The sequence below is a fragment of the Saccopteryx bilineata genome, chromosome 6 (assembly GCF_036850765.1).
Source record: "Saccopteryx bilineata isolate mSacBil1 chromosome 6, mSacBil1_pri_phased_curated, whole genome shotgun sequence".
NCBI classification, from domain to species: Eukaryota; Metazoa; Chordata; class Mammalia; order Chiroptera; family Emballonuridae; genus Saccopteryx; species Saccopteryx bilineata.
The window spans coordinates 102,069,628-102,191,667 of record NC_089495.1 but is presented as its reverse complement, the minus strand read 5'-3'; the positions used below and the strand labels follow the sequence as shown (position 1 = coordinate 102,191,667).

The 122,040-nt window shown below is 39.8% G+C and overlaps 1 protein-coding gene and 2 pseudogenes across 1 annotated transcript; all 3 read left to right on the top strand.

Moving 5' to 3' along the window:
* The first annotated feature begins 8,220 nt into the window (after positions 1-8,220).
* Positions 8,221-118,180, top strand: EPSTI1 (epithelial stromal interaction 1). The gene is made up of 10 exons (XM_066234924.1): positions 8,221-8,733; positions 38,379-38,437; positions 40,983-41,066; positions 44,316-44,389; positions 45,057-45,140; positions 54,746-54,819; positions 73,054-73,147; positions 105,220-105,293; positions 110,546-110,645; positions 118,034-118,180. The coding sequence occupies exons 1-10, from the start codon at positions 8,576-8,578 to the stop codon at positions 118,040-118,042; spliced, it is 810 nt and encodes a 269-aa protein (XP_066091021.1). The 5' UTR covers positions 8,221-8,575; the 3' UTR covers positions 118,043-118,180.
* Positions 32,288-36,205, top strand: LOC136308323 (COX assembly mitochondrial protein homolog pseudogene; annotated as a pseudogene).
* Positions 74,823-75,011, top strand: LOC136309680 (small nucleolar RNA U3; annotated as a pseudogene).
* Positions 118,181-122,040: the final 3,860 nt, after the last annotated feature.

Genomic DNA, 122,040 nt, shown 5'->3' with positions numbered 1-122,040 from the left:
TTCACTTCCTGATAATATTTTCTCTAATCTTTCATGGGCAGCCTCCTCAATGGCTAACAGGTTTCTACTAATAAATAGTCTTTTTAATATTCTTAAACTTGGGCTAACATTCTCTTCAAAGTCCTTTCCATCTTCTGCTTTGTGATTAGTTCTAAAACCAAGCCCATATTTCTGTTTTTGTTAGACTACAACCCACTAGGTACTAAAATCTCTATTAGTTATCTATGGCTACATTGAAGTTTACCCCAAATTTGGGGTAGGATGTAAGAAACACTGGAGACCATCTTGAAATTTGACTACCACAGTACTTGACAATGTCTAACACACTGCATATTTTATTTATTTACTTTGTTAGTTGCCATCTAGAATTAAAATGTCATGTGTCAGAGCTTTTGATGTGTTTATTCACTACTATAGCCCCAGTGCCTGGAACAGTACCTGGTATACAATAAGTGTTCAATGAATATGTTTTGAATGACTGAATTAAGATTATATTTCTTAGCCTTTCTTGTAACTAGATTTGGCCACATAAATTTTGACCAGTGAAATGTGATAAAAAGTGATGAGTGCAATCTCTAGGTTGTATAATTAAAGGCAATAAACTTGTCGTCCAATGTCCTTTTCTCCTTCCTCATTGGCTAGATTATTTATTTATTAGGTTCTGATAAGGGAAACACCCTAGAGAAGTCTGGGTAACATATAGAAGTCTGGACCTTTGACCCCACAGAGTCATTATACTAGCCATGGCCTGCATATGCCAGGACTGGTACTTAAGAGGAAATCTCTAAGCTGTTTAGGCCATAATCACTATGAGTCTCTACTATTACAGATGAACCTACAGTTTAGCTAAGATAATTTACATGAGTGAGGGAGGCTATCTAGAAGTACAATAATGGCTGAAAATAGCCTGACAACTAGTACTTAGAAAATAAGAAATACAGATTTCCTTGTATATATCAATAATATCACCTAATAGGATATACTCCAATATATGCACTTATTGTTGACAGACATATGAATAGTTTCTAGTTTTATACTCCTAAGAATTAATGCTCATATAAACATTATTGCACATGACTTGGTGGACATATTTATAGTAGACTGGCTGGATATGATAAGGTTCAGCTTTAGAAGATTATACTGAACAGTTTTCAAAAGAAAGTTGTATTATTTTACAAGCTCACTAGCAGAACACAATGATTTTTGTTGTTTCACATCCTTGTCACAGTGGGTTTTTTTTTTTCATTTTATGCATTCTGTTAAGTGTATAGATGTATCTCAGTGTAATTTTAATTTGCATTTCCCTCATGACAAATGAAGTGGGGCTCCTTTTTGTATATTTACTAGCCACTTGAATATCTTTGTGTGTATAAATTACTTGCTCAAGTATTTTGCCTAGTTCAATTTATTTTTTGATTTCAAATAATAATGATTACTATATTGATTGAGTATATCATGTTAATATATGGTACTAAGCACTTTGCACTTAATGTATACAACAATGCTATTCAGTAGATCCTGTGTATGACTCTTATTCCCATTATGTAGTTGGAGAGTGAGTCCTTGAAATGTTTAGTAAATCCCCCAAAGCTTCTCATTTGTAAGTGGTAGAGTCAAGATCTAAACATAGGTCTGCATGACAGCCTGAAGTTTGAATGGCAAGAACATAGGAATCACTCTCTTTTCTCAGACTGCATATAACTTCATTATCATAACCATTTTCAAGGATTATATCACTGGTACCTCAAGAAAAGTAGGTGTATAGTTGGTAGGTTGGTGAGGACTACTCAGAAGAGTCTTGAACTCTATCTAACTTGTGTGGTGTGTTTGGGGAATTCTAACCCTAAGCACACTCCAGGAAGCACTCAAAGGGCATGGGAATTTCTAATATGACTCCTTCCCCAAGGAAAGTCAAATAGAACCCCAGGTTTTAGCCCTAGAAATGAAACTCTTGTCAGCTTCCAGAAGATATTAGGGATGAAACAGAGTGACAAAATGTCTATGGAGTGCTGAGTGCCTTCTCAGGTACGCCAAAAGGGCTCCAGCTTCACTTGAGACTGGGCTCCTGTGCATGTATTTACACATTGGTAAGTAATACTAGATGTACTACATCTTCTTTTCTATTCTGAAAGGGATTTCAAGATAAAACACACTACGGATATAACTATAATCATATGTGTGTGTATGTGTGTGGGTGTATGTGTGTGTGTGTGTGTGTGTGTGAGAGAGAGAGAGAGAGAGAGAGAGAGAGAGAAACAGGCAAGGAGAGAGGGGGGAGAAGAGAGAGGGATGAGAAGCATCACTTCATAGTTGCATTATTTTAGTTGTTCATTGATTGCTTCTCAAACGTGCCTTGACACGTGGGCTTAAGCTGAGCCAGTGATCCCTTGCTCAAGCCATCAACCTTGGGATCATGTTGATGATCCCACACTCACAATGGCAATCTTGTGCTGAGGATGGTGGCCTCTGTTTTGAACCTGGGACCTCAGCATCCCAGGTCAATGTTCTATCCACTGAACGCTCATGGGTCAGGCCCTGTAATGTTTTAATAATTGAGAGCCAAAAGCTGGAACTGAAGTTAACTCTTGGATTATAAATTTAAGTATTCTAGAAAACACATGTAAAGCTCTTCTGTGTATATGGCATCAAGGTGAAATTTATAAACCACTTTCACATATGTTATCTCATTCAATGGTCCTCACAAATCCCTCAAGGTATATTGGACAGGTGGTGTTATAATGATTAATATTTCCATCTTACAAATGAAGCAACCAAAGCGCAGAGAGTTTTCTTTTTTCTTTTTAAAGATTTTATTTATTCATTATAGAGAGGGAAGAGAGAGAGAGAAGGGGGGAGGAACAGGAAGCATCATCTCCCATGTGTGCCTTGATCAGGCAAGCCCAGGGTTTTGAACAGGCAACCTCAGCGTTTCCAGATTGACGCTTTATCCACTGCGCCACCACAGGTCAGGAATCACGCAGAGAGTTTTAATGGTTACCTGAGGTCACAAAACCCATAAATGGATCTTCCGGGTCTCGAGGTCAGGTCTTCTACTTTTCCCTTGCACCATATAGTCTCCTACATGTCTGGTGATATTTAGAAAAGACTTGAATGCTCACAAAAGAGTTGGCTTAGAGTTAAAACATCAGGACAATTAGGAGTTCCCTAAGAGGGGCATTTTGGGAAAAGGCACAGTGGTTGGGGAAAAAATGGGCCGCATTGTGGAAAGTTTCTGTTTGATTCAATTTACACAGCTAAAGAAAACATTCAGGGGAATCTGCCAGTGTCTTCGGAAGTTTTTTCAAATTTAAGGGAAATTTCTGTCCTCCTTGCAGCAGCAGAGGTCTTGTCCTAATTGTTAGCACTCAGAGACAGAAGCAACAACCTATGCCTCAGATGTGAATTTATAAACAAAGAAATTCAGTCACCTTCCAGAGGATAGGAAATATCATTGAAAGCACATTATTACATTCTTCATGTCCCCGAGTGACAGTACACATTGTAATGAGAAACATAGGGAGAAGAAATGTACATCTTTTTTTTAAGTAGAATTTGTCATGTTACACTCTATCACTCACTATTTTAACACTTTTAAATAAATTTTAAGCCAAAGTTTGTGTGTTTGCTATTCCCGAATATTTGACAAGTCTTGTAAAGCACTGTCTTTCTATAGATCATCAGATCATGCAGTTATAGAGGTAAATGTCGGCGAGTTTGCGTTTTTATTAATGTTGATTCTGGTAAGTTTAGAAACTTTGACATACTGTTTTGGAACATAACACACAGCTGCCCATTGGGAAACATAACAAATGAAAAGCATTCCAAACCCTGAATTTTGTCAAAAAATATATTTGTCAAAATCACTTCCAAAACATGTAAAGAGTTAGACTTGGACTTGGAAAACCTAAATTCAAGTTCTGGTTCTGCCACTAATTTGTTACACAATGCTGGCAAGTGGCTTGACTTCTCTAAGTTTGTCTTTCCATGTCTAAAACGAGGTGATTACACGAACTTAAACATGGATATAGAATAACAAGGTTCTGTCTATTCTCACGTTGGCTCCAGGGTCTGAGTGAATGAGTGGTATATCCTTATCATTCACAAATACTTCTTGCATGAACATAAGGGAACTTATTGTAGCATTCCATGATTTTACAATATAAGTTTGAAGAATTTCTAAAAAATGTGAAGAATTTGGTGAAGGAAGAGAAAACCTGAGTGAAAAGGAAAGAGTTAACTCTTGGATTATAAATTTAGTTGTCAAGAACCTGTGCATGTATTAGATAGAGTTCAAGTATCTGACATTTAGATGTCAAGATATAAATATGCACATATACATACACACTAAAATGAGAGGATGCCAAGTATTAGGGGAGTTTTATATTACTCCTTTGCTAGAAAAGAAAATAAGAGCTTTAAAATGCCTGCTGTTCTTAATCTATTGGGTTAGTCCAACTTTTCATGGCAAAATCATCATTGACATGCTTTATGACAAGAAAAAGCCAAGTCTGTCTATCTCCGTCTACATATATTTATTATTACTAATGAAGGAGTGAACTAAGGCAACTAGTTTTCAACTTAGATATATATTTCCATTTATATCCTTGGAAGATAAGACACACTTGGATACATTAACCTTAGGCCAAACTGGTAAAGGCTCTTTTCTTATTTAGTTTCATTTTAGCTCACTGGTCTAGCTAAAATTGTTCCTTGTAGTCCTGAATTGCCATTTCCCATCAATGTCTCATTTTACAGCACTTTTCTTCACACATGTTTTTGAACTCCTTCCTTTTCACTCAGGTTTTCTCTTCCTTTACCAAAATGGGTTTGGCTCAGATTAAACTCCTTTAACTAAAGGAATGAATAAGTTATTATTTCCTGGAGGCAGTTATATTTTAAAAGAAAACCATTTTCTAAACAAATCTCTAATTGGCCAAATTTCAGGCAATCTAACAATTTCACTAGGTGTTCCCCATATCCCATATAACACATAGGTAACAGTCTCGTACAGTGGTTCTTCAAACTTTTAAAGCCGTGGAACTCTTGCTTCAAACAAAATCAGGCAGCAGTCTAGTATACAGAGAGGATGCAGATTAAAGTACTCTGGTAGAAGCAGGGATGGGAATCCAGAAACTTCTCCACTCACCCTGCTTCTTTCCACCAGCCATTGCTGTCTATGCATGTTCCCTAGAACAACCTGGTACAAGACCAGCCCATGTTCTCCACCAATGCCCACATCAAGTGAGAGAATGGTCTATGCATGTTCCCTAGAACAACCTGGTACAAGACCAGCCCATGTTCTCCACCAATGCCCACATCAAGTGAGAGATTGGTCTATGCATGTTCCCTAGAACAACCTGGTACAAGACCAGCCCATGTTCTCCACCAATGCCCACATCAAGTGAGAGAATGGGGACATACAGGCAGACACCTCACTCTCCAGCAGCCTATAAATGTCTGTTGCAACAATAAATCACATTTGCATATCTTAACATTTTGAGAATGAAGTGACATGAAAAGTGAACCGAAATAAGCAATTTAGATTTTTCCCATTAATCTCTATTTCTATCTCATGTCTGAAACTTTGGTGTGTTACATCGTTGTGTTGTAGAATAAATATAGTCAACTAAGTGTATTCCTGAAGTCAATAGTACTATTACTGGCTCTTTAATAGAACTGGTTTCCCCCTAATTTGGGTTTTCCCTTACTCATACTTTGAATTTGATCCAACCACCACACAACTGCTTTCTCCTCTGAAAGAAAACTTCCAGTGGTATTTTCCTAGCAGTAAAGATTCTGAAAAAGATTGCCTCCAGAAAGACCACCCAGATCTATTTTCTTACATTTCTCAGCCTGTAGGTATCTTTCACCCCACAGTTTCCAAATCACTCCTTCACCTTCCCCTGTAACCCATCCCTCCTCTTGGGTAATAGTTAATGGTTCTGCCACTTATCCATTCACAAAGGTAAAAACCTTAAAGTCACCATAGAAACAGCACCATTACATTACTGGGGCTTTAATTTGGGCATATTATATATCCATCAGAATTTTTCAACCTCAGTATTACTGATGTTTGGGGCAGGATGATTCTCCGTTGTGGGGGCTGGCCTGTGCAATGGAGAGTGTTTTGCAGCATCTCTGGCCTCTGCCTTCTAGAAGATGCCAGTGGCCTGATCCCTATCCCCTTCTAGACTTTACCAGGAAAAATGTTTCCAGGTGTTTCCAAATATCTGCTGGAGACAAAACCAACTCTATCTGAGAACCACTGACATGGATTATGTCTTTATTCATCACAGTACCTAACAAAGTAAGTATTGTAACCTCATTCCACATTGTAGAGATGTGGAAACTGGACCCCTGAGGAATTAAGAGACTTGGCCTTGGTCAGGTGTCTAGGATGTGGTAAAGCTGGGTTAAAGTACTGTACAAATGGTCTTCCTTGTTTCTGGGCCTCTGGTGCTCAGTTCTCCTTTGCATCTAGTTGTTTGTTTATTTATTTATTATCTAACTTTTTTTTACTAGGAATGTCTTGATTTTGCCCCTGCTTTTTATTTCCCTTAGCTCAGACCTGTATTTCCTACCTAGTTTATATAATAACTGGGTTCTTAATTTACCTCCCAGATTTCAGTTTTATTTTCAACCTTCCTTAGACATTGCTCGCAGACCTAGCTTTCTGAAATAAATACTATCCCATAACCGCCCTGTTGAGAAACCTTCTGTGTCTTCCACATTGCCTATAGCAGTGGTCTGAAAAGGTGGTCCTGGCATCTCTGGGAATCTTGTTAGAAATACAAATTCTTGCCTGACCAGGCAGTACTGCAGTGCATAGAGCATCGGACTGGGACACAGAGGATCCAGGTTTGAAACCCCGAGGTCACCGACTTGAGCGTGGGCTCATCTTGCTTGAGAATAGAGTCGCTGACTTGAGCAAGGGGTCACTTGCTCTGCTGTAGCCCCTCCCCCTTCAAAGTATATATGAAAAAGTGATCAATGAACAACTAAGGAGACTAAGGAGGTGCAACAAAGAATTGATGCTTCTTATCTCTCTCCCTTCCTGTCTGTCTGTCCCTATTTGTTCCTCTATCTGTCTTTGTCACACACAAAAAAAGAGATACACATCCTTGGGGCCTTATTCCAAACCTATTGAATCAAAAACTCAAGGGTTGGGGCCCAGAAGTCTGTTATGACCCACCTTCCGGGTGGTTTTGATGCTTGTTAAAGTTTAAGAACCTCTGGCCTCCCTGATAGAGCTCGAATGCCTTGGGCTGCCATGGAAACTCCGACTCCCTTTTCTCCCACGTTCCTTGCCACTCCCTTTCCCCTACCGCCCTACCCTAGGCCCTGTGCATTTGCCCTGCCTGTGCTTGAATTTCCTTCTCTCATCAGCTATCAGACATGCATCTCTGTTCTGAGCTCCCTAATAAGGACAATCCAGCCCCCGAAAGGCTCACTGGCCTGGCACTGGGGTGCTCCAGCCCCACCACCCCACTTGGAGTTGGGTGTACATCTGGCTATTTTAAGCCACAAGACTCTGTCATTGCGTCTCCTTCCTAGTGTCTTGGTGGCTCATTCTCAAATGTCCCTTTTCCCTGAATCTCTCAAAGGTCTATCCCCAGTTTCCCTGAGCAACCATTAGATTTACCAGTCATCTCGTTATTTCACTTATCCCACAGCAGCATTAGCACCTGTTTACCTGTTGCCTAGAATACGGAGTATGTGAGAGAAGTGCCTTCTCTCCTCTTTGTATAGCCACCACTGTGACCCTAGTGATCAACCCAGCACACATCAGAATCACCTGGGAGTTTTTAATACCCCTCCATTTACAGATTCAGCATCTTGCAAACACATATTTTTAAAAAATCCCCACACCATAGTTAAATCATTGTACAATATCTTGCACAGAGCAGGTATTTAATCAATATTTCTTGAATGTCTGATCAATTACTATGCCAGGCTGCCTACAATTCTGCTGGCTTCTCCGGTTTTGTGTTTTCTCTGTTTTGATTTCAGTTTCCATTTCCTTTCACTTGAAAGTACTTGCACAACAACCAAAGAGCAGTCACCGCTGATGAAGGCAAGGTTTTGATGAGATGATTTTAAGTATTGACCTTATCTCTGGCATCCGAAGGTTAATATATAGTCTCAAATACCGAGCAGTGACCTCGTGTAGGGTTACCTGTGAAACAGTTCCTGAAGCATTTCAGGATTCCAGTCACCTGTAGCTACTCACTCACAAGATGTTTGTGGCTGATCATGTTGCCTTTATTATCCTCTAAGTTTGTTTGTGAGACGTGAAAGAGCCTCACCTGTACCTGACAGTCATCTCAACTCAGCACCTGGGGCGGGGCCTGCCCGGAGCGGCGGGACATGTGGCCTGCGACCAAGTCGAGGGTGTCCGAGGGGACGGAAGGAAGTCCCCGGGCGGGCGCGATCTGCAGCCCGTAGCAAGAAATCGAAACTCAGCTGTTAAAACCCCTGCCCTGGTCTTCGGACTCGCACTCTTGAGACTCGCTAAGCGTCCCAGCCCGCATCCCTCCCGCAGCGGCGGCGGCCGGGTCCCCGCGGGCTCTGAGCCATGTACACCCGCAGCAACGTGTTGGGCCCGAGGCTCGGCTCCCTCTCCGCCCCCCACCCGGCCCGGGACCCTTCTGTGCGGCGCAGGGAGCCGCATCTGCAGCAAATCCCTAGACCGAGTTTGGAGCCGACTCCCCAGGGCCCTTCGGGGCAGAGACTGTAAGTATTTCACAGCCGGTCTTGGCGGGGGGGGGGGGGGGGGCAGGACCCTGCACCCCAGACATACTCACCGATACCTTCTTGATCATTGGAGTGTGAAGCCGCAGGGGCCCAACACCAGGGTTTTTGAGAGAATGAAGGCTCACTTGCCTGATTAAAAGCACACATAAATTGAATGTGTGGGTCTGCGGTTTTTTACATACTTACCTGAGCCCCCATTCCTTTCATGTTCGCTGGTCTCCTGATTCTGGTGATTGGCTAAGGACTGAATGAGAGGGGGTGGAGAAACTGCCTTTGCCTCTTACTAATCTCCCGGGTATCTTCAGAACTTCATACTCTTAGAGTATGGAAAGAATTTTCCTTCCTGTATTAAAAATGGGTGCCCTATATGGTATGGTCCCTCCACATCAGCAGCAAAGTAAGGGTGAAGAGGGCATGTGACCCCGGGTAGATCCAAATCCTGCCTCCCAACAGAACTCCCAGGTAAAACTAGCCCCTTGGGATCAGACAGACTGATGAGTGAAGTAGTCACTGAAGTTTCCTGTCCCTGATGTTAAGTGATCTTCATTGGAATAGACAGGTACTATTTACTTTTTTTTAAATAAAAAATAACAACTTTCTGTTTACTGATTTGAGAGGAAGGGAGAGAGAGAGAGAGAGAGATTTGTTGTTGTTCCACTTATTTATGCATTTATTAGTTGGTTCTTATATGTGCACTGACCAGGATTGAACCTGAGACTTTAGTGTATTCAGATGGCGCTCTAACCACCTTAGCAACCCAGCCAGGAGACATACTATTTACTCTTGATCTTTGGTTCAGGGACTACAGTTGGTATCTGGGAAACATTTATTATGCAAAGTGTCAGTGATTCCCTTTTTCTGCCCAATGGAATCAGCTTGTCTATATAACTCAACAGTATGGTTTGTAAAGACATTATTGCTTTTTACCTGACCAGGTGGTGGTGCAGTGGACAGAGTGTTAAACTGGGATGTTGAGGACCCAGGTTTGAAACTTTGAGGTTGTCAGCTTAAGCACAGGGTAGCTGGCTTAAGTATGGGATCATAGACATGACCCCCATGGTCGCTGGCTTGAGCAAGGGGTCATTGGCTTACTCTCCCTCCCCCAAGGCATATATGAGAAGCAATCAATAAACAACTTAAAGTGTCACAACTACAAATTGATGCTTCTCATCTCTCTCCCTTCCTGTCTGTCTATCTCTCCCTCCCTCCTTCTCTCTCTCACGCTTAAAAAAACAAAAACAAAAACCCCCAAAAGACCTTACTGCTTTTGAGGTGCTGCCCCTATGAATTGAAACGTCCAAATGGTTCCATTTTCAGTTTCCTCTTTTTATCAACTTCTAGTCACATGAAAGAAAAATGCTGGTTGCTAAGGAACAATACATAACCTTATGACCAATAAATAGATTTTTTTTCATCCCTTAACTTTAGTGAGAATTCATAAGTACCAGGCTTTGAATGTTATTCAGTTTAGGGTTAACCTTAGTTGAGGTGGATAATCTAGGTGATTTCAATGTTAGATTGCTGCATTTCTCTCCCCTTTAGAATAAGAGGTATCTTGCCACAATAGAAACTCATTAATTTCAAGTAACCTATACCTCTAAACATTGCATCATTTAATGTATCAGAGGTCATGGACATTTAGTTTCAGGTTGATGATAAACACCCTCTACATGTTTTGCTTTCTATTAAAAAGCATCTACTTAGATATCATTTGTTTGCAAAGTCATATCATTTCATAAACATTAGCAGTTGCATCTGTTTTCTTATTTCTTTTTTTTAAAATTAATTTTAATAGGGTGACATCAATAAATCAGGGTACATATGTTCAAAGAAAACATGTCCAGGTTATCTTGCCAATCAATTATGTTGCATACCCATCACCCAAAGTCAGATTGTCTTCTGTCACCTTCTATCTCGTTTTCTTTGTGCCCCTCCCCCTCCCCTTTTTCCTCTCCCTCCCCCCCCCCAACCACCACACTCTTATCAATGTCTCTTAGTCTCGTTTTTATGTCCCACCTACGTATGGAATAACGCAGTTCTTGTTTTTTTTCTGATTTGCTTATTTCACTTTGTATAATGTTATCAAGATCCCACCATTTTGTTGTAAATGATTTGATGTCATCATTTCTTATGGCTGAGTAGTATTCCATAGTGTATATGTTTCACATCCTCTTTATCCAGTCTTCTATTGAAGGGCTTTTTGGTTGTTTCCATGTCTTGGCCACTGTGAACAAATGCTGCAATGAACATGGGGCTGCATGTGTCTTTACGTATCAATCTTTCTGAGTTTTGGGGGTATATACCCAGTAGAGGGATTGCTGGGTCATAAGGTAGTTCTATTTTCAGTTTTTTGAGGAACCACCATACTTTCTTCCATAATGGTTGTACTACTTTACATTCCCACCAACAGTGAATGAGGGTTCCTTTTTCTCCACAGCCTCTCCAACATTTGCTATTACCTGTCTTGTTGATAATAGCTCATCTAACAGGTGTGAGGTGGTATCTCATTGCAGTTTTGATTTGCATTTCTCTAATAACTAATGAAGCTGAGCATCTTTTCATATATCTGTTGGCCATTTGTATTTCTTCCTGGGAGAAGTGTCTGTTCATGTCCTCTTCCCATTTTTTTTATTGGATTGTTGTTTGTTTGTTGTTGAGTTTTATGAGTTCTTTGTATATTTTGGATATTAGCCCCTTATCTGAGCTGTTGTTTGAAAATATCATTTCCCATTTAGTTGGCTGTCTGTTTATTTTGTTGTCAGTTTCTCTTGCTGAGCAGAAACTTCTTAGTCTGATGTAGTCCCATTCATTAATTTTTGCCTTCACTTCCCTTGCCTTTGGAGTCAAATTCATAAAATGCTCTTTAAAACCAAGGTCCATGAGTTTAGAACCTATGGCTTCTTCTATTACTTTATTGTTTCAGGTCTTATATTTAGGTCTTTGATCCATTGTGAATTAATTTTAGTACAAGGGGACAAACTGTAGTCGAGTTTCATTCTTTTGCATGTAGCTTTCCAGTTTTCTCAGCACCATTTGTTGAAGAGGCTTTCTTTTCTCCATTGTGTATTGTTGGCCCCTTTATCAAAAATTATTTGACCATATATATGTGGTTTTATTTCTGGACTTTCTATTCTGTTCCATTGGTCTGAATGTCTATTTTTCTGCCAATACCATGCTGTTTTGATTGTCGTGGCCTTATAATATAGTTTGAAGTCAGGTATTGTAATGCCCCCAGCTTCATTCTTTTTCTTTAGGATTGCTTTGGCTATTCGGGGTTTTTTATAGTTCCATATAAATATGATGATTTTTTGTTCCATTTCTTTAAAAAATGTCATTGGAATTTTGATGGGAATTGCATTAAATTTGTATATTGCTTTGGGTAATATGGCCATCTTTTTTTTTTTTTTTTTCACTTTTTTTTTTTTTTTTCATCTTTTCTGAAGCTGGAAACAGGGAGAGACAGTCAGACAGACTCCCGCATGCGCCCGACCGGGATCCACCCGGCACGCCCACCATGGGGCGATGCTCCGCCCACCAGGGGGCGATGCTCTGCCCATCCTAGGCGTCGCCATGTTGCGACCCTCCTGGGTGTCGCCATATTGCGACCAGAGCCACTCTAGCGCCTGGGGCAGAGGCCACAGAGCCATCCCCAGCGCCCGGGCCATCTTTTGCTCCAATGGAGCCTTGGCTGCGGGAGGGGAAGAGAGAGACAGAGAGGAAGGCGCGGCGGAGGGGTGGAGAAGCAAATGGGCGCTTCTCCTATGTGCCCTGGCCGGGAATCGAACCCGGGTCCTCCACACGCTAGGCCGACACTCTACCGCTGAGCCAACCGGCCAGGGAATGGCCATCTTGATTATATTTATTCTTCCTATCCAAGAGCAAGGAATATTCTTCTATCTCATTGTACCTTTTTCGATTTCCCTTAACAATGGTTTATAGTTTTCATTATATAAGTCCTTTACATTCTTTGTTATGTTTATTCCTAGGTATTTTATTTTCTTTGTTGCAATCGTGAAGGGGATTATTTTTTTTTAGTTCGTTCTCAAATGTTTCATTGTTGGCATATAGAAAGACTATGGACTTTTGTATGTTAATTTTGTATCCTGTGACCTTACTGTATTGGCTTATTGTTTCTAGTAGTCTTTTTGTAGATTCTTTGGGGTTTTCGATGTATAGGATCATATCATCTGCAAAAAGTGATACCTTTACTTCTTCTTTTCCAATATGGATGCCTTTTATTTCTTTGTCTTGTCTGATTGCTCTGGCTAGAACCTCTAGCACCACATTAAATAAGAGTGGAGAGAGTGGACAACCCTGTCTTGTTCCTGATTTAAGGGGGAAAGCCTTCATTTTTGTGCCATTTAATATGATGTTAGCTGATGGTTTATCATATATGGCCTTTATCATGTTGAGATATTTTCCTTCTATGCCCGTTTTGTTGAGAGTCTTAAACATAAAATTGTGTTGTATTTTATTGAATGCCTTTTCTGCATCTATTGATAAGATCATGTGGTTTTTGTTCTTTGTTTTGTTGATATAGTGTATTACGTTAACCGTTTTACGTATGTTGAACCATCCTTGAGATTCTGGGATGAATCCCACTTGATCATGATGTATTATTTTTTTAATATATTGTTGTATTCGATTTGCCAGTATTTTGTTTAGTATTTTAGCATCTGTATTCATTAGAGATATTGTAGTTTTCTTTTTTTGTGCTGTCCTTGCCCGGTTTTGGTATGAGGGTTATGTTGGCCTCATAAAATGTGTTTGGAAGTATTGCTTCTTCTTCAATTTTTTGGATGACTTTGAGTAGAATAGGAACCAAGTCTTCTTTGAATGTTTGATAGAATTCACTAGTATAATTGTCTGGGCCTGGACTTTTATTTTTGGGGAGGTTTTTAATGGTTTTTTCTATTTCTTCTCTACTAATAGGTCTGTTTAGGCTTTCTGCTTCTTCTTGACTCAGTCTAGGAAGGTTGTATTGTTCTAGGAATTTATCCATTTCTTCTAGGTTGTTGAATTTAGTGGCATATAGTTTTTCATAGTATTCTACAATAATTCTTTGTATATTCATGATATCCATGTGATTTCTCCTCTTTCATTTTGGATTTTGTTTATATGAGTCCTTTCTCTTTTTTCCTTAGTAAGTCTTGCCAAGAGTTTGTCAATTTTGTTGATATTCTCAAAGAACCAGCTCCTTGTTCTATTAATTTTTTCTATAGTTTTTCTTTTCTCTATTTCATTTATTTCTGCTCTGATTTTTATTATCTCCTTTCTTCGGCTGGTTTTGGATTGTCTTTGTTCTTCTTTTTTCAGTTCCTTAAGGTGTGAAGTTAAGTGGTTCACTTGGGCTCTCTCTTGTTTGCTCATATAGGCCTGAAGTGATATGAACTTCTCTCTTATCACTGATTTTGCTGCATCCCATAGATTCTGATATGTCGTATTGTCATTTTCATTTGTCTGTATATATTTTTTGATCTCTGCACTTATTTCTTCTTTGACCCATTCATTTTTTAAAAGTATGTTGTTTAGTTTCTACATTTTTTTGAGGGTTTTTTCCTCTTTTTTGCAGTTGATTTCTAGTTTCAAGGTTTTGTGATCAGAAAATATGCTTGGTAAAACTTTGATTTTTTGAATTTGCTGATGTTGTTTTTGTGGGCCAACATATGGTCAATTCTTGAGAATGATCCATGTACACAGGAGAAAAATGTATACTCTGTCACTTTGGGATGAAATGTCCTGTAGATGTCTATCATATCCAGGTGCTCTAGTGTTTTGTTTAAAGCCAATATATCTTTATTGATTCTCTGTTTGGATGACCGATCTAGAGCCATCAGCGGTGAATTGAGGTCTCCAAGTATGATTGTATTTTTGTCAGTTTTTGTTTTAAGGTCAATAAGTAGCTGTCATATATTTTGGTGCTCCTTGGTTTGGTGCATATATATTAAGAATTGTTATGTCTTCTTGATTCAGTGTCCCCTAATCATTATGAAATGACCATTTTTATCTTTGAGTACTTTTGCTGTCTTGTAGTCAGCATTATCACTGTTTGTTTGTTTTTTTAAATATATTCATTTTAGTGAGGAGAGGGAGAGAGAGAGAGAGAGAGAGAGAAGGGGGGAGGAGCTGGAAGCATCAAGTCCCATATGTGCCTTGACCAGGCAAGCCCAGGGTTTCGAACCGGCGACCTCAGCATTTCCAGGTCGATGCTTTATCCACTGTGCCACCACAGGTCAGGCTTAGTCAGCACTATCAGATATGAGTATTGCTACATCTGATTTTTTTTTATGTTATTTGCTTGGAGTATTGTTTTTCAGCCTTTCACTTTGAGTTTGTTTTTATCCTTGTTTCTTAGATGAGTTTCTTGTAGGCAGCATACAGTTGGGTTTTCTTTTTTTATCCATTCTGCTACTCTGTGCCTTTTCATTGGTGAGTTTAATCCATTTACATTTAGTGTAATTATTGACACTTGTGAGTTCCCTATTGCCATTTTATACATTGCTTTCTGTTAGTTTTGTGTCTTGTTTGATTCTTCTCTTTCATTTTTCTATCTTTTGTTTTTGTTTGGTTGTATTCCATATATCTTTCCTCTGTTGCTATCTTTTTTAAATCTTGTGCTTCTGTGGTGGTTTTTTCAAGGGTGGTTACCATTAAGTAGTGAAAAGGGTTCCTACCCTGTTCATTGTAGTGCACTATCTTGTGAGTACTTTTGCACTCCATCATCCTTTGCTACTGTTAATCTCCATCCTCTCCCTTTTTTTGTTGTTGTTGTCAAAGTTTAAATTCGGTTTTATTGTGTCCCTGTGAAGCTTTTACTTGTGGTTTTGTTTTGTTTTGTTCTTTTTATCTGGTTGGAAAACCCCCTTTAGTAATTCCTGGAGTGAGGGTTTTCTGATGATAAATTCTGTCATCTTTTCTGTATCTGTGAATGTTTTTATTTCTCCTTCATATTTAAAGGATAGCTTTGATGGGTATAGTATTTGTGGCTGAAAGTTTCTCTCTTTCAGGACTTTGAATATTGAGGTCCACTCTCTTATAGCTTGTAGAGTTTCTGTTGCGAAATCTGATGATAATCTAATGGACCTTCCTTTATATGTTGTATTCTTCTTTTCCCTGGCTGCCTTGAGAATTTTTTCTTTGTCATTGGTTTGTGTCAATTTCATTATGATGTGCCTTGGAGTTGGTTTGTTGGGGTTAAGAAAACTCAGAGTTCTGTTTGTTTCGTGAAGTTGAGGCTTTAGTTCTTTCCACAGGCTTGGGAAGTTCTCATCTATTATTTGTTTGAATATGTTCTCCATTCCATTTTCTCTCTCTTCTCCCTTTGATATACCTATTATTCTTATGTTATTCTTTTTGATGGAGTCAGACAATTCCTGTAGGGCTTTCTCATTTTTTAAAATTTTTGAGTCTCTTTCTTCTTCTCTCTGTTGTGCCTCAAGTTGCTTGTCTTCTATTTCACTAATCCTACCCTCTATCTGGCCTGTTCTATTAGCTAAGCTTGTTACTTCGTTTTTCGGCTCGTGAATTGAGTTTTTCATCTGTTTGATTTGTTTTTACAGTTTCATTCTCCTTGTTAATATAGTTTTTGTGTTCATTGAGTCATTTTCTGAGCTCTCTAAATTGCCTTTCTGTGTTTTCTTGTATATCTCTGAGTATTTTTAAGATTTCTATTTTAAATCCTCTGTCATTTAGCTCCAAGGTTTTCAATATATTAACTTTTTTCTCCATAGATTTTTCCTCATCTATCTGTGCTACCTCTCTGTCTTTTGTATCCATGATATTTGATTTCCTTTTTCTTAATGGCATCTGAGGGTGGTTTCGTTGATAGTATTAATGAGAATTAATAAAGAATAAAAAGGTAAAAAAATAAAAATAAATAATAAAAAAGAATAAAAAAATTATTATTCCCCCTCCCTTTTTCCCCGTCTTCTCTCCTCTCCCCTCCTTCTTGAGAAAATCTTGTGGTGAACTGTGAATTATATTGTGCTAAATAGAACAAAAACTACTTATAATGGAGGGCCTGAGTTGGGGAGAAGTGATAAAGGGGCAAAAAAGGAGGTATGGACCCACAAAATGCAAAAAAGGAAAAAATTTGGGTCAAGAATAAAATGATTCGCTTTTAGGTGATGGTTGACTAAGAGATATAATGAGAGGAATAAGAGAGAAACAGGAAAAAGGGGAAAAAATTAAAAAATTTCTATTGTATTTAGTGGAGCAAGAACTACATAAAATGGAGAGCCAGGGTTGGGAGCACTGCTAGTGAGTTAAAAAAGCAAAGTAAAAAACCCCAAAGCGCCACAAAGAAAATTTGAGTCCCAGATAAAAAAATTTATTTGTGATTGAGGATTGAATGAGAGGAGAAGTAAAGGAGAAAAGAAGAAACTAATATAGAGGGAGAGGAAAAAAAAAAAGGAAAGGAAAGCACAAAAAGAAGAAAAAAGAATAAAAAAAGGAGAGAGAGAGAAAGAGTTAAGGGTTTTGGAGTGCAACCTCTCTATGAGGGTTCTAATAGAGAGAAAGGAAGAAGAAAGAAAAGATAATGAGAGATGTAACACTTATGGTTAGTGTAGTTCAAGGAGAGGAGAGAGTAAGACCAGCAGAGAATTGAACGACCAAATTGGAAGAGGAAGAAAATAATCAAGACAAGAAAATAGGAGAAACAAATGAACAAATATAATAAAATGGGATAGGTTATAAAGTCTGTGGATTATTCTTGATTTTGAGAGGTTATCTTCTTGCTTTTTCTTTTCTCTCCCTCTTCCTGGTTGGTGACTCTGTACCCTGGGTTCTGCCCCTGTGGCATGCTTAGGTAGAGGTTTGCAGTTGATAAATCTCTATAGCGATGTCATATATTGGGCTTCAGTATCGTTGGCAGTCGAGGCTCATTAACATTTGCAGGCTCCGCAAATTAGAGAGTCCGTGTTCCTGGAGCCTCTCTCCTAGTCTTTCCTTCCTGAATTAGTAGCCTATGGATCCAGCTATGGGGTTGCTGCTGCCTCTGCCTGGAGAGTAAGAGGCTCAAAGAGCTGGCAAATCCCCACTCTATTCCCACTCAGCACAGGGCTCTGGGTAAGGCTCAATCAGTCAGAGCCCCTAGCATAATCAGGTAGGGCTTCGGCCCACACAAAGACCTCTGACTCTGCCTCTCTGTCCGGGAACACGTGCGCCCACTACCGGGGGAATCTCTTGCCCACTATCTGCGCTTGCCGACCAGGATATCTGGCCAGCTGCCTCTCACTATTCGTGCGGCGCCTTTCCCGCATGGAAAAGTTTGAGCGAAGGGAATTTCGCTCCCACTCCCTCCCCACATGCTGCTTTTTGGGACGCAGGGGTGACCCCAAGATTCCGGTTTTGGCCCATACAAAGGCCTCTGACTCTGCCCCTCTGTCCGGTAACACGGGCGCCCACTCCCGGGACTCTAGGAGGAATCTCTCACCCACTATCTGTGCCCGCCGACTAGGCAATCGGGCGGATGGCTGTCCCAAGTGCCTTTCTTTGTCTGGATTTGGCGCGAGCGTTAGCTTGTGTTGACTGGGTTGCCACAAGCACAGTTTTTTTCTTGGCTTGGATGTCCGTGCCACAGCCTGGTTCAAACATTTGTGCCGCAGCCTGGTTTTATTCACACCCTATGCCCGCCTTAGTTCCTATACTCAGTTCCCAGTGAAAGCAGCCCTTATTTAGGTTAGTGAGGAAGGCAGAGTGTTTCTTCCTCCTTATTTCCTTTGGGGTTGATTATATATTTAGTCAATTTTTCACTCAATCATACCTTTCTGTTTAGTGTGGAACTTCTGGAGGCTCCAAAGGATAGATTTTTCTGTCTCTGGTTGAAGATCTTGTTGAATTTTTGGGGAGATTTATCGGTATCGTTCCTTATGGTGCCATTTCTCTGACGTCACTCTGTTTTCTTATTTGATTGTAACTTGCCCCAGAATCTCTTTTTTAATTTTTGTTTATTTATTTATTTATTAATTTTAGAAAGGGGGGGAGAAAAGAGAGAGACAGAGAGAGAGAAGGAGAGGAGGAGCAGGAAGCATCAACTCCACATGTGCCTTGACCAGGCAAGCCCAGGGTTTCAAACCGGCAACCTCAGCATTTCCAGGTCGATGCTTTATCCACTGCGCCACCACAAGTCAGGCTTTCCCTAGAATCTTGCTGGACCAACTCACTCAGCAAGGGGCAATTTTTTACTGCGTACTGTTTTGTGATTTCTAGGCTTTGCCAATAGACTATTAGAGAGTACATGGGAGAGTTCAGTATCTTTCACAGAACCCTCTTATTTATTTACTTTCATGTGAACTGATTGCAATAATAGAACATTATAAGATATATTCTTTTTAAGGTGTTTATTATCGAGATCCTATTGGACCACTCTAAATATTTCTTATATCTGCATTAGTCACTTATATCTACAGTTTTTCTCACTTGTTTCTTTCAATGGAAGTCAGAAACAAGGAAAATGGTTGAATGGAAAAATAATAGCTCAGTAAAATCATCATCATCCACAACAACAAAAGCCATTTTGGTTTTTTTTAGGCGAGAGGGAGGGAGATAGTGAGACAGACTCCTGCATGTGCCGCAACCGGGATCCACTTGGTAATCCTCATCTTGAGCTAGTGCTCAGACCAACTGAGCTATCCTCAGCTCCCAGGGCTAACGTTCACTCGAACCAATCAAGCCACTAGTTGTGGGAGGGGAAGAAGGAGAGAAAGGGGAGTGGGAGTGGGAGAGAAGCAGATGGCCACTTCTGCTGTGTGCTCTGATCCGGAATTGAACTGAGACATCTGCATGCCTGGCTGACACTATTCACTGAGCCACTGGCTAAAGACACTGTTAAGCTTTGAATTATTATTATTATTATTATTATTATTATTATTATTTTGGAGAGAAATTGGAAGCATTTGCTAATGGAAAATTAAGAAAAAATAAAGATAAAATCAAGTGTTTAATACTCAGGCTTAATTTGTTCACTCTCAATATGAGCTTAATTATGTGATAAAGGGCTGGAATTTGACCTGGTTTTGTGTGCACCCCCTCCATGTATTCATTAGGAAGGCCTCAGGGTGGACACAGGAGCATTGGCTTTGATTCCAGGACGACGTGAATTCACGTTCTGGTTATGCCATTACTTGAACTTAAACATGGTGCTCAGCCTTTATGCCTCAGTTTGTCACTACTTATGATGAGTTAGTACCAATCTCTCAGGGTTTCCTTTTCAGTATGTGTGTGCACATTTGTGTGTATGTAGAGATATTTTGATGGATATTTACAATGTTTTACTGGATCTTTGTACATTTATGCATAAAGCAAATAAATATCTAGTAAAATATTGAGTACTGATGGCCTTAAATTCATTGAATGTATGTTTATTGAGTAAATACTATGCCATCATCCTGAAGTGGAGTGTTTGTGCCTTGTAAAAACATACTGATTTAAAACACTACCTTACATATAAATAAAGAGACTTTTAAGACAGTCTCTTAAAATGATTCCTGAGGACCTTGTTGACTCCAAGGCAAGGCCGAGTTCTTGACTATATTTGGATTTAAATAATTATAAGTAATTACTACTTTATATTGAGTTTCCCAATTATTTTATTTATTTATTTATTTATTTTTTCATTTTTCTGAAGCTGGAAACAGGGAGAGACAGTCAGACAGACTCCCGCATGCGCCCGACCGGGATCCACCCGGCACGCCCACCAGGGGGCGATGCTCTGCCCATCCTGGGCGTCGCCATGTTGCGACCAGAGCCACTCTAGCGCCTGAGGCAGAGGCCACAGAGCCATCCCCAGCGCCCGGGCCATCTTTGCTCCAATGGAGCCTCGGCTGCGGGAGGGGAAGAGAGAGACAGAGAGGAAAGCGCGGCGGAGGGGTGGAGAAGCAAATGGGCGCTTCTCCTGTGTGCCCTGGCCGGGAATCGAACCCGGGTCCTCCGCACACTAGGCCGACGCTCTACCGCTGAGCCAACCGGCCAGGGCTCCCAATTATTTTTAGTTGGTGATTTTATTTTGTCCCTAAATATCATAAGCTATCTATACAGACTTAAGGAGAAAAAAGCTCCCATAAACTGCTAATCCAAAATAATCTTTTACCCTTCCTTTCAATATTTGCTCTTTTTACTCACTTATTTACAGCTAGACAACTATAAGGCTAAGCCCTGAGTTTTTCTGGATGGGGTTTTTACCTCCATTAACCCAATTCTTGGCAACAGGCTCTTGCCTATGATAGTTATACAGGCAGGGTTCACTTCACTCAGATACTTGTCTATAACCATACCAGAAGTGGTCCCTTTGATGCTGTTTGAAGAAAATAAAATGACATTCTAAAAATGAACCCAACTGTGGAATTTCACTAAACAGTAAACTTCAACATAATCTATATACAACTTCAGTTTACCTTAACATGTGTGTGGTCTACTGTATACTGAGAACTGTAGAGACTTAAAGATGAGCAGTTATAATAGCAAACTCGTGCAGTGCTTAGTATGTAAAAGAGCATGACATATATTAACTCTTTCTGCCCTTATGACAACCTATAATAAGAGGGGATCTCTAACTCTGGATATTTAATTAAAACTATAGGGGCAAATTGTAAGGTTTAGGTTCAGAGTCACTTTTAAAACCAGAACCCCTTTTTAAAATTAAAATTCCCCTCACCTAATTTCTTACCCAGGCTCAAAGCAGCACATTCTCCAGCCCCACTGTGAGGTTGTAGTTAATTGCTTTACTATTCTCTCCCTTAATGACTTCCTGGCCTTCACTTTGAAATATAACAAAAAGTTTATCTTTGCAAGTCAGGAAAAGCTTACATTGGGAAGGGACCTGACAATCAGAGGAGTTTAAGTTACAATAAAAGGCAGGCTACACTCCTGTCCATGCCTCTTAGTCTCGCTTTTATGTCCCACTAATGTATGGAATCCTGCAGTTCCTGTTTTTTTCTCATTCGCTTATTTCACCCCGCACAATGCTACCAAGACTCCACCATTCCTCTATAAGTGATCCGATGTCACCATTTCTCCTAGCTGAATAATATACCATGGTGTATATGTGCCCCATCTTCTTCATCCAGTCCTCTATTTTTTTACAGTGATTAAAAGCCTTTAAGCAAACTAAGAGGCATGGACAGGAGTGTGGTGGCTATGGGGGTGGGGGGAGGGAAGAAGGGAAAGGGGGAGGGGGAGGGGTACAGAGAGAACTGGATGGAGGGTGGCGGAGGATGATCTCTATTTGGGTGATGGGTATGCAACAGAACTAAATGACAAGATAACCTGGAAATGTTTTCTTTGAATGTATGTACCCTGATTTATTGATGTCACCCCATTTAAATAAAAATTTATTTATAAAAAAAAATGAAAAAGTCCAGAAAAAAGTGAAGGAAAAAAGTATTCATAATTTTATTGTGTCCATAATGATAACTAACTACTACTAATATTTTGACAAATTTCTTTATTTTTTTGTTATACATTAATAAAACATTAAATTTTATAAAGAAAAAAAAAAAAGGGCAGGCTACAGGCCCAGGGGCACTATCTTTTGATAGCCATGTTCTGGGAGATCAGCCCCCGCCCCATTCCAAGGCGTACAAACCAGGGGGAGGAGGGGTGACTGGCTTGCTTGAAGCCTCTGCCTGCCTGGCTGGCCTGGGAACTTTTGAACTGGCACAGGCCTCCTTTAGACAGTCGAGCAAGGAGATAAACAATTTGGAGAAACTGTGGCACTTTTCCAATCCACATGTGAAAAATATATTACTTTGTACCTATAGAGGCAGTGACCTCAGCTGCTTTTTCCAAGACCCCCGACTAAACTATAAATACCCAACTCCAACCCTCCCCAGGGCTGACCTCATTTGGGTCCATCTCAGCACATTTGCTCTCAAGCGTTTTAAATAAACAATCCTTTTGGAATACACCAGCCTTGTGTTTTCAGTTTGGCTCTCCCTGGTGCCCACCCATAGACCCGGGAAGGGGCTTAGCCTGTCAGCTATCTCATGTGGGATAAGGCAGTCTGCTGGAAATCTCTCCAGGTCAGACCAAGTTGAGGGTTTATATCGACGTGCCAGTTGCCAAGAGAAGCTGAAAGGAGGCTTTCCCCTTCCCCAGCGAACTGGCTACCTGCAGCTTTCACCTAACACAAGTAACTATTCAACAAAAGACAAGCCCTTCGGAAGCTTACAGTCTAATCGATGGGCCAGTCAGCTATCAGGTAACTATACAAATAACTCTTTATCTGCATGATAAAGGAAACCCAGGGCCTAAGCTAGTCTTGGGAGCAGGAAAGACACCCCTAAGTAGTGATGTTTCAGCTGTAAGTCTACAGGATAATTAGGAGTTTCTGGCTTTTTCTTACAAATATGTCATCCCAATGCCAATTAACTACAATTCAGTTCTAACTACTCAGAGTTAGCACAGATACTGCAAACTAAGGTTTATTCCCCTAAGTCTGCCTCCCCTTCAGGAGCAAGCCACGAGTGGAGTCCCCAAGCTATCTACATTTCTGCCTAGCTGACTACAAATTTGGGGTTCCATGACTTCTCTTCACCTCCACGTTCAATAATTCACTGGAATGAATTAGACAGCTCATGGGAACAACTATACTATGATTACATTTTTATTATGAAGTATATAACTCAGAACAGCCAAATGGAAGATTCATAGTGCAAAACATAGGGGGTGTGGCATAGCTTCCATACTCTCTCTGAATGGGTCGCCCTGCCAGTGTCGTGGTGTGTTCACTAATTTGTGAGCACCCCAAATATCATTGTCCAAGAATTTTTATTTAGGCTTCACTGCACAGGCATAATTGATTCCATCACTGGCCAGTGATGACTGAACTCAATGCCCAGAGGTGGGGGGTGGTGTGGATCTGAAAGTTCCAGCCCTCTAATCACATGGTTGCTCATCCTGAAGCTATCTAGAAGCCCCTGCCAGTAGTCATCTATTTCATTAACATATAATCTAGGCTTTTATTACGTGGAATTCCAATTATTTTAGGAGCTCTGTTCCAGGAACCAGGGACAAAGACTAAATATTTATATTTTTTGTTATACCATAGAAATTTAAGTAGCTTCTGTGGCAACCAGGGAAGCTTGCTATTCAGGTCTCGTTCAAAAGATCTTCCTGTGAGGGGCACAGTAGAGCGATAACCTCAGCTACCCCCCTTATGAATCAATTACACCCTTGGCTCTGAGAGCACACTTATTCTGCACTCTTCCCAGCCAGTGTCTGAGCATTCCAGGGTACAAATGCCAGCCCATGGCTGCCCATGTGGAACTCCACTATTGGTCGACTTTTGCCAGAAGACTTCCATATTGACCTAGCCAAGATTTCCGCAGAACTATATAGCAGCAGCTTGAGGCTCTTCCTTGTCAATCTTCCTTCCCTTTCTCCTTTCAGAACTATTAGACCATCCCATGTTCTCAAGGCTTACCCTGTGTACTCCTGCTTGTTCTCCTCTTATCCTTCATAGGTGTTCCCCCAGTAAATCTCTGCCATCTCTCATCCCATCTTGAGGCATCTTGATGTCCACTTCTTGGAGAATCCAAACTGACACAGCCTTTAAGATGCTTCATCCCCCTGATCACAACAACCTAGGCACTGTGTCTGTTGGAGTGCTTTCTATGTGTACTCGGGAAGCCCACTCCTTTCTCCTATTTCCTCCCTTGGGGCTCAGGTGTCATTCCTCAGCTTTCCTACTCGAACTTTAATACTTTCCACAGCTTGTTCTGCTACTGGAAAGAAAATAATGCTTAGTAGCTAATATTTTTCCTTCCCTTCATTCTCAAACTCTCAAAGGAGAGTAAAGGGAGAGTCAACTAAGGCCATTGATTAATGGTCAATCTCTGGTTTTTCTCTCTCTTCCCCTTAAAGCACTGTGGTACATTACTATAAAATATTTTTTAAATTGGGATAGAAGGTGGGATATATAATAACATAATCATTAAGTTGTAGTATTAATCCAGTTTTTATAAACATTATTATTTAAGAATTGATGTGTATATGCTGAAGCCTGAAGTATAATTTCTTATGTCTAAGACAGACGATCAAATACAAGTCAGTCCTGAGTCGCCCTGTTTGAATCCAAACCAGACACATAAAATAGTCTTAAACAGAGTGCAAGTTTCTACAAACTTATGAGAGCTGACAACAAACTGCTTTTACTCCTTCTTCCTCACTGCAATGCTCCAGATTTCTCTTTTGTCTCTCCCTAAGACTGTGAGAAAATAAGCTTTGCCTATAGATGCTAGATGGCCTCCCTGGAAATGGAGAACTGAATAATGCCAAAGTTCCTGATAGTGCTTTGAAGTAATACATAGAAAAATCTGTGATTGCTTCTGATAAGTACTCTTCTTGATGGCTCAATATGGATGACTAGTCTTTAGGGGGCAACTTAACCCAATTTCCAGGCAAGACTCATAAGCACTCAGGAAGTTTGTAACACAACAAGTAGTATTTAACAGATACTGTTTAATGAATTTCTAACTTTATGTTAATAATATGGCTCAGTGAGCTGGGTAGGTACCTCAATGATGAACAGATTCTACTACCAAACTAATTAGTAGAACTCTGCCTATTTGACTTATTTTTGAAATGAGAAATGTGAGGAAGCATTGCAATACTGAGTTAACATAAAGTAAATCACTTGCAACCTGAAATAGTTAAACTGAGAGACCAAAAGTAAAACAACAATCAGTAACTTGAACTTTTATGTCTAGTACTCTTAACCATGTACTAGAGCTTGTGCTAAGCGCATTATATACTTTGTTAAATTTTTCTCTTCACAGTTAAGACACCGTTACTTTATAGATGAAGAAACTGAGTCATGAGAGATGAAACGATTTCCCAAAGTCTCAGGCCCAGCACTCAGACCTGAGTTTATCCCCTACAGTCAGGATCCTGAACATGATGTAGAGCTGGAAAGAGGAGTGAAGTGCAAATAGCTAATTTCCAATCAGTTGTCATATCTTCACATCAAGAAAATGGAACTTCTACAAGCTAGTAGTACTAAAAACACAATAATGAGACATTTGTTTATAGTTTTAAAATGGTTTGGATAGAGAAGAAGTTTGTAAGTTTCTGTGGGGATCCTTGCTATATGTGATACACTCTTGACATTTCTTTGATTATTTGTTAAAAATTTCCATTGGTGGGATACCTCCTACAATTTGAAAAGCAGAGTTTCTATGCATGGCAGAAGAGATTATTGGAGTGAATAGAAAGAAAAGACATGTGGGGTTGATTAGATCAAATTTACCTTCCTGTTTATGCAGGAGAACAGAAATTATGGTCCTGCTTAGAGTGAATTTCCAACTCTTCTGCACTAGTTCCACGCCTCAGTATAGTATGAATTTGCAGCCTGCCAAGTCTTAGGGAGTAATCATTTTTGTTCAAATACAATATCATCAGAAACGAGCAGGCATTTCTCAAAAAGCCTTTGACAGCTGAAACAGTGAAACAATAAATCAACAGGGTGGTGAAAGCTCGGAAATACATAATACCTATAATAATCAGTAGATAGACGCACAGCAGAAATGAGAAAAAAGGAAACTTAGTTCAATTACACAGTAAGGTTACTTCAAAGTCAGTACAGTGCTGTAAGGTTATACATATCATTAGGTTAATTGCATCTATTCAGAATGTATTTGAATCTGAGACAAAAGCTGAACAGGAAAGGGAGAAAACTGCATTTGAAGTGTCTATTTTATATCAGAGAATCAACTGATGATGGGTCCTTTGTTCTGTAATGTTTGTAATTCTTACCCTCCCCTCATATATTAACACTTAAAAGGCAATCCACTAAAACCTTACAGAAAAACTGAAGACATTTACCATTATGAAAACTCAAGGGCTAACCTAACTGGTGGTGGCACAGTGGATAGAGTGTCCACCTGGAACACTAAGGTCACTGGTTCTAAACCCAAGGTCTCTGGCTTGAGCTCAGGGTTGCTGACTTGATGTTGAGGGAATCATCCACATGATCCCAAAAGTTGCTAGTTTGAACCCAAAGGTTCCTAGCTTGAGCCAGGCACATATGAGAAGGAATCAATGTGGGTTGATGCTTCTTACCCTCTCTCTCCCTTCAAAAACAAAAACAAAAATAAAAACAAAACAAAACTCAAGGGCTAGTATTACCCAGTGATTGTTTTACTATGGAATGAGTAAGAGCAGAAATCATGTGAGCCCCTAGATCTTTACTTTAAATATTTCTCATTTAAAAATATTAAGAATATTTTTCCTTTATTGTACAAGTGAAGTCATATAACACTCAAACATTGCAAAAATAATATAAAGTCCCCTGCCATTTCAATCCTTAGAAATAAACACTTTAAACAGTTTGCTATAAAGACAGTTTTATTTTTAACGTGCAGGTTATGCTTGTGCTCTTTGACTCTTTATTGCCAAGTAGAAAGTCGTAGGGCCATTATACACTTTAGTTTCTACTGCCAACAGAAGGTGACAGGCAGAAGAAGATATGTTTTCTTTCTAATCTTTATTTTAAAATGTGATAGCTCTCTGTTATACAGGCAGATACTGTTCTTCACATTGGTTTATTACTTATTTGTACGAGGAAACAACTGTATTTCCAACAATGGCTTCTTGGATACCAACTTCTATGTGGTACTATTTCCAATAACGTTTAACCTAAATATTTAATTGTGAGGGAAATAATCGTTTCTCAAATTCAGATTGAGGCATTCTATAAATTCGGTAAGAGAGTTTACCTGGTGTATTAGTCAGCATATAGATAGATAGATAGATAGATAATAGATAGACTTATTGAAAGGTGTTTGCTCATGCGATTGTGGGGGCCATCTGCCACGGAAGACCCAGGAAGGCAGGTAGTGCAGTTTAAAGGCCTGAAAGCCAGAGAACCAATGATCGTGGTCTCAGCCCAACAGTCAGGCAGAGTGGTTTCAACCTTCCTCTGCCCCCCCTTTTTCCTGTTCATGAAGCCCCTCAGTGGATGGGATGATGCCCACCCACATTAAAGATGGGCATCTCCTTTACGCCGCTTATCAATTCAAATGGTAACATCTTCCAGAAATACCTTCAGAGACACATCTGGAAATAATGTTTAACCAGCTATCTAGGCATCCTGTGGTCCAGTTCAGTTGACACATAAAATTAATCATTACACATGAGCTCTTCAAAAATGTCACTCATGAAAGGAAGCAAAAAGTCAAGGAAATGGATTAGATATCAGAGTTTAAAAGAGACACCTCAAACCATAAGAGCGTATAGTCCATGATTGGGTCTGGGATAAGGTGGCGGTGGAGAAGAATATAAAAATTTGAGCAAGTTAGAAATTTTAGTATAGATTGAATATTAGACAATACTGCATTAATATTAAGTTCCTTGGGTGTGATAGTGTTATTGTGTTCAGGTAGGAGAACTGCCTTTGTTCCTAGGAGATGCGTGCTGAAGTGTCAGGACTCTGCAGCTTGCTTTCGTATGGTTCAGAAAAAAATAAGTAAAAAATGAGGAGAGAAGAAAAGCAAGTGTGACGAAACATTAACAGTTGGTAGCTCTAGCTAAATGGTATGTGGGTTTTCATTTTACACGATATTTTAATTTTGTTCATAGGCTTAAAATGTAAGGTAAAAAGTTGGGGAAAAGTAATTTAGATCAAATCCTAAAGTTTGTGGCGCCTCTCCCTTTTTTCTCCATCATTCTTTTGGAATCTGGAGAAGTTAGAAGAAGTCTTGTCATGGAGTTGTATATTTAAGATTTATACAGTTTACCCTGGGCTCAGAACTACAATGCGTGTTTTTTTTGTTTGTTTGTTTTTGGTAGGGGAAAACTATTTAGTAACTTTAATGACATATTATTTATCAATTCTATTTTGTTTCAGTAGTTCTCATTAATCCTGGAACACAGAACAAAGAAAAGGATCAGGAACCAGGATATAGATATGAGAGGGAAGAACCAGAACCAGGGATGTAAAAAGATAATCTGAAAAACTAAATTATATGCATTGTGGAAGAAGATGCAGGCAGGGATTCAGTCACTAAGAGATGTACTAGTGATTCAGGGCGAGGTCCTTTACTGTACATATAAAATAGAAGTCTGTTATGTTCTACATAATAATTATAATTGTATATCGTAAAAGATACACTCCAATATATGTCTTACTAGATGGCTTTACTTATTTTTTTTCTCCTATAAAATAAGTCTGAAAGTAGGTAGTCTGAAAGTAGGAACATTTATTTCCAAGCATTGTTCTAGTTTAAGAATTGAGGCGAGTCAAGCATATGAACAGAAATTAATCACACGGTCAAACTGTCTCTGGAGTTTGGAAATGCAAATGGGATAGCTAAAGAAGAAAATTTAAATATAGTTCACATTCCTTCCTATTCAGGTGCTGACTTTAGAGGACTATTAGAGTTTTCTTGTGGCTGTTGTTCTGTGCAAAGCCTTATGTTTTACACTTGGTATATTCTGCAAGAGTGTTTATAAAAGTGAACAACTGAAATGGTAAAGTGAGTAATTATATTATGATGCACCTATGATATAAACTATTGTGGAGCCATTTAATATTAAACTTGTTACATGTATAATTGAGAAAACCACTTATAAATGAAAGCAGGATATAAATTTGGACTTAAGATATTAATGCAACTGTGCAATAATGTGTACAGAATATTGATTGGGCTGAATTATACCCAAATAAAACTGTAATTGAGATCTCTGAGGGGTGAGTTACCTTTAAATATTTAAAAAATAATTTAATGCATTATTCTAAAATAAGAAATAAATAATGCATATCATTTTTAAATGTTCTATGCAGAGATTTAGATATAATTCCTTATATCTTGCATTTCTAATTGTTTCCTTTAAGTTACAAATAATCTTAAGGAGTTTTGCTTAAGACATGTTTACATAGTTAGATCATAGTCTATTAGTAATTTAGAAAAAGTAATGTATAGTCCAGGTTTTTATGCAAATGCCAATTTACTTATCATTTAACTCTTCTTTAAAGGGATGCTAATTCCAAATATTCTGAAAAGACAACCTTCCTTGGGCTTCTTTAACTCTTCTATGTCTTGCTGGATTTGCCAAAACTGCACAGCTGACCATTCTTTTACTATTTTTTAGCAACAGAGAGAGGGAGGAGGGCGGACAGACAGGGAAAGACAGGAAGGGAGAGAGATGAGAAGCATCAGCACTTTAGTTGTTCATTGATTGCTTTCTCATTTGTGCCTTGACCGGGGAGCTCCAGCTGAACTCGTGACCCCTTGCTTAAGCCAGTGACCTTGGGCTCAAGCTAGCAACCTTGAGTTTCAAGCCAATGACCTTTGGGCTCAAGCCAGGGACCATGAGGTCATATCTATGACCCCACACTCAAGCTGGCAACCCCGTGCTTAAGCTAGTGAGCCCACACTCAAGCTAGTGACCTTGGGGTTTCAAACCTGGGTCCTCAGCATCCCAGATTGATGCACTATTCACTGCTCCAACACCTGGTCAAGAGACCATTCTTTAAGCTGGACAATTTTTCAGGGTTGCTATGTAGCGGGGAACTTTGAAAGATGAGGTACACTCTCCCCCTGGACAAAGACCAGTCATGCTTACTACCTGCTATAAAAATGGCAGATCCCCCAACTCAGTGTTCCTAGCGGCAATGCAACCACAATTTTCAGAGTTGCCCCCATGTGATTTGAGCCTAGAGAGAACAGATATAAGCTTGCTGATGTTTGTGCTGCCTGCTATGACATGAGTAATATACCGTATTTCCCCATGTATAAGATGCACCCTTTTTTGAAAATTTTGGGGTCTAAGATGCACCTGGGTGCCTCTTATACAGTGGTTGTAGACTTTTTTACTTGAATTTCCTGCTTTTTTTGCACAGATGAGGAGTTGTATGAATTTTAAGATGAATAAAATTTGAGTTCAATAACTATGTAATACTTTTTTTTTCTTCAAATTTTGGGCCCCAAAATTAAGGTGCATCTTATACATGGGGATATATGGTAGTTCTTTGTTTCTGGCCCAGGAATCTCATGACTTCTGCCAGCATCCATGAAACAGTAACAGGCAAAGGTTAGTTCTTTAGGGTTAAGATTAGCTTATAAGTAAGTTCAAATCAAACCCCAGACCTACATCTTTTTTTTTTCTTCTGTATTTTTCTTGAAGCCGGAAATGGGGAGAGACAGTCAGACAGACTCCCACATGCATCCGACCGGGATCCACTGGGCACGCCCACCAGGGGGCGATGCTCTGCCCCTCTGGGGCGTCGCTCTGTTGCGACCAGAGCCACTCCAGTGCCTGGGGCAGAGGCCGAGGAGCCATCCCCAGCGCCCGGGCCATCTTTGCTCCAGTGGAGCCTCGGCTGTGGGAGGGGAAGAGAGAGACAGAGAGGAAGGGTAGGGGGAGGGGTGGAGAAGCAGATGGGCGCCTCTCCTGTGTGCCCTGGCCGGAAATCGAACCCAGGACCTCTTCATGCCAGGCCGACACTCTACCACTGAGCCAACTGGCCAGGGCATAGACCTACATCTTTATATTTGGAAAATATGATTTTCTTGTAGTTATTTCTACTGAGGAAGCAAGTTTATGCATTCCTACCAGTCAGTCCCCATCCCTACTTCCATTATTGGTTTTGACATCTTAAAGATGGTGAATCTTTATAATTTGTATTTCATATATATTCTTTGTATCTTTAGAGTGAATCTTTCTAATTTTCTGTTTTAAAAATTTGTTTATTGACTTTTTTAGAGAAAGAAAAAGAGAGAAAGAAAAATTAATTTGTTGTTCCACTTATCCATGCATTCATTGATTAATACTTGTGTCTGCTCTGACCGGAATTCAAACCTGAACCTTCATATATCAGAAAGATGCTCTAACCATCTGAGCTACCAAGCTAGGGCCTTGCTTTCTTTTTTCATAGCTTTTATCATTTATGTGTGTCTGCTTTAAGTGAAGAAATTTGATGTTCAGGTCCACCCTGTAAGGTTGTGCAGGTTGGCAACTGCACAGACTTGCTTGGCTAAGGTGGAAATTTGCAGCTGAAATACTGTTGATCCTTGAACAATATGAGGATAAGGGACCCTAAGCCGCAAGCAGTCAAAAATCCACGTGTAACTTTTGACTTTACAGTCAGCCATGTGCGTTCATGGAATCAACCAATCATGGGTAGAAACAGTATTTTTCTCATGCTCTGCCTCCCTGGAGCATGCGTGTGCCTTTCCCCTCCCCATTCCCCCCCCCCCCCCACAGGCCTGTATCTCCTGAGCTCTAAGGGGACCCATGAGACTTACAATCAGGGAGCAATGGACAGTGGCAGCTTGTCTTGGGCAAATCCCCTGAACCTGTTTCCAAGGTCCCCTTTCCTCTGATGTCCCAGTGAGCCAAAGCAGTCTGCCTCGTCTCTCTCCTGTTGCTTCTTCTATCCTAATTTCTTCTTTTGTTTCACTGTTCCCAACTTTAAATGTACTCTCAAAAAAAAATTTCAAAAGAGTACTTTTGGCCTTCTGTCACTGAGATGGTGCTTGACCTGGTAGGATAAATCCTGAGAAGTGTGTTTGCTGGATCATATGGACAGCATATCAGACATGTTAAAAAAATAATTTGATCCTTAAAATAATGGGAGAAAAGGCCCAAAAGAGCTGTTCTGAAAAATTTTAAGATTTTACCAAACGTTGTGAGGAGTCTGGAATCTTCATGATAGTAAAATGCTGGAAAGAAATGCTCATTGAAGGAATGCCTAGCGGCTTGCTGTAATGATTCTGCCTTTTATAAAGAATGCAAAATGACCTGAAGAAAAGGGAAGAATTCCAAAAAACTGGTATTCCTCCCAAGAAAAGCTTCCTATAGAAGCATCCAACAAGCATATGGGAAAATATTCATATGATACTCAGTAACTCTATTCATGGGAATCACAGTTACCTAAAATAACGGACCCAAGGAAGTGTATTTGCTTTATCCTAAATTATGGAAATGTGAATTTTTGTCTGAAATAAAGATTTTTAAAATTAAAGCAAACAGTATTTTCAACCAGAGGTGAGAATCTGCACGTGAGAATGTAAAAATAGCATTCTTGATTTGGGGTTGGGTGAACCTGTAGAAGCAAAGGGCTGGCTGCTTTTGTTGAAAAGAAAATCCAGTCAATATAAGTGGACCTGTGCGATTCAAACCCATTTTATTCAAGGTCCAACTGTATATAGGAAACCGTATTTTCTAGTGTGGAGTTACTTCCATCTGAAAGAATGAGGTAATTTGCCTAAGTTGACTGTGTCTCGCTAAGCCTGGCCTGCATGGGAATTCTGGCATGGCGGTGTGTGTGCCTCTGTAGTTCTCTCTGGTCTCTGCACCGGCATCCCAGGAACGAACACTCTGATGACCTGATGGTCTCTTGTTTGTGTATCTTTCCTCTCAGGTGTCTGTTTAGCTCTCTGGGCATCTGCTCAACTCCGTAATAGAAATTGAGTTATAGAACCGTCCTGCTGGCCCTGGCCAGTTGGCTCAGTGGTAGAGCATCGGCCTGGCGTGCGGGGGACCCGGGTTCGATTCCCGGCCAGGGCACACAGGAGAAGCGCTCATTTGCTTTTCCACTCCCCCCTCCTTCCTCTCTGTCTCTCTCTTCCCCTCCCGCAGCCAAGGCTCCATTGGAGCAAAGATGGCCTGGGCGCTGGGGATGGCTCCTTGGCCTCTGCCCCAGGCGCTAGAGTGGCTCTGGTCGAGGCAGAGCGACGCCCCGGAGGGGCAGAACATTGCCCCCTGGTGGGCAGAGCTTTGCCCCTGGTGGGCGTGCTGGGTGGATCCCGGTCGGGTGCATGCGGGAGTCTGTCTGACTGTCTCTCCCCATTTCCAGCTTCAGAAAAATACAAAAAAAAAAAAAAAAAAGAAAAAAAAAAAGAACCGTCCTGCTTCTCTTGGGAGTTCAAACAATGTCTTGGGCTCTGCATATTCTGAAACCAAAGAGAATTCATGAGCCCTTCCATGCTGGGCATGGAGTGCTGATAAGGGCTGGTGTAATAGGTGTAGGGGTCAAGGATGAATTACTCAGCCTGGTCTTACCATTTTATGTTTTCCTTGGAAATAGGATATATTTATAATAGAACATTAAAAAAAAATATTTATATATATATATAAAAAGAGGCCTGACCTGTGGTGGCGCAGTGGGATAAAGTGTCGACCTGGAACACTGAGGTTACCGGTTCGAAACCCTGGGCTTGCCTGGTCAAGGCACATATGGGAGTTGATGCTTCCTGCTCCTCCCCCTTCTCTCTGTCTCTCTCTTTCTCTCTCACTCCTCTCTCTCTAAAAATCAATAAATAAAATTAAAAAAAATCTTTATAATAGAACATCTGGAAACCTGAATGCCTCAAAAGCTTTCGATTCATGTTGGCTAAAAACAGTAAGCTTTAGATTCCTGAGTTGAAAAGCATTTAGCAAAAACCAATATGGAAAGTCTTATCTAGAAAATAAACCTCTATACAGTGCCTTTAATTAACCAGAAATTCTTTTTTACAACTTCACAAGGATAAGATTTTCTTAAAGTATGAAAACCTCATATAAATTTTTTATAGGCCAGTCTTCTGTTTAAAATTATGTTTGCAACATACTCTTCTACCCCTTTCTGAATTTTTGCTCTTGACTGTTTTTTTCAGTCAAGTGGTATTGTTCTTAATTAAAAATTTAAATTACATCCGCAGTTTGTACTCACCAGGGGATATATTTATATAATACTTTTAGGCAGCCAAGATATTTTTCATAATGCAACATAACATTTTTTCATCGAGGGCTTATTGATGAGACTTATAAAAATTGCGCAGGAATGTATGCAATAGAAGCCATTGTGTAGCTCAGGAGGGACCTCACAGAGGAAACATTTCTTGAATATATTTATTTATTTTTTTATGGTTCAGGAAAACATTTTTCTTTGGTATTTTTTTATGTGTTCTCTGTTAGTTTTTCTTACTGATATATGCTGTTGGAAAGTGAAAACAATTCTTACGAATTGAGATATTTCATTAAATTTCAATGAGATAATTAAGGCAACTCATTTTCAAAGATATAGATTTATTTCAGTGGCTTGAGTGTTGCTTAATCAGGAAATGACCAGAATACTAAATAAGAAAAGGTAGGTTGAGCTTGTATAGATCAGCGGCTTTGAGAGTCAGACTGTTGAAAGGGATGACAAGGAGGTTAAAACAGCAGAGGCTCTTGCTGTGGGTGGAAACTAATTGGCTGAAAATATGAATAAGTTATATTTGTTATTCATGTCAAGGAAAAGCTGAGAGAGAAGGGACAAATATCTGTACCTACCAAGGCATTGCACTCTGCCATTAATAGAAGAAATGGAAGCAGGTCCGTGGACTTAAGCTCTTCTTTGATAGCAAGTAGGAGGAACAGAAATTCAATTCCTTGGCAGTGCTTTCCTTTGAATATTATGTTTTAGATTTGGTATTCTCAGCCAATAAAGTATTGCTGAGAGAGTTGCTAAAAAATTCTCTAACATGAAACATTTATTACTGGGATCACTTTCCTTGAGCCTGGGAGTCTATTTAAATGCTTTCAATTAAAAACCTCTGATTTCAGACCTAGCCAGTTTCTTTCTCTTTCCACAGCTCTGTACTGTGTCTGGGTACACATTGGCCACAGCTTGACCATAGCCCTTTCGCTAAGACTACAGATTCTAGTATGATGTTTCAGACTTGAACTTAATCAGATTAGATAGTGTGGAAAAAATCATTTACAAACATATTAATTTTACTTTCCAAAGCTTTTGCAGAATTTTTATAAGAGGGACCCATGGGACTTGGAGAATTCTTTATAAAGCTGCTCTTAGCAAAGTCCTAGCAAGCAAACACTTTTTGCCATTTTTAGATCATACCTTTTAAGCCTCAACTTGCTATTCTTCTCTGAAGTTTTCTACCCCTCTGGGGTCTCTGACTCCTCCATCTTGGATTTCTCATTATTTCTTTCATCTCCCCTGACGCCAATGCGGATATCCTTATAGTGTGCTCGGTGGTTTCATGCATTGCTCCCAACTAAAGCACGAGCTCTGTTAAAGTGGTTGGTGTCTGTCTTTTGGTATTGTCTCTAACACAAGTTCATATAGGTGCTCATTTAAAGTAAGTACATTGCTTTATTTGGAAGTCTATCAGGAGGCTGAAATTAAGGATAGTCACATTTTCTGCTTTCTGCATTGATCTGATAAGTTAGCTTGCAGATACTCAGCTGGTCTAAGTCAAAAGTCCTGGGTTTGCATCTCAGCACCATTGCTTAATTAATCTCATGATCTTTGGCATCTGTGTCTTTATAATTGCTTTATTAATCCTTAAATTCCCTTTTAGTCCAGATGTTTGAAGTCAGCTTGATTAATAGCAGTGATTCTCAAAGTGCGTTTCCCAGATCAAGAACACCAGCATTACCTGGAACAGCTAAAAATGCAAGTTGTCAGGCCCCACCCAGACTACTGATGCAGAAACTCTGCACTTTAACAAAACCTGAAGTTTAAGAACGACTGATCTGTAGTCTGGTCAAATCCCTGGGATGGTGAGAAGCTCCTCACCACAATCTCAGTGAACACCGAGAATTGTGCAGTCATTTCATGGTTGGCAGTTAAATCCATTATCTCATGTTTCATCTTTAAGGCCCCGCAGAATGACTCACTGTTGTATCATATTCAAGTTTGCAAGGTGCTATCCACAGAATTGCAGCTCTCAAGCTCCTATAAAGTGCTGGCGATTGAAGAGTGAAAAATTGTTCTAAGGATGAACAAAGAATATGCAATGGACAAGGGATTAATTTCCAGCAACAGCCTCCTAATTTTGTATTCATAGCGTTGTATGTATGCTCGGCTACACATGCAACGTCTGCCTATATACATTAGGTAATTGGGCATCCAGCAGCCCCATTTGTATGCAAGGGTGGTTGCATGCCTCCCATTTACAAGTCTAAAATTAAAGCCCAGTTTGAAGTTGGCTGAAGGCTCGCTGCTGCTAGGAACATAAAGAGATAAGGAAGAAATGGCTTCTGTTAATCAGCACTTTTGGCCTCTCCTGTTCAATCTTTGCTAATTTGTTCTTTGAAATTGTACATTCTTTGTTAGAAAGAAAGACTTCTAAGAGTATCTGGGGTTTTTTTTCTTTAAAAAAAGAACACCTACATAAATAAGCCGACTGTGCTTGTCCATCGCATTTCCCTCCCGCTGTAACCACGTGTGCTGCAGTCTGTTGCTGGGCTTCATTTTTGCTCCATAAACTACTCATGCTCATGTGGGAGCAACATGGCTCAGCTCAAAGAAGAGACACCCAGCACAGACTCGCAGACTGGGTGTTGGCATCATTTCATTTCAGTTCAGCCCACATTCATCAAGTAGCTACTTTGTGCCAGGCCCTGTGCCAGGGGCTGGATGTGTGCAGATAAATCAAGCACAGGTTCTGCCCTCAAAAGCTCATAACATTTTGACAACTTCTTGATATCTCAGAGTTGAATATATTTTGCATAAATGAAATCTTCCCTGTTAACCCCATGAATTGAAGTGACTTCTTGCTTCTTTGAGCTCCTGATTATGCCCAATCCCAGAATCCCGAGCACAATCAGGGATCCGTGCCTGAAAGAGTCAGAAAGCAAAAACTGGACAGTTGGCCACTCAGATGGGTCATCAAGAAGAGCTGGCTGCACTCATTCACTATATATGCATACTTCACATTACATATATACGTAATTCAAAAAAATATATGCACCCCCATGTTCATTGCAATAATAGCCAAGATTTGGAAGCAGCCCATGGGTTTATCAGCAGATGAGTGGATAAAAAAGCTGTGGTACATTCACACGGTGGAATACTACTTGGTCATAAAAAGAAGGAAATCTTACCTTTTGCAACAGCATGGATGGACCTGGAGAGTATTATACTAAGTGAAATAAGCCAGTCAGAGAAAGACAAGTGCCATATGATCTCACTTAAATGTAGAATCTAATGAACAAAATAAACTAACAAACAAAATTGAAACAGACTCAGAGAGAACAAGCTGACAGCTGTCAGAGGCAAAGAGGTTGTGGATCTGGTGAAAAAAGTAAAGGGATTAAGAAAAAAAAATACAGACAACAGCATGATGAGTACCAGAGGGAAACGGGGGTGCGTGGGAAGTAGAAGAGAGTAAAGGCGGGGTAGATGGTGATGGAGGGAGACTTGACTTGGGGTGGTGAGCACACAATGCAATATACAGATGGTGTATTATAGAACTGTACACCTGAAACCTATATAATTTTATTAGTCAATGTCACCTCAATACATTCAATAAAAAACAATGCAAGAAGAGATGGCTGCATTGCAAATGGCCCATAGTCCCAGTTTGTGGGAAGAAAGAATGCATGAATGTTTCTTGTACTCCCAACATGGGTCACATAGAAGAGAGAATGCTGATTTAAAGCCATCTCAAAGGGATTTGCCTTCGAGCATCACCTAGAGGAACAATGGACCCTGCAAAGACTTTACCCAGAGCCAACAGTGAAACAGTCACTTGTCACTGTTCATCAGGTGCTTTCTATTCGATATTTGGTCATATTTTTTTGTTTTACTTTGATAACTAGATTGTAAGCCTCTGGAGAACAGACCTGGGTGGTTTGTAGGCATTAGTAGTTTCTTATGATAATAAACATTTTTTTTTACCTCTTCATTGCAGCACAGGTGGATACACCTTGATAACACCAAATGAAAACCGAAGAAATCAGATACAAAGGAGTATGTATATTTATTTAACATTCAGAAAGCTTTTCATTTTTTTATACAATACAATTGGTTTGCTTTGGTCTGAAGTATTTTTATTTTCTGATTTGAATATACTCACCATATCTCATATTTAACTTTAGCAGTTTTAATTATACCTTTTAAAATAATGCTTCTGAATTTGTTTCTCTTTGTTAACAGCAGAACCCATAGCATGACTGTAAATCCCAGGTTTCTGCTGGGCTTAAATAGTTTCCCATTTATTGCCAACAAATCTATCTCACTCCCATAAAGTTGGGCTAACAGCAGTTATTTTTATAGGACTATGTATACCTTTGAAATGGACAAGGTAAATAGTTGAAATAATTTGTCTCTTTATTGATATGTTTTATCCCTTTTAGTTTTCTTTACCATATGAGAGGAGGGGAGATAGAGAGATAGACTCCCACATGTTCCCTCACCAGGATCCACCCAGCAACCCCCATCTGGGCCTATTCTCTGCCCATTTGGGGCCATGCTCACAACCAAGCTATTTTTAGTGCCTAAGGCAGAGGTTCTACAAAGCCATCCTCAGCACCCAGGGCCAATGCACTCAAACCAGTTGAGCCATGGCTGCAGGAGGAGAAGAAGGGTGGAGGGATAGAGAAGCAGATGGTTGATTCTCCTGTGTGCCTGAACCAGGAGTCCAACCTGGGACATCCACATGCCAGGCTGATGCTTTACCATTGAGCCAGATGGCCAGGGACTGTTTTATTTTTTCTTAATAGAATTATTTTTTAAGCTTCTGTGCTCCCATAATTTTGTAACTATCACATTCTTCTCTCAGCTATTTTTATTTGTGTACAGTAAATAAATACACTTTATATTATTGATAGGTTCTGCAACTTCAAGCAAAACAATGTATAATGTATAATGAAACAAATTTTACCATAGGCTACTTGATATAAACAAGAGCTACGTTTATATGGCATCTTATTAAAGTTATAATGAAATAAAGTTATTGGAGGACCTGCTGTACTTAATTTTTCTTTTCTAGATTATAACCTCTTTGAGGACAGGGACTACACTGTACTCATTTGTGTGCTTATACCTAGTGGGTGTATAATATATTTACTTGAAATCTTACAGTAAAATAAATGCTGTCATTTAAAGTTACAGCATTATACGTTAGTGTTGGAAGGAGAACTAAAATTAATTTAGTTCACAAAAAAGTTATGGAACTTGTTCAAGTCAAGTTGTGGGACTAGCAATGAGGTTCTGTGCTCTCTTTTTTATTAAATCCCAATAAATTTCTTTATTAGAAATTGAATTTTGGCCCTGGCCAGTTGGCTCAGTGGTAGAGTGTTGGCCTGGCATATGAAGGTCCTGGGTTTGATGCCCAGTCAGGGCACACAGGAGAAGCATCCATCTGCCTCTCCAAACCCTCTTTCTCTCTCTCCCCTTCCTACAGCCATGGCTCTATTGGAACAAGTTGGCCTCAGGCACTGAGGATGGCTCCATGGCCTCCACCTTAGGCACTAAGAAGAGCTTAGTTGCTGACCAACAGAGCAACACCCCAGATGGACAATGCATTGGCCCTGACGGGGGTTGCTTCGTGGATTCTGGTCTGGCACATGTGGGAGTCTGTATCTGACTCCCCTCCTCTCACTGAATTAAAAAAAAAGAAATGTAATTTTATAACTAATGATGGACATAAGAACACAACAGGAAAGCAACCGTGTAGGTCTCCACCTGACAGGTACCCCTTGGTGGTAAAACTGTGTCAGTGTCGAATATGACAAACACTGCTTATACAATGACTGGGCACTGCCAGCAGTTGACCAATAGAATCCCAAATGTTTTGATCTCTCACCAACTTTTGATTTAAATATATAAGCCTCAGGGTGGTCTGGATTTTTTATTTTGTTTCAGAAGGTTTTTTTCTCTAGTAATTAAAAAATATTATAAGTGAACATTTGGAACAATCAGGTCTAATTGGGGAGACTAGGGCCTGTGTTAATGCAACTAGTATCTCTGGTGCCCCCTGCTGTCAGCCAGAGGTACATTTGGGGGATGAACACTGCTCTCCCAAGTGCTGTCCCAGAGTGGGCGGTTCACCTGCAGTGCAGAGCCCTCAAGCCCTCTCCTTGCAGTAAAACTTTGAGAATGTTGATAACAAAGAATATGGGGATTAGAATTACCTGAGTGAGTGTGTGTGTGTGTGTGTGTGTGTGTGTGTGTATACACACCTATCTGTGAAAAGTTGTTATTGACATGAATATTCTAGTTTTGCACACATTCTCTAGAATGGGAAGAAAGACAAAACTCTTTATTTCAGTAGGATTTCAGACTGTTTTTCAGATTTGAACCTCCTATGCAGAGAAAGTGCCACAGGGGGTGGGTCCAGGTGACGCGTGGGTGGGGGGTCAGGACAGAATGATGTCTTCCCTCCCAGGTATCTCATCCACCCATGCTTGTAGGTATTTAATTGCCCCTGATGATTGTTTTTAATGTGTTAGAGGGACCAGTTTTATTTTAATATTCTAATAATTGATGACTTGTTATTTCTCACTCGGTTTAGTTGCTGAGAAAGAGCTAGAGAATCTGGAGAAGTGGAAGGAGCAACACAGAGCGAAGCCAGTTAACCTGGTGCCAAGGCGGCTAGGTAAGCGAGCAAGCTGCTGGTCTGTACAGGGAGGTGCAGGACCACGCGTGGGTCTGCAGCACCTTGCCTGGTCTGTCTCTGAATGTATCTTAGAGGTGGTTGGATCACTGTGCTCCTTGGAATGGAATACATCTAAAATGGAAATACTTAAGTAGGCAGAGATAATGTTTCTGATTTTCTGCAAGTAGCACACATATGATGCCACAGTTATGTGGGAATAAAGTGATGACTTAATTGCCAAATAATTTAGAGCATCCTAGATGATCACCTCTGAAGAAATCTTACCTGCAGCACTGCGTACGCCCTGACATATCTATCACTGGTCAGGGTGGGAGTAAAAGCTATCGCAAGCATATTAATCATTGCACTTAAGTGCTAACAGGAAAAGAATATACATGGAGAGTCGATGCAAAACTACAGTGCGAGTGAGCTGGGGACCCAGTGGTGGGTATAAAGAGAAACATCACCTCTGTTTATAGTCCACATATAGAGACCTTTGGGCCTCTGAAGCTCGCTGCCTGGGTGATGGATGCTCCGGCTGCCTTTGCCTGGGTTCGGATCTTTCAGCGGGGAGGCCACATAATGGGACTCATTCTGTTCTTTCTTCCTTTTTCTCTTCTTGCAGCTGCTAAGAACTTAAAGGGCTGGGTGCATCTTTTCCACAGATTTAGTTAATACAAACGTGTCAGGTATCAGGGGCCACTTACTGTCACATAGTTTTAGAGAAATATTTTTTTCTGGAACATAGGTAAAAATAAGCTAATGTGGAGGTCATTTAATGGGTGAAAATATAGCAGTATCACCGTACCCCACCTCGCACACTGTATTTTATGAAAAAGGTTAATCTCAAGTGTCACTTTCACATGGAATAACCCAGATTTAAGAGGTTTGATCAGGAAACAGCTTTATCCTTCCTAACTGGCCCCGCAAACTGGATCTGGGGGACTAGTTTTTCTCGTTATATTTGGATGAAATTAGATTTTTTTGGGTATTCTCAACTAATAAAGTTGTTCAGCCAACCCCAGGCATAAAACAGTGTCATCTCAGTAATTAATCTTCAGTCCCAGCAATAGGTCAAAACTGTTACTAATGGAGATGAACACTTCTGTGTTCCAGCCCAGATCTATTTTATGTAGAAAGCTAGCAAAGGCAATAGGGCATAGCTGAATTTTTCTCTGTCAATAACTCTGTTTCCAGATTCTGACCCCTTGATGGTCAAAGGCAGAGGAGAGACAGGGAAGATAGGGGGCTGCAGTGCACTGCTTCTGGCTTCCCAAGGTAACTAGGTCCGACGCTGCTTCCTGTGCCTCCCTCCTGGGAGGGCCTGGGGCTCTTCAGAGGCCCCCTCTGCCTGCCATTCATCTTTCCCCTGGATTACCCTGATGGGGTGATATTCTTTCCTGCTGGCACGCTGGGCTTCCCTATTGGCTCTTGGCAGGCAGACTCTTTGGAGGGCTGTGTGGTTCCTCTAGGCGGCCTGCACAGGCAGGTCCTTTTAGGAGAGTTTAGATTAATGTTCTCCTTCATGACAACCCGAATTGGGAGTGCTGGGACTCTTGTTTGTCCTTTTCCCCACAAACTCTGGGAACACAGACCATTTGCCATGCAGCCACCTCTTCTTGGTGACTCATCTGAGTAGTCAACTGACAGTGGCTGTTAGGCTCTGACTTTTCCAGGCGTGGGTCCACTTGGTCTCTCAGCCTCTTGGGGTCATAGATTGAGATCAAATAATTTTCATTAAACCTCTCTTGTTCATCTTTATGTAGATATTCCTCCTTCCCCCAACACACAGAGAAGATGGATTCACAAAGACATCTTTTTTCTGACTTCTACCTCCCTTTGCATCCAACCTTTTCTATCAGTGGAGGTAGTTGCTAGTTAAGGTTCCCCAAATTGTTTCAGTTACCTCCTTGAAGATCCTGTTTATGGACCCAAGTGCCTTCTTTTGGAATTTGGAATAGTTGGTGTCTACTGTCTTTGGACCTTTGCTAAAAATGAACAGGACCTCATTTTGACACCTAGAAATGGCCGCGGATATCTATGTGGGAAGAGGCTGGGGCTAGAAAAATTAAGTTCTAGAATTCAATCTGCTTTATGATGATTTTTGAACAAAACCTGTAAATGCTTAGACATCTGACTTTCTTCATGTATTTTTAGTCTCAGCTTTTTCCCTATTTCTCTTCCCCTTAAAATATTAGAATAGTTTGAGGAGAAACAGAAAGTGGCTGTAACATTAGTTAAAAGCCTCAATAGCCCTCACTGTTTCTTACCCTTTTTTATTCCTCCACAACAGAGACCAAAAAAAAAAAGAAAAAGGCCAAAACCAAACAGCTTTATATATCTTCGGGGACTCAGATGAGAAGTTTCTCTGGTGTCTTTATCAGTTCAATTATAAAAACTATGGTGAACACAGATTGTTTTAATGCATCTTCTGTGAGAGTGAATCTTTCAGAGAACTGGCACATTTAGTGACCAGAACACCACAGAATTACTTCAAGGGGATCTTTATAATACACACACCAAACTTGCATAACTATTGAGAAACCCTAAACAATTCTTAGATGATCATCAAGCTGCATTCTGGCCTCAGATTGTTTTAGGATTAAGAGGGAGCAGGCAAATAATATAACATTCATATTTTTCTCTTGAATATCAAAAAGAAAGAACAATAAGTAGTGTAGATTGACAAATCAATTACTACTCAGAATATTTCCATTGTACTTGTAAAAACAGGGTTATAAAGACGATATGTTTGTTTAGTGGCAAGAGCTCCGAGAGTTTCTTGAGCTTTGCCACTTGACTGTCGGGCAATAGGGCCAGAAGAAGAAAAGCAACTGAAGCATCATTGACCATAATCTTTATCAGGTTAAGGAATGGTCATACTCAAGCAGGAAGTATGTTACAGAATTTTCAAGACAGGCCCTATTTCTTATTGCTTGGTATGGACCGTCAGGTATGATTTCAATATGAGTGAAAACTTGAATGCTGACAACAACGACTGAAAAACTTTAGTAGGATGGTTCTATTCTTTTAGGAATATGACATATCTTTCTGTATAGCTCTGTTCCTCTTTTAAGTTATTACCATTCTTTAATGTCTTATTTACAAAAGTGGTTGTATCCTTATTTCTAGAGGTATGAAAATGTTGAAGAAACTCATGGAATAGTCTTGTTATATATTAATTAGCTTTTGGTGCCTGACATTTCAGCTTAACATTCATGCTTTGACCTTGTGATGTTTTTTCCTTAGGTGGAAGCCAATCAGAGGCAGAAGTCAGGCAGAAGCAACAACTCCAACTGATGCAATCTAAATACCAGCAAAAGGTCAGGATTCATCTCTTTTAGTTTGATTTTGGCAAGGAATTTGAGCGCCAGCACTCTGCAGTAACCATGAAAAGACACTGTAACTTAACGCAAATCATAAAACCTTTCAGCCAATTGCAAAAGCAAACTCTCAAAAGCAAAGAAATCAGGATTTGAGAAGTGAAGAGATAAATATCTGGCATTTTCATCCAAGCCATTTATTAGTTAGCAGGACCCCTGAGGAAGGGATTGTTTCTTTTAGTTTAAGTTAACTGTACTATGTTTTAAATAGTTTGAGTCCAACACCAACTACGCATGAAAGTAGTAAAAAAAAAAATTAAGGTGCTTAGTGATTTTTTACAGTGAAAACTATGAGTTTTATAATCAGGAAAAAATATCTATCCATCTTTCCTCTTCCACAACCCAGAAGGGGGTGTGTGGTGGTGGTGGTGGTGTTGAGACAGAGAGACAGAGACAAAGGAAGAGCTACAAAGAGAGGTGTCATAGGCAGGGGAAGCAGCCTGATCATGCTTCGGGATCTGAGTGGCTTGAAGTACCTACTGTAATCGCGGTGAGGTAGAGCACAAACAATATTATAATTTGCCTTTCATAATAATTTTGTGTCCCAGAGGTTCAGACTGAAAAATAGTAACTGCTTTTTCTCCTCTGTAATCTAAATACAATTAAGATAAAAAGAGAAGAAGCTGTAAGAATCAAGAAGGAAGCTGAAGAAGCTGAAATCCAAAAGATGAAGGCAATTCAGAGAGAGAAGGTAAGAGAGGGGAGAGGATGATTAGCTCACATTCACTGAGGGCATTTGATGTGCCAGGTCCTCTTCTATACACCATCCACATCCAAACTCATTTAACCCGTACAATAAACCTACGAGGAATCTGTTATTCTTATTATCCAAGATCGCAAATGAGGAAACTGACACAGGGAAGGTAGATGACTTGCCCAGGGCTTACAACCAGTACAAAGAAATAGGATTCAAATCCCAAACCACGGGCCTCAGAGCTGGATTGCTTAGTCACAAAACTATCTTCACTCACAGGTGAGTAGTCAAAGTAGTCACTGAATAATTGGCTATAAGCAGAACAGTTAGTAACAATGGCAATCAGTGGTGCACCATCATATTTATATCCAAATATTGACTGTTCCAGGGTGAGTGTGAAATAGGTGAACATATTCTCTTACTGAGAGGAGAGAAAGCATACATTTGCATTTTGGTATTAGGGATATGATTTATGCTAAACCTAACGTGTTTTTAGTTTTGATACTTATACTGGGGCTTGGGGAAATAAACCTCGTAGAAATGCTTATCTGCTGAGACAAAGGAAGATTGTAGTGCTATTCCCACTACTGCTACTGTCATTCCCACAAAGTCTTTAGTTGTAGTGGGTTTTAACTGCTGAAAGTTTAGGGGCAAGGGCTTGACTCATGCTACTGACTACCCGTATGACACCTGCCACCGGTATAAGTCACGGAAACACAATTCCTATTCCTGCTGTCGGTCTGCCTCTCTCCCCTCCTTTCTTTTTAAAGATTGGATGTTGGTCCAGATTTAAACCTGGTTATCACACAATAAATATTCTTACCAGTTAGAGTTAGTGCAGCCAAAAGCTGATGACTTATAGAATGCATAAAAGTCTCTGAGTCTTTGCTTTCCTCAGGAGCTCTCTACCTGCTGGGGGGCAGACTCAGGTGTTCTGGGAAGGTATCCTGCTGTGCTGTGTGATCTGGAGCAGCTGAACCCCTCCTGTGAAGTGGGTCTTTAAGCCCCACCTCCTCTTTGCCACAGCCCAGGAACACCTGTAGATTTAGATACTGTATCTGTTGAGATGTAGGCTCTGGGGGCCTTATAGTATATTTGTGAAACTGCAGTGAAGGAAATGCTGGAGGTATAAAAAAAAATGTATGGGAACTTGGTTTACAAAATTCGATTTAGCAATCTGTTTCTAACTGACTGGCTGTTACACTCTCACTGAAAACATTTTTATTACAATAACTTGTTTTTAACCCATCTTCCCCTCTCTTTCTATTTCTCCATTCCTCACGCTTTTTTTCATCTTACTTCCCCTTCCCGCATTTGCTCCTTCAAAAGGAGGTTCACACTTTGGTCTTGTGATTGTAGAGGAGCGTCCCCTCACATGGAACATAGTGTGTGAACATTGCAGGTGGAACTAAGAAGATCATTAGACCATCACCAGGAACTGAATTAAGAGGCTTGCAGATCCTGAAGAATTATTGTGTTGCAGCCTCTTAACCCAAAAGCCATTTATTAGTTGTCATTTAATACCTATCATTGGCTGGCTTGTGGATCATTTATAGCTCATTTCTTCATGGGTCAAATAATGAATTTGAGTCAGAAATGTTAGGGGCTGAAATGGTTTTCTTTTAACATTGAGTAACAGCAGCATTTTAGTTATTCCATAACATGAGCTGCCCAGCAGTCACCAGCCATGGAAATCTTAATGGGTAATAATTATTGGTATAACTGTGTCTGAAAGTGAGACATGGGAAAACAGCACCAACATGCAGATCCTTTCTATTCCAAATGTGGTCCCTGAACCAGCAGCTTTGGCGTCACTTGCTAGAAATGCAGAATCGTGAGACCCAGCCCAGGCCTTTTGAACCAGAATGTGCATTTTAACAGGCTCTGCAGATGATCTTTGTGCACATAAACATTTGGGGAGCATTAATATACACTATCTTACAAGATAATGAGCAGCCCACCCGGGTCCCTCCACTGACTTGCTTTCTCTGGCTAATTGGCCTGCCCTGCCACCGTGACCTAGCTCTTCCTGTTGTACATAAATCTGTGCCTTTTCATACTAAATGTGAGCCTATTTAGCAGCTTGTGTCAGATGAAAGGAAAGTGGACATTAGCCGTCTAGAAATGGCATACTTCACATCGCCAGGGTGAAAATGGCCAAGAGAAGCAATAATGGCTGTGCTTATGGAGCATTTATTCTTTAAAATGCACAGCAAACATGCACATGGACACCAGCCTGCAGAGTACTGTCCTCCTCGCCAGGCGATGGCTGCTGTCCACGAACTCTGAGCCAAGAGGAATCCAAGCAGCCCGTTGCCACTGGGGAGCCTCTAGCTTGGCCTCTGGTCCTAACTCCCTTCAGTTTCCCTGGGTCTCTTTCGGATTGGTCAGCACCTGTGTGTGAGTGAGGGGAGAGATACTGCTTTCCCTGCCAGCACATGTGGGTGTTCTTTGATCCTTAATAAGCTCAGGGGTGTGAACAGCAGCCAGCTCGTTAGCACCTGGTCAAGATGCTGGGGTCCAGGAGGAGTTAACTCTAGGGGTGAAGGGGCGATTTGGAGATGACACTGGTGTGCTTCAGTCAAACTTATATTTCCTGTGTTAGAACATGTCAGTGCTATGTAGTCTGCCCAGTGTGCTGGAGCATCCTTCTACTGGTTCAAGAGAGTGGATTTTTATGGTTTCAGGATTTTTCTTTTTTTTACAGCGACAGAGAGAGAGTCAGAGAGAGGGATAGATAGGGACAGACAGACAGGAACAGAGAGAGATGAGAAGCATCAATCATCAGTTTTTCATTGTGACACCTTACTTGTTCATTGATTACTTTCTCATATGTGCCATGACCGTGGGGCTATAGCAGACTGAATAACTAACTCCTTGCTCAATCTAGTGACCCTGGGTCCAAGCTGGTGAGCTTTGCTCAAACCAGATGAGTCCACGCTCAAGTTGGTGACCTTGGGGTCTCAAACCTGGGTCCTCCGCATCCCAGTCCGATGCTCTATCCACTGCACCACTGCCTGGTCAGGTGGCTTCAGGAATTTTTGAATAGTTGACTTTATGTTGGGAGCTTAAAACCAACCATGTGGGAATATTTTTACCACGAATATCAGTAATAATTATTTTTACAGTTTTTTATTTTTAGAGAGAGAGTGAGAAGAAAAGAGTAAGAAGCATCAACTTGTAGTCGCTTCACTTTAGTTGTTCATTGATTGCTTCTCGTATGTGCCTTGACTAGGGGGCTCAAGCCAAACCAGTAACCCCTTGCTTAAGCCAGTGATGTTGGGGTAATGTTGATGATCCCACATTTAAACTAGAGACCCTGTGCTCAAAGCCTGCACTTAAACCAGTGACCTCAGGGTTTCAAACTGGGGACCTCAGTGTTCCAGGTCTATGCTATATCCACTGTACCACCACTGGTCAGGCAGTAATAATTTTTTTCAGACTTTCATATTAACCATAAAAAAACCTCCCCTCCTCCTTCCTGCTAGAGCTGGTTGTTAACTTTATGAGCACACCACTGCTAGCCCTAAATGAAATAGGTTCTCCCTCACCCTTCCCAACCACCTACCTTCCAAAGCCAAACCTCAGAGAGCTAAGAGGGCATAGCTCTCTTAGCTATGTGAGGTATCTGCCATACTATGTGTTTGATACATATTGATTAATTTATTTTTTAATAGGTCACATCTTTTTTTATTGATTTTAGAAAGAGAGAGGAAAGGAAGGAGAGAGAGAAACATTGATTTGTTGTTCCACTTATTTTTGAATTCATTGGTTGATTCTTGTGTGTGCCCTGACCAAAGATCAAACCTGCAACCTTGGCGTACTGTGTTTTGGGACAACACTCTAGCCAGCTTAGCTCCCAGCCAGGATTAATTTAAAAATAGATTTAACCTATTTGGTAGGCACAATAATGCCTTCTCCCTGCCCCTTCATATTCTACTCCCTGGAACCTAGGACTATGACAAGTTACATGGCAAAAGGGAATTAAATTTGCAGATAGAATCAAGATTGCTAGTTGACTTACCTTCAAATGGGGAGAGTATCCTGCATTCTCAGGTGGGTCCAGTGTAATCACAGAAGTCCTTAAATTGGAAAAGGGAGGCAGAAGATTGAGAGCAAGAAGAGGTGGTTGCAGGAGAAAGATTTAGCCTGCCATTGCTGGCTTTGAAGATGAAGGAAGGGGCCATTAGCTAAGGAATGTGGGCTGCTTCTAGGAGGTGGAAAGGGCAAGGAAACATTCTCCCCTCGGAGCCTCCAGCAGGACCACAGACCTGCTGACACCTTGATTTCAGCCCAGCAAGACCCATGTTGGACTCCAGAACTGTATAACTATGAATAAATTTCTGTTATTTTAAGCCACTAAGTTTGTGGTCAATTGTTACAGCAGTAATAAGTTAACACAACACATGTGGCTTTATAATGATGTATTAATGTCTCTTCCTGGAAGTCTATAAAGCAGAGAAAATATCTCTAAACCATTTAGAGCATCATAGTGAAAGAAAGTTATTAAAAATAATAAAACGGCAGCATACCAGATGCAAGTGCTTTCTTTGCCACTGGCTCTTACAGCGTGATAGAGAAGTTTCACGGATGCTCACAGCAGGTGTTTCACTGGAGTTTAGAGCTGTGGGAGTGACCCTCCACTACGCTATCCCCTCATAACCAAATTCATGAATTAACTAACAACTTGATATTTTTTTCAACTTTCATAATGCCCACAAACTTGAAAAACAAAAATCTTCCAATTCTGTGTCAAAGGCACTCCCTACCTTCTAGATTCATCTTATTCTGCCTTTGAGCTGCTGGTGCTTGAAATAGTACGCAGTGATATATAGTTTACAAATGCTTTCATTCAGTTCTCCCGACCTCTTGGGGTAGCTCTGAAAGGGCAGGGAAACAGCTGGAGATCAGAGAGGCATCTAAGCCTTGCCTTGCCCTTTCCAATAAACCCTAAAGTCATAAAGCTAATAGTTCTTTGGAGCACTGGAGGTCATGGTGTTTTATGCAGACCCTGAGAAGTTGTTATTTTTAATGCTATAAGGAGCAGTAGAAACTCTCCAGTAGTGAATAAGGTGTACATATTAGACGCAGAGGCTCATAAATACACATATTTTTAAGGAATTATGTTTGTTACTCATGTCTAGGTAACTGGTCACAGCAAGGGCTAAGTTTTAAGAAAATTTTAGTGTTTTCTAAAACTCAACTTTGAGAAAATGATTTCAGTATTATTTTTGCAAACAAGGAAAAATATCTATTTCTGAAACTTTTAAGAAACACCAGTATTTCTGGGAAATATGGTTCCTACATTGTGCATTTTTTTGTGGATGCATTGGTGTGGGCAATAAGTCTCTGGTGGTGGAAATACCCCATTAATTAATCTCATACTGTTTGGATGTGAATGATATATCTGAAAGGCAGCTGTAGTACTATGAGTGTAAGCTTCCGGCTTCTCTATGCTTCACTTTCCTTACCTGTAAGATGGGTATAAGACTAATATAATAATAGGACCATCAATCTTAAAGGATACCATGCCTAACACTTAGTAAACACTCAATGAGGGTGCCCTAACCTAATTAATTATGCATGTAAAGAAGTGCCTAATGCTATCTCATTCAACTCTATTATATCAGCCTCTTGTGTGGAAAGCAGGCAGAGGAGATTATTCTTATTTTACATGAGAATTAATTGGCTCAATTATTTCATTTCCACCAAAAACATGGGAACAGGTTTGCTGGAGAAAAGAAGACACTCATGGATATTTTTGGCCACGCCAGATTTCTGGGTGTCCCAGAGCTGTGCCTTTACCATTGCCCAGTGCTAACATATCTCCTTTGCACTCTAGGCACCAAAGTTTTCCTCCCTTTACTTTTAAAAAATTCTCTTCTTTCATTTTCATCTCATTTGTTCAGATTCCTTTATAATTGCTCCTTTCTACTTTCTCAGCCTTATCTTCCACCTATCTCACTACAAACACCTTTAAACTGACCCAGGAGCTTCTTGGGTTTCCCTCAACTGGCATATTTTCTTGTGCTTTTGTACATTAAAAATACTGCAAGCCGTGGGAATACCTTTTTCTAACCAGGGCCACTACCAACCCATCATTGCCTTTGTGCATATTACAAATGATTCTCTATCCAGGCAGTCAGTTCTGTGGGTGCTTAGATTGGTGATAGAAGGTACCCTTCTGGGAAATAAGACACCTCTCTGTGCTGAAGCACCCATGCTAGATCCAAGGCATGGTAAATTAAAAGTTGGCTATTATCAGCCTTTCCAACCCTCTCCTCTTGGCCTCCTTGGGCAGTGAAGAACCCAAACAATAGGGTACAGTAGCCCTCCTCCCATCACCTCCTCTTCTCCTGGAAAGCTCTTGCTTGTTTAAGATTGGTTTCTACCTAAAAGTTCTACCTCTTACTAGACCTATGTCTCATTCTCTATTTTTAAACATTTATTTATTTATTTATATTTCTTTTTAAAGAGAGAGGCACAGGAAGGAGGAAGACTATGAGAATCATCAACTCATAGTTGCTTTCATTTCAGTTTTTCACTGATTGCTTCTTGCATGTGCCTTGACCAAGGTGAGCCAGCGTCCCCTTGCTCAAGCCTGTGACCTTGGGCTTTTCATGCCTGCAACCTTTGGGATTAGGATGGTGAGTTTTGGGATCATGTGGACATTACCCCACTCAATCCACCAGCCCCTTGCTGATGAGCTTGCACTCAGAGCTAGTGACCTTGGGGCTTCAAACTGGTGACCTCAGTGTCTGGGTTGACTATTTATCCACTGTGACACTGCCTATCAGCCTCATCATCTTATTTGATCATTTTGGGGGAAATCTGATGAAAGCTATGAGCCCACTCTTTGTAAAGAGCCTACTCCTAACACACAGCCTGTTTAAGACCCTGAAGTTAGAAAGCACATTCTGAGTATTACTCATCGGCTGAGCTCCCATGCCCAGGATGGGGTCTGCCACTTAGTAGGCACTGAATGAACATTTGTGAAACTGTTGAGAGCACTTCCTGATGACCCACTTGTGTGCTTTCTTCCATGTGCTCATACTACATTATTTGTAATTCTCTATCTTCTAATATATTGTACATACTGCCATCATTGCTTTCTTGTCTATGTCCTCAGCTAGCTTCTAAAAGATTTCAGAGTAGGCACTGCTCTGTTCATATCTGCATTCCTACCATCTAATACAGTACAAGAATATAAAAGGTATTTGATAAATGTTTGTTGAAATTCAGAGATATTATTGTAAGTGATTAAGGTCACTCTGTCAGTGATAATGAACCTACAGCTGACTCCATAATATTTTCTTTTAGATCTCATATTCTCAGATATTTTATATTCTGCTTTTGTGTATATATGTGTAAGTATGTTTGGGCAACTCCTTAACTCACTGAATTTTTAGTTTCATTTATTTATTTTAGCGAATGAGAGAGAGGACAGACACGGACAGACAGATAGGAAGGGAGAGAGATAAGAAACATCAACTCATAGTTATGGCACCTTTGTTGTTCATTGATTGCTTTCTCATATGTGCCTTGACCCGGGGATTCCAGCTGAGCCAGTGACTTCTTGCATAAGCCAGAGACTGTGAACTCAAGCCAGTGACCTTTGAACCTAAGCCAGTGACCATGGGGTCACATCTATGATCCCATGCTCAAGCAAGCAACCCTGCGCTCAAGCTGGTGAGCCCATGCTCAAGCCAGTGACCTTGGGGTTTTGAACCTGCATCCTCAGCATCTCAGGCCACTGCTCTATCTACTGCACCACTGCCTGGTCAGGCTCAACTCACTGTTAAATGGAATAAAATAAACAGTTTGATTAGATCCAAGTATTTGGATACCTATACATTGGTGGGTAATGGATATAATTTTTTAAATACTCCAGTATTTTGCAAAATACTTCTCCATAAATTTCTGAGGGATAAACAGACCTTTGTTAGATGGAATTTAGCTACTGTTTTTGTGAGATGAATTCAATGATAATCTATTAGTGAAGAGATTAAAACAGGGTTTTAATTTCTGACCTTGTTAAAGGAACCCAGCCTTGGCTCCTAGGTGCTTTTTCCCCCTCACTATTCTCAAAGTAACGTTACCAATAATGTACTGGTTTAATTGATACTGACTCCTTCCTGTCTTTTATCTCTTACCATTTTCCCCTCAGAGATGTAGGGAACTCATCACAGCTCATCACTTTTGGTTTCACAAGTGAGGATTTTTTCTTAATTGGGATCATATTTATTTGGTTTCATAATTCTCTATTAGTTTGCTTCCTAGAACTATGTTTCACTATTAATCCAATTGCTTTGCATTCTCATTGATTCATGTTGGTTGTAGTAAATTTCCTTTGTTTTTTACTGAAACTGAAATCTTCAACTTTACCTTTCAAAATGGAACTAGTAGATAGTTCTGTGTGAAGGGAAAGTTTTATGGAAATAAACAATATGTATAAATTTCTGTCCTTTGAAAGGTGAAGCCAAACTTACAGCACAGTTTGGAAATGATGGTTTTCATCAGTCCCTCTTCACAGGTCTTCCTGCTGGGCAGATCCACTATTTTTCTTTTTTTCTTTTTTAAAGCAAACCCAGCTGCTCATATCTCCCTTGGATTCATTTAAAACTTCAAGTCTGTCCTCATTCACTTTGTTGTTTAGGAATTTTACTAGTTTTTCCTAGGCAAGTCTTTAAAAACAGGACAGTTGTGTTGTAGTGAACAAAAAGCAACTGTTCTGAGTTATTTAAGTCGGATTAAAATACACCAGAGCCATGGTGACAGTAACATTAACTATGAAGTTCTTTGTCTCTAGACTCCCCAAACAACTAATTAAAAAAAGAGAGAGAACTCTTTTCTATTCAAGTGGAAGGCTTTTTAATGACATTTTGCTGTTGAGTCTCTCAACAGCTTTAAGTATCTGATTCTAAGTCAGAAGGGAGTTGGCTTGGCTTATTGAAAATATTTTCCTGAATGCTTTAGTATATGTAAATTTTATATGAACTGTTTAACCATTTATTATAATTTTAATTTAACCTACTTGGTGTGGAAATTTCAGGTTTTCCTTAGAACATTTTGAACACACTGCTTACAATATAAACATTGCTATTGTTTGAACTAAGGAATAAAAATGAGACATACTGATTCTGTGATTATACCAATCAGGTTGAAAGAGGAAAGCCATACCTTGGCCTCTGCCCCAGGCGCTAGAGTGGCTCTGGTCGAGGCAGAGTGACGCCCTGGAGGGGCAGAGCATCGCCCCCTAGTGGGCAGAGCGTCGCCCCTGGTGGGCGTGCCGGGTGGATCCCGTCGGGTGCATGCGGGAGTCTGTCTGACCGTCTCTCCCCGTTTCCAGCTTCAGAAAAATACAAAAAAAAAAAAAAAAAAAAAAAAAAAGAAAGAGGAAAGCCATGAAAGAACTGGGGCTCCCGGCTTTCAGCGCGGTGCCCATGGGTTGTGAGAAGGATTCCCTCTGGGAAGCCCTGGAAGTGCCACATTGGACTATTGAGGCCCCTGAAACCTAAGAATTTTGGCCCTTGGGTAGCTTTAACATCATGATTCTGCTTAAGTTTCTCTACGAGATTACATCCTGATATTTGCAATTTCAGAGCAACAAACTAGAAGAGAAAAAAAGAATTCAAGAAAACCTCAGAAGAGAAGCATTCAGAGAGCATCAGCAATAGTAAGTTTATGTTTTCAGAACTTTGTACCTTTATAGGCATATTATTTTCATTCTGCTTTTTAATTCTAGGTTTTGGTAACTTTTGGGGGGGTATTTTTTCATAGTGAGAAGCGGGGCAGGAGGGTGGGAAGAGACAGACAGACTCCTGCATGTGCCCAACCAGGATGCACCCAGCATACCCACCAGGGGGGCGATGTTGGGCCCCTCTAGGATGTTGCTCTGCTGCAGTCGGAGGCATTCCAGCACCTGAGGCAGAGTCCATGGAGCCGTCCTCAGCACCTGGGCCAACCTTGCTCCAGTGGAGCCTTGGCTGCAGGAAGGGAAGAGAGAGATAGAGAGAAAGGAGAGGGGGAAGGGTGGAGAAGTAGATGGGCACTACACCTGTGTGCCCTCGCTGGGAATCGAACCCAGGACTTCCATAAGCTGGGCCAACACTCTACCACTGAACCAACTGGCCAGGGCTATGGTGACTTTGAAACATCTGGTATTGGATTATTGGCTGTTGTATTAATTATGAAATTGAACTCCTTCATTATGTAAGTGAGGTTCTAAGGTTGGAAACATCTATACTCACCAAAGTATTTTTTAGTTGTCAATTGAATAAAAATAATCCTTGAGAGATTCTTCATTATAAACAATTTGGATGGCTTTATTTTATGGTAATTTATGATACTTCTGATTATATTGACTTTCAAAACACTGACATAAGGAAGAGTGTGTTTGAAAAGAAGTACCCACCCAGAATCTAAACTACTGTAACTAAGGGTTTATCTAATGGATTGAGAACTATTACACACATCTATTTTTGTAGACAAGAATTGAGAAATTATTAAGCAATTATTGACAAAACTGTGAATTGGTGGTCATACGCCAAGGTACTTTTTCCAGTGGAATTTTTGAATAACAGTAGCTATCATGTATAGAACAAGTACTCTGTGCTTTATAATATAGATAATCTCCTTTGTTATATAGGCTTTAAAGATAAGCTTCTGTGCTAACTAGGTAACTAGGTTTCCTGCACAGTGCTTACAAGAATAGAAAAAACAAAGGGACATATTTCTTGTCCTAGGTTGATTCCAAATGTGGTAGACTTAAAACCAAGTGGTACTGGGTTTAAAGTCCTAGCTCCTTTTCTCAGATGTGACCCTGGAAAAACTATTAAACCACTTTAAACTTTAATTTTTAAAATTAGGGATGAAAATCTCCCCCCATAGGACATTTATAAAGATTAAATAAAATATCTTCTGTAAAGGGCAAAAAAGTGACTGAATAATACAGGGACTTAGTATGAAACTTTTTTAGATCCTTGATGAATGCGATCAGACAACTTCCATTTTGCCAGGACTGTGTAGAGATTCCTGACCCACAAGACCTAATCATTGACCTCCCACTTTCAAATGGATTGTTCTCTGACTCCCTCCCTTTTTCTCTTCCCATCATTTTATCTCCTTTGCTGAATTTAGGGTTATTCTGATGTTAGGGTGAGCATATGTGCCACCCTAAACCCTGCTCCCCCTGTAAGTATAGCATGCTCTGGTTTTCTCATTCCATTGAAACTATCCTGCCTCTATCATGAGCAGTTCCTCCTTGCTTTCTGACTCAGATGTAGGAACTGGAAAAGAAGTTTCTCAGTCCTACACCTTGCCCCTAAGCAAGTTACACACTTGGCCTCTGCTACCCAGGCTAAAAAATGGGTGGGAGATGGAATAGGGTTGGGTGACATTATCTTCTCTAATTAAAGTAGGCATTACCTTCATTTGAGTCAAAGAATTCCTAGCCTGTCTTTCCCTATCTTCTTTCAAGGTTTAGCTAGTGGGAAACATAACACCAGAAACTCTCTGTCTTAGAGAGATGTCAGGAAGGAGGCAGTGAATTAAGGGAGTTATGGTAATATTGAGCCCCATTCATGGGTAGAGAATGGAGGAGAGTTTAATTCTAGTCCAACCAGAGCAGTTGAAGGAGATAAGGGGATTCCATGGGGCAAATGTAGCCTAGAGATAACAAGAAGAACAATGTATTTATTCTGCAGCATCCAAATTTTACACTGGAAAAAGGGAAGACTGGCTTACCAATTAATGAGAGGTTTTAGGTACAGGACTGGGAAGTTGAATGAGTCCAGTTTTCTAAAGAGTTTTCAGCATGGGAAGATGAAAGATGAGAGGGTTTTTTTTTTTTTTTTTTGTATTTTTCCGAAGCTGGAAACGGGGAGACAGACAGACTCCCGCATGCGCCCGACCAGGATTCACCCGGCATGCCCACCAGGGGGCGATGCTCTACCCATCTGGGGCGTTGCTCTGCCACAACCAGAGCCATTCTAGCGCCTGAGGCAGAGGCCATGGAGCCATCCTCAGTGCCTGGGCCAACCTTGCTCCAATGGAGTCTTGGCTGTGGGAGGGGAAGAGAGAGACAGAGAGGAAGGAGAGGGGGAGGGTTGGAGAAGCAGATGGGCACTTTTCCTGTGTGCCCTGGCCGGGAATCGAACCCGGGACTCCTGCATGCCAGGCTGATGCTCTACCACTGAGCCAACCGGCCAGGGTGAAAGATGAGAGTTTTAAAGGATATGGGAGGCCTTGCCACCCAACCTCCTTTCTTTCATAGTCTTCCAGCTTCGTGAATTTGTGGTTTACTAAATGCTAGAGATCAATAGTCCTTTTTCTGTGAAGAAAAACAAAGTTTTACTCTTTGCCACCTCACAGCCATTAGCAGAGCTGAATTCAATTACATGCACATTTCACTCTTGATCTTGCTCCTGCTTATCAGGAAAGTCCCAGTTAACCAGGAAAAAGAAAAGTTAGCTACAAATGAGAAGTATTTCAAATTGATTTTCAAAGCCTATTGAGAAACACAAGAAGTATATATGTGAGTCTTTTTAAAGAGTATTTTTTGAACTATTTTAGAAATTTAAAGACCAATGTTTTGTAAAATGAATGACCATTATATAGCTAAAACTACGGAAGGGACATCTTAGAAAAGATGGGCCCTCTGTGTAACGGGCTTTGGTCATACCTTCTTAGAATCAGTTTATGGGGGAAAAGTTGTCGAGGAGAGCTGGTAGAATTTTAATAGCACAAAAATTTCACCAGACCAAATAGCCTGTTCTCCAAATCCCTCCCTGTCTCTCCCTCCTCCGCCCAATTAGATTCTTTTAAAGCTCTCAAACTAAGAAATACAAAATAGAAACACAAGTAAGAAATTCTTTCACACTAGCCAGTACTTCATGTCCTTCCCAGTTTCAGCACAGTGCGGTATGTGGTTCAAATAGCAGACTAGGAACAGCGGGTTTGTTTATTTATTTATTTATTTATCTATCTTTTTCCTGTAGAGAAGAGTAACCATGAACTTGAGCAGACTGTGAATCCAAGTTGCTAGAGAAAAAGCTCGTGGTAGCATCCCGGGCACCACCACGAGAATCTTAATGCGCTCTCTCTAACACCTCATTCCTGACTTCATTCATTTGCTTCTGATTATTTTTAGTGTTGTCAATTATTTAGCTAACAGGCAGAAAACTAGGCTTTTATTGACATCCAAAGGGTCTCTCCTGAGTGTAATAATGAAGGCAGTTTGTTGAATGCCTATGAGGTTGCTTTCTAATTGTATGCATTAATCTGCCCAGGCAAGCTGGCTGAAAATACCCCAGCAGATTGCTCGTGCAGATGGAGCATACAGGATGGTTTTCATGAAAAGACCTCTGGAATGTACTTCTGCAGTACTACTGTCTTTTCCTTAAAAATCGAATGACTGTGACTATTTCAATTGGCAGCTGAGAGCAAACTGGATTAATGGTGCATTAAGTCTGCTACTCTGGCTGGGGGGAGACTCAGATTTCACAATTTGGTGTTAGTTCTAGGACTCTTGAGCATGAGGTGAAGGGTAGAAATAGACATCTAACCTTGGTGTAGTTTTCACTATTATTTTTACTCTCTGTAAGTATTTTCTACTTATAAAAAAGTCAAATTGTGATACTTTTTAGGATGGCCTTTTCTATTAATCAATATTACTGGTAGATTTGTGGATTTGATAACAGTTAATAAACCTTTTGCTGTGGATTATTTTTTATATCAAAGAGAGGATGTTGTGATTTAGGTATTTAAAACATTGAGTAGAACCACAGCATTTTAACAATTTAAATGGCAATTTATTTTGAGGGTTATAGTTATTTTTCTAATCATGTTTTTCCTTTTTGTTGTTGCTTATTTGCTTTTTAAAGGCTGTAGAGGCAGGTTTAAAATTTGAGCCTATTCAAGCACTAGTGGGGGCTCAGGTAGGATGTGTGGGAAGTAGATGCTTTGTATGTGTGGGTGTTAGGAAAAACAATGTTCTCTTAAGGATTTGCTGAAGAGAATTGGTATCTTTTAAACATTTAATTGGGGCAGTGAACACACAAAACAATAGACAGATGATGTATTATAGAATTGTATACCTGAAATCTATATAATTTTATTAACTACTGTCACCACAATAAATTTAATTAAAAAATTTTAAAAATATAAAATGTTAATTCATATCTAATAGCCATTTAATGTAATAGATTAGATATTTATATTTATATAGTTTTTAAAAAATACAAAGTGCTTGGCTTTTTTAAATTAAATAACCAAAGTAATAATAAGCTGCTGCTGTATTATCAAGAACCTGTGTAGTGTCAGGATTATCATGTGTCATATACAAATTATTCATTTAATTTTCAGATCAGCCCTATTAAGGCTATATTATCCTTATTTTACAGGTAGAGGATAGAGTAATTTAAATTGCCCCATGTCATAGAGACAGTAATGATGTAGCCAAATCTTGGTTTAGAGATCTGAAGGATTAGGGAATATAGGTAATTTAGACCAATGTCACCCTGTTAAAATTAATTGTCTAAATAGAATTATAAAATATGAAAATAAATAAATAAATGGTAATGAATTGCAATGTGGAAAAATAAAAAGCAAAATGAAATACAGTGTACCCTGAAGGCCAGGAATGTTTGCCTGGGGGGGTGATGAGCACTGTGGCACCATGGGGGACCGCAGAGCAGACTGCAGGGCAGGGCAGTGTCAAGAGAGACTTGGACAAAGTTGATTTTTGTTTTCTTTCTACCAAGATCTAAAGTTTGTCTAGCCAAAGAGAAACTGAGAAAGCATGTCTTCTCTGATTTTTATTGTACGTGAATGACATCCTCTTTAAGGTCCAACACTGGCTTAGTACCACGATTAAACTTACTTGCAGGGTACATGGGCTTTTGTGACCTCCCTGCCTGTATTCTACTCCTGGGTACAGTTTCCAATATTTCTAGGGGAAGTGGCTCCAACTCTTAAAACCCCAATTTGAAAAGCTCTTGAGAGTAAAGCTCATTTGAAAATAGGACATTTCTATTTCTAAACTGCCAAGTGCCACCTGTGTTCAGCCCGTCAATTGTAATGTTGGTAAGTTTTCTGCATTTCTGCCATTGAACTCAAGCACTGGTTTATTTCCATTTGAATAATAGTGTGATTAGTTCCTGGGGGGTCATGTCTTCATCTATTTTAGTTTCTTAGAGCTCAGGACCTAGACCAGCCTGCTGAATATGCATACTTAGGCATCAAGTTTGCCTTCTAATATGCTCACAAACTTCTAATGCCTTTCACAGGAGCTTCCAAAAGACACTTAAGGGCTAAATCGATCCCTTATCCATATGGTAGGCTTAAATCCAACCTCACATTTTATAATCCAAGTAAGGTGAATCAAAAGTCATCCTTTCCAACAACTTTCTATCTTATGCTAATGAAGTAAACTTATAGATACAAAAATCCTGTCTATTTTGCTTAGTATAAGACTGAACATTGGGAGAAATCTGATCTGAGAGAGTCTCTGCCTACTGAATGCTAAATCGTGTTGATGGTTCAGATTCAGTGGCGTAGTGAACGTAACTGGCGCCCGAGGCATGACACTTTATTGGCAACCCCCCCTTCGCTTCTATACTTTTCTTGTTTGTCTTGGAGAGCATTTGGCGCCCCTTCTGTGAGTGGCACCGGGGCATGATAGACCCCTTTGCCCCCCCTCACTACACTACTGTTAAGATTGAATCAAAATTTTCACCTACTCTCAATTCTTCCTGCAGATGTCCTAGTGCATGTCAACTCATTTCATTCCTACTGCCACCACCTTCACATCGGTATTTAGCACCTGCCACTTGCATGTGCTACTGTCTCCTTGTCATCCTCTGGCCTACGGGAATGGCTTATAAGTGTCTTTGCCAAGAGTCTCCTCTTCTCTTGATTGTTTAAGTGTCTTGTCGGATTTCCTTTACTAAAGCACGGCCTTGGTCATGTCACTACTCTCTCTAAAAGCCTCAATTACTTCCCGTCGCTCATACAGTGAGTTTTAAATGCCTTAGCCACACCATGGGCCACCCAACGAAGAAGTCATGGCCACTGGAGTAAGAAAGTGTAAGAACTGACAGGAAAGAGTTGGCCTGTGTCAGGTGATTTGGGGGGAGAGTTTGAGGCAGCAGGGCTTTGCTCCTGAAACAGGGTACTTCTGTCTCAGTGTCTTAAACAATCTGACCTAAAAGGAAGGGAGGACCAGAGTTAGATTAATTCTGTAATTGATAAAGAAAGAGCAGTCACTCATATCAGCCAGAATTTTGGGGTATCTGGTCATTTTATGATTTAGAAAGTTTCATGTATTTTTCTTTCAAAGTTCATGAATGTTTCTTTGTTTGGACATGATACGGAGTAGTCTGATTTTTGTCATGTTCTGTCATAGTCACAGAACAACCTTTCTGATGTTGATATTGTGTAAAGTTATCTTCAATAGGAGGACAGCAGGTCCTAGCTCTACGTGCCTGGTGTCAGAGACAGCTTCGGTAGTGGATAAATGGTGAAAGATAAAAGTTGACTAATGCCTTATTTTTACAATAGTTTCACTTAATTATCTCATCACTGGGACCTGGTACCATCAGTACACCCTCCTGAGAGGGAAAATCTGGGATTAGACTGACTGTCTGGGTCTAAACTTGAACCTCCCTCCTTACTAGTTGAAGAACATTAACTTCGGTAAGTTTCTGTTTCTTTATGTTTATATTGGGTGGGCTAGAAATAGTTGCTAGTTCAAAAGAAGATTAATCAATATAATCCAGGTTAGAAATCGAGTATAGTGCTTGGAGGGCAAAGGGAAGCAAAGTATGAAGGAACTCCAAACAGGCTAGCGGAGGAAGCAGTATGTGTGAGGGAGGCTCAGCTGACTCTGGCCCTTGGCCCCAAGGATAGAGCTTATGAACTTTTGGACACATGTGTGGACAAGGCCCACCGGGGGTGAGGACGACAGAGATGCAGAGACCTGACTCTGGAGACCAGGTTCAGCGACGCAGATCCACTTTCTTCAGGAAGCAAGCTGGCTTATATACACAGGTTCAGCCTATAGGGTGTTACAGCATGTCCTTCAAAGCCAATGGCTAAAAAGATCAGGGAGCTGCCTGATTGGCACTGAGTCACTTCCTTACAGTGGGCAAGCTCCCTCCTGGGTATGCCCAGGAGGCTTCTGGGAGCTGGAGTATTCTCACAGCATTGCATCAGCCATAGCTGCTAGGAATGTGCTCTGCGCTCCACCCACACACATGGTCATTCCCTACGAAGGCCCTCTATGATTGTGCTAAGTGCTAAAATGAGAACTATTACAAGAGAATCAAGGTTGAGGAAGAAAAATATCAAAAGTTTGATTTTTAACATGCTAAGTTTGAGATACCTGTGAGATAAGACACAGGCAGTTATACATATGAATTTGGTGCTTGGGTGAGCAGGTAGGTGGCAGGGAGAAGTTTAGAAATTCTGAGCATGTAACTAACCATAAAGCAATGAAAATGAATAAAACTACCTAAGAATGTGGTATGCATACACAAAGGAATATTACTCAATCATAAAAAATAATAAAACCTTCCCATTTGGGACAACATGGGCATTCTATTAAGTGATTAAGTCAGACAGAAAAAGACAAATATCATATTATTTTATTTGTATGTGGAATCTAAAAACAAAATAAATGAACAAAACCAAAACAAACTCATAAATACAGAAAGCAAATTTATGGGAGGGGGCTGGGAGAGTTAGGTAGAACAAGTGAAGGGGTTAAGTACAAATTGTCAGTTATAAAAATAGTTATGGGGATGTAGAGCACAGCATAGGGAATATAGTCAGTAATATTGAATTACTATGTATGGTGCCAGATGGGTACTACACTTACGGTGGTGATCACTTCACAAGGAAATCATCTCATCACTATGCGGTGTACCTGAAACTAATATAATATTGTAGGCCAGCTATAATTGAAAAATAATTTTTAAATAATATTAAAAATAAGAATGTTGTGGATTTGAGAAGGCCCAGCAAGTGCAGAGGCGATGAAAGAGCAACTGAGAGGTAGAGTAAGTGAAGGGTATGTTGTCGAGACAGATGTGTTTTGGAAAGGAGAGATTAGTCAGTTCTCCAGGCTGCTGGAAAGTCAGATGGGAGGGGAGCACCAGTGGATACAGCTGTAAGGAAGTCATCTGTGATCCCAACAGGAATAATTTGGGAATGTGGGTGGGGATGGGCCTTAACTGGAATGGGCTCAGGAGTGAAGGGAGACCTGGAAATAGAGATGGCATTTATCAACAACTCTTTTGAGTAATCTGAGGAGGTGAACAATGAAATGAGGCAGTGACTGGGTGGGGCTCTGAGATCATGGGAGAGTGTTTTGTTTTGTTTTTAAACTATTTTTATTGAATTTATTGGGATGACACTGGTTGATAAAATTATATAGGTTTTAGGTGTACAATTCTATAACACATCATCTGTATATTATATTGTGTGTTCACCACCCCAAGTCAAGAAGGGAGAGTTTTCTTAAGCTGGGCACGTCTGATACCGATGGAAATGACTCAGCAGAGGAGGGAGAGATGGGACAGAATGGAGATGACAGAGTAGTAAAGTCCTTGGAAAGATATATGTGGGTAGGTTCCTGAGCATGTACAATCAACGTACAACTGATTGACTAATGATTAAACAGAGAGCACTTCCCTTATTATAAATGAGGAATTACACTTATATATTTATTTTAAAGAGAATGGGTACAGATATAGGGAGACTTGAAGACTTGGTTTGGGGAGAGAAAAAGACTTAATGATGTCTCTGTTCTTGCTGAAGTATGAGGAGATTGTCAGCTGAGAGTAAGTTGTCAGGTGGAAAGATAAGCTGTTGAGTACAATTCAGAAGTGAAATGCAGTAGAATTACTAGGTGAAGCTAGAGTTCATGAATTTCATGTACAAACAATGTACCCTATTACTTCTCCATCTCCCTTCAAACCTACCATCTCAAACACCTGTTGTGTTATTTCCCCCAAGTTTGCAGACCCAGGTACGACAGATAGTTGACTTATCTGGTTTGCGTTTTTCCAGTCAAGTATGATTGAGGGAAAGAGGGGAGGGAGAGAGGTGAAGGTGTTTATAGAGGAAAGACTATTAGAATGGACCATGGTATCTAAGCTTGACAGTGAATAAAGGTGGGAGCTAATGGTGAGAATAGTGGGAAACAATGGTTTGGAAAATTGTAGTGAGGTGTTTGTGCAAAGAGCATGGAATGATAGAAGGTTCTGTCCAAGAGAAGGATCTGTCATGTTATATTTTGCAGGGAGGACATTTGTTAATGACAGTCAGGTTTGTGGTGTGACTCTAGGTGGGTGGCTCAGGCAAAGTGAAGAGCTATTGAGATAAGAAAATCAGGAAATAGCCTGGGGCTGGAAGGGTAGAAAGAGACAGAGCACAGCTGTGTTGGTGATTGTAGTCAAGATAAGGAGGAAGGTCTGAAACAGTGATAGGTGGTTGACCAGAAGGCTGGGAGATGACCCGAGCAAAGAGGGGAAGAAGCTGGTACATACTGATGTCAGGAATGCTACAGGAACAGACTTTTTTTGCAAGCAATGGAGAGATGAGTAATGGTCTGGAAGTAGCATAGGGGGCAAAGAGGATGTCTGTGTCACCCGTAGGCACTGAGGACTTGGTGTAATGTGGAAATAAAACAGCTCCTTTTAGGAGACTCAAGGGAAAAGCCCTGTCTTCAAGAGAAAGTCCTAGTTTCAGGTAATGCAGAGCTGAAGAAAATTTGTTTCTTTTTCTTTTGAAATAATTTTCTGCTTAGAGAAAAGTTGCTAAATAGTACAGCTTTTTTTTCCAGTAAACTCTTCACCTAGCTGCTCCCAATGTTAATATCTTATATAACCACAGTACAATTATAAGAGCCAGGAAATTATCATTGATAAAATACAGTACACTACAGGCTTTATTAGAATTTCACTAGCATCTACCCCAGGGTCCTTTCTCTATTTCAGGATCCAATTCTGGAATGCATAATGCATTTAGCTGTCATGACTCCTTGGTCTCCACCAATTTATGACAGTACCTTATTTTCCCCTTATCTTTTGTGACCTTGGCACTTTCAGTGGGTAATGGTTAGTTACTTTGTAGAATGTCCCTCAAATTTGGGTTTGTCTGATGTGTTCTCATGATTGGATTGAGGTTTTAAGTTTCAGAATACCAAGAAGTGATGCATGTCCTCAGTGCATCAATCAGAGGGAGCATGACATTAATGTCTTTACTGCTGGTGATGATAACTTTGTTTATTAGGTTAAAGTATTCTCTACTGTAAAGTTATTGTGTTTTCCCCTTTGCAATTGATACATTATAATTGGGGGAGATACTTTAAGACTATTATTATTCTAATATCCCGTTATCCTCAAACTTCTCCCCACAGATTTTAACATACATAGGATCTTGCCTGCAACAATTTTTATCTTAGTGTTTGCCTAATTGAAATGATTTTGTGTTTGAAGAAGATTTTCTGAAATGAGGTTGAGAGGTGGAATTGTTGGTTGATCTCATATCAAGAGTTTGCTGCTGGTGTGGGAGCATTTGGGAGGGTCACTGAGGTGTGTGAGCTATGGAGTTGCAAATGCATAAGGCAGGATCAGGAGGCTGAGTGATGGTGGGTGAGGTGGGCCACTTGAAAGTGACTGAGGCAAACAGAAATGTGTGAGACAGGCTGGGACTAATACTCAGAAGAGGCAGCTGTAGTTCTGAACTGTCCTTTCACAGAGTTAATTTTTAGCAAGAATATAAATTTGTATAGAGCAGCTTGGCACTGTCATGCATAATTTAAATGCATATATATTTATAAGTACATATACTAGAAAACAATTCTACTTGTAGATCTATATCTTAGAGAATTACTCATGCATGTGCACAAAGATGTATATACCAGGATACTCATTGGAAACAATATAACTCTCCATCACTAAGAGTGGTTAAATATATTATTTTTATCCATATTTTGGAATGCTATGCAGCTGCCAAAGGAATAAAGTAGCTATACAGTAATAGGGAACAATCTCAAGGATATTGTTAAATTTAAAATAAAGCAGTTTTGCAGAACAAAATATTATGGTATTTCAGTTACAAAAATAATCTCTATTAGGGTAAGAAAGGCTATGGTTAAAAAAAGCAGACATTGGATTTTAAGTAACTTAAAGAGCAAGAAGTTATAGCTTTCCTATGGAATGGTCCAAGAATACTGTTTGAGCCAGCAGGCTGGCTCTCTCTCCTCCTCAGGCAGCAACTCAAAGTGGGGCTCTACCAAGGTTATCAAGTAATTTCCAAGCTCACTTTGGGTGCTGTTATCAGACAGAAGGAGAAAAGAGCATAAAGAATCATGTGGGCCTGACCAGGAGGTGGCGCAGTGGATGGAGTGTCAGACTGGGATGCGGAAGGACCCAGGTTCGAGACCCCGAGGTCGCCACCTTGAGTGCAGACTCATCTGGTTTGAGCAAAGCTCACCAACTTGGACCCAAGGTCGCTGGCTCAAGCAAGGGGTTGCTCCGTCTGCTGAAGGCCCATGGTCAAGGCACATATGAGAAAGCAATCAATGAACAACTAAGGTGTTGCAACGTGCAATGAAAAACTAATGATTTATGCTTCTCATCTCTCTCCATTTCTGTCTGTCTGTCCCTGTCTATCCCTCTCTCTGACTCACTCTTTGTCTCTGTAAAAAATAAATAAAATAAATAAATAAAAAACTTAAAAAAAATCATGTGGGAGCCCTGCTCGATTGGCTCAGTGGTAGAGTGTTGGCCAGCCTATAGATGAACCAGGTTTGATTCCTGGTCAGGGCACACAGGAGAAGTGACCATCTGCTTCTCTACCCCTCCCTTTCCCCTATCCCTCTCTCTCTTTCTCTCTCTCTTTCCCTCCCACAGCCATGGCTCGATTGATTTGAGCATGTTGGCCCTGGAGACTGAAGGAGGCCTCATGGAGCCTCCACCTCAGGTACTAAAAATAGCTTGATTGCAAGCATGGCCCCAGATGGGCAGAGCATCTGCCCCAGATGGGGGTTGCTGGATGGATCCCTATCAGGGTGCATGAAGGAGTCTGTCTCTCTAGTTCCCCTCCTGTCACTTGGAAAAAGAAGGGAAAAAAAGAATCATTGGGAAGTTACTGGTGTGTCACATCAGGCTTGACTCCTACTTTTGCTTACATTCCATTAGCCAGAACATAGATAGGAGGCCACACATCATTGCAAGGGAGGCTGGGAAATGTAGTGTAGCTACATGTTCAGAAGTTGAAAAACACATTTTGGAGAACAGCTGGCAGTCCCTGCCTTACCTTAATTATTGTCCTCAATCCAAAGTAAACCACTGTTCATCATTCTAAATAGATATTTGTTAGTTAATAGAAGACAAGTCATGGCATTTGCCTCTGGAAAAGGAGTTAGGTGGAGAGGGAAATTAAGCAGGATTTTTACTTTTTATTCTTTCTGTTTTTCTATTTTCTATTTTCTTAAATTATGTTTTGTATTACTTTGTAATTAAAAATTAAAGCAGCAGAGACCAGTTAACGAGAGGAAAGAATCGTTTAAAGTATGTGGGGTAGTTTGGTTGCTATGATTAAGTACAAAATCTAGCTCTTCTGATGTTACAGCCTCACATTCGGGCTTTGTTTCATGTCTCTCATTCTTAAAGTCTTTTAAATGGAACCTGTGTATCTATTACAGTACATTTTCTTTCCCTTTGCTTCTTTTTTTTTTTTTTTTTTTGCATTTTTCTGAAGCTGGAAACAGGGAGAGACAGTCAGACAGACTCCCGCATGCACCCGACCGGGATCCACCCAGCACGCCCACCATGGGGTGACGCTCTGCCCACCAGGGAGCGATGCTCTGCCCATCCTGGGCGTCGCCATGTTGCGACCAGAGCCACTCTAGTGCCTGGGGCAGAGGCCACAGAGCCATCCCCAGCGCCCGGGCCATCCTTGCTCCAATGGAGCCTTGGCTGCAGGAGGGGAAGAGAGAGACAGAGAGGAAGGCACGGCGGAGGGGTGGAGAAGCAAATGGGCGCTTCTCCTGTGTGCCCTGGCTGGGAATCGAACCAGGGTCCTCCGCATGCTAGGCTGACGCTCTACCGCTGAGCCAACCGGCCAGGGCTCCCTTTGCTTCTTAACTGGGCTCTGTGTGTTCTTATCGGTGTGCAGAGGTCTTTGGTTCACACCTGGTTATACAAAACTCAGGCAAAGTAATACCTATTTAGACTATTCTATAACACATATTTTTAAGCACAAAGCAGAGGAAATATTTGTTGCCTGCATGAACCTATGTGTGAGTGGAAGGAGGGTTACTTGCTCACACAGACCTCATGGTGGCAAAGTTCAGGTTTGTGAAGCTTTGCAAAATACAGGGAGAATGTATTGTTCGATAGTACTTACACAGAAGGTTCCGAAGACACACAGAGGCTTTGTTTTGAAATGTGTTATCTAATAAGAATTATTCCTAAGTCAGAATAATGGGGATCAGAGATACCTCTGTGTATTAAATATCCCCATGTACTGTTGTAGTAGTTCACTAGATCACCAGAGGTGCTTTAAGAAACACAGATTCCCAGATCCCACTTCAGACACATCGAATTAGAAAGTCCAAGTCTTGAGTCCAGTAATTTCTAGGAAGTGCCACAGATGATTCTCAATGTGCCTGCTCACACAGGTCTTCCTACTGGCATTTGGGAAATTATTTGTCTATGGAACCCAGAATGGTGTCTGCCTAGCCCTCCTAGTAAACGCAAGTATTGGTGAGATTGAACAGCTTTTCACATGGTTACTGCTCATGAGAAGCAGTCCGATGTGATGACCAACAGCATGGCCTCTGGAGCCAGGCCGCCTGGGTCTGGTTCTGGCTTTGACATTTAATTTACTAGCCATATTGCATGACTTTGAGCATTATAATAGGACTCTCACAAGGTTGTCATGAAGTTAACATGTATCATGTGATTAAAACAGGGCTTGACACAAAAGAACTACATAAGTCCTAAGCTATTGTTGTTGTTTTTATTATTACTAGTTATTGGGATTCTTCCTCTGTGAAGGACATGTCAACCTTTTGCCCACTTTTCTATTGGGTTGTCGTTTTCTAATTGATTTATTGGATCTTTATATATTTTTTACATTGATCCTTCCATTATTTTTCTTCAGTTATGAGTATTTTTGTCAGTTATCTTTTCATCTTATAGTGTCTCACCATTTATTTTCATGTATATATATAACCATAAACTATAAAATGCTATACTTTTATGTTTGATATAAATATGAAATATGATTTACTTTCTCTCTCTTGCTATTAGCTGATATACACAAACCAGTAAAACAGCTTTTACTGAAACCCCTCTTCAAGACTAGAAACCAATCTTGCTTGTAATTTTTTTTAATGAATATAAAAGAATATATAATTAGGACACACACACACCTGGACAGGCAGAAATAAAATCACCTGGTAACAGTCAGGTGGCCTTTGGGGCCATGGATGACCTATTTGTTTATTTGTTGGGGTTTTTTATTGTTTGTTTATTTGTTTTTGGCCAGCACAGCATTTGGCTGACAGTGTTTCAATTAATTGCCAACTTATTTCACAAGAATAGTTGTTAGCATTTTTATTATACATACAGAAACTAGGACACCTGGAAATGCTGGCCTGTGTCCCCGTGGGGCAGTGAAGGCCTGGAGCTGAGTAGCAGGTGACCCCTTTTTTAGGGAAGATCATGTTCTGGTTTGTCAAAGTCCTATCTGATCCCTCTGGTCTCAGCCACAGTGACCTGAGTGGTGGTTGTCCTTAATCACTGAGCCGGAGCTCCTTTGCCCTCACCCCGGGCTCCCTTCACTCACTTGCACCCCCTGCCTGCACCCTGCAGACATGCAAGTCTTTTGAGATGAGAGAAGGTAAAGCTGCCCTCTCTACTCCCAGCAAGACAAAAAATACCAGGGTTTATAGCTGCTATTTTTTTCATTGAGAGTACCTTCCTAAGTATGACTGTTTAGCTTTACAATCTGTAGCTGAAACTTTTTATTAGAATGTTCCTATAAGCCCTATCGTGGTGCCAAGTTGGCAGACATGGTAGCCAGGTAGAGAAAGGTGCTCAGCCCTGGAGTGGGATGAGTGGCAGGTGCCTGACTCATAAGCCGCTAAAGGTCTAAGTGAAGTTTTGATTCTTTCTCAAATGCTAAAATCCTAGTGTTCTTTTCTAACTATAAAAACATAGCCTTATAGGAACTGTGTTTTGCAATTCTGTGCTATTCTAATGAGCCAACAGACACACATTTCACTGTCTGTGGCCTTTTCTGTATTTTTTGTTTTTTCAAAAGGTCAGATTTTGTTTTTTTATTGATAAATCTTCCATTTAATGATTTTAAATATGCCATCATACCAAATAGAACAAGTCACATTCTTTTCTTCCTTGACTTTCTCACAAGGCAGCTTCTCTTCCCAAATGCCTACCTGTTTTCAAACTAGACATGATTAACATTATTATTCACTGGGACTAGTGCAGTTAGTGGTACTGGGATACATTCCTTACTCTGGGCCTAGTTAGCGCTTAGATATGACAAGAGGACAGCGCAAGGGTGACCATCTCCTCCCTTCTCCCACCGTCCCCTCGCCCCACAGAGGTTCTGGAATAGCAAAGACCTTGATGAATTAGTGAGATTTCTTTTTTCCACTCTTCCTCCACAAATCTTAGCCTCCTCTTATATTCTTTTGGAATTGATCACCTACATTGAGAAATTGTGCTCTTGTGTATATTACTCTATGTTGTATTATTTGAGTAGGAAAGTTGCTATAATAAACAGACCTCAAAATATGTAATAGCTTGAATACTATATATTTTTTTCTTGCTCATTTAAGACATGGGTGAAGAGGCTTAAGAGGAGGCCCCCTCCATTCAGATATTTGGGCTGCAAAACCAATATAGTCTTTCCCATCTTCAATAGATGACTTTCAAGTTTGTGCTGGGGGTTGCTTCCTTTCCAGGCAGCAGGAGAATAAACTATGGAGGTGCATGCATGGGAAGTTTATCATCAGTTAATTTAGCTAATAAAGTCCTGGAAGTGGTGGTCTATGTCACTTCATCTCACAGTCCAACACTCAACCACATGACCCTATACTACTAGTAGGAAAATCCTAGTTAACTTGGTAAGTTGGAACTTGTTTTGTTTGTATAGTTAATCACTTGGGAGTAATCCACATTCTTTATAGGCACTTACTCACATTCCTGTGACAGATCTGTGGCCTTGTCATTATGATTTAATCTTGTTGCACAAGTGGGGCAGTGACATGGGCAGAAGCACCAGGCTGGTGGTCAGCTTCCTGGCCAGCTTTGTGCTGGAATTGTCAGGTAACAAGCAACCATCAGAATGCAATGCGGGACTGCCATTCAACTTGTCTGAAGTTCCTTCCTTCCTTGCTTGTCATGATGCTTCTTTTTTACTGCTTTTGTCTCAGCTTACGCTCAGCTGAGGATATTCAGAAATCTTATCGAAACCTCTAGCAGCTTTCTTCTCTTTATACTTTTGACTGATGACTTCATAAAGCTCCAGACACTGGGGCAGCTTCCAGGCTCAGCAACTTCATTAGTCTCCTTGTCTATTCTTGGCAAGATAAACAACCCTAGACAAATGGAAAGGCTGCTTGTGTCCACCACCGAAGCGTTGTGCTTCTAAGGGTTATGTACATCATTGAACTTTTAGCTCTTCCTTTCCCCGCTCATGCTTCTGACCTTGTTCAAATGTCATGTTCTACTTAAGCAATTATTTGAAGTGATGTTGGTACTTCTCTTTATTTTCTATTCCTTGTTTTGATTTCGCCTTGGTGGATATCATTTGTTTTTACCAGGCCATTTGTGTTTCCTTTGATGCCTGTGCCCAAAATGCTTGATGAGTTGGATCTCAGAACGAGACCTGACCTCTCGGGGAAAGCAGAAGGATACCAGAAGGAGGGAAGCAGAGGAGGAGCAGGCTGCAGGGTCTGGTGCAGTATCAGTCAGGCCTCGACGAGGCGTTTGGTTGTGACTGTGGAATACAGGGGTATCCAGTCCCACGGCTTATATGGGGAAAGGATGAAGGAATGTAAATAAATCAGTGGTAGGTAGAATGGGGCCGTTAGGGAAGTAAGGGGCAGGAAACAATTCCGGTGTTCTATTGGCATGCATGAGAGGTGAAATTGGGGTGATGGTTTGTGCTTTTAAGGAAAAAAAACAAAGAACCTCTTATTAACTCTGAGGACATGCTTTGGCCAATCTTTTGGGTCAGAAATGCAGACCAGAACCACAGTACTTCCTACAAATAAAGTGTGTATGTGTGTGTGTGTGTGTGTGTGTGTCTGGAAGCAGAGGGTCCATTTTTGCTTTCAGAATTTCAAAGGGGTCTATGATCCAAAATGGCTAGAAGTTACCGGATTAGAGGGTCTGTGTATCCTGAAAATAGTCAAAACCAGGAAGGAAATGAAATGAGCAGGAGAGAGAAGGTGAAGGGCCCAATTCAAATCCAGTGCGGAATGAGGTGTGGGGGATTAATGTTGTATCTGTAGGGAAGGCTGAGTGTCAAGCTTTAAATATTCAGATAGGAAATTAGGGCCCCATATTGTGGAATCCAGGAGAGCATTTATCTTCATGTCAAAGTACGTGAAGTAGAAAAATGAAATCACAACTTCACATTCCACAAACCTAGACTTAAATTTTTCAAACTGATATTCTTCAAGAATGCAGTTTTATAATAGCACTTTATTTTAGTTTTCTATTCCACTCAAACTAACCTTTTGTTTGACCTAAGATATTTTTAGGCATCACCCATATAAGCCTAGACTAGTATCCAAAGGCACAATAAATAATTATATTTCTATTTTTACGAAGGCCCTAACACCTATTTGTGTTCCTGCTAGCAAAACTGCCGAGTTCTTGAGCAGACTGGAGACAGAGTTGCCAAACAGAAGTACCTGTCAAATTGCTTGCCATGACGTACAATCTTCAACTTGGGTAAGTGGAATGCCATGCAGGGCGCTATCTGGCATTTTTGAAAGAAGTTCAGTGAATGAAGATTAGGGTGTAGAGTGACCAACATAGAATATTATTGGAACTAAAAGCAGATGCCTAATCTGAAACTTCAGTTGTGGCTTTGGCTATAAAACAATGCTTGTATTTGTTACCTATGTTGTTGGCACCTGGACTAAATAAACATCCTCAGAAAAGCCCTTATCTCACCCAGTCACCCATATATCCATCCCTCAAATTTTTGTTTTGTTTGCTTACATAAGGTCTACTGAGTGCATACAATTTCTGCCTGGAGGGACCTTCGTCAAGTGAAGGAGAAAACCATGGAACTAAAGTAGTGAGTGCAGAGCATATGGTAATTAGAAAGCTGAAATTGAAACGACGAGTCTATAGAGTGAAGAGAGACATTCCAGGTGTCAAATTAAGACACAGAAGCAAGAATTAAGGTGTCATGTCATGGAAAAGCATGGCTTGCATTTGGAAGCAGAGTTTGGTGTGGCTGCAGGGTACGGGAGAGGCAGTGCTGTGGTCTGGAAGGTAGAGCAGTGGTCTGGAGCCACGAGGAGAGTTCTTAGTAGTGGCATTCTGGGTGGGGTGGTTCGCTGGGTGGGATGATTCTTCGATACTACAGGAAGTTTTGCACTCCTGACCTCTGAGCACAAAATGCTAGGAGAATCTTCCAGACAATGAGACATCCAGAAATGCCCCACAGAGGGAGCTGGTAGAATTGGTGGAGCACCACTGCTGAAATCTGTATGTCACAGTGGAGAACTTGGACCTCGTGTTCTGAGGGCTGAAGGTAATGAAAAGTTTTAAATGGGGAAGGTTCAAGGTCAGATTTGTGCCTTAGCTGGATGGCAGTGGGAACGGTGTGAAGGATGGCTGTAAGGGCGTGGCGGGGCAGAGAGGCCTCTAAGACCTTCCTGTGTAAGGCCAGGTGGGGAATGATGGAGACTGGAAGGAGGAGGCAGGGGAGAGGAAGGAGATGAGTGTGAAACTGGCAGGGCTTGGTTATTGACCAGCTCACTGGGGATAACAAATGTAACTAAATGTACATTAAAAGTAAATGTAATTAAGGATGAGTCTGGGAAAGGGTTGTAGTTCAAAGAAAAAAATGGGTGTTAAGTTTTAAAAAGTCAGCATTTCCAGGATTTGGGCAGGTAAACAGTAAGTTGTTAGAGAAATCTGGATTTCATTGTTTTCCATGCACCCCCTTTCTCATTAGTAACCACACTTTTATAACATCAGGAAGACATATGACACTCCTTAGGAAAAGGTCATTTTACTCTTACTTACGAACCTTTAAGTCAGGGGTCGGGAACCTATGGCTCGCGAGCCAGATGTGGATCTTTTGATGGCTGCATCTGGCTTGCAGACAAATCTTTAATAAAAAAAATAACGTTAAAAATATAAAACATTCTCATGTATTACAATCCATTCATTTCTTACCACTCATGTTCATGTTTGTGGGTGGCTGGAGCCAATCACAGCTGTCCTCCAGGACAACACCAAATTTTTATTGGATAATGCCTATACATGGGTCGTTGTATGGCTCTCACGGAATTACATTTTAAAATTTGTGGCATTGTGCTTGCTTCGGCAGCACATATACTAAAAATTGGAATGATACAGAGAAGATTAGCATGGCCCCTGCGCAAGGATGACACGCAAATTCGTGAAGCATTCCATATTTTTGTAGAGTACCCGAAACCACGAGGAGGAGTTGCAGTGTTCTCTCCTGAGCGTGAAGCCGGCTCTTGGTGCTGCTTCTGCAACTGCCTTTTGCCATAGATGATCGTTCTTCTCTTCCTTTGGGAGAGTAAGAGGGAGAGAATGCAGTCTGAATGGAAAAAAAAAGGAAAAAAAAGGAAAAAATAAAAAATAAAAAATGTGGCGTTCATGGCTCTCTCAGCCAAAAAGGTTCCCAACCCCTGCCTTAAGTGTTTCTTTTTTTCCCCTACTGCTAATGTAATATTCCAAAGTCTGAATTTGCTAGTGTGGGCTCCTCAAGTCATGTGAAATCCATCATCTCCCATCATTGCTCTGGAAGAAAGGCTTAAGAAGCTGTAAGTAATAGAGTTAAATCATGTGTAGGGACAGTCTTTGACATCAGCCCAGCTACCCTGGGGCAGTGATGGGGGAGGGAAAACAGGAGGTGGATAGCCTTATCAACTTCCTGTTTGGCTGCCAGGATGGTCTTGATTTCTGCTTAGAGCTTCCTGACTCCTGCGGCTTGATATACCTGGCGGAATTGCGTGTGCTTGTTCTATTGATTTTGGCTTGATTCTTCAGTTTAACAAGATCATCCTGAATTTTAATACTGTCGTCCAAAGCATTAGTAATGCCTCCCAGAGTTGCACGTTTTGTGGATTGATGAGTGCATTAGTCACTTGCTCCTCAGAGTTATTAATAGAAATATGGAATAGGATTGGATCCATGGTGGTTTCTTATGAACTATATTTAATGGCTGCTCCAATTTTGACCCCAAATTATTAATAATTTGTTGCTGTTCAATATAGTTAACTGACTTTTTACACATTGTCCTCTCACTCTGTCTAATCCATCTGCATAGAATCCCTTTGAGAATGCTTTGCAGAACTATTTCTAATGCTCTAGGAAAGTAAAATATGTACAATGCACTTTTGCCAAGTTTTGACACCTGTGTTTTGCCTTAATTATGGTCAATGTATAGGACGTGAATACCGTGTGATACTCATTATTATGGGATGTGATGAGCAGCAGGGTTTCAACTGTTTTTTGAGAAACAGTTTCAATTTTACTACAGAATGCAACTTTCCTGAGAAAATTATTTTTCTTATGCTATTTACATGTGGATCTGTCATGGGCAGATAGGAATTTAATAAGTACTATACAATCATGTCAATGAAAAAGACTACAAGAAAACTCCTTTAGATGTTGCACTAAAGAACTTCAGACAAAAGATTGCATACCAAATAGTTTCCAGTGTCTGGTTTGCTACCATTGGCTTCCTCTTCTTCTAGAGAGGATAATAATTGTTAAAACTCTCATCTCATTGTTTCACTGCCCAGTAGCCCCTATATCTTCAAAAATAAGACCAAAGAGCCATAGCTTAACAAAAATTCCTACTGCTCCCTTCCCTCTCTCTCTATAGAACTAAAGTTTAGGTGTTTGCCACTCCTGGTATGGTCCATGGACCAGCAGCATGGGTATCACCCGGGAGCTTATAGACACGGAGACAAATCTCAAGTTCCACTACACCCTCATCAGAACCTGCAGTTGCATGGTCTGTGACGATTCGTGTGCACATTCATGTTTAAGGAGTACTGCTCAATCACTTACGTCTTTATGGCTATATCCTGTCACTTTCACTAACCCAAACGCTTAGTGAAGTTTGCTTATTTTAATTTTTATTCATGTGTCACATGTTCTTTAAAAAGTCAATGCTTAAGAGCATACGTCTCTTGCACACCTTCAATTACACTTTTACTACAACACTTTAAATTCCTGTATTAATGTCCCATCATTTATAAAGTAAGTCATGGGGATTTAATGTGTGGTATAGTGACTATAGTTAATACTGTATTGCATATTTGAAAGTTGCTAAAGAATCGATATTAAAAGTTCACATCACAAAAAGAGGTTTTAGAACAATGTATGGTGACAGATAGCTATTAGAGTTACTGCGGTTATCATTTTGCAATATATACAAATATTAAATTATTCTGTTATAAACTTGAAATTAATGTGATATTATATGTCAATTATATCTCATTAGAAAATTTCCCATTGCTGCTGTGACAAATGACTGTGAAGTTAGTGACTGAAAACAACACACATGACACGTTGTTCTTCAACAGTTCTGGAATCAAAAGTCAGGAAGATGTATGAAGGGGCTAAAATTTGGTGTCAGCCAGGCTGGTTCCTAATGAAGGCTGTGGTGGGGAGTCTGTACCTGCCTTTTCTGGCTTCTCATGGCCACTGCCATCCTTTGGCTCACTGGTGTGTGACTATAACACTCCAACCTCTGCTTTCATTCTCATGTCACCCTCTCCACACTCTGACGTTGCCTTTCTCTTCTAAGGACCGTTGGGATTGTATGCCGGGCCCACTTGGGTCATCCAGGCTCATCTCCTCATCTTAAGAACTTTATTTTCTGCAAATTCCCTTTTGTCCTGTAAGGGAACATTCACAGTTTCCTGGGGTTAGAACACGGACATCTTTAGGGGCCATCATTCATCCCACCATACTCCTTTCGCAGTTTCTTTTGTTATTTGACTCTACACATCTGTTAATGTGTGCATTGCTATCTCATGATTAATCAATGTTAGGTCTTAATAATTTCTCTCCCCTGTTCTCCTAATACAACTATTCTATATTTAGTGCTTTTTCTTATTATGACAATGTAAGTATTTTCTCACTGCCAAGCCAGTTACATTTTCTTTTTGTCACAACTTTTAAAAACATTGTTTCTTTTGAATTTTCTTAATTTCCTTTGAACATGTGGCTGTTTTCTTTTTCAGCTTTTGTGATTATTTACAAAGCTCCTCTTTGTGGCAAATTTCCACACAGTTTCCATTTTGTGCCTGTTAGATAGCTTATCAGTGCCCAGTTTCTTGTCCTTTTGGAAATGTCCCTTCTGTTTCTCTCTTCCCTCCTACCTTAGCCTGAGCTGGTTGTTCTTTAGACCTCCTACATTATTCCTATTCTTTTTTTCCTTTCTTTTTCTTTTTCTTTTTCTTTTTTATTAAGTGAGAGTAGGGGAGGCAGAGAGACAGACTTCTGCACATGCCCTACTGGGATCTACCTGGCAAGCCCTCTACTGGGGGATGCTTTGCCCACCTGGGATGTTGCTTCATTGTTTGGAAACCTAGCTATTTTTAGTGCCTGAGGCCAACTCACTCAAACCAATCAAACCATGGCTGCAGGAAGGGAAGAGAGGAAGAGAGAAAGAAGGGGGGTGGTGGAGAAGCTGATGATCACTTCTCCTGTGTGCCCTGCCTGGTAATCAAACCTGGGACATCCACATGCTGGGATGCTCTACCACTAAGCCAATGAGCCAGGGCAACTGTTCTTGTTCTGAAACTTTCCTTTGGCAGAATGGTTGGTTTTCAACTTTGTCTGCATATTGGAATCATTGAGGGGCTTTAAAATTCCCTGGTGCCATATCAGAGGTCCTGCTGTACTGTGGTCTGGGCTGCAGGGCTTTTAAAGCTCCCCAGTTCATTCTAATGTGCAGCCAAATGACAACAATTACTACTTTCACGTCATCTGGGAAAAGGCTATTACTGCTGTCCCAAGTTGGGTCCCTGATTTCTGGGACTCGTCTATAGTTGTGCTGTTTTTGCTGGTTTATTTTGGTGGAGCGTATTATTTGTCAGCATCTCAGGAGAAGATGCATGTTTAGGTCTTTGCCTGCCTGAAATGATCTTTATTCATTCCTCATTCTCAGCTTGCAATTTTCTGGTCAGTATTACAAATTGGAAATAATTTCCCTTTAGAATTTTGGAGGTGTTGCTCTTCTACCCTTGAGTGTTGGTTCCTGGGGAATCAAGGCTGTCTGAGTATCAGTCCTTATATGAGGGCTTTCTCCCCCTTCCCTGGAAACACCATAACAGCGTCTGTCTTGTTTTCCCGGTATTCTGCAATTTCATAGTGATATATCCCTATGGAAGGAATATATGGAAGGAAGTTTAATTTGGGGTCATTTTTTTATACCATTTCAAGAATAAAGGAAACTCATCACTAGTTCTAAATGATATTCTTGTGTTATTTCTTTTATTTCTCTTCATTGTCTCTTAACGGAATTCTTACTATTCAAATCCTAGGCCACCTGGATTTATCTTTTCACTTTCTTGTTTAAAAATACCACTTTTCTCCTCCAGTTTGTCTTTGACTACTCTCCCCCCTCCTCCTGTCCCTACTGAGTGTCTTTGTTACTCCCACATTCAAAACACCGCTGATGCCAAATGGGTGGGGATTTTTCTCACACCAAGCAACTCTGCATCACCAGCTAGAATTTAACTCAATTGTGACACTGTCTGCCTGGAGATGGCATCAGTTCCTATAGGTTAAGGCAGTGGTTCTCAAACATTTGAAGTCAGGGTGCATTTAAAATCCTACAAATAATTGTAGGCACACTATATACAAATTTCTGAGAAATATGTTATAGTAATTAAAGAAAAATAATAAAGTTCAAGAATGCTTTTATGGTAATTAAATGAAATAAATATGACAAAATTAAGTTTATTCTGACATTAAAAACATTTTTATGTTACATTTTTTGAGTTATGTTTTTTAGAATTTATAAAAAAGAGGGGTTAAAAATAAAAAACTTATCTTTTCATATATATATAGATACATTTTTAATAAGATTTAGTATATTTGGCAGGTCCCAGTGTGAATGTGTTAAGTTTTTTCATTCTTGTGTTTATGAGAAACATAAGCGTGATGTGTGCTAGCAATTTCTTCAATGTTTTGGCATATATATGAAAGGCAAACTCTCATTTCCTCATCAATACATTGAAGAATTCCTCTCTTTTTACTCTTGTGTTGAGGGTAGAAAATCCTAATTCACATAAACATGTGAAAATTGTGGTAAAATGTTCAAAGCTTTTTTAAATATTGCCACATATTCTTCTTTTATAGAAATCCAAAAGGCTTCAAGAGACAATTTCTTATGTTTAATCATCAATTCACAATTAGTGGATATAGCTGCCAGTTCTTCTTCTTCTGCTAACGTTAAACCTAAATCACTTGAAGCTTACATGAATGGGTTTCTAATCCAATCATATTGTTCAGTGTGAAGTGATGGAAAATGCTATAAATTAAATTCTGCCCGTCAGCCTTCAAGTCCTATTTTATTTACACTTAACTTTTTCTCACTTTGAGAATTGGACTCTTCAATATCACACTTCTTTTTGAGAAATTTATCTATTTTATTTGGGTGTATTTATCTAAAAATAATATAATGATGTGTTAATAATAAATATAATAATGATATGTTAACAAAAAGAGCAGTATTTCCGTAATGAAATGGTATAATAGAATACCTATATTTATTTTTATATCTGGGCACATGCTGCAAACCAGTGCATCTAGTAATTCCCGGTCTCGAGTGGGAATGGTGCGGAATTAAGAAAATACAAGGTTGGGAGGGCCCTGTAATTGCTGCTGGCAAGAACAAAGTGTGCGCAAATACTGCATCTTGCTTTATTTATAGGGCAAAGTGAGGCCATTAGCGAATCTTAACTTTACACCAAACAAAGGATAGAAGAAACTTGCCTCCAGTCTTTCCAGGGAACATGGGGGGTAGTGTAAACAATCCAGCACCACAGCTTAACAGCCTTTTGCAACCTAATCAGGCAAGTGAAGTGGGGGTTGGGCAGACTGTCAGTTTACAGCCAATTCCCCATACCTCTGTCCCCCCAAAATCTAAACTCTAAAAACCCTGTTGGTTTTTTGGTCCCCAACAGGCACATATTTCTCTGGAATACCATAGGGTACACCTGGGAATCTTCTAGGGCACACCAGTGCACCCTGGCACACACTTTGAGAACCACTGGGTTAAGGGCTCAGTCCTGTAAGACTGTCCCCACTTCAGATGCCAGTCACAACCCCTCCAGGTTACTCACAACATTGGTCCAACATGGCTACAAATCAGAGGTTCCTTGGGTTTGACTAGTTTGCTACTGCAGCTCACAGAACTAAGGGTAACACATTTACCAATTTATTAAAGGATATGATAAATGATAAAGATAAACAGCCAGATGAAGAGACACACAGGACGAGGTGTGGGAGGGTCCTGAGTGCAGGGGCTTCTGTCCACATAGAGCTAGAATGTAGACCCCCTCCTGGTAAATGGATGTGTTCACCTACCTGGATGTTCCCTGAATCCCTGTTCTTCTGAGATTTTTATAGAGGCTTCCCCACATGGGCAAGGCGAGTCATTAACTCCATCCCCAGCTCCTCTCCTCTCTCTGGAGGATGGGGTGGGGTGGGATTGAAAATGTCAAGCTTCTAATCATGGCTTGGTGACCAACCTCCACCTAGGAGCCCACCCAGAGTTACCTACTAGGACAAAGGATGATCCTAGTGCTCCTATCACCTGGAAAATTACTATGATTTTAGGAGCTCCGTTCAAGAAATTAGGAGAAGATACATAATATGAAGAAAATATGTGTGAGATCAGATAAAAGTCTATATATGATCTTCCAAATATTTTACTGGTTTGTCTTCTTTTATGGAGGGAGAGAAGATATTTTTAATTGTTGAGAGCTTCTCTTTCTCTGTTGCTTTTTAAAAATAACAACCTTTTCTTGTTTCATGGATAAAATATCACCTTCTGCTTCTCAGAGGAAATTGCAGAGAGTGCGAGAAAACTTCAAGGGAGGGGCCCAGAGGCTCTCAGCTTGGTGCACAGGATTTTACAGAATGCTTTTGTTCTCAGCCAGGGCTGTGACCATCGCTGCCTTCTGCACCAGGCATGCCTTGTTTAGTTTATGTAGAGAAGACACTTTTGATTTCCTGTTAGGGGTGGGAAAATGAGCATGTGAATTTTTGGGGTGGGAACAGATGTAGGCACCTTCCTGTCATTCATCAGTCTTCCCCGGTAACTGGTACAAATATTGGGCCTTCCCACTGATCTGTGGGGACAACTGGCTTTTTGTGGGCACCCCTCATCCCCCTGCGGGCAAGTCTTCAGGTTTGCCATTTTCTCTTAGTTGCTTACCATTTCCTCATCGACTTCGTCTTTATAGATTTCTGCTGGGACTGTAGTATTCTGTCAGTTTTTGTAGATAGAGTTTATATGTTGCATTTCCTCCTCTATAGGGCAATTTTTGAGAAGAGAATGGAACAGAAATGTTTCTATTCCACCACCTTGAAATAGGAACTTGATGCATGTCATGGGTTGAATTGCCCCCCCCCCACACACACACACTTATATGTGGAAGTCCTAACTGCTATAGTACCTTAGTGATCTTATTTAGATATTGGACCTTTAGAGTGGAAATCAAGTAAAAAGGAGGTCATTAGGGTGGGTTCTAATTCAGTAGGAATGGTGTTTTTATAAAAGGGGAAAGTTTGGACACAGGCAGACATGTACAGAGGAGAGATCGTGTGAACAGACACAGGGGAAGACGTTATCTACAGGCCAAGGAGAGGCTTGTGTCCTTACCTCCCGATCCTCAGGAAGAACCAACCTTGCAGATGCCTTGATTTTGAACTTCTAGCCACCAGAACTGTGAGACAGCAAATTACTGTTGTTTAGGCCACTCAGACTGTGATGCTTTGTTAGGGCAGCCCCCGCAAACCAATATAATACTTTAAAAACAAATTTTTTTCCCAAATGCCCTTCCTCCTACTTAGTCTGATTTGTACTCTTTAAAATACAGCTTAGTGTCACCCACTTTGTAAAGTGTCCTTGATCCAGTTTAATTAAATGTCTTCCTCTGTAGCTTCCTCTTTCACAGTTCCTATTATGAGATACTATAAAGATTAATCTGCTTGTCTGCCTTCCACACTAGTCTATAAGTACTTGAGCCCTCAGATTAGGTCTGGCCACAGTGCTTGCACATTGGGGGCTTAAATATTGTTTATTGAATACCTATATTATAAGCATAGCTTTTGGGAAAGAATGAGTAAATCTGTGTCTTTTAGTTGAATAACAAAAGTTTAAGTTTTATTAGTCTGTTAAATTAATATTTAATGATAGAAAAAATAAGTGACTACAAGGACATAGACATTTATGAGATTTGGAACTAAGAAAAATAGTGATCAAATGTCTTTTTTCTCCCCTATTTTTGTACAGAAATGTCCTGTCCTGCATCCAGATCACAGCTGGGCAGGCATAGGGAGTGCAAGTCACTCTGAAGTCTTCATACTTAAGGCATCTTGTGACTTCCAAGTTTCTGTGGCCTTTTACATGACACTTTTTTTCTGAGTTAAAAACTAAGATCCATGTTTTGATAAAAGAACGAGTGGTTAAGTTTAAAAAGAAGGTATACAAATAGAATTTAGGTTCCCACTCAAATCACCACATATGATTTAACTACATGTTTTACTCCTTTTAGTCTCTTGAATTGAAGATGTGTTGCCTTGTGCGCTTCCCCCTTTTATATTTTGTGGAATATTTGTGATGAAGACTAGCTTTCTCTAAAAATAAGAGGTCATTGCAGAACCACTCTCCACCTTCTTCTGTCTTATCACAGTCCCCTTGTGCTTATGATGTAGATAAGAGAAAGTCATGGGATGTCTGCCTGTCTAATGTAGCAGGGTTTAGCTATGCAAGGGCTTTCTGAACACACCCAGAGCTCCAAGGTTCTAATTAGAAGTGTTATAGATGACACAACCCCTTTCTGGCAAGTGCCACTTATTGTTTGATGGAATATGGGTTTTATAGGGACAGAAATAGGGGAATGAGGTGAGAAGTGCTTGAGAAAAATGGGAACGAGCCTAGATAAGCGTTATGGATTATTAGTACAAAGAACTAGGCCTGAATTATGCAGCCAGCTGCCATGCTGCTGCTGGTTGTTTTATAAGAAAAAATGGAAGTTCCTGCACATTAGCTGATCAGGCTGGCCTCTGTGCCTTGCAAAGACTGGGCTGCAAATCAATGTGAGAGAGAGAGAGCATATGACTAATGAACAGACAGGATACTCTATGTCTCATAAATTCCAGAATATATGGTCACTGTGCCAGTGTGTGGAACCCTGATGTGGTGGGTCATTGGGACTAAAGACATCCTACTGTGTGTGCTGGCTCTCCCAGCTGCCCCGCCCCCCACCAAGGTCCTAATTCAGATAGAATGATGACTCTGTGCTCCTAAGCAGGCCTTGTTTTTCTGCTCAGAAATAGAAATAAGCTTCGGGTGTAGATTAAGGATGAGAAGACCTAGAAGAAAGTACATCTCTGGAATCATGTGGTATCAATCACCAGGTGACAGGCTACTTAGTAGGATACCGTTAATGAGTAGTAGACATGTCAACGCATCTAATGGCAGTGTCACTGCTGCTTCTCTCTGATGACTGATCAGCTAGTTGGAATATTCTTTAAAGACATGGAACTTTATTTCAAAGCCTTCTCATCAGAAAGAATACACTCTGTTTGCTATTGCTGAGGAGATACTTTCATTAATTAATTAATTAATTTACTATTATTAGGTTTTGCATGGGGTAATTGTGAAAGATAACAGTTTTGTTTGATCTGAGGGAAGTTACGGGGAATAAGATAGACAGGATAATTTGGAACCATCTAATTGTAACATAAATGTCAGACCCAAGGAGGCAGTGCTGAGTTCTAAGTCTCATAAAGTAGCAGAATTTCCTTTTGGCTATGACTAAAAATTTGACAAGAAGGCTGTGCTTTTAACCTCTGTTGCTCAGAAAGAAAAACGGTCCCTTATGTTTGCATCTAGTTAAGTTTCGCTATGGACTGTTTCTCTCCCTCTCTTTTTATTTCCTTATTAGTCAAAGTGGCCCAACACAGTTACTGGCAGGCAGTTCTAAGGAAACAGCACAGCACTCTTTCTTCTGCAACAACTCCCCTTCCCCTGGCTTTCTAACAGGGGCCTGTCAGCATTCTTCCCTTTCACAACAGTACCGCATTTCCCCGGGTATAAGATGCATCCTTTTAAAAAAGTGTTGCGGTCTAAACACTGGGTGCGTCTTATACAGTGCTTGTAGTTTTTTTTATTTGCATTTCTCACTTTTTCCGCTCTTGCTTTTGTGCTCATTGTTGAAGACAGTGATTCGTCATCAGACACAGATGAGGGCAAGCTAATGGATGGGAGTTTTGACAGTGATGAGGAGTTGTATGAATTTTAGGATGAATAAAAATTGAGTTCAATAACTTTATGTAATATTTTTTTTTTTCACATTTCGGGCCCCCAAATTAAGGTGCATCTCATATACATGGGGAAATATGGTAGTCTCAATGACTGTTCCTTGAGAAAGCAAATTTGTCATTTTGAAACTTTGGTTAAATAATTTTTTTTACATTAATTTTCTAGCTCCCTTTCACCATTGCAACTTTCTTTTTTAAATTACTTTTTTATTAAGCTTGTTGGGGTGGCATTGGTTAATAAGATTATATAGGTTTCAAGTATAGATTTCTATGCTACATAACCTGTATATTGCTTTGTGTGCCCACCACCCAATGTTAAAACTGAGGGGATAGTTTTAAAACTTAATTGAATAAACATTAAATCATACTTTAAAATGTGCTTATGCTAGCCTTAGTTTTTATATATCCCAAGGGACGTCCTCATACATATGCATACACCACTCAGTAGGCAAGGGTGTGTGAGGAGCTTGCTGTATGCTAAGTACAGAGGTTAAGTTACTAGGACCAGATCCATTGTAGGAGGCCCAGTATATTCTGGTGATTTCTTTTTCCTACGTATTTCCCCCCCCCCCCAATGTCTTTACAAGCCAGAAGCAAGGCTTTTAAGGATTCTCTAAAGAAAAAAGAAAATTGAAAATTACAAAAGATGAAGGAAGAACAACATCAGAAAGTAGTCAGAAGACCCTACGAGTCCCTGCTGATTATTATTTACTTCTGACAGTAGATCATTTCAGAGGGTTTCTGTGCAGAAATATTTACATGCATGAAAAGCCTGAAAAAAATAACACGTGTTAATACTAACAGGTGAGATGTAGGGTATGTTTTAAGAGTATGGTGGTGTGGTCAAAACTATCACGGTGCTCTATCTCATAGTGGCTATAGCGTGTCTGCTGTAATTGGTGCTGGTGGTTCATGGAGATTACAGAACTCTTGTAAATTTCTCATCTACAAAACATAAACAACATCACTGACATTTTTTAAACAAAAGATATATGTATGGAATTACAAATAGTATCCAGGGAATAGAATAATGCATAGCACATTCAGGAAACTGGCTTCTTCACTTAAAATAAACAGATAATAAAACATAAGGATAATCTACACATTTATACAAATATGTGAGGCAGTCCAAAAGTTTTGAGCAATAGAAATGAGTGCAATAAATGCAGAGCCTCTAGCCCTGGCAGCTGGCTCAGTGGTAGAGCATCGGCCTGGTGTGTGGATGTCCTGGGTTTGATTCCCAGCCAGGGCACATAAGAGAAGTGCCCATCTGCTTCTCCACCTTTCCCCCTCTTCTTCCTCTCTATCTCTCTCTTCCCCTTCCGCAGCCAGGGCTCCATTGGAGCAAAGTTGGCCCGGGTGCTGAGGATGTCTCCAGGGCCTCCACCTCAGGTGCTAGAATGGCTCTGGTTGCAATGGAGCAACGCCCCAGATGGGCAGAGCATCGTCCCCTGGTGGGCATGCCAGGTGGATCCCGGTCGGGTGCATGCAGGAGTCTGTTTCACTGCCGCCCTGCTTCTCAGTTCAGAAAAGTACAAAATAATAATAATAATAATTTTAAAAATAAATAAAGAAATGCAGAGCCTCCTTAAGAAGAGTGCTTCAGAGGTAATCCTCATTGGAATCTTCATTGGAATATGAAATTTCTGGCATGGTAATTGAAAACATTCAGCGATTTGATGTGATGGTCATACCTGCCTTTGATATGTAGGCTTTGATAGGGTCAAAACTCCTCAGCATAGGCTGAGGATGACGAGGAGTACTAGTGGTTTGCTCCAAGGTGCCACTGCATTCCAGGTCCTTTAAAAAAGCAAAATAAAGTATTCATCTAGTTGGAAACTGTTACCTTTCCCACAATTCTTATTTTTCAACTTCTATTCTTACCATGTTGGTGATTGATATATCCTGTCATTTCTTCCAGAAAATCTCTCAAATCTATTTCTTCAATTATATAATTAACTTGGATTTCCATTTTGATTTCTTTGATTTGGCTTAATTTGTTTTCATCCTATGCCTTTGCCACACAAAGTAATTTATTACAGCAATTGTGTGTGAAAAATCACATTATGAAATGGACTATTTGTACTAATTGTTATTGCTGTAATTTGACCTTTGAGTGCTACCCTCCTTCCAATGGTGGTCAATTTCTTACTCATTCACAGTTTCACCCAGCATGCAGTATAAATAACTGTGTCACTAACCTGTTTTGGGCATGGTAGGTAATTAAATCATTGAAAGAATAATGTAAATTGTGAATTTAGTTATTAAGCTACTATATTAGCTATGAAGATACCATGAAACATTTTTATTCATGGCATTTTAAAATTTATATATATATATATATATATATATATATATATATATATATATTTCTTTTGACAAAGGCCATGTTGAAATCCACATTTAAATAAGCAGCATTATAGTAAAATTTTACTAGTTAGCAAGTAGAAGCTCAATCTGATATATACTCAAATTGTATTTTCAATGTCTATCAAATGACATAAAACTGTTAATCTGTTTCTGTGGTCTTTCAACTTAGTACCAAGTCCTGAGGTAGGTCAGAAGAGAGTGTTATGAAGTCAGTGTACACATGATTTATTTTAAATAACTTCTAGTAAATTTTAAATTGTGTTTTATAAAGTTTGGTGTCTATTTTTGTAATGTGAGAACCACTAAAAATAGAACATTTTACAAAGAGAATGCTCAACAGATTAGAAAATCAGATCTGAGATTTAATTTTCAGGTTGAGCAGTTATTTTAAACAGTGAAAATTAAGCTCTTTATTAATCTTGTTCTTCTGGAGTTAGACAACTAGTGAGACATACATATTTTCTGTTTACTGATTGAACATATTTTTATTTTACATAAATGTTTCCCTTCTATTACTGTAGCTTTCAAGTAAAATGAATGTTAGCACATAGATAATTTCATCATTAGGGATTTCAATAAGGGTAGAATATGTAAGGGTATTCATCACATTTTTATTCAATCTGTTGTTAGAAAATGTCCATTGAAGGCCTTCCCTGATTGATTGCTAAGAATCTCTCATTCCTTATCACTTCAGTGATTTAGCTTAAGAAAATAAGAGCCTGACCATGTGGTGGCACAGTGGATAGGACATTGGACTGGGATGGGGAAGACCCAGGTTCGAGACTCTGAGGTCGCCAGCTTGAGCATGGGTTCATCTGGTTTGAACAAAAGCTCACCAGCTTGGACCCAAGGTTGCTGGCTCAAGCAAGGGGTTACTTGGTCTGCTGAAGACCCGTGGTCAAGGCACATGTGAGAAAGCAATCAATGAACAACTAAGGTGTTGCAACGAAAAACTGATGATTGATGCTTCTCATCTCTCTCTGTTCCTGTCTGTCTGTCCCTATCTATCCCTCTCTCTCACTTTCTCTCTGTCTCTGAAAAAAAAAAAAAAGATCATGTCTATGGTAAGAAGATATAGAAAACAAACATTTATATCATTGAGTGTATTCATGTGTCTGTTCATTACATTCATTTAACAAATATTTACGGAATATCTGCTCTGTAGTAAGTTGTAAGTAGATCATCTAGGTTAAGCTGAGGTGACAGCACGTTTATTTAGTTTTCTATGTTTTTTATTTTTACATTCTTCCATTACACTGATCTCTGGGGACAATTTTTCAAGTTTATGTGTGATTAAATTCCCTCTTCTAGAAGTTTATTTACAATTTCCCCTTCCTCTCTATACTTTTAATATATTTTTCTTTGTTGACTGATACTGGCAGTTTGTCTACTAAAGTGCTCACTCTTACCATTCTAAAATTTAAAAATCAACTAGCCCCTTCCTTGATTCTGCTATCCTCAGATATATCACCTTTTCTGCTTCTACCAAATTAATAAAAAGAAAGGTAATCTTACTGTAATTATATTTTCATTACCTACTCCAGCCCTAATTCTTTATGTTCTTGTTTATTCACAAATGCTTTTACTGAAACAACTCTCTAAAGGTCAAATCCATTCTGAACATTTAATTCAGAGGTCTTTTTGCAATCCCTATCTCCCTGTAACTCTGTAACAGTATTCAATACCACTTTAAAGCTTTCTTTTTCTGTCCAAGTTTACTATATTATTTTGTTTGAATCATCTCAGAATATTTCTGTATTCATTCTTCTATTCATTCATTCATTCATTCTATTAACAAACATGTATTGAGCTCCTATTATGTGCTGAGCCTTGTGCAAGATGCTAAAGCAAGATAGTTCCCGTATACAAAAATTAACTCAAAAATGGATCAAAGACCGAGATATAAGGCCTGAAACAATAAATTACACAGAAGAAAACATAACTACTAAACTTTAGGACCTTGATCTTAGAGAAGTTTTCATGAATTTGATTCATAATTCTGCAAAGGAAATAAAGGCAGAATTAAATGAATGGAATTATATAAAAATAAAAGGTTCTGCACAACAAAAGAAACTATCAACAATGGTTCTGGCTGGTTGGCTTAGCAGTAGAGTGTTTACCCAGCATGTCGAAGTCCTGAGTTCAATTCCTGGTCAGGGCACACAGAAGCGACCATCTGCTTCTCTACCCCTTCCTCCCCCCTCTTTTTCTCTCTATTTTTCTCTCTTCTTCTCCCATAGCCATGGCTCAAATGGTTTGAGCAAGTTGACCCTGGGCACTGAGTATGGCTCTATGACCTCGCCTCAGGCACTAAAATAGCTTGGTTGCCTGAACAATGGAGCAGTGACCCCAGATTGCCCTGTAGGGGGCTTTCCATGTGGATCTGTGTCAGGGCATGTGAAGGAGTCTGTCTGTCTGCCCCCCTGCCTCCTGCCTCTCACTTAACAAAAAAACCCCAAACCATCAACAAATCCAAAAGACAACCAATTGAATGGGAGATGATATTTGTAAGAAACAGCCCCAATAAGGGGTTAATACCCAAAATATAAGGTGTGGTAAAGTTGATTTACAGTTGTTTGTATGAAAAATAATATAATAATAAATAATAATACAAGAAAAAAACTCTGTGTTTTGCATACTCACAACTCAAAACCTACTTTTGCTATACCCTCTATATAAAAAACCTCATACAACTCAACATCAAACAACCCAATTAAAGAATGAGCAGAGGACCTGAACAGACATGTCTCCCAAGAAGACATACAAATGTCCAACAGATATATGGAAACATACTCAACTTCACAAGGTTTTAGGAAAACACAAATAAATACTACAATGAGATATAACCTCACAGCTGTTAGAACGGCTATTATCAAGAACACCAGTAATGACAAATATTGGAAAGGTGTGAAGGAAAGGGAACCCTCATTCTCTGCTGGTGGGAATATAAACTGGTATAGCCATTATGAACAACAGTATGGAGATTCCTTTAAAAATTAAGAATAAAGTTACCATATAATCCAGCAACCACACTTCTGGATATCTACACCCCCCCCAAAATTGAAAACATCTATTTGCAAAGACACATGCATTCCTGTGTTCATTGCAGCATTTTTTATGGTGGCCAACACATGAAAACAATCAAGGTATCCTTAGGTAGGTGCTTGGATAAAGATGTGGCACATATATACAATGAATACTACTCAGCCATAAGAAAAAATGAAATACTGCCATTTGTGACAACATGGGTGGACCTTGACAATATCATGCTAAGGAAAAAGTTAAGAATTATATGATTTCACTCAGATATAAAACTGAAAGCAACAAATGAACAAACAAACAAAACAAACAAAAACTCATAGATACAACAACAATCTGGTGTTTACCAGAGAGAAGAGGGTAGGGGCAGGTAGTAAAGGGTAAAGGGGATCAACTATAGGATAATAGAAGATTTTTTGAGTTTGGGTTTGGGCATAATATGCATATACAGATCATGTAACAGAAATGTGCACTTGAAACCTATGTACTCTTATTAATCAATGTCACTCCAGTACATTTAATAATAATAATAATAATAATAATAATAATAATAAAGCCCAACAGGTTAGACAAGGTTTCTGCCCTCCTGAAGTATACTTTTTCTGGGTTGTTTTTTTTTTTTTTTTTTTTTGTGTGTGTGTGTGTGTGTGTGTGTGTGTGTATGTATGTATGTGTGTGTGTGTTTTTTTTTTTTTGACAGACAGAGAAACAGAGAGAGGGGCAGATAGGGTCAGACAGACAGGAAGGGAAAGAGATAAGAAGCATCAGTTCTTCCTTGCAGCACCTTAGTTGTTCATTGATTGCTTTCTCATATGTGCCTTGACCAGGGGGTGGGAGGGGAGGGCTACAGCAGGGCAAGTGACCCCTTGCTCAAGCCAGTGACCTTAGACTTCAAGCAAATGACCTTTGGGCTCAAGCTAGTGATCATGGGGTCATATCTATGTTCCCACGCTCAACCCAGGGGCCCCACACTCAAGCTGGTGAGCCTGTGTTCAAGCCAGATAAGCTGAGCCTGCCCTCAAGCCGGCAACCTTGGGGTTTCAAACCTGGGTCCTCTGAATCTCAGTTCAATGCCACTGCCTGGTCAGGCCTGAAGGCTTTAATGGAGGAGATAGATAATTAAAGGAGATGAAATGAAACATTGCACTTTTTATTTTATAGCAATTAATCACTTTGTAGTAATGTTGCAAAAGAAATCAATTGTGTTGTTATAGCTCCAGAGTAGTGTATAAAATATTGTTGATTTCCTACGTCACTCCTAAAATCCTAATTTTTTCTTCAGGTATCCATCCTTAACATGGCCTGTGTTTCAGAAAGTAGAGACACCATCCTAGTCCTAGGGATCCGATCCCAAATGGTTTAACCTTTCATGGGAATTCAATTCTCCTTGACTGTGATTGGTTCAGCTATGATATGGGAAGTAGTTCCAACCAATGAGACTTATAGAAAGCCTGTCCTTTCAGTACAAATTTTCATCAATATGAAATACACTTTTTTTTCCCATTTAAAGATTTTCAGCTGGATTTCTTTTTATCTTTCTAATTTATTTAATTCCAGTATTTTCTCTGCCAGCTTTTTTGTTAGGCTCTATGCGACAATTTGACTTTCCATCACCTAATTTTAACTTCTCTGTCTCACTCAGCTTAAATTAGATTTCTAGTGACAAAAATGGCAGATTTTTAAACCCTGTTTTACAATCTCTTTTAATAGGTAAATTTAATATATCTTTCATTGTGATTACAGATATCCTTTGTATTTGCACATGTCCTTGCTACATAATTTACTTTTTAATTGTTTTATGCTTATTATTTTCCTGACTTCTTGAATTTTCTCTGTTCCATTTATTTAATTTTGCTATATTTTTCTCTCCTCTCCTCTCCATGATAAGAAATTTTAGTATTTTGTTTTGAATCTTTATTAATTTTTAATTTATTGGTTTACATGGATTCAAGTGTCCCACTGAATGTAACTCCCTCACCCCCACCCCTGTGTCCCTTTTTATACCCCCTTTGCCCCCCTCCCCCTTACTCCCTTCGCTCTTCCCTCTGTTTTTAATCTTGTATAATCTTTACTTGGCCCGTTGAAGCTCAAAATATATGTTTCCTGTTCCAGGAAATTTCTATTCTCTTTTTACATTTCTTCCTCTATCTTGTCTCTGCTGTCCATCTCATAGGTATAAAATAGGTTTTGGAAATTCCAGACCTGTTCTCTGTATCTCTTAATTGTTTCTCTTATACTTCCTGAGTCCTTGGCCATTTTCATTGCATTCTGAGAGAAACCTGTAGCTACACCATCCTGCTCACAAAATTATTTCATAAGTTTTTGTTCTGCTTATTTGGCACATATATTAACTTTGTTTACTTACCACGGTTGCTGGTTTACTTTTCATAGCAATGTTCTGCTTTATAAGTGCACTGTTCTTCCTGATTTCCTTACTGATGGTAATTATACAGACTTATAATAGCAAATTTTCTATTTACTATTTTAACAGTATTTTTTTTTTGCTTTCATTTTAAGTTTTATCTCCTATGGTTTTCTTTATCAAATGTTTGGTAATTCTTGGTTATCATGTTATATTTCTTTGGGCATTCTGCTAAGTGAGTTACACAAGAGTTTGTTTTCTGGTTGTGGTAGTCTCTTGTTTTCCTATAGTCACTAGGTTTCTGGGACATTGTCCTGTTTCTCTTAGCCCAGACACTTCTTTTTCCATTCACTGTTCACCCTGTGGGCCATGTCAGTGCTGTTCTGTGTGCAGTGTGGAGTGAGAAGATCCCGCTGCTGAACTTCTGTCTGTACAGCTCTCGGGGGGATCGTTTCACCGGCCACATGAGCACCCCCTCCTGGAGCTCTTTGGAAGCACTTCTCACTCGGCTTCAGTTTATCCGGCATATTTGTTTCTCTGTCAATTCATCTTGTCTCTTTTTCACCTTTCAGGAATTAAAAAAAAAAAAAATTCTGATAGGCTGATTGCACTTACTGATTTTTTTGCATAATTATTGATATTAAATAATCATTTGAAAATGGAAATGAAATTATTATGAAGAATGCATGCAAAGCTGTATTTTGAGATGTCGTACTCAGAAAGATCATAACTTTAAATCTAGTCAATACTAAAACAATGAATCAAGTATCCAGTCCAGGAATTTAGAACAGGAACAACAAACAGTTACTGAAGAAAGTAATTAAGATAAGAACAAAAATTAATAACAAAACTTCAAGAAACAGCTCTTATAAAAATCCAGCAGCTTGTTCTTTGATAAGGTCAACAAAATGAACATGGTACATACTAGTAATTCTCATCCATAGGAGATTATTAAAAATGGCAATACACAACATTAGAAATAGAGACTGAAACCATAGATTTAGAAAGATTTAAGTTTATGTTACTATAGATAATACTGTGCTAACAAATTGAATTAGTTTATAGGAACATATAAAACTCTAAAATAACTCAAATAATTAAAATATATGAAGACAAATAAAAATGCAAGTTTTCTGAGAATTACTTCCCCCTGACAAGCTAAATTTGGGTCATTTTATGGTCATGTTCATTGCAATTATGAGGAACAGATTTTTCTTCTGTGTTTTGCCAATTGTTTTACAGGGACAAAATGTGAAATAATTTAGAGTTAATATTATTTAACTATCATCCCCATGAGATCACAACCTGATAAAGTTTGCATACACTTACAGAAACTTATAAAAATTAACATCTAAAAGGAAATTCTAATTAATAGTATTTTTCTCTTAAATAATTTATCACAGCAAAGTAAAGTTTATTCTAGGAACGCAAAGGTCACTAACTAGATGACTTTCTATATTTTACTGCAATAAGAAGATAGTTCATGAGAGAAAAAGTATTTGACTACTTCTTTAGTCATAAAAATAAAGGTATTAGTAAATTTTAACCTCTACTATCAATTAAAAATAAAAAATCTAGTGAATTAGAAATAAAAATATTTTCTTAGCATACATGTAGTCTTCTAAACTAATACCTAACACTGTTCTCAGTGGAGAAATACTAGAACAGTGAACAACATAAGGCTATCTGTAACCCTGCCACCAACCTGAATTGTTCTGGCAATACTGAGTTCCTCTCAAAAGTTATTTGATAAAAACTCTTCAGTTAAAAAGAAGTCTTACTATAAAATGAAACAAAATTTGGTAATTGTTTTAGCCGAATCAGTTAAGACAAAAATTTTAAAAAGACTTTTCTAATTATTGGAAATAAATAAAGTTGTTCATGGATGAGAGTAATTTGCCTGTACAATCTACAAGAATCAACTGAAAAATGATTAGTATGAATGGAGTTAAGTAGGCAAGAGTTGGTTATAAAACATATATAAGAATCAACATTTTTCTCACATATCAGCAAAAATTAATTAGACAATATGATGGGATAAAAATATCTCATCAAAAAGCAGTGACAGTATGTAAAAAATTCCTCAATTCCTAAAACAAACACAAACAAACAAGAAAACTCCACTGAAGTTTTCTGTGATCCATGAGTATCAGTTTGAATAATGTAGAGAAGGATGATGTACCTGCATGGTAAAATTTAATATTGTAATAACTATAGTTCTACCCAAATTAATTTGCAAGTTTAATGCAAATCCATTAAAAATTCCAATGGAATTTGAGGCAGTTTGAAAAACTCTACATTTCAGCTGGGAGAATAATCATGAGGTTAAACAAAAGTCTTTTGAAAAATATGGATAAAAATTTATGTGTTTGCTGGGGCGAGGGGAACTTACATGATTAGCTATTAAAATATTTTAAACTCTCTTGTACTGCTGCTGGTGAGAGGCGAATAGATAGGCTCTTAGACAACATCAACTTCTGAAGGATTTCCTAAAAGTAAGAGTATGAAGTCTTAAAGCTGTACATTAATCCTGAGGAAATAGGGATGCACCCAAGATGCATGGATAAGGTGGTTTATTTTTAAAATGATATTAATGGAAAGTTTGAAACCCTTTGGTCAGCAACAGATGATTGGATGATTTTGATGTCTGGAATATCATGCAATAACTGCCATGTTTTAATGACATGGGAATATGCTCACTTATATGAAAATGAAAAAATCAAGATTATAAAATAGTCTGAAGGAGTTTGAAAACCTACCCATTCTTATTGTACTTTGTGGAAGTTACTTCATCTCTCCAAAGTTCAGTTGTTTCTGAGAGTGATGTGATTTACCTCATAACGTCTCTGTTGGGCTGCATGAGAGAAAGTGTGTGGAGGGTTTATCCTAATGCCTGGCATGAGGAAGGTCTGTAAATGTGACCTGAAGTGAAGATGAAACGTTATTATGTATATAAATCAAGAAATGAAGGAAATATACTGACATGTTAAAGAGCTTATCTCTGGGTAGAGTTTTTAATGAGTGATTATTACATATGTTTTATAGTTCCTGTACTTTATGCATTTTTCCATGATAAATAATTTTAATGAGAAAAGTGTTTTTTTTTTTTTTAAAGAAAGCTGATAGGAAATATTTCTGGGTGGTATACATAAAGCTATGTAATTCAATCCTTGTCCTTCTGAGCAAAGGCATTACTGTGGGGAGCCGCCGAACCTGGCCCACTCTAAGCTGTCTCCACTCCCTTCAAAACTCTCCTGTGTTAAAAACAATTCTGGCCCTGGCTGGTTGGCTCAGCGGTAGAGCGTCGGCCTGGCATGAGGGGGACCCGGGTTCAATTCCCGGCCAGGGCACATAGGAGAAGCGCCCATTTGCTTCTCCACCCCCCCTCCTTCCTCTCTGTCTCTCTCTTCCCCTCCCACAGCCAAGGCTCCATTGGAGCAAAGTTGGCCTGGGCGCTGGGGATGGCTCCTTGGCCTCCTGCCCCAGGCGCTAGAATGCCTCTGGTTGCAACAGAGCGGCGCCAGAGCATCGCCCCCTGGTGGACATGCTGGGTGGATCCCGGTCAGGCGCATGCGAGAATCTGACTGCCTCCCCATTTCCAACTTCAGAAAAATACAAAAATAAATAAATAAATAAATAAATAAATAAATAAATAAATAAATAAAATTCTAAGGAATGGGTGCTTTAACTTCCTGCTTCCACTGTCCGTTTCCCCTTGTTGAGTTGAGAAGACATCCTCTTCTGGGAGAAGGTTGTCTGTCCTTCCCAGGTCATGGCACCTTAATGCTTACTAATAAGCAGTCAAGCATAACCATATCAGAGAACGCCTCACTTGGATTCAGACTTAATTATAAAACGACCCTATCCTAGTCTTTAATTATTGCACCACAGCCTTGCTTGGAGGCATGCCTTCACTCTAGCTTCCTCTGGCTTCTCAAGCACCCAGCCTTACATTCCTGTCTGTTGTGTGTTTAAGCTTTGGGTAAATGGGAACACAGAGTGATTTCTACAACTTCTAGCAGGAAATGGTGAGCCCTTTACTTCCCTGTGAGCTGTGTCCCAGCACTGGCTCTTATGCTCATCTGCAGCTCCCCACAGAGCAACTTTTCTCCTGGTGAGGCTGCCCTAGCAGGGCACATGCTGGCAGCAGCAACATTTTCTGTGTCGTCCTCATTGACCATATACCACTTTGTGGGTGGAGTGCAGAGCGCATTCCTAGCAGCTGTGGCTGATGCAATGCTTTGAGAATACTCCAGCTCCCAGAAGCCTCCTGGGCATATCCAGGAAGGAAGCTTGCCCGCTATAAGGAAGTGACTTAGCGCCAACCATGCAGCTCCCTGATCTTTTCAGCCATTGGTTATGAAGGACACGCTGTAACACCCTATTGGCTGAACCCATGTATATAAGCTAGTTTACTTCCTGAATAAAGTGGATCTGCGTCACTGAACCTGGTCCCTGGAATCGGGTCTTTGCGTCTCTGTCATCCTCACCCCCCGCAGGACTTGTCCACAACTGGTGCCCAACGTGGGGCAGGGACCTAACCGGCATCCAAGGGATGGGTGAGTGACCCTCTGCAATGGAAAACCTTCTCCCCCACTCCCGAACCCCACAGGCTCGAGCCCTGCACACCCTATTGCAGAGTAGGCGAGTTGAAGTTTGTGAAAAGGATCTCTGTACTTACTGGGAGATCCTCTCTGGTCTCAATCCCTGGATTGAGAATGTGCCTCTCTGGGACCCGGATACTTGGGCCTGAGCCCTCTGACGTGTTTGTTCAGCTGAGGTGCATGAGGGACAGGCCTTCCCTCTGGGCCTCACTCCTGCCTTATTGGCAATACACACCTGCTTGACCGGTGCTCCTGCTGGGACCCTCCGCCAGTCCCTAAGGTCCTACAGGCTACTCCTCTTTCAGAGGAACCCCTACCTCCGTATTTGCCCCCTCCACTGAGGAGGAAAGTAGTTTAGCCTCCGAGTTTGCAGCTGAGCGTGCAGAAACAAAATTGCTAATTGTGCCATCAGCTCTGCCACCAGGAAAAGCAGAAGTCGCTAGTTCTGCACTCCCTGCCCAGGCTCAGTGCCCCACCCCAGCCTCTCAGATGCCATTTTCTTCAACACGTGTTCCTGCTACAGTCCCTTGGGCCAGCCTATATGCCCCCATGTGTCTTTTTTCTTTCTGTCTGTCTCGTCTATTTTTCTGTATCTCTCGCTCTCTCTCTCCCCCGCCCCTTTCTCTGAAATGACACTGGAAGGACCCAGCCATGGCACAGTGGTGGGGATCACACTCTCTTATAATGCAAGGGAGAGGTTATGCTTGTGTTTTTCTGCCAATTTGGGTCCCAGGAACCCCACAACCTACTTGACAGGGTTTCTTGGGCACCCACTAAATGGTTCAGTCTTTACCTGTCCAAAGCCACAGCCCTGGCCTTCTCCACACTGACTACACCTGAGGGGAGGAGGTCCTCAGTGCTCCAGAAGAAGACCTTGTGGCTGGCATGTGTGCCCCATCACCTGGGGGGATGTGGACGCTTTGGTGGTGCAGGCCCAGAGAATGGCCCCAGACGGGCCCCCAGGCCCTGGTGCTCTGTTCTTGCTTATGTGTGCTATAGTAACCGCTGACTCCCAGACGCAGGTGGTGGCAGCCCAGGGCTTGAGCCTGACAGAGCAAGCTGGTGTTTTCAGTTCATCTTTGGAGGATGAGGAGAATTGGGCCGGAGTTGTGGTTCGCAGACTCCAGAAGATAAACGGCGGCAGCTGCAGTGGAAGGATGAATGGAAGCCAGGCTTGCATCGCCGAGTGGCCACTGGAACAGCAGGGAGTGCCTGCTAAGCCGCTGGTGGGTTCGCTGACATTTTGGGACATAGGGGTGGATGCCATCATGCTCTCCAGAGCAGAGATGGAAATGCTGACTGCCATTGCCATGTGCTCCTCTTTGAGACAGTGTAAGACCTGCCAGGCGGCAGGGATGAGGGGGGTGGCTGAGGCCTCATGTGCGTGGACTGATTTCCTGGACTATGACTGGAGTGGGCACTGGCTCCTTTGTTGGATGGACTTATGGATTTTGGACAATGTGAAATATCCTGATGGGGGTGGGGGGCAGCTTTGCTGGAGGCCCTTCCCCTGCCCCGGGAAGCTTTTCCCATGGCTAGAAAGAAGGCCGAGGACATTTTGTGCTTTTGGCAAAGTGCTCAGAGACTGGTGAAATGTATCTTTGTAATTGTTAAAATTGTATGATTTGTCATGTTGTTGTAATTTGTGTAATGTGCCTTGCAACCATATGCAGTACACAGCCCACGGCAAGTCATTCATTCTGTGTTTGGACGCTGGGACCTTTGTGGGTAGGGGGCATGCATGGACCTACGTCCATTTTTTACAATCAAAATGGAACTGTGTTTAATGGCACCTAGAAGGTCTCTGTAACACAATGGGAGGGAAATGACATCCCGACCCCTAGGGGGAATCCCTTGTTTAAGACCCCCGTTCTATTTCCTAACTAGTGAAACATTACAGAAGCTTGCCTCATTGTTTAATCCAGCTAATCTACTAGCATATAGTATAATAGGTATTATAGTTGTTTTAGTTCTACTAGGGTTCTGTTGCATAATGCGTAGCATTCAGAAGCTATAACAACAGCAAGCTGTCATTCATCAAGTCCAATTGGCCTTAATTAAAAGAGAAGGGGGAGATGTGGGTAGAGTGCAGAGCACATTCCTAGCAGCTGCGGCTGATGCAGTGCTTTGAGAATATTCCAACTCCCAGAAGCCTCCTGGGCACACCCAGTAAGGAAGCTCGCCCGCTATAAGGAAGTGACTTAGCACCAACCACGCAGCTCCCTGATCTTTTCAGCCATTGGCTATGAAGGACACTCAGTAACACCCTATTGGCTGAACCCATGTATATAACATATATATAAGCTAGTTTACTTCCTGAATAAAGTGGATCTGCTTCACTGAACCTGGTCCCCGGAGTCGGGTCTTTGCATCTCTGTTGTCCTCACCCCCGGCAGGACTTGTCCACACCACTTGTCTAGTGTTTCCAGGAAGTCCTACTTTTGGCATCTCCAAGATGATATTCTGTTCATCACATTAAGTACTGTCTTTGAATGGCGCTCTGTCTGAATGAAGGGAGGTGTACAGAGCAGTGAGAAGACTCTCTTCTAGGAAGCTTCATGGACACACTACAATATCAAACAACACCCAGAAACAGTGGCTTCTTGTTCTTCTTGCTTGCCTCTCTTCCTACATATTCCCATGTCATATTGTTAGAAATTGTGTTCAGCAATGCATTTCTTTCTGCTTTGTGCCATGGTCGTTTCCAGGTTTGTCTCCCTCACTAAACTGTGGTTCCTTCAGGGTGGAACTGCATCTATTCACATTTGTACCTTGAGCATGAATCCAGGGGTCTGGAAAATGACTGCTGCCTAACAAATGTATGTTGAGTGGGAAAGGACTTGACAGTGTCCTGGATGCTGTATGCCATGTCCCTTCTGCTTAGAGCATTTTGATTTTCTTAATGTCCAACGCTCAGTCCTTGGAACAGAAACAACTTATTTTGTATCTGTTCAACGAGTAGTGCACCTCTTGTGTCAGAACCCAGTAAGTGAACCAGAAAAAGGCTCATAAGGCATGTGGATGCATCCATAGTGGCTGTCAGTTCAGCAGAACAAATTAATTAGTTGAAATTATCCTTCGTGGTACCAAAAGAAAGCCAGCCTGTCCCTAGGAAATAGGCTTTGCTAGCTGCAGGCTAACGGCCCTGAGAGCAGCCGTGCCAGCGCCCCGCCCCGCCCTCTGCAGCAATGCTCCTTCATGGTGAGGCAGGACCAGCTCTCCCTCCGGGTTTCTCCTGCTTTGGGATTCTCCTCTCCACTGTCCTTCACCTCAGTCATAGGATGCTGCAGTGTCTCTCTCCCAGCCTCTTTTCTTTCTCCCTGACTGTTCTTGTCATCATAATGGAGTGTTTTGTTCTTTAATCTTCAAGTATTAAAACCAAGACTTACTGGTATTTTTAAACAAAGCAAAGCATCAAGAAACAGAAGTGGTGTCCCACACAGACAACCCTCTGTTGATGGTATGAGGAAGGACTGTATCCACATTGTTCTAAAGTTAAAAGACTAAAATGATATATAGTTGGTTAAACTCCCTACACTGTCCATCCACTTTCCATGTTCCTCTCCCCAGTGATAATTCTAGTTCACGTTTTAGTGTGTGTTTTTCCATTAAAATATTTTAAATATCATGTGCACCAACATGTGAAAATTAAAGTAGAGTTATATATGTCTTTTCTATTTCCCCAGAGCAATCCCAAGAAAGCTACTCTGAACCTGTTACCATTCAATGTATCTGAAGAAATGACTACATTGCCCTCCCCCTCCCCCTCCTTTCTTATTCTTTGTGACTGTTGCGTAATATTCCATTGTGTACGGTGGTGGTCAACCTGGTCCCTACCACCCACTAGTGGGCATTCCAGCTTTCATGGTGGGCGGTAGCGGAGCAATCAAAGTATCATATTAAAAAAAAAGATAGATTTAACTATAGTAAGTTTTTTTATAAAGATTTATTCTGCCAAACTTAGTGAAAATCCGACATAAAGTACTGGTAAGTAATTATTATTATATGCTTTAACTTGCTGTAAGTCTGCTTTATAAATTTTATAAAGTAAAGTTGCTTTCCTACTTTATAAATCACCATTACTGTGGAACTGGTGGGCGGTTAGAAAATTTTACTACTAACAGAGATACAAAAGTGGGCGGTAGGTATAAAAAGGTTGACTACCCCTGGTGTAGATAGTCTAAGGTACTGCACCAGTTCTTATTATTGGACATTATGACTTTCTCTTGGACTCTTACTCTTCAATAATACAATTATGACTGGCCTTACGTGGCATGTCTGAACACGTCTCTGAAGGATGTGTACATTTTACATGTTGATGTTATTGCTATATTGTCCTTCAAAAACAAAGTTGGTTGTCACTAACTTAGTCTTGCAGAGGACTTGAATATACCCAATTATCAGACTTTTCTATTTTTTTGTCAATATAATAGGAGAAAAATTTTATTTTGTTATTTCAATTTATATTTCTTTGATTGTATGTGAAGATGTTGACTAATTAAAATTTATAGGCAATCTGTAGTTTACCTGTGAACTGCTTTTTTTTCTATTGTTTGGCCCTTTTTTTTTGTGGTGGTTTTCTCCTTATTGGTTTATATGAGGTACCTAGCCATTACTGTATCTCATTACTGTATCTCCATCTCCATCACATTGATCCAAGATTGACTCACACTAACCACTCAGAATTGTTGAATGAATGAAAAAAAGAATAATTGAATCAGCCTATGTATGCCATGAAATTTTAATTGTTTTGAGTTTGTTTATGATATTTTTCCCAGTGGAAGCTTTAGATTTTTATTTAGCCATATTTATTAATCTCTTTCTATTAGGTTTTTTTTGGAACTTCCTTGCTCCAAGTTTATAAATAAATTACCAAGTCTCCTTTGAAGATATCTATGGTTCCATCTTTTAGATTCAACTCTTAGACCTCTCTACCATTTATTTTGATATAAAAAATAAAGTATCTAGTTTTTATTTTTCTCACAATAATTGTCTATCTTTCCTATATGTGTTTAGCATAACTACAAACATAAGCTACATTTTCATGGATCAGGTCTTTTCCTGGACTCAATCAAAAAATTTTTTTAATTTACTTTAGAGAGGAGAGGGAGAGGCAGCGAGAGAGAGGAGAGACAGAGAGAGAGAAGGGGGGGGAGAAACTGGAACCATCAACTCCTATATGTGCCTTGACCAGGCAAGCCCAGGGTTTTGAACCGGCGACCTCAGCACTTCCAGATCAACGCTTTATCCCACTACGCCACCACAGGTTAGGCTCAATCAAATTGTTTTAATCACTGTAGTTTTATAATATGCTTTTAGTTGTTGAAGCTGTTTCTCCCTCATTTTATTTCTTCTTTTTAGGTTTTTTATATGGCTATAATTGTATACTTATTTTTTCCAGATAAATTTCAGAATCATTTTTGCTAAGTTTTATGTAGTATATGCATTTTATAAATCTTTATATTTGTCTAGAATTGATAAAAATTTTATTTTGTTTAGAAGTTCAGGTTATTAAACTTAGGGTGGGCTGGATACCACAAGGTGCTCCTTAGAGAAATGGGCTAATGTATATGGGGATACTTCGCATCCTTTGACAAGAAGGATTTAGGTTTGAGTTTAGATATGCTTTGCTAGAACTTTAGAGTATGAATAGGTCCTATAGTTCTAGACATGCCTCTTTATACTTGAGTATGATGAACTGTTGACAAGTTATCCTCAATCTTAATCACCTATTTTGTCTTAAGAAGATTAGGTACAAGAAAAGTTAATCCCTTGTCTTTATTTTGCTACTAATGAACTGCTTAGCTCTTGACAATTTACTTAAATTGAATTTCTGATGCTCTGCTTCATCATCTGCAAAGCAAGCATATACTGCTCATTCATTCATTCATTCATTCATCAAATAATACTTTCTTTCCCTGCCTACCTTTGAGAATTGTAAGGATCAAGTACCCGCATTTTGGTAAAATATTTGTTTGACGATATTAAGGTCTTAGGGTTAAACGTGGCGCTTTCAGAGCAGTTAGTTTGCTTATGTCCAGTCCCTCTCTCCCCAAATCTCCCTGAAAACACAATAAGGAAAATTCCTTTTTAAAAGGCTGGAGCCAGTAAGGGCAAAAGAACAGGCCAGGAGACTGCCATAAAAAAAAAAAAAAGGTATCAGCAAGGTATGGGAGCTAGAAAATAGAGGGGGAAAAAGCCAGAACTCATTTGCAAGAAGTAATCCCGAGGCAAGTCAGGAAGCAGAGGCACCTGGTACCTCTGAAGGCTGGCGCTGAAAAGAGGAGGGGGAATTGGAAGTCTAAGAGAGGAGCCTCTCCCCTACTGAAAGCTAAAAAGTATATTGAGTTGTAAGGATGAGGAATGAGCTTGGTGGTATATTGGGAGGGAAATTTAGTATTAACATGGAGGTAGTAATAGAATCATAAATCTTCTTCCATAATAGGAAGTCAGAAGGTAATACAATTAATTTTTTTTAATCAAGAAATAGAAGAACATGCATGCTATTAAAGAAATAATTGAAGCTGAAACTACACACAATATTGGAAGTGATTGGGCAGGCCGGGGGAGGACTGGGGCTTCTATTATTTTAGTGTAAGCGGTAGTACTAATAATGGGTGCTGTTACTTGGCAGACTTCTTTAACTGTGTACATATATTATAGTGACAAAAATTAAAAAAGACTATGCAATTGTGAAAAGGTGCGTCTCTTTAGCACAAGATTTGGCATTTGGTGTTTAATAAATGTATGTGGAATGGTTGAACAAATATCATTCCATTATTTGGAAAACTCTCTAATTTTTCTCTTCTTATTGGTACTATATAGGAATTAGAATTAAGTCATGTGCTCTAGGGGTTGATGAGTAATGTATTTGGAATATCACCATAAAAGAAACTGGTTTTTACTTTGGGAACTACAGAATATTGGGAGACATTTGAATAAAGTTAGAAACCAAAATGTCCGTTTGAACTTTGAATGTATTGTATGTCCTTTAACCAATGAAATTTTGGGGGTTAAAATATACATGTGTTGGTATAAGTTTATCAAGATGTGACAATATTTTCTCTACCAGAAAATCTCTCTAACTCAGGCACTAACAGAACAGGAGCTTGATAACTCTTCCCTTTGCCTTTACTGTTTTCTGAAATGAGGTTAAAACTCAACCTGCCTCAAGGTAGGTAGTTGAGTATTAGAGAAATCCTGGCACCTAATTCTTCCATTTGATACCGTAAATATAGTAGCTGAGTTTGGAAGTTAAATTACCTCTTCCAAGAGGATAATCAGAATGTCAGGAGCTAGAGATTCAGTTGGAGTAATGTGACCTCCTATTTGAAATAAAGTCTGCACTCCAGAAAATTCAAAGTTCTGCTAATATTAGAAGTAACTAGACAATAATTGGTTCAGTGATTATTCTCCAGGATGGAGAATGTTTTACTTATGGAATTGCACTACAGAATTGAGTCCAATATTTATTTGTAAGTGGCTATGAATTTGTTGGGAAAGAAGTGCGATATTACTTAAAGAACACATTTGATTTCTTTTTCTTTGTAAGACAGGTATGTTTGACTCATATGGTACTTCTGCATGTATATGTTGTACCAGTTGGTCTAATATCTTGAACATTCATATTGGCTTTTTAATCTCACCATTTTACACTCACAGAGTGATTGTTTGACTAAGGCATAACTATTTTTGCTACCTAATTATATAAAAAATAATTTCACATGGAAATGATACTTAAGTAAAAGTTTCAAAAGTAGAATTCACACCTGCTAAGGGTAAATATGTAATTGATTTGGGTGTCTTCTGTATGAAATAATTGAATTGAAATCACATTTTAAAACTTTTGTTGTTCCTAGAGTGAATTACTGGTATTTAAGCGACAGCAACAGGAGGAAGAAAGAACCAGAACCCACCAGGATGAGCACAGAAGGTACAGATGGCTAATAAAGTAGAATCCTTGGTTAGAACAGTTACCTATAAATTGGTTGCAATATTTTAGGAAACAACTATAGTAATGTTAAATACAGTTTTGAAATTCATATTATCTTTCTAATCTTTATATGACCAGAGTGTGATATATGTGTGAGGATGACAACTGCTACATACACATACAATATCCATGTATTTTCTGGATTTGTGGCACAAATTTACTCTAGAAAACTAACTTATGCTCTCAAGCTATATGGAACAAATCATCTTCATCCTCTGAGATGAGGCATTTGCATTTGTAGACTATTTTAGAGTAATTGAACTAGTATGGATGGTGAAACACCTGTACTTGAATACAAAAGCTCAGATAAAAACTACCATAAATTTGTTTTATATTGACTAACATTATTTGGAAAAAATCTGAAAATAGAGCCATTAAGAACTTTTAATAGTGTAAGTACTCTCTATTCTATTCCTAATAGCAGACATTCAGTGCCCAGTAAAATATCATGTTGATGTTGGGACAGTGCTAATAGCCACGGTATCTGTCATTATGTTGGGATTTTCCTGAGGGGCACTTGGGTTATTTCAGTTTATTGCTCTGTGCTTGAGTGTCTTAGGAGAATAATTTAATGTAAAAACTTTCATGATTTAAAGGAACAAATTTTCTTTTGAAGGTTAGTGGCTTCTTTTATATGTTTAAATTTCCACTAAGCACTAAAGTGTATTCTCAAATTGTGGCAGTTTCATTTTGTAAATGAGACTTTAAAAGGTGTTAATGGAAGCTCCCAGTTCTGAGTAGCCACCAACTGTGGATGGATGCCCATTCTTCTGACTAATTATGCTGCTTCCATCATCTAGTAAAGACAGTTTTAAAGTATCAAATGTAAATTTATGTGTTTTCCTCTCATTATAAGCAAACATCAAAACTGTGATACACTGGTAGACTATTTTGTTGGGAAAGGGGATACCATTACAGCTACCTAATTTTTAATAAAATAGACAACAAATTATTTTAGTTTCCTGTAGGTTTTTCTCATTGTTTTGAAATATCTTTCTATTAAAAAAACTGAGATTAGGCCCTGGCTGGCTGGCTCAGTGGTAGAGCATCGGCCTGACATGTGGAAGTCCCGGGTTTGATTCCTGGCCAGGGCACACAGGAGAAGGGCCCATCTGCTTCTCCACCCTTTCCCCTCTTCTTTCTCTCTGTCTCTCTCTTCCCCTTTTGCAGCCAAGGCTCCAATGGAACAGAGTTGGCCCAGGCACTGAGGATGGCTCTATGGCCTCTGCCTCAGGTGCCAGAATGGCTCTGGTTGCAACATAGTAACACCCAGATGGGCAGAGCATCGCCTCCTGGTGGCATGCCAGATGGATCCCAGTTGGGTGCATGTGGGAGTCTGTTTCTCTACCTCCCCACTTCTCACTTCAGAAAAATACAAAAAACATTAAAAAAACCCCGAGATTATATAACATTAGTTGATAGTACTAGCCAGTTATTTCTCTGGCTTTTTGAGGATTGATTAGATTGTAAAGCTTTAGGCATCTTAAATATAGTGATATGTCACATTAATAAACCCTGTTAACTAGGAAATTAATCTTCAATAGCCATCCAATAAAAATGCAAGTTATTTGATTAGACGTGGAAAGGATTACTTTTTTGTTGTTACAGAAACCTTGAACCTCATTGTTTAGGTTTATTTCCATACTGCTGAAACTTAAATATTGGTGAAGCTATTTGTTCTACACTGTATTTTCTCTTTCTATTAATTCTAGTTAAATACAGATCCAAATATAATCCATGAGGAAACCTCTCTGGATAATAAACTTAATAATCAGTTTTGAAATAACTGATCAAGTCTTTAAACACATTTTTATATTCTCAATCAGGTTTTGAAAAGAGTTGATGTTTATTTTGTCTTTTAGAGTTTACAGGGATCTTTTCCATGTCATCATAGGAAAGGACTCATTCAGTAACTTCTTAATGAATAAATATCTGTGCTCATTCCCGCTGAGAGCAACAACACAAGCTACATAGTCTGTATGTAGGGGACATAAGTGCTTTCTACTGTTTGTAAGTTCACCTGGCCGGAAACTCAACCCTGAGTTTTATAATAGGAAGCTTGTGGGATTTCTCACAAGGTTTTCAATGAATCCTATAATGATTGAGCTTGAGTCATCTGCACCTGACTCAATATAATTTTTTGAATAAAAGAAGAAAGTTTAAACTCCAGAGAGAAAAGACAGATCATGGAGGTCAAAGACTTGAAGGGAACTGGGTCATGAGCTGAAAACTATAACAAACTGATGTATTGAAATTTAAACCATCTTTGAATAACAGTTTTTATCCAAAGTAACACTGAGAAGAAAATCCAGAGCATTAGTTTGGCAGCCATAAGATGTGTGTACTTTCTAGCACTAGCGAACAAAAACATAACCTGGTACTTTTTTTTTCCTATTGAATTCTCAATAGGAACTGAAAAAACAATCTCTTTACCACCTGTGATCTCTGGTTGACCAACCTCTGCTGTACTCTGGTAACTGATGCTCAAAAGTGGATCACATCACCTGGCATGCACGGTGTGTGTGTAAACTGAGGGCAGCAGACAGTGAGCAGTTTTGTAGCCTGCAGTCAGCACCATGGGTGGGTTTACAATGCTGCTGCAGTCACAGAAGCAGGCAGAGGTGGGGACCATGTACCTGATAATTCATTAGTTAACCATTTGCATATCAGGATGATGGAAGCTTTGTTCTCACCACTGGGAAGAGACTAAACAAGGCAGAGAAGGTCCTGGGCTGCATGAAAACTGACATTGGGAGGAAAATAATAGAAGTCAACGACTTAACAGCAGGATTATTTCAGATGGTGATACTACCATGAGGACCACACCATAGTGTGATGTTGATGGAGAGTTTGGAGATGGTAATTCTGCAAAACAGAGGTGACATCACAGAACAAGAGCTAGCTAGTCTCATGGAGATTAGGACACAGTACATGTGGATGTCCCCTATTCAGGCATAGGAACAAATACAAAGACCCTAAAAGGGGAAGGAGTTGGACTTTTTGAGTCCCAAATGACTGGATTATAGAGGGTAAGGAAGAGAATAATATGAAATAAGGTAGGAAATGGAGTCAAGAGCCAGAAAAACAAGATTTTGTAAGCCAGTGCTTTCATTCTAAGACTAATCAAAAGTCATAAGAAGGTTTTAGGCAAAAGGAAAGCATGATACCTCATGATTTACTAAGCTGGCTCTGTGTTGACTGGGTCACAGAGAGCAGGAGTAGAAGTAGGAGTAAGATGAGAGGGGATGGTGATTTGGATTAGAATGGTGGCCATGGAAAGAACTAAGTGAATTCTGGATGTGTTTAGTGGGAAGACTTCTAGTGGTCTGAATATGGGGTTGGGTGGGGATGTGGGGGGCAAGCCCATTTTTGTTATTGAGAAGAAGACTGGATAAAAACAGCCCTAGGCATATGAGCAGTCCAGAACACCACTGGCTGTGATGTTTAAGGGGGAGCAGGGTCAGCTGTCATTTCCTTAGGACACGAGGCTGCAGCTCAGTAAGATACTGTCCAGTCTGTGGGCTGCGAGGTCCTGTGCAGGTGACTTAAGTATGGAGCTCTGCAGTGAGCCGGGCAGACCAGAGTGCGGCGCTGGGTAGGTTTACGGTGAGAGGGTAAAAAACTTTCTAATAACTAAGATGTAACCAGTGCTTGATGGGACTTGAAATTGTTGAGAAAATAATCTAATAAACCAAAGATTAAACTGGGTCAACATGCAGTTGGCATTTTAGCTAGCCCTGAGCAAGCACAGAAAAGCAAAAGCAAACAACCCCCCCCCCAAACCATAAAACAAACAGCAATAAAAAATAACAACCCAGCCTCTGACTTTGCCACCCAGAAGTCATTGTCCTCAAGGTTCCCAAACCTCCCAGAGCCGTGGACTTACAGCCACGTACCATGTCCACATCCTCCTAATCTTCACGACTGAAAAGGAGGCTAACACGACTGGGGCCAGTGTACCTCCTCCCATACATGTGAGCGGAGTTGCCGCTGGGCACCAGGCACTGTGTTTCTAACCAGAAGCTATGGTCTTCACAACACCATCCCCAGTAACTTGCTGACGTCACAGGGAACCTATCACAGTTCTGTGTGTCCAGCCTGCACCTCCCTGACTACTCAATCATCCCAAGGCAACTCAGGCCAGGTTGTTGCCTTTAATTTACTTTTTTTAAATTAAAAAATTTTAATTTTAAAATGTAAATTTTTTATCCAAGTCCATGAAACAAATATAAATATATATATATATATATATATATATATATATATATATATATATATATATATATTTTATTTACAGAGACAGAGAGAGTCAGAGAGAGGGATAGACAGGGACAGACAGATGGGAACAGAGAGATGAGAAGCATCAATCATTAGTTTTTTGTTGCTACACCTTAGTTGTTCATTGATTGCTTTGTCTTATGTGCCTTGACCGCAGGCCTTCAGCAGACCAACTAACCCTTGCTCGAGCCAGCAACCTTGGGTTGAAGCTGGTGAGCTCTGCTCAAATCAGATGAGCCCGTGCTCAAGCTGGCAACCTTGGGGTCTCGAACCTGGGTCCTCGGCATCCCAGTCTAATGATTTATCCACTGTGCCACCACCTGGTCAGGTGAAACAAATATTTAGAATGATTAATTAGAAGTGAACAATCAGGTGGCCAGCTCTGAAAATAGAATGTAACTGTCACCCCACACTAACCCATATATTCTGACCATTATGGGAATCACTCTCTCGCCTTCATGGTTTTAGGTCCTATATGTTAAATTTAATTTCTGAAATTGGTTGCTGCGAGTATGACTGAACATCAGCGGACGATGCACTCAGACCCTCTTTTGATATCTCTCCTTCCCTGTACACTCGTTCCGTTTTCCTTCTATTTTTCACTTGTGGGATTTACTTTTACTCTCTCTCTCTCTCTCTCTCTCTCTCTCTCTCTCTCAAATCAATAAGAAATGATTAAATAAAGGAAAAGAACAGTGCCCTGTCTGGCCTGAGCCACAACGGGCACCAGCGCCAGCAAAGGGCCGTTAACAGCTTGTCATGTGGTTAATGTGAAAAAAAGTTTCTGTAGATTTCTTCTGCGCTCAGGGGAGGAAGCAGTCCCTGCAGTCAGTCATACAGCACATTAGGTTCTCAAAAATCTCTCCGCCTGCAGCAGGCTTTTTCCCTCACACACATTTTTCATTGTTTTAAAGGGTAAATAATGCTTTTCTGGACCGACTGCAAGGCAAAAGCCAACCTGGCGGCCTCGAGCACTCGGGAGGCTGCTGGAATATGAACAGAGGTAACAGCTGGGTGAGTTTTTCTTTTTCTCTTAAAAATATCTTTCAAATTTGAAGAGTAAAATCAATGAGAATTTAAAAAGAATGTTGTGGCCTTCTCCCCAGATATTTTTTTGGTATGCTGTTCAGCTGCGTGATGGGCAGTCAGCCAGGGTGATTACTGTAAATTCCACAACAGCTTCTGAGAGAGGCAAAAAGGCCTGATTTCAGCTCTGGCCAATCACAATAAAAAATGACACCTGCCGTTTGTACTCAGTGTGATTGCCTGGAGTGTAAGGCTCTTTATCACCCCTGGCCCAGAATCCACAGCAAATACAAATGAACATTTTTTTTTCCAGAAAGATTTCAAGTGAAATATGGTTATAAGAATAGTAAGCATCCTCTGGTAATACATTTTTTTTTCTCAGTGAAACTGGCATATCAAAGAAACCAGTATTTAATTTTTTTAAGAACCCTAGAGCAGAAGGCACTTTTTGAAAATGAAATGTCCTTACAGATTTCTGTGAAGAAGACCTTGCAACATATAATATGTATTTGGCATGCACCATATATTATTGAGCCTGAACTGGAGTGCATATGATTGTGGGGTTTGCAATGTGTACAAAATCAAAATTAACTACAGTAGGTTTTATAATTTAATAGAAGTCCAGGTACATAAGTGTCTTCTAAAAAAATGGAACAGATATAAATCTTTAAACTGGTGAAATACAACAAAATAATTAAGTGTTTGCTGACCTGGACACTCTAGAGAAAATCACTTTTGAATAAATAGTTGATGGGCAAAAGATTTTTTTTTTTTTTTTTTTTTTTTTAGTGAGAGAGAGAGAGAGAGAGAGACAGGAAGGGAAAGAGATGAGAGGCATCGACTCGTTGCTGTGGCATCTTAGTTGTTCATTGATTGCTTTCTCATTGATTGCTTTCTCATGTGCCTTGACGGGGTGGGGGGCAGCTGAGCCAGTAACAACTTGCTCAAGCCAGTGACCTTGGGGTTTCGATCCTGGGACCTCAGCATCCTTGGTTGATGCTCTATTCACTGCACCATCACCTGGTCAGGCAAAATATAATTTTTGAGAAGACATCGTTAGGAATCTCTTATTCATGTTTTCTTAAAAGGCAGCCAGTAGTTAAAGTTGATAGATTTCACAAATGTATATATAGAGAAGAGAACTGAAATCAGGCATATTTGAGAATGCATAGTAGACATGTCTATTTATCCATAATGTATGCTCATGTGTATCACAAGGGCATTCAGAAAAGAGAACATCAAAGAGATAAAAGAATCTAGACAATCTAGACAAACTGTTTTTGCATCATGTGTTACAATTTACAAATTGTTGACTTATTCATACAAACAAATGAGTTAGAGTCATGTGGAGAATGGAGCGGTGTGAATTTAAGACATTATCCAAGTTCATGAAATTTATAAGTTATGAATTATGGCTGAAGCTCAGATTTTGAACAGGACTTGGAAATTTGCTGCACATTTTTTCCTCTACTCAGCTACTCCCCAGATTCAGAAAGTACCTAGAAAAATAACTGAGACTAAAAAATGGATTAGGCTCACTGATGCCCACTGGTAGGCCTCATGTAGGAGAACTATAAACCATTGCTTAGGTTCCTCACAGATTAAAAAGAGAGGGGCATCGTTTTCTCATGATGTGATATGATGTGAGTGAGGATGATTGACGTTTTCTGAATGGGGCAGGCATATCCAAGTCCAGAGTGGTTACTGACTCTTCCTTTACTTGAAAGAAATGTGACAGAAAGTTGAGACCTTCCTCAGGCTTCCAGCTCTACCTCCACATCTACTTACCTCCAATGTCCCTATCTGTATGCCTGCCACTCCTCACGGACCAGTTTCTGTCTCCTCCACCGACTGGGGGACTTGGTTCTACCAATACCCCCCCCCCTTTCTCCTGAATCATCACATGTTTTATCTCAACTAGAAAATTCCCATCATTATAAAATATTAATAAATATAAATTATATTGTCACCACCTTTTCTCTTGTTTCTTTGTTCCCCTTTTAAGTAAAATTTCAAGAGGTGTCTAGTCTGGCTGTCTCTAATTTCTTTCCTGCGATTTTTCTTAAACCTACTCTAATCTGGTTTTAGGCTTTACTAGTCCAACAAAAATGTTTTTGTCATGGTCACTAACAACGTCCATATTGCAAAATCCAACGATTATTTCTCAACCTTTATTTTCTTGACCTATTAGCATCATCATTCATCATGGCGAATCACTTTTTCCTCTTGGAAACTTTCTTAACTTTCTTTACATGGCTTCTGGGATGCTATACTTCGCTAGATTTTTTCTTAATTCAGTGGCCAAGCCTTTTTATTCTCCTTTGCTGAATTCCCTACATCTTTTTGTCTTCTCAACATTGGACAAATGTTGAGGTGCAGCACTCAACATCTGTGCTGCACAGATCCACCTTGAACCATCTTCTTCAGAACTTTATGTTCACTCGATATCTTGGTGGTGTCATTTATTCTCATGAAATAAAGTACTATATGCTTATTACTCCTAAATTTTTATTTCCAGCCTAGACCTCTTTCTCCAAATCTAGGCTTGCATATCCATTTGTCTACCAACATCTCTACTTATATATCGAGTATACATTTCAACCTAACATATCTAAAACTTAGCCTTTAATTCCTTTATCTTCATGCTTTATCTGCACTTTTTCCTATTTTCATACTGGTGCAACCCATCTCTCACATCCCTCTACATTGGGAAATATTCTTGATTCTTCCTTCAAAATGTATCCCATCCTACAGCTTTTCACCACCTTCACCGTCATTATCCTGCTTCCAACCTCTGTCAACGCTAATCTAGATTCTTGAAATAATCTCTCGGGTAGTTTCATTGCTTCCACACTTCCCCTCCTAGAGTATGTTCTCTATATGAGAATGAGCCCTTTGGAACAGAAGTCAGGTCCTGTCGCTGTTCTGCTTGAAACCCTCCAGTGGCTCCCATGCCTCTCCAAGTCACTGGAGTAAAAGCCGAAGTCCTTCCAGGAGCCTACCAGTGCTACACGATCTAGACTCCTCTTCACCCCTCCGGCACTCGCCTACTCTGCCCTCCTCATTTCTCCTAGCTACACTTGCTTTGTGCTTTTCTTTGAAAACTCAAGGAACTGGTTGCTCTTACTTTATGGCCTTTGCACTGGCTGCTCCCTCAACACTCTTCTCCAAAATAGCCACATTATCTGTTCTCCTTCAAGATGTATATTTTTGAACACTTCAGTGCAGGTTCCTTGACCATTTGTTTATTGCCACCCGTGCCTTTACCCCTGGCTCTTGACGTCCTCTTTCCAGGCTCCACTTCTTTTTTCCATAGCACTCTGCAACTCCTAACATACTTCTCTAACATCATTCATCTATATGTATTGTTGACTATTTACTCTTATTTTTTCCCTGTGGTAATTTATGCTCCATATGCCATCAGAGGAGGGCCCTTTTGTTGTATCCCAAGCATAAAATAGAATTTGCCACATGCTCAAGGAAACAGGTGTCTATGATTAAGGGTCACCAAAATAATAAATATTTAGAACTAAATGATATGATGTACTAAATGACTAGATACTGAATTTTAAAAAGCTATGTATAGGCTGTGGCCAGTGGCTCAGTGAATAGAGTGGCAACCTAGTGTATGTTCGTTCTGGGTTTGATTCTTGGTCAGGGCACACAGGAGAAGTGATCATCTGCTTCTCCCCCCATCCCTCTCCCCATTTTCTCTCTTCCCCTCCTGCAGGTAGTGGTGCAATTGGTTTGAGCATGGCCCCAGGCACTGAGGATAGTTCCATTGGAGTGCATCAGCCTCAGGTGCTAAAAATAGCTTGGTACTCAACAATTGGCCCCAGATGGGGTTTCCAGGTGGATCCCAGTTGGGGTGCATGTGGGAGTCTGCCTCACTATCTCTTCCTCCTCTCACATAAAAAAGAACCCCAAAACAAATAAAAATTTAAAAGCTATGTATAGCCTGATGAGGTGGTTGCTCAGTGGATAGAGCATCTGACTGGGACACAGAAGACCCAGGTTCAAAACCCCAAGGTTGCCGGCTTACATGTGGGCTCATCCAGCTTGAGCCCAAAGGTTGTTGTCTTGAGCCTAAGGTCGCTGGCTTGAGCAAGGGATCACTTGCTCTGCAGTAGCCCCCACACCCCCCATCAAGGCACATATGAGAATGCAATCAATGAACAACTAAGGAGACTAAGGAGCTGCAATGAAGAATTGATGCTTCTCATCTCTTCGTTCCTGTCTTTCCCTATCTGTCTTTCTCTCTGTCTCTGTCACAAAAAAAGCTATGTATAAAAATTTCAATGAAATAATACTGGATTTAAAGCAATGAGCAAAAAGAAGAGACAATGCCAACCAAGAACATTTGTAAAAAGGAACAAAACACCTTTTAGTAGTATAAAACATAACCTTTGAAATTACAGCATTCAATGAATTTATCACAGGAACAGGAAAGAAATTAAGAACTAAGAACTAAACCAAAATACCATTTCTCATCTATTTTTTGGCAGCACCTCCTCCCCAGATGAAGGATTGACAATATACTCTGTTAGCAAGGATGTGGAGAAACAAGTTCTTTCACATGTTTTTGGTGAAAATTCAAAATGATGCAAATATTATGTAGCTAATTTGTTACTGTCTTCCCATAAAATAAAAACAAGACCTAGACATATTACAGAAAAGTTCTACTAAATGTTCTAAGAACAGATGATCTCAAATGTCTGGAAAGAATTTTCAAATAAATGAAAAAGAGGAAGTATTTCCCAAAAGGATTAAGCAGGTGAAAGTAACTTTCAGTCAAAATCTGGCAAGGACTATACAGAAAAAAATAAAAAGGTAGATCAATCTTACTCATAAACATGAATTCAAAAACATTCACAAAATTTTGATAGATTCAATAATGAATTTCTAAAAAGGCATATTGTGTCCTTATCATATTAAACTTATTCCAAAATGCAAAAATAGCTTATCATAAATGAATGAACAAAAAAACAAAATTAAATAAAACAAACAAAAATTCACCTCATAAATTATAGAACAAACACCACACGGCCACCTTAATAGTTATAGAGAAAGCATTTGATAAATTTCAGTAGTCATTTGTGGTAAAGACTTCTAGCAAATTAAGAATAGAAAGAAAATTTCTTTAACCAAAACATCATCAAAAATCTATAATGAAAATAAATCAAAATCATCTTCCTTAAATCATATATAAGGATTGAAAAAAGTTTATAAATCACAGATGATACAGAATACTGACACTAATAGTATCCATTGAGCTTATTTAGATTTTTCCAGTTTTACTTGACTGTGTATCTCTCTTTGTGTACTTAGTTCTATAAAGTTTTATCACATGGAGGTCCATGTATCCACTAGAGTAGATTCTAAACAACTCCATCACCACAGTTATCTTTCTAGCTTTACCATTTTATAAGCACACTTATCTCTTTCTCAGAATGATCCCATTACACCCATTGGAAACTGTGAGACTGTTTTCATTTCTAAAATGTTAACATAAATATAATCATATAGCATGGAAATTTTGTGATTAGCTTTTTTTCACTTAAAATAATTTTCTGTAGATTCATCAAAAATTTTGTATGTTCAGAGTTTATTACTTTTCTGACACAGAGAGAGAGAGAGAGAGAGAGAGAGAGAGAGAGAGTCAGAGAGAGGGACAGATAGGGACAAACAGGAAGGGAGACAGATGAGAAGCATCAGTTCTTCGTTGCGGCACCTTAGTTATTCATTGATTGCTTTCTCATATGTGCCTTGACCAGGGGCTACAGCAGAGCAAGTGACTCCTTGCTCAAGCCAGCCACCTCTGGGCTCAAGCCAGCAACCATGGGGTCATGTCTATGATCCCATGCTCAAACTAGTGACCCCACACTCAAGCCAGATGAACCTGCACTCAAGCCGGGGAACTCAGGGTTTCGAACCTTGGTCTTCCCAGTTCAATGCTCTCTGCACCACCACCTAGTCAGGCTAGAGTTTATTACTTTTTATTTTTCAGTATTATTCCATGATATGGATATGCCACAGTTTGTTTAACCATTCACTCATTTGAGGATATTTGGGTTTTTCCAGTTTTATTATAAATAAAGTTATAAATAAAGTTTCTGTGAACAATCATGGAAAACAAATAAATAAATAAATAAAAAACCATAGATGATAGAATTATCGACCCAGAAAATAGAAAAGAATTTCTATGCAAATTATTAGGTTAAATAAGGGCCCAGCAATAAATACGTTTGGTGAATTAAGAGTTGACAAACATTATAGAATATAGTATTTTAAAATGTGTCATTTATTTAGAAGTTTATAGATGATGACTGAGCTCCCCTGAGGAATAACAAGAGAAAATAATGGAACCAATAAAAAGCCAAAGACAAAAGGAAAGGAAGATGGTAGAAAATATGATAAAACTATGATGGAAGCCAAGGAAAGAAAAAGTAGTTTCTTGAAACATCATATGAACCCTCAAGCTATAGGACTCTGATAAATGTATGTTGGTAGACAAACTAAATTGATCTTTATTTTTAAACCTTTTAAAATTTAAATCACATTCTTCTCATATTACTTAATATTTATTATTTGATAATTTAAAATTCTTTTTGTGTTTAAAAAATGCAGTTTGGTTTTCTGGAGCCCATTATTAGTTTTCATGATGCACCCATGGTGGGACATTTAAAGAATCACTTCAAATGATCTTTCCTCTGATACTGGTCGGTGAGACCTGTGGGATACTATGGAAACTCAAAATCCTTTGTCTTCATGGACAGTTAAGGATTTGCCATGACTTATGAGACAACCTGAGTCTTGGTTTCCCAGAGAGAACAGCACTAGTCTGAATTCCCAGTATAACTTGGTCCAGCTTTCTGGGTGACTTGGTGGAGATTCCTGACCTTTGCACATAGTTGGTGGGGAAGGAACTCATTTGACCTATCTCCCTTCTCCATCCCTCCTCAGAAGTCACCTTTCTGCTGCTTAATACAATGGAACTGTACTCCATACATTTCCATTTAAATTGCTCTGCTCCACACTGTGTTAGTCCTGTCCTTGCTGTGACTATGGATGTGGGTGGCAATATTTGTGGACATTATTATTTGTGACCCATGTTAGCCTATGTCTGAGAACAGAGCTGATGAGCCATCACTCAAGAAGCCATTACATTGTTGACAGAGACTATTTTCTGAATCTCATGCAATGGAACTCGAAAATTAACTCATTTCATTGGAACTTTAAATCATTAACAAATAGTCACTTAAGCCTGATGTAGTCAGAGTGTTCTTTGAAGAAACTTCATTGTGTTTTACAAAAGCTTTGAATTTTGTTTTGCTGGCTTGAAGTAATTTTGTTGTTTGTTTTTTTTTTCCTTGTAGGATATATGAGAAATGTTTACCTACTTCTGGCCTTTGTCAGCTGACCTTGAAAACCTCTATAAGATGCTTTGTATAAATGTGACTTTGTTCACTCTCACTGCTTTTGCCTTGCCTTCGATGGCCCACCCACACAGCTGAGCAGCCGGGATGACAGCTTCCTACCTGTCACTGTTTATGAGTGTTTGCAGGAGCTGATTGCTGAGCTCATCTGCAATCTCTACTGCCAATGAAATGTTATAGTATTTTTAATTGGTTTTGCCTCTTATTGGAAGTATAATTACAGCAATGTTAGTGAGATAGAAAACGAGGGAACCACGTGACGCTTTCAGGTTAATGGGGGCTATGGGTGCTGCGTGCTTATCTTCCTAAGCAGCTAATTCTCAGATCAGGTTTGGAGAAGCTTGGGCATCTTTTTAGATTTTAATCCCCACTTTCTTAATTCAGTGTGTAAACGTGAACAAAAATAAAATAAATCTTTTAAAAACAAATTTATAAATAAATTTTGAACTTTTGCATCGATGGTCTGCTTTTATTTTTAATAAAAACTTTCAAGTTTTCTTCTCATGAGGGATTTCATTTTATTGATATATTCTCCTTTACAATCCGCACAGATCAAATCTAGTGCTGTAATCACTAGGGGATGGGCTTTGGTCTTGATTTACTTACTCATACTCTTCCTGTGGCTTTTCAGAGAGGGACAGTTCATTTCCTGAAAGGCCAGTGCTTCTTTAAAAATAAACTGGACACAAATGTAGACAGCACATGTGGTTTGTAGGTGTTTTGGAATCTTGTATTTGCTGTGTGCAACCTCTTTTCAATTGCTAAGTCAGTCAGCTTTCTGATGCTCCTTTTATAGCCTTGAACCTGTTTGTAGACCCGAGAGTGCAAGAATATTGGATTTCCCCCTTGTATGCTCCAGCCATGCCTTCATATTACATAGAGCAGGGGTCCCCAAACTACGGCCCGCAGGCCGCATGCGGCCCCCTGAGGCCATTTATCTGGCCCCCGCCGCACTTCTGGAAGGGGCACCTCTTTCATTGGTGGTCAGCGAGAGGAGCATAGTTCCCATTGAAATACTGGTCAGTTTGTTGATTTAAATTTACTTGTTCTTTATTTTAAATATTGTATTTGTTCTCGTTTTGTTTTTTTATTTTAAAATAAGATATGTGCAGTGTGCATAGGGATTTGTTCATAGTTTTTTTATAGTCCGGCCCTCCAACGGTCTGAGGGACAGTGAACTGGCCCCCTGTGTAAAAAGTTTGGGGACCCCTGACATAGAGGAAACAGTGCAGAAGTCTTAGAATGAAGGGTGGAGGAATGAATAATTTTGTAGCTGGACAACTTTGTAGCATTAAGGGATCTTTTGAGTTACCAATTAGTTTGTTGAAATTAACTTTCCATATCTCTGTATTCAGGGAAACATTGAGACTTCCTATTCTTGGGTCAAGATGAGGGGGTGGGGGCTCCCAGAAACAGAGCAAGGATGTAGTATAGAAAGGACTGCATTTGGCAGGAATAGTTGTGGCTGAGGACAGATGGTTTGCAGCTAGTTTCTCTGGAGTAAATAATGCACATGCCCTCGGTTGTCCTCTCCTCTGCCAGCTGAAGCTGCATTAGTGCTGTTGACACTAATATAAAATGTTCAGTCCATTTGAAATCCTTACCACTGCCTCAGCCTGGGTTGGAAGTACCGCCTAGCTGATTGTAAATCAGTTGATTGTAACTGATTGTAAATGTGTGACTATTGTGGGCATTTTACCGCTGTGGCATGCGGCCATTTCAGCCCTACACCTGCCAGTTTTGCCAGTCTGGCTACCTCACAGTCCACAGTGGTGTTCAGGGTTTTGTGTCTAGACTCGGCATTCCTCGCTTGTGGCTGTTTTCCAGTGTGTCACCAGAAACTGGCGTAGGGAAAGGAGGCTTCCGTACTTCGGGGTCCTCGGGAAAGTTATAGTCCGTTTCTCTTCCACTACCTGCTGTGTCCCGCATTCCCAAACAAAGATATTTTGTTCAGGTATTTTTTTTTTAATATTTGTTGCTATGAAGAATTAAGACTTTATGGCCATAATTATCTAGAATATGAATGAAGTCGTAAATATCTTCCTTGAACAATTGTCTGTGTAGGTGGAGGTAACCAGAAAAGAAACGAGAGTTTTGTTGTGCAAGGGAGTGGACCATTTTATTTTTCACATTTAATCTTTCCTTTTGAATCAATTAAAATTAAATTTACTCTTGTCTACCTCTAGGTAGGAATCCCAAATTCCAATCACCATCTCTATGCTTTCAAAGTTCCTTCTTTTTCTGAAAAAGAAAATATAAGCAAGACACATTGTTACAAAAATAATAGGTGTTTGTGACAGAATTTAAAAAAGGTATTATGTTGTAAATATTCTCATTGTATATCTTTTAGTTTTGTAATATTTAATTTAGTATTAAAGTTTTAAATATTTGTATATTTGGATTTTTTAATCTTTTTCCTTTGTGGTTTATTCTGGGTATTACGTTGTTAGATTTTAAAATGTACAAAGCAGCAGCCCACCCAGTGCCCCATCTGAAGAAAACAAAGTACTTTTCCTATTGCTGGGTGTGGTTATGAGCAACTCAAGACAGGATGTCTCTTTCCATTTATAGCATGGACCTGAGCACCCATGTGTGTTTTTACACTGGAGAAATATTTCCTGTGGTCCCTGAAGACTTTGCATTGGAAAAAAAAAAGGATGTTTTTTATTTAGAATGATTTTGTTAAAAAATATTATAAAAAGTCTACTGCAAGCTTATTTTTAACTTGAAGATTTGGTTGTCTTTCAGGAAATATCTTTTAAAAATTCCATTGCAGTTATTATAGTAAAGTAGACATATTTCCCTCCAAAATAAAAGAGTTGGCATTTATAACAGTGAAAACTTAAAGTGAAAAGTCAAGGTTTTGTGATAACTGTAGCTGAAAATTTGAAATTGATTATAGAAAATATATAACCATAGAGATAGTGACTATGAGCTTGATTTTAATTTCCAGGATATTGAACAGATGGCTCGTGATGAGCTGGACCTTCTCCTTTGAAAGGGTGTGTTTGCAAAGAAAACAAGATAGAAGGTGACAGAGGACAATCTGACTTTGGGTGACGGGTATGCATCATAATTGAACGACAAGATACCCTGGTCTTGTTATCTTTGAATATATGTATCCTGATTTATTGATGTCACCCCATTAAAAAAATAAAATTATTAAAAAAAAAAAAAAAAAAAAAAAGAAAGGGTGTATTTGAAAGTGTGGCTGACGGAGGAAGTGGCAGGCCTTGTGTCAGATCCATTAATGGGCTGAGAGAGTAGTAAGGCTGAGGGATTTTTGCTTTTAATTCTATGAGCTAGTGCATATTAGTAGTTAGCTCTTTGCCGGTGTGCATGAAATTAGATTGGCATAATCTATAATACATTTATATGAGGGAAAAGATAAGCCTTTCAAGTTACCGTAAGGATTACAAAGAGAAAACGTACGTCAGGCATATTTTTCAGGGAGAGGCTCTGTGTTGAAACTCATTCCTTTTAAAATATTTCATTGTTTAACAATGGAGTTAAACAAAGGATCATAGGAAGAGGTTTTTCTTTTTCCTCACAGAATTATGACCAAAAGTGAGGGTTTCTCTAGGCATAACAAGGTAAATGGAAGAATATTTCATTACATTTACTGCCATGTCATTGTGTCACTTGCTAGGTCAGGGGACAGGGAAACCTGTGCTGTCACTCTAACATCCCCTAGGGAGCTGATTATTACAAGCCCTTTGCTTTACTGTGCAGCGCTGTCTGCTAGCCTAATGCCTGCCCCTCCCTTCTCTCCTGCTCCCCGAACAGCACTGCCTACAGCCCTGGGCAGGCCTTGTTCCGTCATCCGGGGGCAGGTGTTTCATTTTACACAAAATGTTATTTGAGTGATTGCACTGGATTATTAACTGATTAGACATTTCAATTTGTATATTTTAGAAACCATAATTGTACCAAAATGGAGCAGAAAT

What these genes read in the sequence shown, in the direction of transcription:
- EPSTI1 (XM_066234924.1), top strand. Translation starts at nt 8,576, where the DNA reads ATGTACACCCGCAGCAACGTGTTGGGCCCGAGGCTCGGCTCCCTCTCC. An exon ending in AGGCAATTCAGAGAGAGAAG is followed by an intron (nt 45,141 to 54,745) that starts GTAAGAGAGGGG and finishes TTGCAATTTCAG; the next exon opens with AGCAACAAACTAGAAGAGAA. An exon ending in ACGTACAATCTTCAACTTGG is followed by an intron (nt 73,148 to 105,219) that starts GTAAGTGGAATG and finishes TGTTGTTCCTAG; the next exon opens with AGTGAATTACTGGTATTTAA.